Here is a 144,179-nt window from a genome sequence, read left to right on the forward strand (position 1 = left end):
ATCCTTGTTTAGAAAGAGTTACTGCAAAGGCACACTACTGTAGAAATAACTTTAAATCATTCCTCGTGAAGACATGGCCCTTAGTGGACAATTCTGTTGATGATCCACAGAACAGGCGAGAGTTTGCAGCACAGTTGTATTGACTTGGTAGCACTGGGTAATTTTTGAAGAAATTGGTAGATTCTTTGTTTCCAAAACCACCAGATTTAATACTGAACTAATACAGAAACAAATCTATTGAAGTTTTTGTGCTCCCTTTTTCCTTCATTAAGCTTCATTTTAGTGTACCACTGCTGAAATATATATATATATGAAGTATCAACAATATAATACTGGTGCACAAGATAAGAGTCAAGGCAGGAAAAAGGCAGAGAAATCTATAATTAGATTTTTCTCAGTGCATCCATCTTCATTTATCCAAGAGGCCAAAGTCATTATTATTTACTCAAGAATCTCCTTGGAGAGTAGAACTGTAAAGATTTACTGCATATTATGAGAATCTGTAAGTATATTGAAGTTCCCTAGTTCAATTATTTGTCCCTTTTATGTTTGATTAAAATGGGAAGAAAGTTATACCAATGTCTATATGTTTTGTTTCTGATTATATCTTCCCTCTCCTAAGTTGTCCCTGTAATGGAAAAGGGGTAACTATACTTCATTTCTTTTCTCACACTTTTTTCACCAGCTGATATAAGCTTGCCTGAAAAGTTCTTTGTGTTTGTTAAGGGAAGATGATTAAATTTTTTAAGAAATTCATGACAGGAAATCTTTACTGGAGCAGTTGTACTTTTCACAGCCATTCTTTGAGCTCAGTGGAGCATGAGGCTTAGATGCAATAAGGTCTCTTTAAAGAGAGTGGTACCCCAGACCAGTCTAGATTCAAGAATGAAGTCCTTGATTTGTCTTGGCCTGTTACAGCAAAACACTTTTTCAGGATCAGTCCTATGAGTCATAGTGCAAATTTAAAATTTTAAATCTGATTATCCTGTATGAGACGGCTGTTTAGCCAACAGCCTTATTCAACAAAAATGGTACTATGCACATGCACATGAAAAAATCCCAAATCCAAGCCCAAACTCAAAAGCACCCTAGTTCACAACAGATTACTTATCCTTACTTAATCTTTGTTTATCCTTGATAAAACATATAGGGCAAACAAAATCTTCTGTGAGTAAAAGAAAGCTGTAATATATTATCTACATTCCCATACAAAAAATTTTAGTATTTTATTTTCTCTAAAATAAAGACATTAGCAGACAGTATAAATGTGCCTAAAAAGACAAGACTTAAACGGCTCAGGTATCAGTGTGTTCAACCTGCTGCAAAGCAAAAACTAAGAACATGGAGTTCTCTCTCAGATTCAAATATTAACAATATTTTATTTTTTAAACGTAAACCCAAAGCCTCAGCCTGGATTCAGTTCTTCCTGTACAATACAGTTCTTGTCCAGATCTAGAATCCTACTCCTTGTCCACAGCTTTGCAAACTGCACCGAGTCCCTGCGCTCATCAAAAGTCATTAAGGCTGATAGCACAGCTCCACGTACTGGTATTAGGCAATCTAGCTGCAGAAACAGGGCCAAGTCTAAGGCAAGCCATAACTTGAGGAGTCTTTGCAGTTGAGAGGAAGCTGAAGGGGGTTTACCCCTCGCGTGCTGACAAAAGGAAGCCTGGAGGTCAAAGCTACAACCCCTCTGGAAGGTGGCAATCCCTGCTGAGACACACAAAAGGAAGGGGTAGAGCTCCTCGCCCAAGGGAGCTTTCCTCCTGTTGCTGGAATGAAGACACAAAGGCAAAGAAGAAAGAAAGAGGACTCTCCATATGTTTTCCACGCAGGTCCACTCCAGCAAAGAACAGAGACAAAAAGCCAAATTCTTGACAGCGTCCAGGGGTTTCATACTGGGTACAGATAGGCCGGGAGACGGATAGGGTAGGGTACAGATAGGCGGGGAGAGGGATTACAGCCAATGGGATAGGGACAAGTAGGTGGGGTTGACAGCAAGGGAACCAATGGGAACAACACAAAGGAGGGACTTAGGGAAGGATCCAATGGGGTGTCGAGGAACAAGGAACTTTCTAGAACTAATATATATTAAACAAGGAAAATGAATATGCATAACTTCATACATAAAACAGGAGGACAAAGTATTAACCAATCAGAAGAAAACATGCAAAAGGCAGAACAAGGGGATCATGGGTTCTCTCCATGAGTGAAAGTTACATACTAAACTTGGGTTGTTCACCATCGCAGCTGGTTGTCTGAGTTCTCCACAGGCAAACAGAGTGGCTGGAGCCAGCTGCACCGCCACAATAACTAATGAGTGTCAAGAACAGCAAGCCAGGGATGATAGATTTTTAAATGATGCACTTAACCCCCAAGCCCACAATCAATTACAAACAGTTAAATGCACATGGGACTCCCACAAGGTCCTGAGTCCTTCAAAATGAATGCGGACAAAAAGAGGCGTCCTATCCCTGCAAATACTGATGGGACTAACTTTATGGAAACAACATCAGTGGAAGAGCACACTATTAGGTACAGCATGTAAGATTTTAGCAGCTCTTATATGTTCATACTTTAAAAACCTCTCATATAAATACTCAGATCATGTTAGATAAAAAGTAAGTATTTTTCTTTTTCTACTTGATTTTGGTAAGTATCTACTTTTGCAGTTGGGGAACTGATTGAGAATGGAATTGTTCCTTTTGTTTTACTTTTGTAATATTGTTCTGTTTCTTTTGACCCTGACAGTATCATGCTTTTTTACTTTTAAAATATCTATTAATATCCACATTTTCCATTATGTGGATAAAACCTATTACTGTGCTCTCAGAAAATATTTTGGATCCTTCAGAAGACAGCATAAGCATATTTCCAGTCTAAGGTGGCAAGCTCAGCAGCCAGTGTTTGCAAAGGCAATTTATATAGCAACAGTATTATCACAAAGGGCTTACATTTTATCTTCAATTAGAAAAAAAAATGTTTACTGCAATTACAAAGGTTTTATAGAAGAGATGAATCTAAGAATAAACCAGTTCACTACAATGACTTTGAAATGTAAAGGTTAATATTTGTATTCTTCATAAGCAAAATTCTACTATAATTTAAAAACAGATAAATCCCTGTACATAAACATAAATCCTTGCACAAATATATAAAGAACATGCAAGAATCTGAAGCAAGCCCTGTAATTTCCTGAAGAACTGACCAATTTTCAACAAAATAATTTTGGTGAAAAGAATTCTGTGGGCATATATGAGCTTGCTTTAATGCAAACTATATTTGTAGTCAAAGATAGAAGAGCTAAAGCCATTCATCTGAGAAAAGACAGGACCTCAATGGTTCATTTCCTATTCTGAATCTCAGTGGTAAAAAGGTTTACACTCAGTCTCTCATGTCCCAGGAATGACTCTAACTACCAGGCTACTATTACACTATTACATTGTCCCTACTGAAGTAATTCATCAGGAGCTAGAGAGCAAGTGAGGAACAAAAAAAAAAACCCTATATTAAAAACTACATGAAATATAATAAACTCCTGTATTAACTATGTTTAAAAAGTGTAAGACAATTTCTTTGCCATTCATGCTAGATAAGCTGATGTCATTATGTATAGTGAGCCCAAATCTTTCCCACTGCCCAATTTCCCTTCTCTGACTACTTCCATTTCTCTTGACAGCCTAGATTCTGTGCTGGAGAAGGCAAAGAGGAGGTGGGGGGAGGGACAAACACAGGCAAAATAGCAAAAATCTGCAAGTTAAAGGGGTGCTTAGATCTAATCCCAGGATTGAAACCAGAGAAGAAAAAAAACACTGACAGATTAATTTGTTGAGTTCCTTTGCAGGCAACAATTGCTCAAAATGAAACTGAGTTCTTATTCTACTGGCTTTAGCAATGCCCAAAATTGGACCTGTAATTTCCCTCCCCTCCCTTACTGTATTTGGTAGCTTCGTTGAGCCTACAGAGATGTAAGATATCCTCTAGCCAGGGGCTCTAACCTGCCTTCTAGGACATATTTTTGCCAATAGCTGCAGGGAAACAGAGACTGGTCCCTGACCTTCTCTCAATAGTCTTATGAAAAAAGATGCATATTTTAGTACCTTTTCCTGTTCCTTGGGAGTAATTTTTCTTGTTCCCAGGGAGTTCTTACCAGAATAGCTGCACTCAGAAATACCTTCACGCCAACAGCAAGCTCACAGGAGTTTGAACCAATTCCCATTACGGTTATAGAAGTATTTGTATTGTCTACAGTTAATTTTGGGTCAGGCCTCTCCTTCTGAATAAACCTGTTAGAAGACCAGACCTACTCTCTAAGTGACTACAGCCCTTACAGCAAATCAGCAGTTTGTGGAGCTACGTGGAAATCTACCCAATCTCTCTCTTTCCTGGCTTCACAAGTGGGAGCTGTTGATACCTGCACGGTTCCTGGTACAAGGCAGAGCAGAAGAGCACAGTAAGTTAATCCGCAAGCCATTCAGAAACGTCTAGGACAGAGGCAGTGACACCAGGGAATCATATGTCTGCACTGAACGTCTAGTAAATTGTTTACTTGGAGGGTTGATGAGCAACGTGCAAATGAACCTCTGAAGCAACTACTTGTCAGGTAAGGATACTAACGTGCTCTAATAAAAAGCAGTATGTTCTCATCCTTGCCGTATCTTTTCCCCAAACGTACTTGCAGCACGTTTATATAATGCAGGGAGAGTTCAGGGCAAGGATAAAGAGTTGATAGCCAGCTTTTGGTGTGCTTGTTTATTTGACTCGCTTGATTCATAGGTCTCCCCTTTACACAATGTACTCTGAGCTGTTTCTTCTTTTATTTTTAATGTTCAGTTATTACTCTTGATCCTGAATAAACATCCAAGAAATCCTCTAGGTTTCAAGAGCAAGCTTGACAGACTGCTTTTAAGAACTAATCCAGTGTATGGTTTGTTTCTCATACAGTCAATGATTATTGTATTCTATGTTTTCCTCTTGTTTACCCCCTTTTTTTCCCTACCACAGAACCGTTTTTTTTCCTCTTGCCGAGTGGGGAAAAAAAAAAAAAAAAAAAAAAAGAAGAAGAAGAAAGGAAGAGCAGGATAGGAAAGCTCTAGCAGTGCTTTTTCTATAGGGGTTGTGGGGGGAGTGAGGGAACAGGGCTGGGAATCTCCTGCCCGTCAGAGGAGCGGGTCGCCCTTCCCGGGGGCAGGGAGGGGGGAAGAGGAAAGGGGGAATTGTGTGAATGCGCAGCAGGGGCAGCATCACGCCTGCCGTGGCCCCGGGGAGCTCCGGGGACACCCTGCGGCGGAGGGCGCGAGGAGGCGACCGCGGGGGGATGGCAGCTCCGCGGCCGGGGGCGCGAAGGGGCTGAGGAATGGCGGGATGGATGGATGAGGGATGAAGGATAACCGGGGGAAGGGATGGAGGGGTGAAGGACGGATGGATGGGAGGATGCGGGATGCAGGGATGAGGGATGGAGGGAGACGGCGTAGAAGAATGAGAAAATGAAGGCTGAAGGACGAAGGGATGGAAGCACCGAAGGACAGAGGGCTGCCAGAGCAAGCGCCCGAGCTTCCCAGCTGCTCCCCCTGCGCTGCGCGCCCCCGCGCCGCTCCCGGTCCCCCCCCTCCCCGCTCCGCCGCTGCGCGTGCCCGCGCCCGGGGCTGACTCTCCCTCGCATCCTCCTCCGGCGGCGGCGACGGCGGCAGCGCCGGGGATGGGCAGCGAGAGCGCGCCCAGGAGCAGCCCGGGCCCCGCCGCTCCCCCCTGCTCCCGCGCCCGCTGCTGCTCCTGCCCCGCCGCCCCCCGCGCTCCGGGGGCAGCGCCGCCGCCGCGCCATCCGCAGCCCCCGCCTCGGACGGGTGAGTCACCGGGCCCTAAGCCCTCGCCCCGAAAAGCACCTGCCCTGCATCCCCCCACATTCCGCTCCCGCGCCTCCCATCCCGGAGCCGCCCCGGGATGAGCGCTGGGGGAGCAGGGGGGCCGCGGGGGAGGCTCCGCGCTCACCCCCTGCCCCAGCCCGGAGGGTCCCGGCCCGCGCTCCCGCCCACTCCGCGGGTGCTGAAGGTCCGCGGGGCAGCGGGGATGTCCCCGCGGCTCCGCCGGGATGCGCGGAAAGGGGCTCCCGCCCTGCTGCCCCTCCTGGGCACCGCTGTCCATTCCCACGGGGATTTCGCACAAGGGTGCACGGAGACCCCGACAGCCCCGGTCCCCCGCGGCGGCCAGGAGACCCCTGAGCCCCCTGAGCCCGCACCCCCGGACGCCCGGGGCGGCTCGGGGAGGGGGCAGAGCCTTAACTTTTGCAAGGGACCATTTGGAGGTGGGGAAGGAGGACCCAGCAGAATTGGCGGCTTCCCCGGAGTCGCCCCGGAGGGAGGTGGCAGAGGGTCCCGGTCCTCCTCCCGGAGCCGCCGGGTGAAGCGAAGCGCGGCCCTTCCCGCGGGGTTCGGGAGGCAGCTTCGGGCAGGGCTCAGCGCTCAAATGGACTTTTCTAACATCTCCCCCCCTCCCCTCCAAATAATTAAATAAATAAAGTGACGGGGGGCGGGTAGAAGTCTGTGCTTGCTCTGCTTTCGCTGCTCAGAGCCGCGAGTGCAAACGACGGGATGCTGTGTCTGAAAAGGGTTTTCTGGTTTTTATGTGTCATGATGCACACGGCTGGTGGTAGCTAGTATAGTAACTATCTGTATCCCAATAGTTCCCTGTCGAAGGGTTGTTATGGCAGCAGCGCTCCCCGCTTCTTTTATTTTTTATCTCTGGCACAGAGTAATGTTAAAGACCTGGAAACTGCCTCAATTAAAAAAAAAAAAAAAAAAAAAAAAAGGCAGCCTCTTGCCTCTTTGCCAAATAGCCAACAAGTACAAATATAAGATTCACACTCAATCTTCACTCCCTTCTCCAGAAGCTGGTGCTGTGATAACGTTTATGACTGGAGGAGTCTGGGGGAAAATGTCTTTCCCCCCACACCCAATCCCTGCTTTTTGCTAAATTTTGTCGGAATTTTTCCTTGGTTGTGGCTTGTGCTTTTTCATGTGTTTCACTGATACTTTTTCATACTGTTGTTTCTTACAGAGGATCCCTTGGTCCTGCATTACACTAAAGGGTAAAGGGATTCAAGTGGTCTCACATACAAGTAAAGCACATCATTTGCAAAAACTTGTAATTCTGTAGATTTTGCTTTTCTGTACAAGTCACAGGATGATAGTTTTCTCCTTGCAATGCAAAGAGGAATCTCTATGAGAGTCAGAATGGTTTCAGCACATCTTACCTGCCACAGCTGGTGGCAGTTTGAAACAATAAGATTTAAAGGCTATTATGGAAGTAAGTTTCTCTGTCATTTTTAATGGTCAGCCTGTTGTCAGTCAAAACACATATAGTTCTAAGGGAAACACTGATTCTGATTTCAGTTTAGTCAGGTTTTTGGAAACACTGTTTAAACCCTGAAACCATTGATGAGGATGGATGTTAAAACCACATAAAATTGGTAGAGGGTTATACTACTTTGCCATTTTTACTCTGCACTTTTATAGATACCATTTGTTGTCTTCAACCAGAGTTTGTTTGGGTAGAGATTGAGCAATAAATGATAAGGACAGCGGATTTTTTCCTGGTTGCCTCCTGCGTTTTTACTTATAGCAGAATATTTGAAGACTGATATTGATATTGCAGAATGAAATGTTATTGAATTGTGATAGCTTGTTTCCAATTGTACATTTTGAAATAAGTTTCTCTTATCAGTAGGAAAGCAACACAAATGTGTAAATGTTTATTTAAGGATGAAAAAATGCTGTCCCAGGGTGATTCATGCATAGAAATAGGCTAGATTCAGGTTAAATACGTGAACTAAAATAATGTAGTGTAAGTGATCCGTAACTAATTTTCACTGCTTATAATGAAAACTCCTGTTATCTTCGAGCTGGAATTTAGAGATGCTGGAGGAGAGACAAAGAACAGCAAAATACATATATTTAATGACAGACTAAATCCTTGAATAAACATCAGATATTTCTGAGGGAATGCAAGGACTTTTCTTAGTATAACTTTGGTCATGACTCTGATCCCAGCTAAATCAGTTTGAGATTCTCCCCAGGCACTGCTGTGAGCAGAATCAAAGACATCCCTGCTATCCATTTTTGAGGAACCGGGACATGAAAAGATCATTTGTCATTTTCCCCATTATCATATCTGGAAGGGTTTATTTTATGTCTCATATGGAATATTCCACACTTTACCCTCCTAAGCAGTGCTCAGGCCTATAGTTCTTACCCACCCAGAGAGCTCAGCTGAGATAATTCTTGTGGGAAAGAATAATACATGTATTTCTAGGGGCAGCTTTATTGTGACCAAATAATAGTCATGTTTACTGGAACAAGGTTTGACTTTGAATGATATTTTCATATTTGATACCACTAAAATTTCATATTAGGGAGTGGGAATAACATGTTTCTTAAAATAGTGTTATTCGCTTAAAGGTTCTGATATGAAAGGACTAGAGTAATTTAATCGAGATGGAGGGTAGTTGTGTCTATCTTTAGTGATTAAAAATATCCTTAGTGATTTAAAAATAACCTTAAGTTGTAATAAAGAAAAGACAAATTTGGACACTCTGAAAAGGGTTACAAATGAAGTTATTTGATACAGATTGCACTTATTTAACAGAGTTAAAATGGAACAAAAAAGAAAGCTGGCAAAAACAAGTCATCATGGGAAAAAGTACAGTATAAACCCTGAAAGAGTGGCAAAAATTACCCAAGAGACTCCAACTTTGTTTGACTCCCTTAAGGGAGTCAAATGGAAAAAGCCCCATTGATTTCAGTAAACATTAAAAGCTCAAGTATATGCTAAGAGAAGATATGGGTAATTCAACTAAGTACCACAAGAATTCAGAGTGATGGTTCCTAAAATCAGATTAGAAATGTATGGGCTTTCTTCAGTTAGAAGGAAGTCCTGACTTCACTGAAAATGAATTGGAGGCTTGCCATCTATTTCTCTGGGCCAAAATGTTAACCTGAGAATAATGTTTCAAGTGACTTTTGAAATATGCTGCATGTTATAGTTAATCTGGTTTTAATTTGTGTGATATTCTATTAAAATGAGGTTGCCTTTGCCAAGCTCAAGTTATTAATTAGTTATTAGTAACCATTTTCCCTTTCTTTTTACATTTTTTTAAATGTCAGTTTTTCAGAAATGGAAAGAAATACAAAACAGTCTTCCTGCAAGACTGCACTCATAAGCTGAATAATTCAAAGCCTGTACTGTCACAGTGCAATCAAATTTTTAATATGATGCTGTCAAAGTCATAAAAAAAGAAAATCAAATGTGACATCATAGAAGACAATGTATATAGCTGACATGACATCCTAATGTTTTAATTGCCCTGTGTTATATTTATTGGTTAATAAAGATAGACTTTTCCTTCTTTCCTCTGAGGAAACTCCTAATACAACATATTAAATATTTCCAAAAAATGACTATATTTTCATAAAAATATATGTAAATTTTGTGAATTCCCAAATATAAAGGAGATTAAATCATTTAAAAGGTAATGTAAGGCCTTCACTGGGAAACAGAACTAATTTGGGGCTGATGAGAAAAAATTATTGTCAGACAAATTTTCTGGAATATAGTAGGTATTATCTCGACAAAGGACATTTTATTAATTGTTCCTAACTATGGATGAACCTCTGTCTAAAGAAAGAAACTAAGGCACCCTTGCACTCAAAAAATATAGTAATTTCTTTCTGCAGAAATAAACTTTTTTCCGCTGTTTTTCTTCCTAAATTAAGTATATTTAATGCCAATGAAAAGTACTAAATTATCAGAATGGAAAATAAAACTGTTTTCGCCCAGTCTTTATGGACCACAGGAAGCAACAGTGCAGTGTGGTGACCCCAGAATGATCTGCCATTTCAGCCTGGTTTGGCTGGCTTCTTGACAAGGAGAAAATATTTGCCCACCAAGATCTTCCAGGTGGCTAAGGACCAATTTGCTCCAAGAGAGCGGTGTACTGAGAAAATTTGTCTGGAATGGGATTTTAGTTGATAACCTCATCCTCTGTCATCCTCAAAGAAACCAGCCCTGGTTGTGACTCCATGGGACCTAACTGGATCCCACAAGAAGCACAGCAACAGTGCTTTCAGAAGTGCCAAGTGCCATCTCAAGATCCTCTAAGAAATGGAGTGAAATACCAGTTCATTTCACACAGGCCACAAAACAGCTTTCAAATCTCAATGATTTTCCGTCACTGCTGCATGTTCGCTGTATTTGAATCAGTGAACTAGAGGTGAAAGGCTCCAAAAATGTGATTACCAGTCCCCTGAGACATTTAGTTCTTCAAGGATATCTTATTGGAAGTACTTATTTGTATTTCAGAAACTGGGGCAGAGAGAAATGAATTAACAACACACAAATATTATTCATTTGTTCTAAAAAGTGCTTTCACAGATATTTTTGGGGGGGTGGGGTTGATGTTTTTTTGTTTGGTTGGTTTTGGTTTTTATTATTTTGTAGACAGACTGTTTATGCCAGGTATTTGATTCTGGAATACATATATAATCTGTGAGCAAACAGCCTCATAGATTTGTATTTCTTTACCACATAATGCTGCATTTTTCATCTGACAGTAAACAATGATTTAACCATACACTCCCCTACCTGGCTAAATTGAAACATTCCAATACTGTTTGGTGTGTTGGGTTTCCCCCCCCATATCTGCCACTAAAAGATCAATTAAAAACGTAAATGTAAAATCAAGTGTAGACTGAATGAACATCTGTTTTTTATCATGGATTATTTTGTCTAATTTAAGCCCAGTACTCTTTTGGAAAAAAAAATCAGCTTAAAACTATTGTAATCATTTTATGCTACAGTCCAAACCTACTATGTAAATAATGCTACTGAATTAAGGAAAGCCACAAACACTGAAAATTAATTGATAATCCATCAGTTCAAAGGTCTCTTGTCTTTTCTACAGATGTCTTCTTCCTCTTAGTTTATCCAGGACAGCTACTACAAGAATTTCAAACCAAGAAAGTGTGCTAGAGCTGAAATTGCAGGAAAGACTGTTTTCCCATTCCAGTGTTAGAATGAAGGTGAGAGGCAGGGATCCATAAGGTCTGAACTTTGAAGGTCACGATGACATAAAACATATGCTCTCTTCAAAATTATTTTTCTCATTGAGGCAATGAGTATGGGCTTTTTAAATTTTGGAATATTGGGGGGTGGGGAGGGGAGCAATTTGTATTTGTTGAGAGCATTTATTTTTATAATTAAGCAGTGTTAACTCCCTGTATATTCAAAGACTTTCTTCAAATGAGTCACCACATCATGTGAAGTCAGGTACCAACAGCAGTACCCAGAGCAGATTACAAACCAAGGACAGATGGATGCAGGTGGCAAGGAGACCATGCCAGACACCACGGGGTGAAGCAGGCTCACAAAGCAACAAAAACAGTTTTCTCTGTTTATCAGCATGACATTTCAAATTTCAAATATCTCCTTTTGAAATTAAAGACACAGATTCAGAAGTCCTCAAAAAACAGTTTCTTCACCAAAATGTTTTGGATAGACTGAAAGGTAAAATATTGTAATGGACATACCAGCATATCAGAAACAATTTAAATATTTCATTTTTTGAGGTTTTTCTTCCAAACTAAAACCAGCAAAATTATTTAAATTCTGGGAAGCAAAGTGAGGGGAACTCATATTCTGACAGAATAGGATTTCAGTAAAGATTCTTCAGTGGCTTGAACTAGAGAAGAAACGCCTTCCTTAAAATTGAGGTTGTGGTGAATGAAGGCACCAGTCCCAAAATTGTTTGTGTAGATGCAGAGCTTGGGGCATGTGTGTATTCCAATAAACTGACTGATTGTGTACATCAAGTTACTCATGTGACAGGTACTTTCACTTTATCAGAATTGAGTCCTTGCTGTATGGCAAAGCAGTGAAAGTCCTGTCTTAGAGGGAGAGGGTAAAACTTATGGTAGAATTTGATCTGGAATTCTCCATCAAGATTATTTTTCAATGGAAATAGTTCATGCTTTGAAATTAGAATCGGCATTAGTGTGGGTCAGTAATAGAAGACCACTAATTTAACTTGAAAAACAGAAAAACATAGTTCTGCAATTTAAAATTTGAAATGGGAAATATTTTACGGCCACTACTGCTGAGTATTGCATTTAAATGGATTGAGAGGACACCCAACTACACTTAGAGAGCAATCAAATTATTGCCTGTATGTTATGTTTGGAATAAAATTTATCAGTCAAGGCTATCAACCTAGGCTATACTGATTTTATGATTTATTTAAGCTGACAATAGAAGTTTTTCACAAACTTGCTGCTTAAGACTGTTATTCAGCAGTTCTAAATACCTGTAGTTTAAAGGCCAACGTTTAAGCATAATGAAGTTAGATTGCACTGACACAAATGCTAATTAGTTTCTTGCAGCTACCAGACTTTTAAAGAGTTTTTAAGCAACCTCATTTAGATGAATGGAGAAAGAAAATGCAGTAGTATCCAACAAATGCCATTTGGGAACATAACAAGCTTTCTAATTCTAGAACTTGCAATAATTAGGAGACTTTCCAGTGCAAATGTTTGCCACAAACAACACTCACCTCAACCAGCTACACTAAGAGACAGCTGATGTCCTACATTCGGTATTAGGACTGGTATTAGGGTTGGAAGGTAGGAGCTCAGGGAAGGGATTGAACTTCACTGCTTGGATGGTCTCCATGCCTTCCCTACAGATGCTTGTCGGCCACCCTGTCTGGGCAGCATGCCTGGGGAGCAGGGGAATGACCAGCTGCCTCCCGAACAGAGCTTCCTGGGGAACACAGCCAAAATTTCCAATGATTTGACCTCACCGAGCCTCGATACTCTGTACATAGCTTCCTACCTGCTGGACCTTCAGCACTGGCCTGCATGCCCACCTGCAGCAAGCTGACAGCATTTGAGATTCAAACTAAAGAATATTTAAAGAGAAAGCAAAGAGAAATTTTCAAAATGACACTTAAAATACTTTGGCAGTTAAAATGCATATAGCTAGAAGTGTGTTTCCTGAGGCCCCATTGAGATGAAAGGTCTTCTTTCCACAGACATCCTAGGGAAGGCAAGTGCAAATAGATTAAAGCATCTGTATTTTAAAGCAATCATAACAAAAAAAAAAAAAATTAACAGCAATAATTACATCAGGTTTATAGATCTTTCCAGATAATAGATGTTTAAGCCTTGCATGGCAAATGGTACCAATATTCGATGGGAAGGAATGCCAAACTGCTTGCACTGGAGTGAAACACAGCAGCACTGCTATGAAACTCAAGGCTGAGAATTTTTATACTGTTGGTAATATCCAGCATGAGTCTGAAAATAATTTAATTTCATGCAGTCATTGAAATAAATAGGAAGATGGCTGCTGTGTGTGTGTACATGCAAACTACAGTATGAATGAATCAACTCAATTCAATAAAAGAAGTAGAGTCTGTTATGTTATCAATGAAGCGCTCAGCTATATGAAAACATGATTTAATTTATGGAAATTTTACAGTTTCACCAGTTCTCCAAAAGAACAAAACCATAAATTGAATGTTTAAGAAGTGGATCTTTTTTAAGTCAGTAATTCTGCTTTAGGTAATCTTAGTGGCAGATAAATTTAAAAGATTGATTATGATCAAACCAAACCAATTTGTTACTTCTTTATGATGGAAAAGACACTGCAGTGGAAAGGAATGTCAGAAGAGAAACTTGAAAAATACACTTCTTTCAAAACTATTTTTCTTGAAATTTGCACAATTCCAAGAGGTTTTTTGATGTAAAAATATGAAGTTGTCTTTTATTCTTCCCTGAAAAAAAATTTCATGCAGCTGTAGATCTACAGGAAGTATATCACATCCCATCAGATGTTACTGGGAAAACCTGTAGCTTTCTGTGTTAAGGTATATAACAGCAGTAGTCTAATCTCTGTGTCTTAACCATATAATTAGTCTGTATGTATGTGTGTGTGTGCGTATACACACACATATATGCATATATATAATTCTTTAGTGTATATATACATATATACACATACATACATATATATATATATACACACACTTATAAAGGAATATTAATATATATATATAAATATAAATATGTGCATACACATAAATACATACTTCTGTTCTTCCTGGTGCGCAATAGCAGCTGATCTCCTCAGGCACCCTACCTGGTTAAAATCCTCCTCCCCGAAACTCAGCAGTTTTGGGGTTTTTTTCCCAATAGAGCAATTTGCTGTGGTGGATTTATGAAGTGATCTTTTTTTTCTTGAACTTTGTTGGACTGGCCTAATTTGTAATTCTTTTTGCTCACATTACCATGCAGATATTTGTTCCTTTCATTGGGTTGCTATAGAGTAAGTAACTTTGATGTTTGTGCTCTGTATTTGTAAGTGCTTAATGCTGTGAAATGGTTATGGATTATCTATAGTTTTCAGATAAGTAGAAGAAAATGACTCCAGAATTATCCCTCCCTGGAGGTCAGAGATGCACAGTTACAAATGGAAGCCAAGGCTCTAAGTTCCCAATCCCCCAGCCCCAGCCATGCCTCCTCATATATTACAAAATTGGTTTAGCACTGATTTTCCCCAAAATATGGGCAACAATTTTGATGCCATGAAGGGGAGGTAATATGTGATAATTCATAGGCTACTTCACCAGCAATGAGTAAAGGCTGGTAAAGACTTGAGAAGATAGTCTCAGATCAGTCTAGATAGCTACCTACTGGTGTGTATATATTTGAATGGATACAAAATGATCTCTCTCTATATTTATATATGGTATGTATATTTTTTTAAGCTTTCTACAAAGTATTACTTCAAAATAGTATTTTCCTCCTGATTCTTTACCACCTGTTCTCTTTTCTAGTTCGTTCCCTCTTGGTCATTACTTAACATTTCCTTAACTTCTGTGACACTTTCTTCCTGCATTTTGTTCCTCATATTTGTTTTATTTCAGTTCTTAATTTCCATCTTATCCTTTGTATCATTTCCCCAATTATGCCTTCTTATTCAATTATTGAAAAGTTATTTTATTTACCGTAAGAAGAAAAAAAAATGGGGGAAATTTGAAGTTTTCATTAACAATTATCTGTGATGAACGAGAGCAAAATCCACACAGAGACTTACAGCTCTGTAAAGGTTTTTAGGCAGCAGAAAATGTGACTTGGATGTTTTTGTCTGTATTAGCAACCAATTCAGCACAATAGGAGCAGAGCAGTAGATCAAAGCATCTGGTGTGGAGGTCCTTATATTTAAGCATGTGATCAATATGTTTTACCACAGACTAGATCCAGTTTGTTGTCTCAGACAAAATTTTAGTTGATAACTTCATCCCTGAAAGCAGTTTGAGGCTATTTGAAGGACTAATAAATTCAGATCCTTTCGTCCCCACTGCAGGTTATAGTACATTTGGTACAGACTGTAAGCAGAGCTTCCAGTTTACTTTGCTTCAAAAGAAATCCAACCCATGCACACCAAGGCTGCTTTCAAACCTCACCAATGTACGGCAGTTGGGATTCACTGCAAACCAACACCGGGTCTCCCAGTCAAATGGCAGTCTCCTAGGTTACCAACAACAAACTCCACCACCTTGTCCTGAAATTGCACAATCTTAACTCAGTTCTTAGTCTTCAAATTTTTATTTGCTTCTGTCCCCAGAAGAACGCTAAGTCTTCTGAAGAGTGAACAAGTCTGAGAACTGTAAATATTTCATTGTTCTGGCTCATGGACTAGGTACTACAATCAGTTACTCATTCTTTGGGCAGCTGCGTCAGGCGCTAGGCTAAAGAGTCATTCACCACTATTGTGGGGGCAAGTAAAGATTTATTTCCCTCATTCTGATCATGGTTCCTATAGGTGTGGCCAACAGTTTATCTTGATACGGTCTCTGGGAGTAGTAGGTTGCAGTGCCACAATTACAGCAGGAAATCAGCAGAATTGAACTCAGACTGTCAATATTTTGACTGGCAAATCTAATCACGATGTCATTAGGAGAACACCAGCACAATTCTTATCCTTTTATTTTAAAAGAAAGCTTGATTCCATTTCTTTTTCCCCTCCCTCCAGTTTCTAAAAATAAGTTTACTTTGCTAACAAAATCTGAAGCCTGAACAGATAGATACACCTCTTTTTAATCTTACACAGGGTGCTTAACTTCCAGCTTGGTAAAATTTGAAACAGACTTAGTGATTAACACTCTCCTCTGTATCAAAATTCCTTTTCAGTGCCATGAAAATACATAGTTCTCTGGGTTTCCCACTACCCAGTCTGTACCATTTACCTTCCTGGGGGGTGCTCATACAGCTCATAAACACTGAAGTACAGATGTTTCATCCAATGTGAGGACAAGACACCAAAAGTGATGCAGTGAATTGCTCTGCCTTTTAGTACCCTAACTTTTTTTTGGATGCAACCATCAAGCATTGCAATGTCTAACTGACAGGTGCTTTGTTTATAAAGACTATCTCTACCCTGAGTTAGGCTTCCTGCACAAAGCACAGGAGATAGACAGCTAAGAGGGGCAACCATAGAAATCATCAAGCAAAAGGAAGAATAGCTTCAAGGAAATATGGGGGGACAGTAATACACGTAAAACCTAAGTTTTTAAGGTATCTGCTTTCAGCACTGGGGAGGTCTCTACTGTCCCCTGAAAATAAACAAATAAGGCCAATCTGCCTTTTCTTCAAAATTATTTGAACATGCTGCTAATTGATGCCCAAATATCCAGTAATTAGAACACTTGCCACTGAGGTGGATGACCTTTTAAACACATACCCACACTCCTGAGTTGAGAAAAAATTTAACTCACAGGCACTTTCAGGTCAGAAATGTGCTCTAGCTACTCACTGAATGGTTATTTTGGGATGAAGTCAGTGACTTTCTCCCCTTGAAACCTTGCCAATTTGGATAATTGATTAAATAACTAATGAAGCTGGAACTTAAACCTGACCCCCTTTCTTCACAGAAGAACAGACTAACATTGGTCTGTGGAGTGAATTGCTTGCCATTTGGCTGAATAAATATTTAAAAGCAAACTGAGTAGTTCCAAGAGGGGAAAATTAAAAAGTTGTCCTGTCAAATAACAAATACTTTCTGGTTAATGGGAACCTTCTGGGAGGCAGGCAATCTTAAGTCTGATACTCTCTGTAGATCAGATGAAGTGGGCTTGTCTGTTTCCGAAGAGGGAATTTAATATTCTGCAGTTTCAGAAAGTCTTGCTTCTCCATTTTTTTTTCCCCATGCATGTGACATCTGCTGTGGCAAGCATGGTCTCAGAAAATATAGTGGTCCTCTCTGTGAGTTGAGAGTGCTACCCCTTGCAAACAAGTTCAGCGTCCAAGAACCTTGGCAGGGTCAGGTTTTGAGGGAGCCTGCTGCATGAGCACCATGAGTTTGGACTGTGCTGTAGTTGTGTGGAGGCTGGAAAGTGTTGGTGGTGTCTGAATGCTCAACTTGGTATTGTGCAAAGCAGCAACTAAATCCCTTGATAGAGTTGGTACTCAATTTTAGGGTTTAAAAAGCAACGCTTAGAAATACAGAAAGGTACTAATAATAGAAACATTCCATAAATTTAACATTTTAGAGCAAGATCTTAGTATCCAGTTTGGGGAACTAAAGATCTCTCTCCTTTCACGTAGGAGATATGGTGTAGTGAGTGATAATATGGCTTTCCATCATTACTTCGCCACTTTGTCTCCATTTGTTGTCAGAAGGCATTCAAGTGGCAAAAGCATAAAATAAGTTAATGTCCAAAGGAGTAGAAAAATGTTTTCGTTCAGGGAACTAGGCTTCAGATGAAAGTTAATATCACTTCCCACAAATAGCTGGTTTTGACAGACTATTTACTCAAAAACATCTTTACTTTACTAGTCCTTTACCAGTTGCTCTTCCTGTTTAAGATTTTTAAGTCTTCATGGCTCCTGTGTCCTTGAAAGCAGCTCTGGATTAACATGATAGTTCAACTTAATCTAATATAGTTTTTACATTTTATTTTACATAGGTTTCTGTAGCACTAAAACTGATTTGCTGATGTCCTTAAAAATGTAATTTATTCAAGTTCAGGTAGGCATTTATACTTCCTAATGCTCCTTGAGCAATTTTCAAATCATAGATATCATTTCAGAGGAAACTCTAATGTTTGGGTAAGTCTTCCCTGATATGGAAAATGGAAGAAAACCAACCCTTGACATTTATTATTCCCTGTTAAAATGAAACCTTTCTGAAGCAGGATTAAGTTGACAAGAGCATTAGGATTTCCCAAATATTTATTTTTTCAATGTCTGCAAAAAGATCTGCAATCTCTTGGCGGTAGGCAGGCAGGAAGCTGCCTTCACCTATTAATCTTTTACGACTTCCTCTAACCCAAAGAAATATGTTTTCATGCAAAAAAATGTATCTGTCTAAGTTTTAACAGGTTGGAAAATGTTATTTTTCTGATTATAATATGTAGCTTCTTTGTTACATGTGTAATTCCTTTTGGATGAGTACCTTGCAATTCTTTGATAGACTTGGATTCTTCCTGGACTAGAATATTCCACAATATGTTAATCTTTCAAACTAGTCTTTCTTTATGTCTCTCTGTGACTTCTGGAAAGTGTATATTTTCTTTCTGAAGCACAGATATGCCAGAATGGTCATTCTTTCCTGTTAAGAGTCAAATCCTCAGCTGTGGATTGGGTGCACATTAATATGTCTGGGAAAGCCAAATTTAAATATTTGCATTTCGAAATCCCTGAGTTTTCTTTAAAGTCAATGAGTTAAGATAGAGGTGTGCCTCTGACAGTTAAGTATTTAATTAATTTGAAAAACAGCCTAACCTTCCATGTGAAGCCATATAAATTTTCAATTTAAGTACAAATATGGCACTGTATTTTAATCCCTGTATTTTTTTCTCCTTTTTTTTAGTAATAATCTGCACCTTTCCTTCTCATCTTCTGTATCTTCTCATCTTTTCTAGCAGTATTTTATCACTCAGGGTCATGATCTTACTTGAAATATATATAATTGACCCAAAGTTGTGGGCCTGGAGTGGTTCAAAATGCACCATGAGTGATTTTTCCCTCAGGTAACTTTAGCTGCCAAGAAGTCAGCTAATCTTCAAGGATTCTTCTGTAGTTAGGAGAGAGAAAGCCATCACTGCACTTTCTCTTAGACCCCTGTCTCTTAGAGTCCCTCCCTCTATATAGAGTCTATATGGCGCCACAGAGGAGCTTCAGTGAGTACCATGGAGAATATGCCTGATTCCTTTTTAAAATACGGCAGCATTAGTTCGGACTATAAATTATATTTCTACAAGACTTTCAGTTTCCAGTGTGGTTGACCTGGGTTATGTGTAGAGAGCAGGAAAGGAGCCAGATGAGCTTGCTGTGCCTCCCCTGCAGTTGTGAAAGCAGAGGACTGTGGCACAGAGATATTTGAGCTGGCAGCACAGAAGCCATTGTGGAGCAGCACAGCTGTGTTCATGCAGCACTGCACACTGAGTAAAGAAACACTGCTGAAACCAGCTTAATTCACGGGCAGAATACAAAAATTCATATGAATTTTTTTATAGCAAATAGATTCTAAAAAGTCCATTATTTAGTAAGCTTCTTCCAGATCACCACGTTCTTTCAGTTTCTAACTTGGTTTTTGACAGATCATCATAAAACCTCAGAGACATCTCAGAGACAGCTCATACAAGCCATTTGCTGCTTGACCAGAGTATATGGTCTCCTGAGAAGCAATGCGATCACCCTCCAACTTCTACATTTATACACATCTATGTTAAAGTGTTAAAGAACATGTTAAGCAGGAAAAAAGTGAGAACATCATGATATTCAGTTTTGGAGGAGTAATTCAACTTAATTAAACTACAGAAAAGTCCTTTTGCTGTTTTTTGTTAATGAATGCATGCTGAATGCTAGTAGACGAGTGCATGTCATTAATTATTCCTAAACCAAAAGGATACACAACCTAAATACTGCAATAAATGCCCACAGTGCCATTCCAAATAAGGTTTTCTGAAGCTTTTAATGACATAGCAATACTTCTTTTAGAACCGCAAGACTATGGAGGATAAAGCTGCAATCTTTTCTGAATGCCTGAGAAGCAAGTCTGGCTTTCTGTACAATCATTATCATTTTGCCAGCTGAATAGATGTCATTTAAGTTAGACCCTGTAATATTAGTGCTACACAGGGTTTTGTAAGAGAAAGTGTCTTGACTGTGTAGAATCAAATTTGTGTTTGCCAAGAAAAATGTCTTTACATTGGTATGGAGACTGGTCTCCATTTTGGTTTACTACTCTTTTTCACAAGTATAACTCTGTTTTGTTTCACCTAAAAGTACTTCTAGGTTGGGAAATGGCAATCTGTGTGTACAGAAATCCTAAACCAATAAACATTGGGCTCAGCTAATTTTATGACTTTCATTCTCAGCATAGATGAGCTGGGAGCTGACCTTCTCTGAGGGAACTGCTAGTGCCCCTCCCTGAGAACTGTCAGGAGAGCATGAGCTTTTGAATTTGTTCTATGGTCCCTTTGCACCAGGAGAAAAGCATGGAGACAGCAGGTTGAGATCCAGCTCTGTCTTCTTGGAGCAGAAAGGTGACTCTAATTCTTTCACACACATATTGGTTTCTTATTGGACTTCTGATTTAAAAGTAACAAGGCACACAAAATAAGGGAACTAAAACTGGTTTTATAGCAGCAATATCTTTACACTGACTTTACTCCTAAAAATTCGCTGCATAGTTTTCCTACCACTTACGGGCACATGAAAGGGCTGGTGATACCTAATCTCATTATTCTGTGATATATGCTATGATTTTTTTTCTCTTAATGCTCTAACTTAGAAAATTATAGTATTGCATTAAAATCTAAAATGCCATTAGACAGAAAAAAAAAAAAGAGAGAGAGCTAGAAATATACACACAATAATAGTACACTTTTTATGCAAAATCCTTTCCAGCTGCTAAGCATATTATTGTCTTCTCTGTTCTGTTAGCAAACAGATACTGTTTAAAGTATTTAGGTTCCAGTAGATGTTTTAGCCTGAAACAAATTATGAACATCTACTAATGTGAGCAATTGAACTTCTGTATCAGAGAAATTATAACTTTCAGGTGATGAGATGAGGGTAGGTGGAAGTTAATTAAGGTAATCATATCTGTAACCAGAGGATGATGAAGGATGATGTTTTTCCAAATCTTTACTTTCTAGATATCATGAGTGTAGATGGCATCTCTAAAATGCATCCCAAAGAAAAAAAGCAAACAAATCGAACAAAACCAAAAAAATAAAGCGAGTTTTAAAAGTATTCACATGTCTTTCTTTTTGATTCACATAATTTTTGGGCACACCTCATAGTCTCATATGGTTTAAGCTACCATTTTTGAGCTCTTTTTTCAGTTCTACAATAAAATCTGTACCACTGAGGCAATTCAGATTGAGCCTGGAGAGTGATAATGAGTTTGACTGAATCCACTGAAGTTGGATAAAACTGTGCTTCAAAAATGAGATGGAATTTTCTTCTACTTTACACATACTCTTTGTATAATTTGACAAATCTTTAAGTAATTTTATGTTTTCTCGACCCTTTTCAGAACTATGAATTTGTGCAGAAATAAAGGCAATTTTTTGCCTTATAGAAGTTTTACTTCTTGTGATAAAAAAATAAGGACAGTAGGAATAAAATCAGTCCACTTCTACACAGAATAGTTTTCATGGGCAAGCTGTTAAGAAATTATCTTCTTGATATATAATTTGAACAATCTTAACCTTGGTGAATCTTAATCCAAATGTGCCTCCTGTACTTGGATGATCATATACTTAAGCAGGTAGTACTATTGACATCAGTGTGCCTACTCACCAGTAGGAATTTAAATCAGGGTGAGTAATCAGCATGGAAATGTCTGCGGCTATAATTATAATCTTTCACAAAGTAGTAGTCCCCTTGACTGTTCGTCTTGCTTCATAACTGAAGATAAGCCTTCTAGTTGAACCTTTGGTTAGTCTGTGTGTCTTTTGGTTATGGGATAGGGCGTGGGGAATTGGTAATGATGACTCACTATGACTTGATGCCATGAGCTGCAGCTTTCCCAGAGCAGCTGCTTTTTCTGATAAACATAATGCTCCACACTAGGCCTTTGATTTTGTGCAAATTTTACTTGCTCATTTGGTCTTGCTCTTTGTATATTACTGCTTCATTCATCACACCTATTCTACTGTATGTTTCAAGATGGTCAAGTATTTTCATCTGTGTTTTTTATTTTTCTCTAGCAGAAGTTGCTAAAGGTTTTATAAGCATGAGTGAATGCAGGTTCAAATTATACCTCACAAAAATAGTGGGAGAAAAGTGTAACTGTAACAAAAATAGCCGGGTGGGGGGCAGAATGCTAGGGGTGTACATGCTTCTACTGCAGTTTTAAATGCTAAATCAGTTGTATGAAGAGCTAAAGGTCTGCTGCACCACGAGCACATGCCACTTCTTGGAAACAGTTCCTCTGACTATAATTTTCCCTTGGAAAATACTCAGGTCCTTGACTGTGTGCTGCCAACATTCATTCTGAGCCCTCCATATGGACAGAGAAGGGATTGTTTAATATCTTCTGTGTCTGATGATTATCCACTTTCACGGGAGAGGTTCTTGTTTGAGTTTTGCCAAAGAAAAAAACGTAGCAGTAATTCCATCCCTTACACTTCATGTTTACTAAGTAATTTCTTTTATCATTAATCACAAAAGATTGTATCTGAGTTTTAGCTTTATGTATGTTTTATCAGTTTCAGGAACCGGTAACTCCGTAAGCATCTGGATTTTCTTCATGTATTACCAACATTATTCTATAACAGATTAAATATATTATCTACTTGATAATTTTAGAAATTAATGCATTTTCCTATTTTTCTTGGTAATACCCACAAACAATAATAATTTTCATTTTGAATTTTATTCCCAGACTACATTCTATACCCTGGTATTCTAAAGAATTATGACAACGGTGATTTAATCGTCATATGAAATACACGATTTTGTTTTTAAAATTTTTGGGAAAACTTTTGGTTTGCTTGAGATCATTGAATTTTAGGTCACCCTGTGTTTGATTTTGGTTTGGTCTTTTTTCTTACAGTCTTATTTAAAAGGGGTTTAATTCACAACTTTTTTTTTTTTTCCTTTTTGGCAAATGGATTTTGGAAATGGAAACCCTCAATGCAATTCATTTAATGTGGTACCTAACTACTTTGTAGCCCAACTGTGTATTCTCTACATGACTTAGGGATCACCATGCTCTTGTCCTAAGCAGATAAATATAGATTTTTAGATAGATTTCATCTTTTGCTTTTGGTACAAGACTGAGAAAGTCCTTGAAGAATTTTGAGCATTGTGTTACTGCCCTTAAGAGCCAGTTCTTACACCACTGGATGAGATAGAGAAGACTAATACTGGAGCCCAGACTTCAGAGAATATTCAGTTTGGATATGTATTTTGAAAGGTTTTATCATCTTGATTGCTACTTGTGGTTTGCAGTTAACATAATTTTGCTCTAGGCATTGGCATGTGGTATTAAAGGAAATGTATTTTGCTTCGTGCTCTTCCTGTTGTTTCAGATTAGTAGTCTTCCATTTAAGGAGCCTCACAAACACCTAGAACGAGTACCAGGCCTCCAGGAACACCTTCACAGCCTCGCTCCCACTGCTCTGTATGACCCAGTTGCCTTGTGCAAGGTTGGAACATCAGTGATGTGTTGGAGCATCCAGACAAATAAACAACCCCTGGTGTTCTGAGGATTTGTTCCTCCCTGCTGCTGTGAAGCTGGAAATGCTGGGCTGTAGCAGCCAGCACAGCTCCCTTGGTACCCTCCAGGCTTTGCTGCAAACTCTCATCAGCTGGGGAACTGTCACAGGGAACCTACCACAAAGATAAAGGGAAACATTTTAACCTCACAGTTCTTCACTAACACCATGGAAGGTTTCCAAAATAGTTTTGGAAGATCTGGAAAAACAGATCTCCTTCTTTACACAGACTGCAGAACAAACCCTGTTTTCAAAGGAATTTAAAAGAGTTCTGTAACACCTGTCCTCTGAGAAATCCTGAACATGCACTGTTCACACCTGCTGAATAAAATTGTTTTCTAAACTATTCTCTAATGAAGGGAATGTATTTTTTCCCTCCAGATAAAAGAAACCTCATCCCAAAATATTTCACCATTGACATTAGTCATACTTATTTAAAAGGGTGTTTAAAAGTTGCATTCAATGTAATTTGATTTCTGTGTATTATGGCCACTGTGCTGTTATCAGTCCATTCTCCAGAACTTGCCAGTTCTTGGTAAAAGCAATAAATTTCAGTCCTTGGAAAAGAACATTATTTTTATGACTGTGTCAAGATGAGTAAATTGGATTAAAAAAAACAGGTTTTCTCTATATAGATTTGTAGTGATGCTAAATGAAACTGAATTATGCTGATTATGAATATATTTATTTTAAATAATGTGAAACTGCATGCATATAATTAGATCTTTAATGCTAATTTTAGAAAATTGCTTCAGTATGGTCAGCATAATCTATTTTTTTATCAGCGCTTCAAATTTATTCTGGTTTTGATTATTACTATCTCTTTGCAGCAACAATAATTTTTATTTATTTAAGAAAGTAATTAAACACAGTTCAGCATATATTTTTGGAGGTAGTATAAAAAGCTCTTGCTGTGATACTAAATGTGAGACATCTGCTTTCTGGGTGAAATTATTGCACTAATGATTAAGAATCTATTTCTTTATTCTAACTTTAGAACGTTATTATCTATACAAATAGTATCATTAAAAAAAAAAACCAAAACAGTTTCTTAACAAGTTCCTTTGGAGTGGAGAAAACTTATTCTGCTGTTCACACAGGCTGCCTTCCAAAACATTTAAACTCCACTGATTGAAATAGAAGAAGAGTAAATAGAGCTTCAATAGTTAAAAGAATGGAAGTTTCCTTACTCTTTATATTAGATTTGGGGGAGTAGGTATGTGTTAGCTTAGCTTTTTTTCAAGGCATGGAATTTTTAGTGAATAAAAACAAGTTTAAGATGTGGCTTTTCAGATCTCTGTAGTTAACCCTGGACTCCTAAAATTTTACTGTAGTTGAATGATTATGAACATGCCTGCATTGCCATTTCCTCAAGGAGGGAGCATTTTCTTGTGAACCCAGCCTCATGAAGTTTTGGGTTGGTTTGTGTGCTTTTTTTGTGTGTGCCTTAAGATTGAGAGAAACTTCTTTAATGAATTATAACTTTTTGTCCAAGAGGATTTGTCTCTTTATGATTAAAGATTTTTTTTCTTTAGAAAGAAATTACAGTGAACCTTTCATTCAGAGTGGGTGATATAATGATCTTCCCAAGTTGTGTTAAGATGTAGGGAATAAAATTTTTTTAAAGACTAGAAATAACAGCAGCATGTAACAAAGTGAAAATGTTCATCCAGAGAAGGGTCTTAAAGGAAATAATTAAAGACAGAAAAATTAAATAAAAACACTTTATGCTGAGCAAAGACAGAGAAGGAATAAGGAATGTTGAAGACTGCAGCAGCCACTGCACATGAATTGTTGAAAACACAATGGCTGCATTACAAAAATAATTTCTCAATGTGTTTCCAGTTAGAGAAATAGAAATTACCTTTAAAATTAGCAAGAAAGGAAGCATATCTGTAAAAATTAAAGATTTTAATATAAATTCTGAGGACTCAGTGATTTACTAAGAGATAAGTGCAGAATACCTGGCTTATGCAGCCTGCTCTCTGAATTATCCAGGTGCAAATTTCCCCCAAATTCCATGCAAAGCCTCCTTATGAGGGTAGTCACATAATAAGTACTCAAAAAGACTGAGCTGGACTTTGCTAAAAAACAAAAAAAAGACTGGCAGCAAAAGTGGTCATGTCCAAATCCATTCACTTATGGCAGTATCCCCCAGTCTGCCTCATTCTACAAGGAAAATCACTTTCCCTTTCCCCTTCCCACTTCTGAGAACAGGATCATCACCTGCATGATAATCCCATTTCTTCCTTCAAGTTATGCATGAGATGACACTTATTTCAAATATTAAAAAATGTATGGTTGCTAGCTACCTCGCTTTATAGGTATTCCTCATTTCTCTTTTTCAAAGGAAAAATTTAAATTAGTTTTATACTAAAAGTGGGCTGTTCATCTTCAAGAAAACATGGAAGTGAGCACTGTCAGGTGATAGGACTACGAATAATTCCTACTTAGATACCCCTCTTTCATCTCTGTAGATATGGACTACTGCCAGTTTAAAAGAAGTCTGTTCCCTCAGCATGCAGAGTTTGATTAGCTAAATATTCCACACCAAACCTGTGGGGACCTGCAGTGTATGGAGTCCAGTCATGGGCCTAAAAAGACCTTCCAAATTCAGGAATCCCAACATATTTTGCTGCTCCAGAAAATTTAATAAATATTGTCTATTCAAATATATTTAAAGAAATCTGATTATGCTTTGGTTTAAGGATCATCACTTTCAGGTAGCAAGTATACTGAGAGTTGTAATTCTTGTGTCCTGCTCATGAGCATGAGGAAAATATTAGAGTAGCTGAAGAAAGCAGAACAGGAGGGAAATGTCCAAACAAGAGGTTGGTTTTGACCCCATGAATTTTTGTCCTTGAGCTCCTTGCAGAAGCACATAACTCTATGACTAAAGCTGTCCAAAATTAATGAATAATAAAAACAATTTCCACTAGCTCTATTTAAAGCCAAATATGATAGGTGGTGCATTGTTTCTTTTTAATCCTAGATAAGCAGCCAAATTAGCTCGAGGTGGGGGTACTGAATTAAGCAAAGTAGTGATTTCTAACTTTTGAATTATTAGCAAAGGCACAAATTCTTTCATCCTCCTTTGAGTCTTGCTGGTGTTCTTACTATCAGGGAACTGTCTGCATAGTGTCTCTTCTGCAGTTATGACATTTTCAGTCTCCTTTGTTCTGTACCTTGTTTTAATGATCATAGTCTTAAAAACTCAGAGGAAATACCATATCGTCTCTCTGAGCCCACCTTCTTTTATTGTTTGATATTCAGCTTCGTTATCTCCCACCTTTTTAAAGGGTCAATGCTGCAGCCTGTAACCGATCTTTCAGCTTGGGAAATCTGAGGCACTGTTACAGCATTCAGTTTTGTTCTGTTTTGCTGCCCTTACTTGTGACTAGGTAGAGCTTTTCCCATTCCTGAGAAGCGCTGAGCCTCCTGTGAATAGTTCCCTTATAAAAGTGTCCTTTGTCTAAGGTCTTCTCACTCAGCAGAATCAGCAGTATAATAAAAATGTCAGTTTAAGTTTTAGTAGGTAATGCTTGACTTTTTTAACAAGACAGGAGCACTCAATGTTGAAGCCATCAAGAAAGAAAATGTCTTTTCATGACCACTGGAATTAGAGGGCAGGGACAGTGAGGGAGAGAGCAAAGGGTGGGAAACTGGCTTTGTTCCAAAATGAGAAAAAGCTACATTTAAGGAAATAATTGAAAGATTTGGCATTACTTTGAAGAAGTAATACAGCATATCCTTTTTAAATGAATAAAACCTTAGTGTATAATAGTCCTATGTGAAAAATGCAGAAATTAGTGTTTGAAGTATCAATGCATGAATTCACAAATATTTTAAAGAGAAAAACAGTGAAAACACAATTGCCATCTGAGTTTAATACTACAAACACATGTACATAAGGCCAATTATCTTCAATGAAGTAGCATTAGAAAAAAGAAATGAGGAAACTTTAAAAAATTAACATCTTGTCAGCACACTGACTTCACTGCTTGCTTAATAGAAAAGTCTGTTATCACTTTTATTTCCTTTGAGGATAGGGAAGAAGCTATTACAGTGTAAAATCCCTCATGCCTATGAGAAAAGAGCTGAAAATAGGTTGAAAAATGTGGGGGGAAAGCAGGCATAATCCAAACTAGTTACTCTCAGGAACACTTCATTTTTTTATATCCCAGCTAATGATACATTTTGCACATTTTTATGTTTACCTAAAGAAGATGCTTACAGTATTTTGTGTAAGCACAGAAAGGAAAGAAACTGAATTATAGGTGGTTTGAAGAGAACACCAACAATTGCTGCATAAGGCATACTTAAGCAAAGATATTCAACTTCAATAAAAAGGAGCATTCTGATAAATACTAATAGTGTGTAATTAACAGAGTATCATAGCTGAATCTGTGACATACCACAAAGGCTAAATATTGTTTTGTGTGCCTAGAAACATGTGTGGGAGGCAAGAAAAATAAGAGCTGTTAATCACAGAGGCGCAGTGAAACTTGTCAATAACAACCTCACAAAGGGCACAACTTTCATCATCTTTGTATCCAGTGGCTGCATAATGTAGGATGATTAATGTAAGGTAATAATTAATGTCCCCTGGAAATAGGGGTTTGTGCTTAGGATAGGTAGAAGTGACTGTCGAGTGACTGGCAATATTTATCTTGCTCTAAGACATGGTTTTGCTTTCCATTTCCATGAGCAGGCCTGGCATAGCTGTGTGCTCCCAAATATTGAAAGCCTGTGTGATGTCTGGTCTTGAGAACAAGAAGATCAAAACATATTTCAAGGGGTGGTCAGCGCCAAAATGGGAATTTGCATCTATGTTGCCAGGGAGGCAGAGATGTCTCTGCTAGTGATTAGGGCTTTTTACAGTAAGAATAAGACTGGAGTGTTGAAGGTTATCTAGCAGGGAATGATAAGGGGAAGGATCTGGGATGTAATGGAGAGGCACATATAACAAGAATGCCAAACTCATTGTTCCCAACTAAGCCTTCTCACTTCTTCCTCCATGGCTTTCTACATGAGGAAGTCAAACACAACAGCTGGCTTTATATTGATTTCTTGTTTTATTGCCTTGGCTGCTTCCTTTGGCTGCTTTTTCCATCTCTTGTATGTTAACATATTTTCACTGCAAAGTTCAAAATGCAGCAGGAAACAAAGCACATAGCAATGTATGGCATAAAAAGGTGATTGAAGAGCTGTTGTCAATGAAAAAGGGAATAAGTCAAATTAACATAGAGAATAAGCAGAGAAAACTAGCCAGACAGCTGATATCGGTCTTACCAACTGCTACTGAATAAATAACTTATTTTGATTGGAAGTGGCTGAGAAACCACCACAATCCCTCAGAGAAGTCCCACTTTCGTTGCTCTTTTCCAAAGAACAAAGTATGAAAATGCCACAAATAATTTTCCTTTTTTAACTTTTAATACTGCTTTGCAAGTGCTCGTAAGTTTCAAGTTAACACATGGTGGCGTTCTGCTTTAGTCTGCTGTAGCAGTATGGCAGCACACTCTTTTGGCTGCCAAGGAATGATATGAGCTGAATACGTCATCTTTGACCCAAATTACAATTGCATCGTTCCTCTGAGCAAATGGAAACACTGCTGTATGTCATAGAATCATAGAACTGTGTAGGTTGGAAAACCTCTAGGATCCTTAAGTCCAGCCATGAACCCAGCACTGCCAAGTCCAACACTAAAGCATGTTCCCAAATACCACATCTACATGTCTTTTAAACACCTCCAGAGACTGCCTCTACCACTTCTCCAGGCAGCCTGTTCTGATGCTTAACCACCTTTCCCACAGACAAATTTTTCATGATACCCAGTCTAAACTTCCCCTGGCACAATATGCTGGTTGGACCTGATCCCCCGGTCATCCCCCACATGCCATGTGATGGCACTGAAGATCATCTTTTTGTGAAAACAAGCTCTTCAAATAAACCAACCAACATATACACAATCTAAAAAATGCAAACAGACCAAAAAAACTATTAAACAAGCAACTATCTACTCAAAAATGCCTGGAAATTTTCCTTTTCCATACTTTATAGAAGTCATCCCCAATTCACTTGAAATGGAAGTAGTCACATCTTCTACAGAATAAGATATATTCCCATTCATAAATATCTCTGTATTACATTGCCAAACTTTTGATGATTAACACATTTTTAGGTTGATAAATTATAGTCTTGCTTTATTATATCATAAAGATAAACAAAAACTAACTCAAGAAATGGCATGTTTATTACTCAGTATTCAGGGTCTTCTCCAGCAGAATGTTCCCAAAGATCCTGTTTTGCTACTGTAAGGACAGGGAGCAAGAGCTGTAGCTTCCATATATTTCAATAGCTTAAGATTTCAGTATTAGAAGAACCTGAATTCTGTGTTAGATATGTGACAAAGGGAAGGCTATGTACTCTTCAAAACCTGGAGAAGCTATTTGAGATAGAATGAAAAAACCTAACACTTGCCAACAGTCTTTTTCTCCTTCTTTTTGCAAGGTGAATTTTCTGACAGATTCATCCGCACTGCTTGCCTAATAATAGCAATTGTCTGTGTAATTGGGAGCATAAAAAGAGGTGGGTAAGCCTTTGAGGAGAGCCAGCTAAGCATGCAAATACTGCTTGTAATTGGTACATAAATTTAGATGATCTAGTTGCATGTGTATTTCCTACTTAATGGTAATATTGAGAAGCTTGATACTTGTTCTGCTTCCCAACTTTCCAGGCCCTAATCAGTGGCTCTTCAATGCATTTGATTTTACATAGCTTTTACAAGAGCCTAACACCCAGAGCTGCTTGTTTTAAGTGATGCATATTTCATCCACCTGCCTTTTCCTGCAAAAAATAATAATGAAAAGCAGGAACAATACGTATGTATGGAATGATACTTGGCAGATAATGTACAGTGTTTTCTCTTGTGTTGTTTCAAATTTAGGCTTGAGCTGCTCAGATTGAACTTTGTCTGAGCTGTCTTCTGCACAGAGTGGTTCTGAGGATAGACTTGGCCACTTAGAGAGAACATATCGTTATTCATCTTCAGAATTCAAATTCAGCATTAGTTCCATAATTTTCCTTCACCTGTAGCACAAAGCAAGCCTAAGTGGTTCACATACTTAGATTTCAAGTTTCTTCAGGATTCTATTTTCATCAATAAAATATTTCATTAGTCTCCATTGAACTCATCAGCATTTTTCAAAAACAGCTAATTTTTACTCTGACACTAACTTTACTTTGTTCTTACTTTCTGGAATCCCATCTCCTTCCATTCCACCCTTCCATTCCATTCAATTAACTAATTAATTCTTCTCTGTCCTTTTTATATCCTTTCCCTACTCTTTCATATTTCTTATAATTTCTCAGATCATCTTCATATTGACTCCCTATGTCTGTCAATACTCTTTCCAGTTTATCCAGGTCATTGAACTCTGGTAAGTCCCAAACCAGAAATGATAGTGAATCCTAGTATACTAATAACTAGTAACATCCTCACAAGGTAAAAGATGGTAGCACTATTTCTGAGGTAGTGACTGCAGGTCTGGCTCCATTTCTGGGCTTCACGAGTAAAGCGCTTTCTGTAGAATTTTGCAAAGGAAAAGCAATGCTTTGGTGAAGCTGAACCCAAAAAAATATACCTGTCTGTTAGCCAGAAATCTAAAATTTCTTATTGAAAACAAAGCCCATACATACCATAGGAGATTTGCAGAAAAAATACTAAATCAGGATGCAGTAAATATGTACGGTGACAGTGCTAATGACCACCTTTATTACTACTTTTTTACAGGTAGCAGCAGTTACATATCTAGTCCCCCTCATTATATTCTTGACAGTGACTGTCCCACTCAGTTTGTGTGCAGATGTTAAACTGAGACATTATCAGTTGATGACTACATTTCACTACCATCCCAATTATATCCACTGTCTCCACATGCAATCACAAATATAATTGTATGCATGAATAGTTGCATTGACATTAAATTTTGTAAAAACTGGATAGCTTAGAAAAATAACAGACTGCCTGCAGTTTTATTTTACCACTTTTCATGGCTATTGTAATTCTAGGAGTTTGGACTCTGCTAGGGTTCACAGGAGTTTGTTTTTTGCAGCATACTGTGCCTGAACCATTCTATGTGGTTTCCACTTGTTTTAAAAAAAACTTCCATAGTACATGATTGTGGCATAGATTTTAATTTTTCTGAATAAATAATATAAATCCATAATGTCCATAATGTTTAGGAAGACAGAATCTTATTTTAATATTGAGAAATGTGTAGGAGAGAGGAACAAGACACATATACAGGACTAGTAAGAGAACTCCTTATTCATAAACTTAAAAAACCACAAAATATGTTAACATTAATAATATTTGACTGAGTTCTTGCAGGGGCTTTTATACAGCAAGACATCTTGAATCAGATCCAAAGTTAAAGCACAATTCTCAGCTGCACTGAGAAGAAACCTGGCACCTCAATTAACAGAAAAGTTTTTTATGCTTGAATTAAGTATATGATAGCTTCTTAGAGGAATTCATTGATTAAATTACCAGTGTCTGTCACCTTTCAGTTTAAGTATTTTTTTATCTTCCATTTTTACTATGATATATTTGTAAAAATTCACCACAAGCCCTCTCATTCTCTTTATTAGGCCACTTAACTTTTCCTAAAAAAGAAATAACCTCCTTCAAATCATCATAGTAGGGCTTTTTACATCATTTTTCTGACTGAATAATTTTACCTAAATGAGAGGAATGAAAATTTCTGTTTATGAAAACTTACCAGGGAGAATTTTATTTCATAAGATAGAAACATTGTCTGATATAAACGGGGGGGAAAAAATCATTAATTTTTTAAACTGGGACAAATATGATAGCAAATTTCCTGATGAAAGTATCTAACCCAAAGATGACAGACAAATAAACATGTGATGTTTAGATGGTGTCAGATGTTATATAGACATTACAAAAGATGCTATCACAAGAAGATTTTGAAAGTACATGTTGTAAAACACACCCCAGTGCAGATAGATTTTTCTGGGATTAGTCCTCTGAGACTCATGTTGCTACAACTGGTGTAAATCAGCTGAGAAACAGGAGAAAACTGAAACAAACTTGTTTTCATTCATTCAACTGAGAATGCGGTTAAGTATAAAGGAAGATCAGAGAAGAGGATAGCCAAGTAAGGAGAAGAACAGCAATAGGTTTCCAACAGATTTCTTTTTGAAGGTAGAGTAGTTTTGACTTTTCCTCTTAAATATTTTTCCAAGCAGTCATTTTTGCATTTGCTCTTTGGCAGCAAATTCTGTAGCACTGGAGTTTTCAACACCTCTGTTCAATCGTAGGGCTCGCAGCAACATTATTTAATTAAACCATGGGACCCATCTGCTATCCTGTAGTAAATGATCAGTCCTTCACTGTCATTATTTGATTTACTTGTAACTAACTGGTGAGATGAGAAAAACTTCAATCTTAGAGAAAAGCATTTGCCAACATAAAAATGTATTTCACTGTATGAGAAGGTGTGCAAAAGAGTCTTAATTTGCCTTTATATATCTCATTGATTATACTTCTTTAAACGCAGGACATAAAAGGAGAACACTTTTTTTTTCTGTAGTATAGCATAACAGACAAATGTTTATTTTTATATTCTTTCAGAAGAGCAGGTATTTCAGATGCAGTTTTGACAAAGTATAATAAATATCTATTAAAATATAAAGGGAGAACAGAGAAGAAAAAAAAGTTAGTCTCTTAGAGTAGCCATAATTTTTTCCTGGAAAATAGTTGTAAAAACCTGATTGATCCATTACTCTACCCTTTGTGTTTTAAAGATAATTGCAAGTTGCAAAGGAAAATTTAAAAAAACCAAAAAAAACATGAGAAGTTGCTTGCCATCTGAAAAAGAAGACAAATATGAGTGATATATATTAACGAACGCTAATCTACTCATTGCTGCATGAAGGTAGTCTTTCTGCTGAATTTGCTAACATCTGCTGAAACCTTTTGTTTTCAGTTTCACTAATATGCAAATATTGAGCCTTATGGCCATTCCAGATGTTTTAGCCTGAGCACATGGTCCTGACTGCTGCAAAGCTCATCTCCAGAAGTTATGCCATACCTTCAGAAGTCTTTATGATACTGACTGTTGCCAGGAAAGACACTGTTATTGCTATGAGAAACATTATATGCTCTGAAATATAAAATACCCAGTAATGGCAGTAATACAACTAAAGTATAAAAACACCGTAAAGCAGGAAGCAAGGATTTTATGATGAAATTCTACAATTTATAGAGTACAAATAAAATAAAGATAAAACTGAAATCAATATCTCTTTTATACTTCCCTTCTACAAATTCGCTTGCAGCTCACTACAAATATCATTAATTAGTTATTAAACAATTCTACATTGTATTGAAAATTTAGTGAAGGTATGTCTTTCGATAGTTTTCTGCAATATATTAAAAAAAATACCAGACAACAAATCCCTTTTTTTCCTTCACACCTTTTTTTTTCACCAGCATCCTATTTTCCTGTTGGGGCCTAGATGCTGCCAATCCTTGTATTTTTCCTGTTCAGAAGCTTCCTTCACAAGCAAGTATGGCTCCCAAAACACAGGCCATCAGAAACCCCTTTTGCTAAAAGCCAATCCTGGTTGCCCTTGCAGGTCACAGCAACACTGTGTGGCAAGAGAAACAATCTCTGTGGTAGTAGCATAGTGAGCTGTGGGGGATTTCAAACTCTTCCAGCTGACAAACAACTGCTGTAGTTTACAGAGGGTTATTTCCACTCCCACCAGCTACTGAATTGGATTCTAAGTTGCACAGGCTTTTTTTGTGGCCAGGACCCAGGGTATCTAAACTGAAGTCCCAGAATGAAAAGAGTGATTGACGATTTTGTTCTACTGGCAAAGGGAAACCTTTCCAAGGACAGTAAATCTTATTAAATAGAAAACAGTGGTTTTGCTGGGGCCAGTCTGAGATTGAGAAATCGACTCCTCCGGGAGGCAAGGTCCAGAACAAGTTTGAGTGCCATCCTCCTTTCCAAGTGCAAATTAGATTTTCTTAACCTTTCCTTCTACAACATTTAGACATACAGTCAGACAAGCATTATATGTTGTAAAACAAAGCATTACACAGTAGACACATCTTCCCCTGGGGAGAGGAATGAAAGAATAAACATGTAACAAGCATTAGTCACATTGCTTAATGCACTACTGGAAAACACTCAAATATTCATTGTGAGTATCCTATAAAGAGACATATGAAGTATAATAAGTGTGCTGTATAACTTGTCAGATAATTTACTGCACTCTGAATCAGCCCAAGTTAGAATAAATTCGAAGAGTAGTTCCATGTATAGTTGAGAAAAGCAGCAAAATCTTGTCAAAAAATAATTTTGCATTTGTCTTCCTAAGTGCAGGTATGAAAAGCATTCCTGATTTTTTTAAATGTAATTCTTTGGCAGCACCTATAACTGGTAAATTGTCAAAAGCCATCTTGATTGACGAACTGTAGAGAAATATCCTGAATGAGAGGATACTATCCTCCTCATCACCGTCATCTGACTGTTTCCTAGCAACCTTTCAGTATCATCTCCATTTATTTCCATTTCCATAGGGACTGAGACTGCAGCAGTTAACAACTACAGCATATCGATACAGCCTAGGAACAGAGAGCAGCCAGTGGAAGTTGAACAGAAGGAAATCAGTTACTGCTGTGCTCAGCAGAAAGTTTTTGGAAGTATGTGGGGGTCCCTTCTAACTTAGGATATTCAATGATTCTCTTATTATATACACAAGTGAAGCATCCATCTCTGATTGAAAGTTCATATTTACAGTCATTCACTTGCAGTCTATAAGCACTGTTTTTTAGAATAGAATGACATTTCAGTTGGAAACACAAATTAGTTCTTCACACGTATGAACTGGAGAGAGTAAAATAAAAAAATCCCACTACCCTGAGTTGTTCACACCAAGACAATTGATGGTCTCAGGTATGGAATATTCAAGACAACCACATTGAAAATTCATCAGCAGTCAGAGATTCATGCTTATACAGTCTACAACTGCTCTGCTGTCAGAATGCAATTTTCTGACGTAATGATAAAATTTGTGGTGAAATAGCAGGTTTGCAGTAGATTCTAAATAGAGACAGTTTTCTAAATTCTTTGATTTTGTGTGGGGGGGTGTAGTTCATTTGTTTGCTTATTTATTTTCCTTACATGGAATATTTCTCTGTTTCTCATCATGTCTTACCCCCGGCATGGGATTTTCAAACTGCATTAGATGGAAGTCAGCTCTGTCACAGTTCCTTCTTTAGACCAGTCAGTGGTGAAAGGTGAAGAATATCACATCTTACCGAGAGTGAATCCAAACTGTCATAGTTTTCTACTTTTCCTGTCACTTGCTCATATGTTGTCATCTTGAATAGAATTTAACTTCCAATGTGGATTCCACTGCAGTCACTGCAAGTTGTCCAATATCTTACTGTCATATTGTGTAGGAAAATCTGAGACCATGAGCTGTGGCCAGAACTGGACAGCAGTTCCATGTGGACAGGTCTGAAGCATGCAGCTAAGTGTGCTTCACTGAGCATTTCTGCACACTCTGCATCATGCTGGGCATACAGACCTACTCTTTTGACTGCAGAATTTAGGGGCCTACCTCTGTTTCCTCGGTCAGAATTGCAGAATTTTATCTGGTATCCAATGCCCATTTGATTCTGCTCATTTGGCTTTACTGAGTGGTTGAGGAGACTTGGCAGGGTTGCCATTGTTGAGGAAGAATCTCTATGTATCATGCAGCTGCAGGGCTTCTTTTCAGTTCTGAATTCTATAAGCTGTGTGTTCAGTTAATTACTCAGTGTTGTGGTGTTAATGGTGCTATAGTCGTGACACAGGAGTTTGTACAGGCTAGGCCAGAGCTTTTCTGAGGCTAGGGAAAAGAAAGAGTACATCAGCAAGCACACTGTCTTCCAGGGAAGATGCACACACTAATAAGACAACTTGAAAGTGGAGGGGAATGGGAGGAATCAATTCATTAAAACATTTGCAGATGCACTATAAGAATTCAAACAGATATGTTTAATGACTCTTACAGAGTAAATTATTTACTCTCTCAGAGAGAGTAAATTATGCAACACTCTGCCAGACTGTGTCTAACCTTACACAGAATTACACAGAATTCAGTGGTTCCAGGATTTAATCAAGTCATCTCAAGCACCAAAAAATTAATACTTCTCTTTAAAATGCAGCACATCAAGTTTTGAGTAGGTAAAATGTTATACCTCTCACTTGTAATGCATGAATTGAGGCACAAATTTTAGACTTATGTTTACCCTTCCATTAGAGTAAAAGCACTATCTGTACACGTTATTTATATCAAAGGTACAATTCTGAGAGTGAGGTTTTGTTCAAAACTGTAGGCTAAGGTGAATAACCTTGAACTTCTCTTGCAACTTGGTCAGTTCTGGTTTTATTCCTCTCTTTGGCTTTGCAGCAAACTTTGACACTGAATCCTTTAGATGGGAAGGGGTCTCTTGAGAACACCCAACCCAATTCCCTTGCTCAGCTTCACTTCCCTTTACCATAGCTGTTATTGCTTTCTACCCTCTGCTCCAAGCACTGTGAGTACATCATCTGCCCATCTCTTCTGAGCTTTCTTCTATTGTAAACATCTGTGACTCAGTCACAGTCAACTCCTTTGGCTCCAAATAGGAGTTGATCCAGTTTAGAGCCTTTCCTGAGAGCCAGGAGGGAATGGTGCTGCAACAGGCTGATTCCTGTTGTCCCTTGTGTAAAGGCAGGAAGTATTAACTGCATCTGATGGAGAAACCACTGTACCATTTCTCAATCAGTGTGGAAGTGTTGGAGGCAGTGTGAGGCAAGGGAAGCTCTGACTGCAGAGCTGAAGTCTGGGGGACAGCAGGGGCTGTGGGAACTTAAGTCTTCTTGGCACCCAGCTCAGGGCTCAAAAGGTCTGAGCTCACTGACAGGGTGATGTGCAGGCCAGCAGCTTCCTCAGGGCCAGGGTGCTGGGGGCCAAAGGCAGCCAGGGTGCAGAGGTTCAGTGCCCACACTGATGGGTGCGGTCCCACATCACCCAAGACAGCCAAGACAAGCAGGGTGGTGATGGCAACAGGCCCTGATAACAGATTGATGAACACCAGCCAAAAACCGGCTAACAATTCAGGGCCAAGGACAAGCCAGGAAATCCAAATAATTGCTCAGGAACAGGGCTGGAGACCCTGCAGCACCTCTGGAGGGTGCTAAAGTGGGATTCTGGGCTGTGGGTAGGTTTAGGGTAGCTAGGCAAGGACAGTCAGCTCCACAGTTGTTACATAGCCCTGGGAAGATCTCTGTTTAGTACCCAGTCTACTTTAGGATGTGTTGTGAGTAAAAAATTATAATTGGCTACTGCAAAGGAAAAAAGCATTTACTCAAGCTGAGAAAAATTGAGCCATACCACTTCATTTTTGTTAACCAAAACAAACAGCTGAGAAAACATATATTGTAAGAAAATAGCTTGTACTGGCAAAGTAAGTGATGTTACTGTAACTGCAAGGTGATCTCATTAGCAGCATGATATTGTACAAACTTTGCACAGTAATTGCTTAAAAATTCCCAATATTATTTAGAAAGTTCAAACATATCTCTCTTAAGATCCACTGGATTTTGCTCTGATAGTGTATTCCCTAGGAAGATAAATTATTTGTTGATTTTTTAAGAACAGTGATCTAAATGCAAGAACTGAAGTGCATGTAATTGAGGTCCAGATGGAAGGACATTAACCCACTCACTAAATTTTAGTGCAGATACTTAAAATGTTCCAAAGAGTAAAATAAACTATTTTTCAGTTGGAGCCTTTCCTTGCCAGAAAGTACATTTTAAGAATGAAAAAGCTTTTTTGTGATTTTTTGTTTTAATATCTCATTCTAAAAGAGCAATAAAAATTACTTTTAAAATGACCCAACACTTGCTTATTTAAGATTATAATCTGAGACTGTATTTTAAGTACTTCTATAAATATTAGGATTCACTATTGCAACTTTTCCTGCATGTCACATTAGAGCATAAGCTCCAAAGGAGTAAAGTCACGGAGAAATTTCAAGACCAGGGAAAAAAAAGTGAATCAGTATGTTTTTTAGTCTGAGTATTGGGAGAGTTCAGCACATTCTGACTTTCAGCTACAGTCAAGAAAAGAAATTTATTGTAAATGATATGCCATTAACCTTTGAAAGTAACTTTGCTTTACAGGAGTCGTATTCTACCAGGACCTTATTATACTATCAGTTCCTCTGAGTAATTGAGATTGTTAAACTGCTTCTTAAAAATTAATTTCTCTTGCTGATAATGGGAACATCCCTGGCCTCCAAAAGAATAAACTGTACTTGAATTTACACAGCCCGGAAGTATTGCCTTTTTCCAGTGCTGATTTTGTGAGCAAAAAATGAAAAAAAAATTTAGCTTTTAAAAATAAAAGTGTTCTCATCTGTTTGCATTCTGCAAGATATAATTAACTGAATTCCTAGTTTGAACACTTTCCTTTCTTTACTTCTTCATTATTGGTAGGTTCATATCCCTCTAAATTGCTGGTGAGCCCCATAATGATGTCACTCCATAATAATCATTACTCGTGGACTTATGTAGAGCTATATGTATAATTCATCTCTATTTTCATCTGCAATTCCATAGGTCACACTTTTATATATCCTGTGAAAGGAAGAACAAATGCAAGCTCATGGTATGGTGTTATCCAAAGCTTCCCTGCTTCTAATTTGTATTCATTATCCCTCCATCCCTCTCCCTTCTCTGTTTCCCTTTTCAAATCTACCACTTACTTTGTGCTCTGATGTGTCCTCACTTTTCCCTTTCTCTTCACATGCTGTTTTCTCTGTCCTTTTTTCATTTTCTTTGTCTCTCTCCAGGGTATCTAGTGGGATTATTTATCAACAGTAGAATTCAGATTTCCTCAGCTAATTTTGCTGTAAGCTTGACAGACATACATGAAAATGCTCTTGTCCATGATCACAAAAGTGGTCATGCTTCACTGTAGCAGTTCTAGCTGGTGTTTTTAAAGTATTAATCCCCTGTTTATTTGGGGAAAACAAAATGACAGTTAAATAGAAACTTGGGATTCTTACAGTTCAGACCCAATTTAAAGTACTATTGTGTGTTAACAGAGATTTATTTCCAGTTTTTCTTCCGCTTATGGTGGATTGATTGCATGTTGTAGGGCCTTTCCTTATCTTTAGTAAAGGATAAAACAACTGTATATTCTGTAGGTTACAACTGTGTTTGACTGGTCAAAAAATCCTGGAGTCTCAAATCTGGCTATAAGCCTCCCATGAGAAGACTTCTTGTTGAGAGTGTTGAGACAGGCACTAAACCAAGGTATTATGCAGAATTTTAAGAAACATGTTTTTTAAAATTAAATAGGAATAAAACCTCAAAACAATATATTAATCAATGATCTAATTTGTAGATATCTAGATATGAGATATTTATTTTATTTCCCTTTATTTTTTACTCTTTAACACACTCCTCCAAACATATTTTAAACACATGGATTACAAAGGCAGTGTTGGATAATGACATTCTTAATTTTAAAAGCCAGTGGTTAAAGGGTAATTAAAGCAAAAATGATTTGACTTTGATGTCCAGTATACAATACAGTATTTTTAATACTGAGTGAGCATGGAATTCAGCCTCAGGAACTGTCCTGAAATAGCTCGCTATCTGTGATACTTTAACCTTATAAATATTTAAGCCTATCTTAAAGATTATATGAGACCCTATCTTAGAGATATGAGAAACTGAACTGCAATCATTCTTCCTTCAAACACTAAATTGTGTCAGTTGATGTGATCACCTTTCAGAAAGTGAGGCCACTTCTCTTCTACTCTCCTCGATTCTCCACTCAGCTTCTGCAGGTTCAGTACAGTAACAGAAAAGAAAGAAGATAAAAAAGCCCAAGTCAGTACTGACACTTCTATAGAGTAGCCCACTAACAATGCCATTTACATTTTAGTGTGGGTTACGGGAAACATTGGGATTGCTTCCCTAAAAAAATATTTTGAAGATAGGAATACAAAACCATTAAGCATATAAGCAAACTGAGATCTTTTTTGTCATTTTTTGATTTACTTTTATCTCACTTACCAAGGTTATAAATTCCAACACCCACGGCGGGGAAACAGGATTCAAAAATAACTATTATATTTTATTGGGAATACATAAAGAAACATGACTTTCTGCAAAGATATGAAAAAATCCACCAAACTACAGACCAGCTCTAATGGAAGTACATCTTTCTTCTTTCCAGCTTAGTTTGCAAGTTGCTAGAGATTCCTTGTCATTCTCCATTCTAGAAGAACCACTCCTAAAAAATTGCTTTTTCTGGCTAAACCTATGGAAAATGGAATAGTATCAGAAGAAAAAATTCATATGGCTGTGATTAGTGATGTCTCCTGATTTCTGGTGACATATTGTAATGAGTGCTCATCCTTTATTATTTGCTTTAGAATTTTTCTGCCTTAGTAGCAGAGGTGAATGTATATTATGTTATTGGTCATGACACCCTGTGGCTCAGCATATTACTCTAAACTGAAATGCGTGGCTTTCATGTCAGTGTTGTAGGTTGTGAACAGCAGCAGCTCAGAGGACAATGCCCTTTCACTTTTGTTATCAGCTAGCAGTAAGCCGATATCTATAGGAAGACAGTGACATCTTAAAAAAACACCATTGAACAGTTAGAGCCTTGACTCCATACTGGTAAAATGTAGTTAAAATAAGGCTCACCCACGTCTTGCAACGGCTAATTATTAGTACAGAGAAGTCAGCATGAGCAGCAAAGCAGTAAAAAACCCTTCCCATGAATGATGTTTTCATTAAGGTGAAGTTATTGGGCATCTAAGACCAAAATTACCCAGAAGAGGAGAAGTGGTTTGTGTCTCACTTGCACAAAACCATAAAACAGACAACTTGAGAGGGAGATGAACCTTCTTGCACTCCATCCAGCAGTATGACAGATCATGAACTGTATTACAACATGTGGAGAACCTCAAGTAGTCAGACTAACAGAGAGATGTGGAGAAAGAAGCAGCTTTCAGACAGACATCCTTTGTCATCCGTGGGTTTCCTGTATCCTTCAGCATCTCAGCTGAACTGCTATTTTAGAGGGTACTGTTGCCAACTGCTTCCATGAGCTATCATAACACATATGTATATTAATTGCCAAAGGCGTTAAATAAATCTTTTTGCATCTTGGCTTTCTTACACATGACAGCCTACACAGAATGCTTTTTTCTTTGTTGTAGCCTGCTATACTTCAAGTGAAATAATATACTGGATTTGTGCCATTGACTTACACCCTGTGCATCCTACTTATGCCAGTAGATTTATGCACTGCTGACAGTAGGAACAGACCATAATCATATATTTCCCCCTTCCATTTTAGTGGAGAAAAATTAATGTATCTGATTAAAATATCTTCACAGACTGACAGGGACAGCAGTATCAGTACGAGGGAGATTCTCATTGTGTTTGAAAATTACCTGAGGGGTTTCAAATGGTCTTTTAATTAATTTATAATAACTTCTGAGTATAAGTGACAATACATAATCAAATCATTGAAACAAAATGCCTGAATGACATTTGAATTTTATTCAGTAATTCAACAGGACTACCGAATTGGGATTGCCTCAGCATATGGCAAAGATTCAAGAAATTTCCAACACAGAATAAATGACTGGGATGGTGCTTTACACATTATAGCACTCAAGACATTTATCTATTGGAACATATGTATTACTACAGGCCTAATTCTAAAGAATGTGTTCTTGCACTTGTTCCATCATTACCTGTACATTTGAAAGATGATGCCCAAATTACTGTCTTGAATACATTTGCTGGCAGGTCTTTACACCCGTTTTGGACACACTGAAGGTATCCTCACAGTGGTACCAGTATAATTAGACACTTGAAGGAAATAGCGAAAATGTTACATGCGCAAATTTATTTTAAAATTAGATTTCTGGCAAGTACATGAGAAAGGATTGAGAGTATGTTAAAATATCTGAAAATAATTGCCACTAAGTTTAATCAGTTACGTGAAATGTGAAGTCAACCCAAGGTCACCTTAAAAAAGAAATGAACGATTTCAGCAGCCATTGCACAGAACCAGATTGCATGACTGGAAGGTTAAAAACAAGAAAGGACAAAGTTCTTCAAAGCTGTGTAAATTTGTTAATGTATGCATACTAGAATCATGTAAATGAAAGAATCACTGATTATTTACAAACTGAATTCAATAATTTTATAATTGATGAAGAATTGAATGGAGATAAGAGGCTTAAGGCACATAGAATATTTTTGTATTCCTATGAATAAAAGGTCTATACCTTTTCTTTAAAGTTTTTTATATTGTTCATAGACATCTCCTGCACTTCAGACTCCCCCTGCTAATTTCAGAGTGTAAAGAAGATCAGACAGGCTGCATGTCTGCTCCTGCCAGCTCCTGCTAGCCTCTCTACAGAGATCTTCAAGGTTATTTCTATTTTATGTCCCTTTATCCTACATTTTAATAGAGATAGGAAAATAGTCATGTAATAATTAGGCATGTATAATTTATCCTGGTCTTTCAAGTTTACCCTTCAGACTATCAGATCCCCTTGTGTTCATACATCATCTCACATCTGTACTCTAGACAATAACTTTACATACCTCTAAACTATTATTGACTTTGCTATTGCTTAAGACACTTGTCTTTCCTGGTACCAAAGGCCATTGCATTTTTAATTTAGCTGCTCTTGTATTAATTAATTAATAGGTCATAGTTGTAAGCAGCTAAAAGCCAAATGCTCATCAGAGACATCTAATAGAGCACTGTACCTGAAGCCAAGCACCGCTTTGGAAGCAAGCATAGCCATACAACAGAAATAGACACTGCTTGAATAAAGCATGACCAGCAGCACCATGGTCCTTAGCTATTTCATCTGATTATAATCAGATGTAGGATGAAAATTTTCAAGGAAGAGTACCTGATAAACATGAAGTCCAGTGTCTATAGAAAGCAGGACAGCAATGTCCTTCTGGATCTCACATCCCCAAGCATAAACAGGGGCTTAGGGTAACCCTCTGCTCTTTGAGATAAGTAAAGTTGGCATAAATACAGTTCAAAAACTAGTTGGAATGTGGCTGCATGGTTAGTGCGTGTGTGAATGTGTGGGTGAAGGGGGGAAATATCTAAATACCTATGATAGGAATTTACAGAAAATCGCTTCTCCAGGGGAAAAGACTTTTGGTCACGACTACAGGGGTGAGATGTGACTTGTCATTTAAGAGTCCTTTGCTATGAGTAGCATTATGACTCAGTTTATTAGCATCATTTATATTCCCTAATAGGATGATATTCCTGTTTAATACTGGCACCTTAAAAATCAGACATCTTAACCGAAGAAAGGCTTCTTCCATAGCAGTTTAGGCACTCTGTGGGGAAATTAGCTATTATGAAGAGTTAAACTCATAGGATCAAGGACAGACGAGTCCTCAGAACATCTCCAGTCCAACTCACTGTTTCCCACGGCTTTACCCAGCTGGACCTGGGAAACCTCCAAGGATGGAGACAGCACAACCTCTCCACACAACCTATTCCATTGTCTCTATTTATATCTAGTCTGAACATTTCTTGTTTCAAGCTACACCCACTGTCACCCCTCCTTTGTTTACAACTGTGAAAGCCAGCTCCACTTTCTCAAGGACCACCAGTAGCTAATAATGGGCTGCTGTTCAGTCTCCCCAAAGATGCCTCTTCTGCTGAACTCCCTCAGCCTCTCCTCAGAGGACAAGTGCTCCAGCTCACTGAGCATTTTGGTTGCCCTTGCTGTGCTGTCTCCAAGTTATTGATGCCTTTCCTGGACTTGTGGGGGTGAGGGATGACAACTGCCTCCTCCGGGTCACAGATAAAAGTGTTGAGGAGAAGGGGTCCCCATTTAGACCCTCTGATGATCACTTGTTACTAGACTTCATGTAGCATGTGACCAATTAAATTCCAGCCTCTCAGTCTAACCCTCTGGTCATCTTTCTATCCTTAAAACTTTCCCCTCAGCCATAGAGTCCTTACTTGCACAAAATCACATTGTGAGAAACAGTCGAAAGCCTTGCTAACACCCATGCTAATGACATCCCCTGCTCCATCCCTGTCCGCAGATCCAGTTACTTTACTATAAAAGGCAATAAGGTCAGTCACATGGTTTAAGGCCCACCTCCATGGACTAGAAGTTTACATGCATTATTGCCCAGATTAGATGCTTTTATACTGCAGAAATAAGATTAAACAAATCTTAAAATTAGTCTTTCATAGTTCTAGAAATTTTTATTTATGATGTCCATTGTAAACACAGAACTGTTTTCTTCACCAGCTGTTTGAACACTATGAGCTCTTACAGCAAATTAAAGAGGTTTCAAGTGACAAAAGCATGCCATTGCTGTCAAAAAAGAAGGGCTTCTGACAAACAGGATGGTAATTGCAGTATCAGGTATCCTGCTGCTTTAGGTTGGCTCCTCAGTACAGTTCAGCTTGGCAGACTTAGCTTTGACACAAAAGCTGTTTAGTTATGGTTAGATTTTTTTCAAGACAAGTTGAAAAGTTTGCCATTTAATCTTCCATTAGAACAATTGATGAATCTTCCATTGCCTTTTGTGAAAACTAGGTTATGCCATGAGAACAATCCAGAAAATCCAGCATGGCTCATTTGGTTTTGAGATGCTGGAGAAGAGCGGCTTATACTGGGAATTGGGTTGCTCTGAAAGACGAGAGAAAAATTTGCTTAGAAAAAGAATGTTCAGAATCTAGAATACTTCATTGGCCCTTGTGAAATAGGACTTGGACAATACATTTGAGGATCATAAAAGGACAGAAAATTAGCCATTGCTTTTATCTGAGGAGTTCCTAAGAATATTTCAAGCTCAGACCGAATTGTAGCACTTAATAATAATTTAAAAAAAAAAAAACAAAAAAACAAAAAACCCACAAACAAACAAAAAAAACCCACAAACACATTTTAACATGTCTACTAAATAAAACACATCTATTTTGCGTTTCTAACAACATTACAAACAGATATTGCCAGCGCAGTAGGTATTGTGGTCAAGAAAACATTATGTATTTTGGCACTATCTTACCTCTTTCCTCCTGGGAACCTCTGTTTCTGCAGCACTTTAGATAGTTCAGACTGGTAAGGAAGCCTCTTCAGTCTATATAACTTTAATATAGTTTATTTTCTTCGTACTCAACCGCCTGTAAGTGCTATCCCATTTGCCAGTCTGCAGGGGCTGTTTCCATATTAAGACATATAATTGCAAGATCCACCATCATCTTTGTAAGATTCCTTGATATTCATTTAAATCATTTGTACATATGCAGCTAAGTGGTTAATAAGACTCAAAAACTTCTATTGTCTCTCTACATGAATGGCTTCTAGTTCCCAGTTTCAAGTAGTAGTCTGAAAACCCAACTTCTAGCTGTTACTCAGAATGAATCATGGGGCTCAAAGCCCCCTCACAAGGAAATACTCAAGAAGGCAATCTATCCACAGGGAGAAAGTAAAGAACCTGGCCTGTAACATACTAATAAGCTAGGAGTATGCAGTAGGAGAGGGCTAATGGATGCCATGTTATTTATAGCCACAAGAAAGCTCACTCCCTATAGTTTGTAGATAGGCACATTCAAAGTGGAAATATGAGACACATTTCTACTAGTGTTAAGAAATAGCCATTGGGTCACTTTGTGAAGGAAAGTAGTAGATTTTCTGTCCATCATACAACATTTTAAAATCAATATGGGTTTCTTTCCAGAGATGTACTATATTAAACCATAAATTATTGGACTTCATGTGAATGTCATTGGGTGAGGTGTTACCTCCTATGTCACTTTACAGGTCAAACTAAATGAATGTAGTGTTCTCTTCTGGCCTTAAAAGCTATGAAGTGATCAATGGCTGTTACAGGGCCACAGCCATGGAAAAAAACAATTATTACTTATGGCTGAAAGGAAAAGGAAACACCATGTGACCTGATAGGCCTAGTCAGTCAATACCAGCCCATGGAGACTCCCAATACTCATAAAGCAAAAAGTAATCAGACTTGTCTGAGCTGTGCTTTCTGCTTTGCGATTCAAATTCAGTATTTTACCATTTTCGCTCTCCCGCATAGAATGTAATGGGTTCAGTTAAGATGTCATTTCATTCCATGGAAAGATGCAAGTACTCAAATGAGAGTGGCATTCTAATATATATATAAACAATCCGGGTCCGTCCTTCCTGTAATTCATGATCACTGCTCTATTTTACCACTTTTCTGACCTGGATACCTCCTTTCCATCTGAATACCATTTCTCATGTTCTCTCCCTGCTTCCCCTGTCCCATCTTTGGACTTATGCATCATATATACCTTTGCATTTGTTTATGATTAAGGAAAAGGTGTCTAGAAAAATAAAGATATTGATAATTGAATGACATAACTCAGCAGGAATGAAAGTGCACTAGAAATTCATTATTCTTTGCTTTCCTAAATATTTTGTATATATTGTGGCATGGATAAGTACTTTTTTTTTTTTTTTAAAAGAACAAAATTAAGAATTAGTGTCTTGTTCAGACAGAAAAACTCTGGAAAGACCACAATCTGACCCTGTATATTATCACAGAGTCACAGAATTGCAGAATGGTTCAGGCTGGAAGGGACTTCTGGGGATCATCTGGTCCAACCTCTCTGTTAAAGTAGGTTGCACAGGATCATGTCCAGACAGATTTTGAATAACTCCAGAGAAAGAGACTTCACAACTTCTTTGGGCAGCTCTGTCAACCTCAAAATAAAGAAGATTTTTTCACATTCAGATGGAAGTTCTTGTGTCTCAATTTGTACCCATTGTCCCTTGTCCTGTCACTGGGCATCACTGAAAATATGCTGTCTTAATTCTTTTGTGCTATTAATTATGTGCTATCTTAATTAATTTAGCTCTAAATTAACCTTCAGAATTCCTGTGCAGTCTGTCTAGAAGGTCAGTAGAATACTAATGAATTCTCTTGTCTTCTTTAGCTATTCTGTGTACAGTAGGCTGTGTAGTGAGAAATGACTGAACTTCCTTTTGAGACTTTTACTACAAAACAATTTTTCTTGTCAGAAATATGAATTACATGGGGTTGAAGGAAAGTGTATGTTTTAAAAATATGAATAAATTATGGGTGCTACTTAGGAGGAACCTTCATTTTGTTTTCATTATGAAAATCAATTTGTCCTATTGAGTGCAGAGCACTGTGACAAGATGCTAGTGGAAGATGGATTATGTATAGATAGATACAGGTATATAGATATGGATATATAAATAGTTCCATGATCCTGAGAGAAAAGGAAGGAGACAGGAAGGTGGAAAGAATATCTCATAACTGTCTGTGACATAATGTCGCTGCATGGGGAATATTCTTCCTGTCCCAATCTCATTCAAATATTCTGTTTCAAAAATTGAGTGCATGGGCTGCCCCTCTGAGTTGATGCCTTTTCATGTTTTGTACCTTACTAAAAGGTTTCTCAAACAGATGTGTAAAAGGATCTTGTACCTGCATGGGAATTATGTGGTAGGGATTACTTTCTTATCATGATGTACAGTTATAAAAATCCCACCAAAATCCAATCCATCTTAAAAGAACTGACAATTTAGCCATGATTTATAGAAGTGCAGGTAAAATGCTACAATCTTATTCTGTGTCATTGCATCAGTGATGTGTAGATTAAATATGCTAATAATATGCTTTGCTATAGTCCAAGATGACAGGTTTTCTTCTAAGGATTACAAAGCATTGTACCACTCTGTGCTGTTACTGTCTACATAGAGTGATATGCCTTTAACTGCCAAAGTAAGATGTAGCTCATCTGACTGGTCCTACACCAAAAGAATTCATGAAACTTCATGAAAAGTTGAACAGCATCATTTTGCCTTCATTTTTTTTTTTTCCTCACAATATGTACTGGAAAAAAAAAAAAGAAAAAGATACATTAAAATGTTGTCTTTGTTCTGGTTGATTATGAACCCATATAGTTCAAATTCTGAAGGACTAAATTAAAAAAAAAAAAGCTTGAGGACATTATCTGATTAATTATTCTGAATTTTCTCTAAGTTTTATTGGTAATTGTAATGTTACTTAGCATCTGTAATAACTATTTGGGAAGAAAAATAGAATCAAAGAGATATTTTCAGAGCTGTTACTATCAAATGTATCAAGAAATTTAAAACCTGAAATTTGTGCAACTTGCTGAATGTGTAAAAAAGATCAAACATCTTCACAGATAAGAACACTTAGTAGTAAGGAATACTTAAAAAGTTGTGCAACCAAAATACACACGTGGTTCAATAATTTGAATGAATTTTGATACCTGGTTTTAAAAAGCAGCTTCAGGTATAGTCATATCTCTAGAAGTAGTACCTAAAGCCTAATTAGAAAACATTGTCTTATTATGAGCAAATACATCAGCTTAAACCTTATTATATTTTAAAAGTTTATTATATATAAAATCTTAATAAAATATAATTATTATACGATTTTATATATAGATATAAAAGCTTAAAACTTATAACTCAAGCATCACTTTAAACCTTACAAGCCTTGTAAGCTTCAAACTTTCAGTTTAAGTGCTTTCAGTCCTGAGTGCTTGGTTACGAAGACACTGGTACTCAAAGAAAAAGAGAGCATATGCATCCTAGCACTGTAGGGTAGCCAACTGTAGAGGTTCCCTGCTCCAACAAGCAGGGTCTGGAATGGGAAGCATCAGAAAGGCAGCATCCATTTTAGCCAAGTGCCTGAGTAACCATCGCTGCAAATCAGGAAAAGAAAAACACCTTGGGGTATTCTCTGCTATATAAAGCATCACGGTAAGACCACTAAATAAAGGAGAGAGGTGAGTCACATGGACGTTTGATGACTTGCCACAGATTTCTCTATAACTGCTATCAAAAACTAAGCTAAGGCTTTTCTCTGTACTGACCTTACTCTGGTCAAAATGAACATAACAATTCTTCCCACCTGCTTCAGATGCTTTGTTGCCAGTGCCTTTGTACTCAGGGATTCAGAGTGATTGTACTGAAAGGTTGAGCTGATCTTCTCATGACCTTTTCTATTGAGTGGAAATATTTACATTTTGCTGAACTTCTGAAAATTATAACCCTGAAAATGAAGGGAAGATTGGAATGTAGGACATTAAAGCTACATCAGCACTGGCAAAACAAACAAGTCACTGTCATCATCTTACTCTGGTTTTAACACTTAGATTAAAAGTGTTTAAAACCACTTAGTTTTTAGTATGTTCTCTGCCTTAATTTTCTCTGGTGCTAAGAAATGCTGAAACATGGTTTGGAGCCTGGCAAAACACACAGAGTCAGTTCAGCCAGCAGTATTGATAAATCTGTCCCACTTCAGGAGAAATAGGTTTGTGCATAGCCATGTGGCATAAGTCATCCTCAGGCTCTGGCTTGGGTTTTGATCTATACATGTGACCTTAAATTCAATGCCATCAGCTGTCTTTCTTGAATCAAATACTTGAACTGGGCCTTCAATATCTGACCTTAGCTCTCCAATCCTGGGTTAAAGGTCATTTACACAGAAGGAATCCAGTCATTCTCATGGGTCTGACCAGAAATTTCATTACAGATTGCAGAGCACTTCCTGAAAAAAAAAAAGAAAAAAAAAAAAATCACTGAATGTGTTGTTTCACCAGTTTTCCTTCTGAAAACTCATGATTTTCTTCTATAAAAATACTGAATCCAAATCTGCTCCAAAGTGCTTCCTGTTTTGTTTCAAGAGCAAAACAATTTTCACCTTTGAATTATAGCTTTCCTCTTCTCTCTGTACATATTTACTCCAGTTTTATTGTGAACAGGAAGTAAAAATTTATTTTACACTGTTTTGATTTTTCAATCACGCATTACAAAATTCTTTCTAAGTACTACTGATGGGTCACAGCTCATAATTTTGAAAAAATGAGACAAAATGCATTAAGTCTTGACTGATATTATTTTATGACTTAGCATTTTTACACACCCAACAGTCAGAAGCTGGCTTTCAAAGTTGTTGCAACACTACCATATCCTAACATAAGACTCGGCTTGGGGAAGCCGTAGATGTATGCTTGCATGTGCGCTGTCAAATATTATTCTAACATAAGACATACTAGTCCAGTCCAACAGCTGCTTTTATTAATCTCCTATACTAAATTTAGAGCTCATTCCTCTAGACATCCCTGGTGCTGAGATAGTGTGTAAGGACAGCATGTTCATCTACCAGTATTAGCAACAGACGGCATCCAAAAGAGAGTAATGCGTTCAGCACAGCGTAGCATGGCAGTGCACGGCATAGAAACAGAACCTTATGAACTTTCATATCTTCATGACCTTTAGCTCTAATACTTCTCAATGAAAATATTGTGGAATTTATATTTATACAGGTCGCAAGGCCTAAGAAAATACCCAAAAATGAAGAATTATGGACACATCCTAGTATCTCACATTTAAATTCCAATCGCATCTTCATATTAAAATGGTACCTACCAGCACACAACTTTGGTTTCATATTCATGTCTCTTATTAGTACACATGTTTAGAAAGAGTGTATCTCAAGCATAAAAGAGATCAGTTCAGAAACTGAGGTTCTTAAACAAATATATTTGTTTAAACTGCTAGAAATTTACTGTGTCTACTGAAGCAAATGAAGTTTTGCCTTAGAGTCTCCTGAGAGCAATTCTGTAGGCTGTTTCAGTTAATAATTGGGGGAAAATGAGGAGAATCCAACTTACACATCAGAAGAAGACAAAGATTTCAATGAGATTGAGATGAAATAATAAATAATGCGTTTTAATACATCCGTCCTGGCAGTAACTTAATTCACATCATACAACTAGAGCATTCCACAGCCTCAGAAGTACTGATCTCTAAGTTTTACAGATGTGGAGCTTATATTATACTTATTTAGAACTTAAATTCTATTTATTTCTCAGGCAGCTAGTTTATTTGAAATTTGCTTGTAAGATTGCAGGAGAAAGTTGTGGCTGATAATTATATATTGAAATGGATTATTTTAATAAAACCTTATTTGTCAAAATAAATGTTACAAAATACAATATAAATTAATCCAGATCAGTTACACTTATAGCTGTTGGCTCTGAACTGGAAAAGAACTTCAATAACAGTAAAAAGAATAGCACCAAATATAGAATACACAGCACACACAGAGTGAGATTTAATTTTAAAGGATGAGTGGTTTCTCTCTCTGTTGGTTACCCTTTGGCATGTTCATCTAATGCACTTCCCTCTCTGCCTGCCCCTTTCACTGCTCAAGCTTTTTCTCCTGATGCAGAATGAAAACTGTAAGGCTTTTTGAATAGCTAAGTGAGCCTATTTGACATCAAGTCTAAAATAATTCCCAATAATACACATTATAGAGGAGTCATATTTCTAAGAAACTACAAACACGTATTTTGTATTCTAAGCCAAATGGAATTAGTTTCTGTTATTTCGTCCAATACACAAAATTTAGTAGGCATTTAGCTTAGTGGATATTAGACACCTAACCTAAAGAACTTTGATTTTGATCCAAAATTATACTGTCTAAAGGGAGGGTCTTCTTCACTGCTCACCTTTATTACCATGTGCTTACCAATGCAAAGACAAAAAAAAAGAAAAAATGGACATAGACCAGAATGGCTCTGATGTTTTTATACCAACTTAGCAGACTTATGAGTGGTTACATGAGATGTAATATAGTGAGAATAATCCTGAGATTACCAGACTTGCATTATATTTTGTATCATACAATAAAAAGGGAATAAAAAACAAGACCTGCCATAATTATTACCATTGCTACTTAGAAAAATTATGGAAAGTCTTGAGACTTCATGTTTTGAGGCTCAAACAAGTGGAGAAAACACCGACCCAAGAAAAGCACATATATTATTAAAATAAAAAAAAAAAAAAGAGTTTCTAGAATCTTTCTCTAAGCCCTATAGCATTGGTTAAAAAGAGGCAAGAGATTGCCTAGCATAGTGCCTAGAAATCTGCTATAGAACACTAATTCCTGATTCATCTGAAAGTGCTTTAGAATTACAAAGGTTATTCTTGCAAATTTACTCTTAAGAACAAATAGCCTGAATAAGTAAAGAACATAATTGTGAAGAAAATAAAAGCACAGATGAATTGAAGGTGAAGGATAGACCCCTTATTTAATGAGAACTAAGCTAAATGAGGCCACAAAAAATAAAAGAAGATAATTTTGGAGTCAAAAATGCAGCAACAGATCAAGGGCATGTGGCAACAAAATAAAGAAGTTCAAAGGTAACAAAGGAAACCCATCTTTTCCAGTTGAATTGCAAAAGCAATATGGACAGGAATTACCCACATGCAAATTGGCCAAGACACCAATATTAAATTCATAAAACTCAGCCTAAATTGAACCTCCTTCTGGATATTCCTTTACTTGTTTTTACTAAACTCGTTATCGAGACACTTGAGAAAATTTACACTCAATAATTAAATGCTCAGTAAATTGCTCAGTCCCTGTGACATATTATGGCCCAGAATTGTACTTAAAGAGGAAATAGAACTTTGGAGCTTTTGAAAAAATAAAAATTTGCTCTTGAATTCTTTAACAGTGTTATTTCAATTAATAGACCTTACTTGCTGGAACTGAAGTTTTGGGGCAGGTGCACAGAAGGGCTGATACAGAGACTAGGCATTCACTCCATACCTGGGATTCACTGAGCAGGTGAATAACCTCATCATCATTATAACAGCAAAGCAGGGTTGATTGCAGAGTCCAGATGGGTATGAAAATGCTTGTTTGTCTTCAAAAGCCCAGGCTTTTGACCTGAAATAACACAGGACTGTGACCCTTATTTTTTAGGAAATAAATAGCACTGCCCTAGATAAAGTCTTCTCTTTGTGTAACTTTTTAGGTTATTGTTCTCCTGTAAAAAAATGACACTAAATTATTTGAAATTAAATATTACAGTTGCAAAGATTCCATATGCTGAAAACTACTCATACATACCAGAATAACTTCATTGCAAGATTTGTGCAGTTTTGTAATGTTTTGCTTTTGAATAAGAATCCTCAAATCAACATTATTTCAGGCATTATTTCCTCTTCATCCTATAGGCAGTCAATTACGCTTGTTCTTCGGGGACAATTTTATTCCATTCCCAGTAAACTATTTCTGTGAAAAACCTCAATGATCAGTCTGAAAGCAAAGCACAGCTCCAAGTCACTACTTAGAGCTGTACAGAGTATTGATATGACCGCACATTTTAACTACAGACAGCGATACGTTTAGAAATAAACTGTATCTTTTCCAGGAGCTATTTTCCTTGACACAGCTTTCTTCTTAAAACATGAAAATTAAATAATATTGTGTCCTTGCACCATTTATTTCAGTTTCTGGTTTTGTTATACAGATTAAAATCTACAAGTGTTTGTCACTGTATTTATTGTTTCTCCTTCAATTCTAATTCCTCTTTGCCATTCCCAGGGTTTGTGCTCTTTTTCACTGCCATTAGGATTATGCACATGTGTACACTGTCCATTTTACTAGCCAGTCCTTCAGGTGCAGAATGTAGTGGTATTTCTGTTTGCACACTCTGCAGATACCTCAACTGCTTCAAGGTGGGTACTTTACCCTCAAGTTCTTCTTATTTCTCCCATGACCCTTTCTTTCCTTTATGATCTTTTACATCATTTTAAAATACCTACAGGGCTCCTACCCTTTCCTTTAAATCTCTTCTGATCAGCCTATTCTTCTGTGATGTCTGCAAGAATCTTATCAGCCATTTATCTACTGAGGTATGTTGTATCTATTTATCTAGATAGCATAATAAATAATCCTGACTTGGATCTATCCTTCCAAACATTAGCACAGTTGTGCTAAACATGATCAGTTCAGGGAACTCCTCTACTTTTACTGTACTGTCCTTCTGCCTTCATTCCTTAGTCTCATATTTATTATGTCACATGTAGCATAACTTGGTATATTTTCTTTGGGTAAGGATCTTTGTGGTTCAGCACAAATATTTGATCATTATTGAGAATCAAATTACAATATTAATTTTTTGTAATTGGAAGCACAAACAAACTTGCAAAGACAAAACTGCATTTTCACTTACTTGAATTCCTCTAATTATAAATATCATGCTAAGGATGTATTTCAAAATACTTTCCATTCATTAAATAGTTTAATAATACTTACTGAGTACTTGGAGAAAGTAGCATCTAATATTTTCAATCCAGAGAATAGATAGCAAAGAAAAAAAACAACTAGATTCAGGCTTTGAGCTATACAAAAAAAGAGTTATCAAATAGTATATTAATAGATTACAAATCAGATAGAGATTTACTCCTAAAGAGAAATATTTTCTGCTAACAGTGTAATAAATGTACACACTGACAGTCACTGAAACACAGGCATGAGAACAAAAGGATAATTGCATAAAAGCGTGATCAATATAAATCACAAAAAATGTGGTTCAATATCAAATTACTTTGAGTAATGAAAGATAGCACCAGCCTAAAAAGTGTGAAAAAAAGGAACTAAGAAAAATAAATTACAAAATTACAGGATCATCTAGCAGAGTTGCAGGCATAGTAGCATTTTATCTGGGAAATAGAATGTGATCTTACAAAGACACATATGGCACTTCAGAGACCCCAGTGAGAATGTTAGCATCTTACTCCAAGAAAACAATTCAAAATCTAAAAGCACTATCGAAGTACTGCTTCATTTCATGGAGAATTTTCCCTTTTGAGATCACAAAATTCTAATTAAAATGTCTGAGCCTACACAATACCCAGAAATATGTCAGGAACACAATTTTAAGGAGTAATTTTCATTTTAGTAAAGTGTGTGTTATGTCACACAACAAATGTGTCTTTCCTTGCTCTTTGCCCGCTTTTTATTGGGGTGGATCATCACTGGAGTGGCTCTACCAAAACCTTTTATTCAGAAGGACAGGACCTGCCCCTTCCTCCCCTGCATTGTCAAAGGTCTGTGTTATCCCTAGTGACTTTGAGGGAAGAAACATATGGAAAGAAGGGGAAACTGAGATATTTTGGACCATCACATCAGCAGTATTCCTTGTCAGAATATCAGAATCCCATGCACAAACAACTGAAACTGAAGAAGCTGTTGAGAGTCTGGGATAATTTGTGTATGACAGTACACACTGATGTGTCATCTTCCTCTTCTTTAAAGATGTTCATAGAATATTAATGAACAAAAAAGGGAAAGATGACTGTTAGAGATCTTAAAAACAAGAGCTGAACAGCATATATGATTAAGGTCTCCTGTGCAGGGCAGTTGTTTGCAAACGTCTCTGTGGAACTTTGTTGTGTTTCTCCATTCTCATTATTCTGAGCATTTTATATTTAAAAAGCTTCCTGTTCATGGCATGTTATTCCACACCCGCTCATGTCATTCCTTTTTAAAACCAAATTATATTCCTGTTGTGAAATTTCAGTATCATACGGCCTAAACAGTGTAGCTTCATTGGGCAGCATTTCATTCTTTCAGATATGGGCTTGTCACGATTCTATTTTTGTTGAAACATGGTCCCAAATTCTCCTGGGGAGCTGGGCTAATACAACACCATCAGTCACAAGGGTTTATGTTACACGCATGGCGGTAGGGCATGACCACCTATTCTATTAAATTGGCACAAGGATTCAAATCTTTTTGCCTTAATATCAAACTTGGAAGAAAACACATCATGTTTTAAAATTACAGCAGGTCACTATTTTAGAAACCACCAGTCTGAGACAAATCACACATGGTGACTTATGCAGAGCAATAAGACCTGTGTTTCTCTAACTTGGTTTATTTCAAAGTTTTCAACACACAGCACACAGTATTTCTGTAATATTTTATGTGTGACATATAAGTACTTCAAGTCCTCATAAAAGGTATCTTTTTCTTTTCACTCCCTAGAAAAAAAGTCAGTTCTTCCTATCCTGACTAAATCTTACTAGATTTTTATATTTTGCTGTCAAAATATCTTCATTATTTGTGATATTTATTCATGTTATCCTCATTGCTTAATGGATTTTTTTTTTTTTTTTAAATCCCAAGGCATATCATAGGGAAACTACTCAACTTTAAAAAAAATAGATGTTGCCATCTTTAATATGATACAAAATTAATTTCGGTCTCAGAGAAGTGATACCTTTTGTCATTTTACAGTCCAGGAGATTACTCTTCTGCTGTAATAATATTTTATATATATATATATATATATAAAATTATATAAAATAAGATATATAATATATATATAATATTATATATAATATATATATTATTATATTATATATTATATATATATAATATGTATGTATATAGTATATATAATATATATATATATATATTATATATATATGTATGACTCTTCTGATAAAACATATATACTCTTGTATTTTAATATAATTCCAGAGTGACAGTTCTAGTGTAACTTCCAAAGTTAGTTTGATATCTGGTTTTTATGTGTAACTTGCAAAGAATTACAGTTTTGTTCTTAGACTGAAAGTTAAGCAGTGCTCTGATTTGTGTACTTCTATGATTTCATATTCCAAGGGGATGCATTCCCCAATTAGAAATTTTTGACATCTTCCACAGCCAATTTAATTTGCACATTTCTCAATACTTCAGGATAGTCACAGTAGTTTCTTAGTTATGCAGCCTGTGGTGGAAGCATTCAGTAGTTAATCGAGACAGTGTTTAAAAAGAGATCAATTCTGATAGCAAAATACATTGAAAGGAATAATATATATTTTCTAGCTCTGAAAGCAGAAACACAAAGAAAGGAAATATAACAGCAGTGATAGTGCATAAATATGTATATATATGAAACCTTTTTTTTGTGATATAACATTGCCTTTCTCCTCCTTGTCTTGAACATGGTCACCACAACAGCTGCTCTTTGCTTCTGGTGTTTCATTGCACAGCTCTTCCATCTATCACTCTTGGACTCCTGATATCTAAGGATATCAGGATATCCTGATATCTCTCATAAGGTATTACAGATTCCATGAGGTCCTCTTCTAAGAGTAACAAATGTCAAGTCAGGGACTGGAATGAAAGGAAGACAAATCTGTAACAAGGAAGGGGAAAGAAGCAGGCAATTAGAGAATAATTAGAGAAGAAATGTGCAGTTCAAATATAGAGATAACTTGGGGAACTTCCAAAGGGTAGAAGGAGAAAGGAAGACAGAAAAGAAGTATTCACAAGGTAAAAGGAAAAGTAATAGACAAAAAAGATAATTTTAAACCATGTTTTTTAGTGGTATGGAGACTCTCGACATAGCACAACAAACATAAATGGAAACATGTGTCCATTCCAAGTTAATACAGTTTATATTTTGTTATAATAATAATGTATATTAACATACATAGTGTGCACAGATTTTAAAAGTAAATTTCCCAGGTATACCATAAGTGCCTTTCATTTCAAATATAATATTTTTGCAGCAGAGAATAGAACCAGGGAAAAAAAATCAGTTGGCTAGGTATAAAATTCGTAACCTTGACAAAAGTAATTACAGGACAAAATTGATGTCTTTCTATTTTAAATAATTTTTGAATGGCAAATCATGGGGGAAAAAAAGTTAACATTTATAGTTTCTGTAGTATGTAGTTTCTTTACCTCCAAATCTTTACTTAAACCAGAAAAGATTACCTTGCTTGCTGTATGGCTGGGCTTTTTGGATTAAATAAATTAGATTCAAAATGAAGCCTGAGGATAGTGCTGCTGTATTGTCAGTCACCTGAGCATTATTAACTTGCATTTTAAAATGCTTTGGTAGCATATCCAGATTTCTGTATTCCTTGATTAAATAATAAGTTGAATTAATGGAATTAGTCTTGTTCTGGGGTTCAATCCATTTTTTGTAGGTTTTTTTCCTACTGTAATTCATAGGATAAACTCAGGAGTTTTGGAGACTGGTATTAAAACCTTTCCATCAATTCACACACCAGAAAAGTTCTTCAGTATTTCATTTATATATTAATATATAAATATGAATATATTTCATTTCAGGTCAAAAAAAAAGTGGTTTTTTCCAACTGGATGGCAGAGTGTCGGTGGTCACTAGGTGAGAGGTCATTCATTTGTCCTCAGACAATGGCAGATGAGTCAGACACTACTAGGAGTGAGCAAGGTTCAATACTTTCCAAAACCCCATGCACTGAATTTAGGCTGAATGAATATCTTGTATATATCCTGCCCCACGAGCTACTTAACACCATAGGTATACATGATCCTTACATTTTCCTTGCCCAGTGTGATAGAGATAACCATGAAAAAAGAGGAAAGGGTTGTAGGCTGGGGACAGTCACTATAGCAGTCAGCACGGCCAATTCTTTCTCCCATCTCTGGTTCGACATTAATATGCTACTGAATTTGAAATTAAAAATCTAGTTTTGTTGTCTCTATCACCTGTATTCAATTACATCCTTTATTATTTCCATTGCTTTCTAATATTATTCAGCCTACTGAGCTCTTTTACCAGATCATCTTGGAAGGAGATCACTGGGCTACCAAGACCCCCTATTATTCCAGTAACATTTCCCTGCATGACTACAAAGCATGCCCACATCCATTGCTGTCTCATCCTCAGTCACTGATTAGCTATGATATCTTTTACTTTTTTGATCTTTCTCACAAATCAATGCCCCCACAACTCTCTATCACTTTGTTTCCATTTCATGGTCTCGCTCTCTTTTCATCAATATCCTCTGAAGCCTTCCTGTCCAGGACTGTGTCCTCTCACAACTGCTACAGAGAGGCATTGTAATTTTTTTTTCTTTTTGATGATGCCTTTACAAAAACAGTCCATGTTATTTTATTTTAGTTTAGTTTATTTATGACTATCTTAGTATGAAAAGTGAAAACTCTAAACAAATACCAAACTGGAACATATTTCCTTAGTCCTCTGGTAACCCTGGCAGCTTGTAATCTCTTCACTGTGGATCACAGCCTTGTTATTTTCATTTCAAAGTAAACACTTTATTTGCTTTATTTGTTTGTTGACTGGTCAAACATGTTAATAACAACTCAGGAGAACATTGCAAGAGTAAGCAAAGTTATACAGATCAAGAGCTAAGACAGCAGAGTTGATTTTGCCATGAACATTCTAACCTGAATCTTGCAATAGCTCTATACCACATTTTAGAGACCCTAGCCAAACATCTAATGCCAGCTCACAAAACTGAAACAAACTGAAAAAGAAACCCAAGACTTTCTTCCATTCAGGTTTGGAGACGTGGCTGGAATTTTCCTTTTTTTTTTCATTGCATAGATTTATAATTAAATTTTTGTTGATGGAACTAAAAAAAAGTAAATAAAATCTCAAGTGAAAAATTTCAAGGGTCACTATAATCTTTAGATGATCCAGCCTCACATAAGTCTTCTCTGTGTCAAAAAAGAAGAAGGTGTCAAGGTTCTGAATAGAAATCAGAATAGCTAGCTCTCTATTTTGTTCAAAACACCATTCCTCTTAATATGAATCTCCTGGTCACAGCAATGTTTTTCTAAATCTACTTGCACCTGGTTAATATTTTTTTTTTATGTCTAGAAGACATTGTATAGGAAGGTCTGAGAATGTTCCTGCTGCAAATATGAGCAGATGACAGGAAGTGTACTTCATTTGTCCATAGTGACGACAGGACATCCTCAAGCACTCAAATACAGTAAAGCTAAATTTTATGCATTGACTCACAAAATGAAATAGAAGTCATATGTTGTCAATTCTTCTTCCAGACTTAATGATTTTACAATAATTTCTTCCTAGTTTTAAGTGTCATTCTTGTACTCCTCTTTTAGAGCTGCTTGCTGCCATCCATTTTGTATATTCCATCAGTATATTTTCATCTTTGTCACAAGTTCTACACCTCACAGTCACCTGAGCTCCTCTCAGACAGAACAGTTTCTCATAAAGCCACCAGGGACCTCTATGCAGTCAATGAGGAGTTCAACAGCCTATTGACTGCTTTTAAGTGTTTGAAATCACAGCCTAATTACTGCTTTTTTTTAGGCATAGCATTGTTAATTTTTAGTGAAAAATTTTTTAAAAATCAAAAATCCTTTATATCTTTTAACATTTGTTCCCTTATGTTTGGTGCTCCATTTTGATCTTCTCCTTTGTGTTTCCTCATTGCTTCATGTTTTATAGCACATCAGACACAATAATGGTCATATGCCCCATACCTGACTATTTCTATGTTCAAATTTGCTGGAATATTTACTGGAAACTTTCCAAAATCACAAGGGCAACAGATAATCTTCATAAAACAGAACAGATGGCAGGCACCTTTGTCTTCATTATGGCATTGTTGCTTTAGAAATTTACAGGTCCAGATGCTAAGAAAAAGATGGAGCTTTGTTCACTGAGACCAATATCTGCTGCTTGTTTCACACTGTGTTAAAATTATGGTAAATATGTCATCTTTTTATGACCCAGTAGCTTGGGTTTATATGTGCAATTGCCTGTGGGCCTTTGTTTTCCTACTTTGTTTTAGTAAGAAAGCCGTAGGTTTAAATGTAATCTCAGAATTGTAGCAGTGAAAAAAAATCCCATCCTATTCATACTGTTCACAGCTGATGAACTTGTATTGAGCTCATATCCATCTATCTGGGCTAAGTGATGAGAACTGAGCAAGGATTTCTTATCAGAAAAGGTCTCAGCTCCCTCAAGGCAGATAGATACAATGGCAGAACTGAAAAAGAAATGGAAGATTATATGATTCCTAGGATCTAGTTTCCACAGACATTTTTAGGAGTATAATTTTTACTTCAGAAAAGTTTCACCAGAAAGTCTTTCTTCTACAAAAAAAACTAGTGTAGCTGAGTAATGACATATAAGAATCCCTCCAAAGTTGCTATTGTCCTGTTTTTAAACTACAGTGCTCAAATGCTGATCTACTGTAGATTGACTTGGAAATTCAATGAAGTTACTTCTTTAACCTGCAGACTGGAGATATAGATAACTGTAGATAATCTTACCTGCAAGGAAGATAAATAATTACATGCCATGATTAAGAGCAGAGGAGTTGCCTCAGAAGCCCAGAAAGATATAGAGTAACATGATGATTTAAAGTCAATGCTTTCTGAAAGCAAAGTAGGAAAAGTTGCTTAGTCTACTTGATGCACAAGGAATTCACATTCTTTGGCAAGTTGTGCAACACTTGAATTTAGTTAAGACTCTTCCTTTCTTTATTTGAATCACACTTTCTACAAATGTTAATTCACATAAACCAATTCTTCACCCAAAAAAATGGATTGAAGAATGTTACTTGGGTCGGAAAACCAAAACACTGAGCTGGGAAGTGTCAGAGTCAAGGTTGTTTGCCAGTATCAGTCTACCCTCATGTGAATGTGTGTGTTATAGCTTCAAATGTATGATCACATACTTGTTTACTCAAAACACCTTGCCTCACTCATCACAAAAGTTTGAAAATTCTCAGTGAATGGCAAAAATAAAGGCTCTGTTATACTAAAGGAAAAATGAAGACTTTTTGGCCAGTAGTACAAAACTGTTAAAGAAGGAAGTTACTTTCGCTTTATGGGGGTGAAGCAGGTAAACACATAGGGTAAGTTTTTGACATGGACTTTGATTGGAAGCATCCTGTTTTCTTACACAATTTTTAGAATATTTAAGTATTTAAATGCCAACAAACTTTAAAAGGATCAAGTTGTTTGACTTCTACTTATGTTAATAGTAGCTGCCCAACTAAATTCTTCAGTAACAGCACAAGTTTTCCTCCATATTGCATTTTATAATAGAGATGATAATGCACAGTTCGAAATAAATTATAAGACAGCACAGTTGCACAGATAAATTATAAAGTAAATGTCTTTAGTTGTGTTCAATTGGTAGTCAGTAGAGCTACTGGAGGAAAAAAGTTATGCTAATTTCAGTACCAGGAAGATAGCAACAATAGGATAAGAATATTGTGGACGATCAGATAGTTCCAGCATGTGGAGCATAGCTGGAAGATCATTAGGGACAGGAAACCACACTGCTCCCATTCAGCCTCAGTCTGCTCATATTTTTCTCTGATTATCATTTATTGTCTTTCCTTATGATTATTCACCATCTGGAAGAGTCTTTAGTTGACCAAAGCCAGGAGACAAGAGGCAAGACCTGAGGAAGAATATCAAGTACTTTGCTCACTTACTCCAGAAGAAAAATTGGATAAATCAACAGCAATCAGTACCATCACTCAGGATTTTTGACCACATTCTGAAGACAAAAAAAAGAAGTAAAGCAGTGACCCAAAAGTCAACTTCCAAACACTCAAGGCCATGTCATTTATGATAGCCAGAGTAAAAAGCACAAAGACTGTCTCTCTTGTGCATAATGTTTTCTAGGTAAATAATCAAGTTGAAGGCTGATTAGAATAAACAAAGACAAGATCAGTCCACTTTCTATTATTGTAGCCATTCCATAAACTGGTGATTTCTAACCTATTAGATGCTATATCATCCAATAAAGCTCACTTCGATCTGTAGCCAATCAGCAGCTTAAGCTCCACCCTAGACAGGCCTGGTCAGACTGATTCATGAGTGCTTGACATAAAGTGACTACTTTGCCTTCTATCTACAAAGCAGAACTCCCAAATCAGAAAGTCAGTTTTAAAGACATTACTTTTTGAGCCAGCAAACCAGTATGATATGAATGCACATAGAGCTAAGTGAAAGGAAGAAAAATCTTCAGAGACAAGAGAGTCATGTGGTAAGATTCATGCAAATAATTTGAAATATAAAGCGCATAAGTCTCATTGGGTTGCCTGCACTTTAAAACTCTGTAAAAGAGAAAAATTGAAACTTTTTCCCTGTGTGTCACTCCATTATTTATTTTATGTCCAGTTATAGAGCTATTTCAGGCTTTGAGAAATAGCTATTTTATGCTTTAAATTGAAAAATCTGGGCAATCTTTGTTTGTGCAATTCATAGGCACCTAATCTTCAAGAAAAAATTTTGTCTTTTCAGTCTCATTCTAAGATTTCTTATGTGTGTGTGTTTAAATAAGTCTCAGTTTTCATAAATTTCTACCTGACCTGTTGGTTTGACTTTATTTTTCCTGAAAAAAATGTTACCTGCTTTATTTATTCTGTGTTTTTTGTCAAAAACAGCATAGCTGGCTTCAGTTTTATTTTGATAAATTGCTAAATAAGTACAGGTTTGAACTACAAATTTAATTATGGAAGATAGGACAAAGAACACAGCACTTAACAAAAACAATTACGGAAAGAGATAATTAAAACAGAAATTTGACCTAGGTATGTCAGGCCTAAAGCTTGAAGTTTGAAGCAGCTAAGCTTTGATCCTGCAAAGGCATGCCCAGAGGCTTGGTTTAAGTCACTAAAATCAAGGGGGCACTTTGCAATGCAAAAGAGCAAGCAGGTGCATCCATCTTTCTAGTGCCAGAGCATAAATGTGCCAATAATCTAAAGCGTGCGTGAAAACCCTCAGTCTCACTGTTTAACAGTTTTTAGAGAAAGCAATGAAAATTATGTTAATCTGGTCTCCATATTGTTCTTGACTTGTATTTGCTAAAGATAAAATAAAAGACTAAGTCTGAAGAAAAAAAAGGAATATGGTACTAAAGAGAAGAAATATGATACTGAAGAGCCAAGCACCTTCATGTTGTGCTTCCACACAAGAATTGCTCACAATATGGCTTTTGATTTTTTTTTTTTTTTTGAACCATAGTCATTACACAGAAATTCATGCAAAAACTAATTTAAGTCAGGCAAGCCATTTACTCTTGCAAGCTTTGGATCACTGAGAAAAAATTAACAGCTCCACTTCCAAGAAAAGGAGCCTTTCATATTGTTAAGAACTTTGTTGAAGATAGGGCAATGGTTGTCACAGGGTTGATTCTGACCATGCTTAGTCTCTGCAGTGATTTATTTCCATCTGATCAATTCTCAGTAGCTTAATGGTAGCAGATAGTTTAGTAGATAAGACAAAACTTTTTCTCACTCAAGTCTGTGGGAAAATACACACTGGTGCTAGTGAAATTAGACTTTTTGGTTTTGGTTTGTAACTTTCTCTTAACTTCTGGCCCAAGTGTAAAGGGATAATCTTGGTTTATGAAGATAATGAGACTCAAGTGGTGTGACGACAAGGAGGTCCAAACCAACATTTTGTGCCTCTGCCGAACACTTTAGATGGTTAATTTGCAGCTTAACAGTTGAATATCATGAATACTTGTGAGTTTAAATCTATGAAGAGATTATCTATAAAATAACAGATTATCTATAAACTAACAGAAGAGATTATCTATAACAAACTACATTTTTTTAAAAATGTATTTCATTATTTTATTTAAAACTAAGCATTCTGTCTTGGAAGGAGTTGGTAGACACAGAGAAAGATGTTTATAGGTGGGATTACAAACCTGAATCATAGGGATGTTTACTGTTAGTTCTTGTAACTGATGTCTTCATTATTTTGCAATTTTAAAAGTGAGTTGATAATTTTTAAAAAAATATTTTAAGTGTAAAGTGGTTCATGTATTTATTTGATTTCCTTCACTATTCCTTTTCCCATCCTCTGTTACCAGATGAAAATGAAATACCAATGCAGTTCTTTGCCCAAAAGATTAGGGTACACTTCATTGTGGGTTTTTTGATGATTTGGTTTTTGTTTTAGTTGTGGATAGTCTCCCTTACCCATTAGATTCCTGTATTTAAATTTAGATTCTTTTATAAGGCAATAACGCCTTCTTTGGTAGTGCAGTAGTGTCGGTAGGACAACTGCACAGGTTCTTTTTCATAGTGGTTGGATATTCTAATTCCTGTGCAGAGAAAAAAATACCATTTTTGCAATGCAACTATTTTGAGTAGATAAATGTTCAATTCTGCACTAGCTGTAACACTCTTTTGGTGGCATAAATCACTCCTATGTGAAAGACACACCAACAAAAGGACAAACATGAGCTGGTTAGAACTGCCCATTTGCAACATAAAGGGCATTTCACTTCAGAGAAAAATTCTATATAAATGCATTTAAATATTTTATAATTCTCTGGAAGAGAAGTCTTCTGCATATAAAATCTATGTTACATCACTTAATCTTCTTAAGTGGATGAGGGGGAAATGCAGCAAAAAGTCACTTATCTTGTGCTAGTTCTAATATTGCCTACTCATGTGTGTCAGTTTTAGGAATAATAACTGGAAAGAGTGAGCAAGGGATAACCCCGAGGCACATAGTTTACCCTAATACATACAGATGGAAATTCTAGGGCCTACAAAGGTCAGGCTTGTACTGTGTAGCACTGCAGAAATGCAGTAAAAATATGAAGTTGCTATATATTCCCAAGACTTGTTCTCAAATTCTAAAATATTTTTACCCTAAATCTCAGCTTGTCTTCATTCTTTGTGTATTCTTTCCCTCTAAGGACTTGTCTAACCTTGGATACTTGCCAGCCTGCTAGTAAATAACCTGATCGTGTAATCCTTATTCAAACAAATCTGTTGTTGACTTTTATTAAGCCTGTTCTGCTCTCTCTCGTATTTACCTACACATAGCTACAGTGTCTCCAAAGGACACAGGATACAGACATATATGCTGGGGAAAATACAAGTCTTGATTTGGGAATTGATCATGAACTTTTCAATCAAGTAGAACTTCCAGAAGAATATCACTTTTTTTTTTTTTTAATCTATTTGCCAAGCTACTATGTTATTGTCCCACATTACAGCTGTCTAAGGTAATGTTCCCTTTTTTTTAGATTGAGGTGCCAAAAATTTTAGTACTCATATGTAGGTGTGAGGAATCATGTGCATATGCCTTTTTCAAACCAAAAATAGGGCACTTGAATCCAAATTGCTTCAGTACAATATTCTCTAAATAACTACCCAAAGATGATCATTATCTTAAAATTATTCCTGTGAAATAGGAGTTTTTGCATGTGCTTAGCTCTTTACATATGAGTAACAGCTCAGTAGAATTACTGACATGCATGAATGTAAATGATTTTTATAGTTACTTTAGAAATTTAGTACAATAAGGAATTCCCACATCGTTAAAATATTCTGAATTTTGGAGAAACACAGAGTGATTCTAGATTAATACAAAATGTTTGGCTTGTATTGCAAATTATGTTAAAATCTATTTTGTATCTTGAAGTAGGTCAATAACTGCCCCTTTTTTGAGCAGAATAGATTTATAACATAGCTAGTTGGATAAAAGCATAAGAAATAGTGCAAAAAAAATTATGTCATCAACTAACAGAAATGGCAAAAAGTCTCTTCTAGGGAAAAAAAACCCACCAGGATCTGATTAGATTGCGACAATGAAAAAGAGGCAGAAATCTGACAAAGAAAAAACTCCAATTAAGATAACTCATGGATAACAAACACACAAAAAACCCCCATGAGATATGCTGAATACCATTTCATCTATAAAGATAAAGTTATCTGATGTTTTAAAAGTAACAGAGAAGAACTTGTGGTGGAAATGGCTTTCTCAAGCCTTTTGATGAACAAAGTGGATTGACTGTCAATCACCCTAACAATTCAGGAAGAGAAACTACTTGAGGTTGAAGCAGCAGATTTGTATTATAAAAAGACTAGACATTAGCTTTAATATTTTTTTAATTACTTTATTTTTTATATGAGCTGAATTTACAGTCAGAAAAAGGAGATAAAATGTTAAATAGTTATGAAACATTTTAGCTCTTAATAAAGACAATTATGTAGTATTTTGTACCTCTTTGTAATGGAACACCAGCAAATCCATTTTTCAATTATATTTAGACGCTTACTGGTATTTTTGTGTATATGTGAACCAAGAAAGAAATTATCAACAAGCAGCACTTTAATGTAGGAAGGCTTTCAGGTTTCAAGAGACTAGTTCCTTTCTAGAAAGTATCATGCTGCCTGATTCCCATGAGGACAACTTACCTAGTGTAAAGATCAATAACAAATAGGCTTTCTTGGATTAAGCTGGAGAAAGTTTAAAAAGGCTTGCAAGATTTGCAAAGTTCTTTCCAAAAGAGAAGAGGGCTTTCCCAGCAGATCAGTAGCAGCTAGGGACCTTGTCATTTTGAACCAAAGTAGCCCTGCTGGTTGTATACATGAATTGGCAGGAAAGGGAGAAAAGTGTGTACTAACCCAGACCGGAACTCTGGAAAATGCCACTTTTATTATTAAGTATCGTATATTTTACTTTGTGTCCATGGCCATCCAAATACTTTATCTGTGCTCAAGGCTAAGCTTATGAGTAATTCTGCTTAGTTTAAGTGTGAACATTTAGAAGGTTCAAATGGAAAAAGTAATAATTTCCAAGTCTAAATTCAAGATAGCATCTAAGCTTCACAGGTGGCTGCTTCTGTTTTGAAGATGAGTGTTCTAAGGCAACTATAACTATTCTGACTCCTAGTGCTCCACTTGTCAGTAGCACAGTGCACTCCTCAGTGCAAACACTACCCTCAGTTCCAAGTGTGGAAGTTTTAGGCATTGCAGCATTAAACTGTAGCTGCCTGAACACTTTTCTAGTTCTTAAGACAAGTGACACTGAGCACTGTATTCTCCCCTTCTCTAATTTCCTTTCACTAGAAAAAATGTACAAAAATTGCCACAAGATTTGGATTATAAGAAAAGGCATAATTCTACTATGCCAGAAAAGCCAGAAAAAAGTGGTCACTGCTGCCTACATAAATGCATAGAAGGTGCATATGAGTTCAGAGCAGAGGAAATTGCTCCTAACACCTGTGCAGGATTTATTTCAAAAAGTGTTTAAGATGATTAATGTTAAAAGTGAAGAGAGTGCTTGCAGAATGGAAAGATGATTTGTGAGTATTATCTGGGATGGAATCTTTCAGTTTGGGAAAGTATTGTAGTATGCCAGGGCAATCTTAGGGCTATTTTGCACTTTGATATCATACTTGTAATTTAATGGAGAAAAGATAATGGAAAAATGGGTAAGGAAATTATTTAACTCAGGAGCAATGCAATTATTGAAACATAATTCATGCAAACAGCATCCCTGTTATTGGCCATACGTGCCTCCTGGCTTCTACTTGTAGAGTATAAATGCATGTTATAGACCTCCCTCCTCACCTGTGCTTTAAGAGGACGTATCCTGTAGAAAAGGTCTCTTCTTTAAAAGGATCAAGGGGACAACACCTTAATTGTGGTAGCCACACTCAAAAGGGGAAAGAGAAGACGATGCTGGCCTCTGTGCCAGCCAGGACAGCATCCGCTCAGGGTCTAACATTTCAGAGGCTAAGTGTAGAGTTAGTTGTCTACTCAAAGAGCTAATAAATAATGCAATTTGATTTAAAGATTTCAGATCACTCAGGGCATTCAGCAAGCACCAAGAAAACAGAAATCAGTCTGGAGAGACTGAAGACCATTCTGGGAAATATTTGCTGTATAGAATGGTTGTAAAGTACACAGGAAAGAAATGGAATAAAATGAGGATCAGCAATAAGAACATTGACTTAGTGTGTGGACATAGGAATACTCTGTATTTTTCTTAACCAGATATTCCATCCCTTCCCACCATTAGACTTGATTGCCATGAGGCAGTACTTGCAGATTGTTCAGACAATCCAAACATTATGAAAAACAGTGATGCCTTACCTTGCAAGAGAAAATTTTCAGTTCCTCCTTTTCCATTGCCTTTATCACCATGATAAGGCCACGTAGTTCCTTCAGATGAGCTTACACTGTGTTTTCTTTTGTTGCTGCTAAAGCCCTCATCAGCTCCCTTAGGTTTTTAACCAGGCTCCACACTGCACTCCTCTGCTCGTATAAAATACAGCTGCCAAAATAGCCATGTCTTGATATGCCAGTCCTGCTTCTGTTCTGAAGCTCTATCTCATTCTCCTGTTTCCTACTACATCAGAGTCAGCCTTTATGTTTTTGCCATTGTACTCACCTTGGAACACGTCCATCTTTATTCATTTAGCTGCTGTGGTAGCTTTCACCTTTCAAGTTCCCTCTAGGTTGCCCTTTAATGCTACAATAGGCTCCTCAAGTTGATCTTGCTATTAACAACTATGGAAAGAAAAGTAAAACAAGACCAAAAAAGAAAGAAAGCACTCTTGTATGAATTCACTAGCAAATAAGATGGCTGATACATATCTACTTTAAGCTTTCTAAAGCCATTGAGACCTGCATACTTAAATGCATGATCTTACTTCTGCTATTTTTGTCTTACCATTCTTGTCCTCCTTTGCTGGCATCATTTACTGTATCTTGGCTCAGGCAAAATATTTCTTGTGGCAAATTTTTCACCTGTAAGAGAATGTTCATAATACAAACTCAAATTTTTGTTTTGATGGAGCCCTCCAGGAACTTGACATAAGATATGTTATTACTGTAATATTTTAGAAACTACAACAAAGTGTTACATCAACCAGTTAAACTACATCTTTTTAAAGAAGTAGGTTCTGTGGTCATATAGTTTTGCAAAATATTTAAAAAGTTTGAGCTACCTGATGACCCAAATCAACTCAGTTGTGAGATAGTCTCCATCCATCATCTATTACATAAGCAAGACATCACTCCTAACACAAAAGTGTAAAGCAAATTCCACTGAATAATAAAATGTATTGTATACAAAAAAAAGTACATCAGATTTTCAATTTGAGAAAAACTGACAATTTTTATGGTGATATATATCATAGATTAGAAGCATCAGGAAATGACAACTTCCATTTGCAGTTTAACTTTACTATTTTCCACAGGTTTTATAGCACAGCTACCATTTACATGTATTTAAGTATTTCTCAGATAATGTAATACACTCTAACATTATCTTTTCTATTCATAGTAGCTAACATTTTAAAAAAAAGTCTTTAAAACAACAGCAAGGAAAAAATTTAAAAGCTGAAAACCCAGTTTTGCAGATGCAAGAACCTTACATCTAATTATTCCATTTATGATCTCTAAGAGCATTGAGCTTGCTCACTCAGTCCCCAAGCTCACATTTGCAGAAGGAAATTCAAAAACAGCTGAACAAATGCAAATGTTAAGCAACCTGACCTTGACTCTGTACTCTGTACATTATGGTAGTGATTTCTTTGTAAACTGTTGTTTCAGCTGAGTTAATGAGTACAATTCCTAGACAAGATCAGACTGAGAGCTCGGGAGAATGCAGGTGACTCAGAGCTAATGTGATATCAGATGGAGCAAAAAAAAGAACAAAGACACACACTCACTTTTGATTTCCCTGAGGGGGTAAACAGAAACACTGAAAAAAAAAGTCTATTGGAGGAGAGAGAGTGGGAAAAAATGCCTTTGGTAAGTGTAGGGAGTTAAAAGGTTTTGTGCTGCTATTCATTTTCAATATTTTGTGTAAGAAACTGCCCAGAGCATCCAGGAGAGCCTCTCACTGGGAAATCTCACTGTAGCAAGTAGCTGCTAATTCCTTTTTAAATTAGTATGTATTCCTGAAGTACAACTTTGGCCTTTTAAGCACACACCTGATGAATGCTTTAAGCCAAGTGTTCTTCAGCTGCTTGAAGGTAAGGGTGTGCAGCATGGTGGTTATCCCCTGCAGCTGTACTCCAAAGCTTGCTGTGTGTTTGGCGCAGGCCTAGCTGTATCCTTAGCACACCAGACAGTCTTAATGCAAGCCACAACACTCAGTTGAAATCTTTGCCCTACACACCAGCAAGCTGGGAATATTCAAAAGGCTTTGACCCAGCTTTGAAGGAGAATTTGGCATACTCCAGAGAAAACCAGAGGCTAATCAAGAGGCATTTTACTGAGAAAGTCAATGACAGTGAACTAAGAGAAATCTTTTAGTGTATGAACCAGATAAAAATCAAATTATTTTTTCACATTTAAAAAGCAATAAACTCTTGTCTTTAAGTCTGAAAATACCTAAACTACAACTGAAATATTTAATGGGTTTGAAATAGCTAGGAGAGGGGGGAAAAGGCTATGAGTACTAAATAAGAAACCTCATGTTTTGCATGTTTGATTGTTTATCTTTGAGGTCAGACTGGAGGGGTGTGACAAACACATGGGAAATTTGGACAGAAGGAATGCAAAAAAGAATCAACATATTGTGCCTTTTTGATATTCTAATTGCATTTCTTCCTTCTGTTTCTTCAAATCACATCTGACACTGATATAGTTAGATTAATCTGATAGATTGCAAATGTATTCCAGGGTTGTAAATGTATTTGACACATTAAAAATATAATCATATTGGTTTAAAATATCTGCATCTTTTCCTTCTAAGGGCATTGCAAATCTTTTTACCTGTAAGTTATAAATAGTGGGGAGATTTAGTTTGCACTCCTACTTTGCTCAAAACATTATTTAACATACTTACTACATGGTTTAGATCTGTCATTTTCACTTGTCATGCCCAATGGCTGTGATGTCCATAGCTGTCATTCAATAATATGAAATTGTACTTTTTGCATCCCTGTATTATTTTCTGTGAATTTAAGACCAGTCATACTGACAAATGTTCAATTCTTTTCAAGCCTGATAGAAGACATTATGATTCTGTCCTGAAAAGACTGCTTTCCTTCATCACACTAAAACTTATTTATAGTTCTGCAAGTTACTAATGCCATTTTCTAAAACTTATTTATAGTTCTGCAAGTTACTAATGCCATTTTAAATTACAAAGATTAAATTATCATTTAAAATAGTAAACAAATAAGTAAATAACTAAACAGCAATCTTTTTTCCATATTTTCTAATTATTTTACTGTGTTATTTTCTTGACCACAATGCTTTCATAAACCATTTTTGGATCTGTATTTATTGTGGACAGATTTTATTTTCTGTTGGGTTTTTTCTGTTTGTTTGATTCATTTTGTGTTTGTAATGGCATGACAGAGCTTATATCCTGGGCTGGTGCTCGTAGTTTTCAAATAAAAAGCTTTTCCCAGTCTGCAACATCCTAGGTAGTGACACTGCCCTTGAGATCTTTGTTTTGAAAGAAGGTAGAGAAGACATATACAGACAAGAGTTCTATATACACTGTACAGCACCCTGTTTATAACAGTCCAGGATCTATAGTTCAACTTAGTCTACAGACAAGGTATAGAATGTTTCTGATGTCATTGCCTTTTACACAACTGTTCATGAGAATAGATCTATGCAAATTCCACAGAGCAGGAATAAATGTAGATAGGAAAGTATTCTAATCCCCTGGCTTTTTTATTTTGTTACATATTTTGTGTGAAAGCATTAGAATTTTCTCCACACAAGATAAAATGTTTTTTTATAACCAGAAAGGATACCTGCACCCTCTCCTAGTTTATGCTGACAAATAAATCAGGTGGGAAGTTCCACTTGCTCATCTGCATCAGATATTTAATGATGTTGAAAACCTTTGTCAGTACACCCCAATCCAAAGTAATAATTCACGAAGTAAGGCCAATAATGATAAGAAAATATTTTCATTTAAAAGAGCAATAACCTCTTTCTATTGAACTATGTAGGAAAGTTTTAAAGATATTTGTTTGCAATTACTTGTTGATTCAAAATAGCAGTAATTGTTCATCACAAATATTACTCTGTAATTTCTCTGAACAATTTATCAACATCAATTTGCATTTGGCACATGTACAGCCTTTTTCTTGTAACTACCGCTTGATATGGTAACTACTTTGCTTAATATTCTGTCTGGGGTACCCAGATTCAGTAGCTGTGTAGGCCAGACCTGTGCTTCAGGAACCTGCAAAACTAATTTCTCTGTTGCCCACAAACGCATTCACCAGCTCGATCAGAAGCAGAAAGTTGTGGGGTTTTTCCATTCTCTAGGACCTGCATGCTAAGCCTGCAGACAATAAGTTCTGTGCTGATTTGGAGGGTTTTAAACTATTAAATTTTGGTAAATATATTTTATCTGGAAGATACTCTTTAGTCATCCTTCTGTGGAACTGGCAGGTACAGGCAATGGGGGTAGACTTGAACATCATTGCTCTCCACTGCTTCTGAGAGTAATTTGGGCATTAATTACATTTAAGAGACATGAGAAGGACTTTACATTTGTTGCTTAATACATTTCAGTCAGGGTAGTTATTGGATACAGAGCTATAAAAAGTAAAGATTTTTGTATGATAAAATAGCTGGGCAAAAATATCAGTGCTTGGTAATAGCAAAAGAATATTAATCATTCATCATACTCTGCAATTCTATCTGTATTCTCCTGGAAGATATAAATACTAAACAATTAAGGCCCACAACCTCTCAGCAAGTTGAGTCTCATTTCCATTTTATAGAAAACTACAGGCCACAATAATTAAATACTTTGGTTAAGGCCACAGAGTAAGTCTGCTGAAGATGTGCAAATAGATTCAAACTCTGGTGATTCCCATTTTGGTTTTTTAACCGAAGAACAGGTTTTTTCTGCAACATTTCTCTCACTCATTATACATGTCTTGCATAGTTTAAATTAGCAGCATCATTAAGAAGTGAAGTTAATTACCTTCTCTCCTTTTTAAAACTGTTTGCTGATTTCTATATTGAATGGATTCAAGCAGGTTTTCTCATGCGTTTATAATGGTAAAATATCTAAACACAAATCTGAAAATAATCATGCTGCTTCTCCATGTTTTCATGGTATAAACAGCCAATAACACCCACAGCAACCTTATTAAGACAAAGATTAGCAAATATAGGGGTTTAATTGGTTTCTGTTTTCAAACATGTCAAAGCCCTAAAAGACTAGCATTTACACTCTCCTTCTTTATTTCTTCTTTATAGGCAAACCTGTTGTTATGAAAATTAATTCACTGTTTGAACCAACAAAACTTCTCATTTTTCTAGTGAAATGGGAGGGTAGTTTTTCACAGTATGTTATCAATCAATTTCTAAACTCTCATTTTCAAAAGCAAGTACAAGGCATAAAAAGGGCAAAATTTGAAGGTAGGAATGTTAATTGCTTAATATAATACCCAGAAACTTTAGTAAATTCCCCCTGGTGTATTATTTGAATTTTAGGTTCTGACATAAAAGTAAAACATTTGACCTATGGGCACTTATGCAAATATTTCATATAGAGCCTAGAAAGTCAAACTCTCATTGAAGAGGACTTACACAACTACTTCATGTTCTTAAGTTCAAATGTTTAGGCACCTGTGGGACATTCTACCCTCTCAGTTTCCGTGTAGGCTTTCTGTCTCTAGAGACCTCTTCATCCAAATTGTCAGTGAAGTCTTGAGCATAAAAGTCCACTTATTGGCTTCTTGGCTCTGAGGAAACCACAGACCTTTCTACTGTGACTGAGCTACCAAAAGCCCAGGGACATCTCATTACCGTCCTAGGATTGTCAAAACAAAATGTGTTTTCCCTACAGTATGTCTAACCCCCTCATAATTTTTGGAGCATGACTGAACTTCGCATAAGTCAGCATGGAGAGGGAGAGGAAGGATATCTAATTGACATGTAGCTGACTTATGATGTCACAAGACATCCTTAAAATGTGTTTTGTTTCATTTTAAAACAGATATTTACCCCTTCTGCAGTCTGTCACATGAAGCTGCTGTATTCTAGGATGCATCACAGATGGAAGATCTTGTCTCCACAACAACAATGTTCTGGTGAGAATCACATTCTGTTACAGTAGTCAAGTATTTAAGTCTCACCTGTGATGCACAAAGACCTTAATTTCTGAATTCCTGCTTGCAGCTTAGTTGTTAGGTTTCTTCCCTGGAAGATAAAAGCCCAAATCAAACACAGAAGGTATTTGGATTTGATTCTCCTATTTTCTAGAACGGCATTTAAGATATGCTCCTTACATTCCCCACCTGCCAATCCAGAAAGAACTGACCCTACTTCATCCACTTGCCTCCAAAAGAGGATTAATAACTCTATATCCCTAGAGGAAATAAGAAATAAGCATCTAGTCTCCCTACAAGACAGTTATTTCGTGAATTACTTACTGAGTAGTCTCTCTCCTCTAATATGAAAGTAGATTATACAACCAACTTACAAAATATGCCTAAATTTTGGAAGATTGAAGTCCCAATATAAAATGTCTAGGTTGGTTTTGAAAACAGTGATGGATTTCTAATGCATATGGATGTCAGGTGCTTTTAAAAACTGTAGCCTTAGTCCTTCCACAAATAGGATGCTAGTGCATTTCACCAAGCTTACTGTTTTGATGCGGGACTTTGTAGAATTCTGCAACACATAGCTAGAGCTGAAATTACACTTGTTCTCAAAACCATTAGTATGTACTAAACAAGGAATTTAATGTGGCCATCATCATTAGACTCACATAGTAAGAGTTAACAAATCTTTTCGGCGTAAAAGAGTTAATTTCATTAAGACTCTTTATATTTAATAAATTACTAGTCAAAAATTAAGTGATTTATTTATATTCCATGTAAAACAGTTATAAAATACTATGCAAAACATCGTTATAAAATACTGTGTAAGAAGCTTTAAAAAGCTAATTTTATATATGTCTTTGCAGAGAAATGGAAGCACTTTCTGACCCTTAATATTTAATCTTCTCATTGTCACAACATCTTTTTTTTAACTTTTTTTTTAGCTCCCACAGAGAAGAGATTCTGAAAGAAAATAGAAATGAGTATTCATTTATCCTTATTATCCTTATAACTAAGTTTATAAAACAATATTGTGAGCTTACTATGAGCATATTAAAGTTATGATACAGAAAAAAATAATTACCTGTGATCACTGCTATAACTCATTTGTCATTAAAAAGATAGCTCTGAATTGGAAAATGTGTTTTGGGGGAATAATTTGAAGTAGCTGACAGAAGAAAACTGAAAAAGGAATTTGGGGTAACTTTTGCCTCAGAGATAGTGGGGTCCACCACAACCAAAAACTTTTATACCTTTAAACACTTAAATCTTCTCAAAAATAACATTTGTTAATGAATTTTAATAGCAACATGCTACAATGGCATAACTACACTGATAGTGCAGTAAGAAGTTACCATGGGACAGAACTCCATAAATACATTTTTTCTTTTTTCTAACATGTAACTGCTGCAGTCTACTTCTTCTTATTGATTTCTTTGGGTTTAGATCCATGCCAGCTAAAAAAGCATTTGAAATATCTCTGAAAGTAATGAATAGATGAACAGAGAATGCTAATTCTACTTTACTACTAAGTCTTTAAACATACAGTATACAAAGGGAGAGAAAATATAAAAATAATACCTGTACTGCACATCAGCTTGGGGCATATTTGCCTAGTCTGCTTTTCCTCTGTGCCCGTCAGTTTTATCCTTCTTCATATCATCTTGAGACTAAAAACTGCTTTGTCCAGGCTTTGAAGTCATACTAGAATAGAAATTGCATTTTCTCAACTTAAAAAACTTGGTGTCAATAAAAGAAAGTGCATGACAATCTTTCAAACAGGAAAGCCTTTACACACAAGACCCATGTAGTATTATTATTACCTGTACATGCCTCCTGTGAGCAAAGTTCTGACCCCATTGCCCTTTTGTGCAAAGTAATAGAAGTGCCAATGAATTGTGATTCATAAGGACTGTTACAATATCTATGCTGTATAAGATCTTTGCTGCATAGTGGATCTGTCCACACTGAAGAAGTGAGCCAGCTCTGCCCTGTGTTGTTTTTCAGGGCATCAGTGCAGTCAGCCCACCCAAAGCCATGCTGAAATGTTGGGTACATCAGCTCAGGTAAATTACAGCTGGTGCTCACATGGTATCTGAACTAAAATGATTTATTTTGGTCTTACTTGGAAAGCAAACACATTGCAGCTATAATCAGGGGATCCGGATTTGCAGAGATGCAAATCAGAGTTTCTTCTGCAATTACTATAACTCCTTTGTGCACTTGACATGACACTGAGATTAGGAGGTAATCTGATAGATCACTTTTTGATTTTTGCTTTTCCAGTCTGCTGAATCTCATCTGTGCTGATTTGCAAGCCCAAAGGTGTCACAGATCACAATTACTCACTTAACAGAGGTTTCAGTCAGTACAAGAGAAACAGTTACACAATATTAGTTACATGATAATTTCTGTGCTTACTTTCAGAATGCTGTACAAAGAAGGTGAGTCTCTTTAACTCCATTTTATGTTTGAGGAAACTAAATCAAGGCATAAGATCTGACTTGCCAGCGTCCCCCATCAGTTCTTTCAACATTCAAGCAGACCAGGTAAAATGTCATCAACACTCAAACTTATAATAGGATACTCTCATTTCTAATTTCTGTCAGAAGTGCCATCACAGCTTCTCTTTTATGGTAGCCTAAAGTACAGTTGTATATGTAAAAGAATTAAATGATATTTTAAAAGCATAAAGAAGTTTACACTGAAATAAACCTCTCGATTTTGGTGTAGAGGGAGATTTTATTTATGTAACAAATATTACATTTACAGCAAAATTTAATACAGACCAGTCATTATGCTTCCCTGTTTTCTTAAAAAAACACGTTTGTTTACAGGTAATGTAAATATATATATACTATATATATATACTATATATACTATACCAGCATTTCCAAACCCCGGCTGTAGCAGTCAGCAATTCTTTGGGAGCAATGCTAAAAACTGATACCTTGATTAAGTAGTAAGAAAGAACTGTGGAAGAGACTAAAATGTGAATGGGGACTCCATGTGCATTTGGGAAGACTTGCTGCAGATCAATGTCCCATTCAGAACAGACAGTTTTGACAGTTCAGGAGGAGGTTTTTGCCCAAGAACAGATTCTAGATCTGAGAGCTCTGTAAGGATCCTAATTTCTTTTTTCTTTTTTTTAATAAGAGAATAAGGAAACAGACACTTTTAGCTATTTAGAGCATAAGTAGTTCTGAAACTTTAACATCTTTCCCCAGAAGAATGTAAGTTCCACATATTTTTACAGTTGCACAAAATAAACATATTCTTCATATTTCTTCACATTTTAGGAGTGAGGACAGCAGTTTAAGAAAGGCTGACAAACCCCAATCATTGCTTTCTTCACCAAATGTGCAAACAGCAATGTGTATACCATTCCTGGGAAAAGGAAGAAGGAGTTTTTGTTTTACCAGTGTTCTCACTGGTAGAGAAGTCAACAGAGGATAGGAGTCTAAAATTCATGGATCATTTTAGGAGAAAAACAAAAAAATAAAAATGTGAAGAAAATACTTCACCACACATGCTAAATAACATAGCCTTAACGTGCAGTAAAACAGGACAGGAGCATCTAATCAATGGAAAATTTCTCTGAATTAGAGAGAAGTGTTACTTATTCTGTAACAGTAATAGACCTGTTCAGACCATATTCATTCTACACCTCTGATGAGTTCCAAATCACAGAGAGTATTACTCAAGTATTTTTCCACTCTGGGTCTACTCAATTGTTAAACCAGTTCCTAACGAAGCATTGCAGCCAAGTGTATCCAGCGGAAGTTTTGCTCCAGACACAAAATAGTCTGCAGTCATGGTCCAGACTCATGGGGCATCAAAAGAGGGGGAAAAAAAACGGTAAGAAAGAGCATTTTTTCGAAACTATTTCAAACCTTCCACATTAAGAGTTATCTGCAGTGAGTTCTTTATACTCTATTGGAAATAGCAGCGAAACTCAGGAGCTGCTTTCCTACAGTCTCATAATAGGATTTTTTTCAATCAGTACTGTATTTTTTCATTTTAGTTTTTGGGGTAGAACACATTACTTTTTCAAGCTTTGCAGCACAGCTGTGATTCCTAGAAATGTATCTCCTTTGGAAAATGGAAGCTTTGTGTATTCACAGGGCTGCAGAACCCAGGAACCTCAGGCTTCCTAGATTTAGGTTTACCATGAAATTGAATCAAAAACAATGGTGAAAACATTTTTAATAAGTCTATGGTGTGGGAATTTTTTTGTGTATGAATTAATATGTATCTATGGAAGCATACAGGAAAGATACTAAAAGGCATTAATTATATTGGTTTTGCTCTTTCTTTACCATCCTTCAATGTTGTAGGGTCCCAGGAGTGAGATGCACTGAAGTCTGGCAATTCTCATTCATATTTAACTGTTCCTCAATATCTGTCTAAGCCAGAGCAGTTCATAGGTATAGTTTCCTTCCATGTCTAGTTGTTCATATCTGTGTTCTGTAGAGGGGCTGGGAAGCTGAACAAGCTAGGATTATTTAAAGATGTTATTCAGCTGCTTGATTGCAATAATGCTGCTTCCCTCATCACAGACATTTTGATTGGAAATCTGCAGTGAGAGTCACAAAGGACAATGTTCATGTAATTAGGATGCTAAAATGACAGTGACAGAATGTTCGTTGAGCTGTGGGAATGACATTTAAATAGTGGGTTTCATACTCTGTATTTACCACGGAAATACACCTTCAGACTTATGATGCGCGATAACAAACGTCTGCCACCCTTATTACAGAGAAAGTGGGGCTTATTATTCAGGGAGTAACAACAGCTTTCAAAGCAAAAGACAAAGTGCTGGTCAATGAAGACCAGGAATGTCATATTTGTTCTTCCCCTGTCTTTTTGCCCTAGGGAAAAAGTCTCTGTTACCCTATCCCAAGACTCTGTTTGGAATTATTCTCCATAGGAGATGTTTCCATTAAAGTTAAAAGGGAGAGGGCTAAGAATTGCATTCACTGTATCATTTATTTATTAAGCTTCCCTTTCTTTGCTTTATCTAAGTGATTTTTCTCCTTGGCAGCTACAGAAGGAATTACTTTAGTGTGTTGTACTCAGTTTGATAATAGTTATATTCTATATCATTCTGTGGTTTCACTATGCTTCTTTTTGTGGCATCATAACTTGACCAGTTTGGAGTATAGACATCTTGATAGTTTAGTGGTCATATTTATACTGTGGCCAACCAAAAGGGATTGTTTGAGAACAGTGATTCCCAATTACATACCCCTATTGAAAGTTTACAAATATATATATGAACATATTAAAAGTGAGGCCCAGTATCGAACCTCACTAAAGATCAGAACAGGAGCAGGTAGATGTTGGGCCAGATCCAGGCTCTGGATCATGCTGAGGAACATGGGAAAAAGCAGCTTGATTCAGAGCATCTTTGTGGTCACAGTGCTGTCACCTGCAGCCAGAGTCCTCCAGAAGATCTGTGAGAAATGTGAGGAAACTGGGTTTGGGAGCAGACAGAGCTGATCACAGTCAGAAGAACATAATGCCTCTTACTCCAAATGAGTTATTTGCATGGCAATATATACAAAGTCTACAATCACAGGTCCAGAAAGTGTATGCAAAATAAAGTGCTATAACCAAATTAATGGGATTAGCTCATTAGCTGGATAACGATTACACCTGAGAATGTCAGTGATTAGATCCTGCAGTCATTTTTAATTTGGAGTGTCTGCTGCTGGGGTAATGAGGTCTAACTCTAGTAATGAATGAGTAGAGTGAGGCTGGTACAAAATGCATGAAAGATTAAGAGCCTACATGAAATATCAGGGATGTAATGCATCCTGCACCATTACTCCATGAAAGTAACAGTAGCACCCTTGGTGTAGACACTGGTAGGCATGGAAATTAATTCTGTGTAGTAAATAACATAGCAAAGGCATGATTCTTCAATTCTGATTCAATAATACAGAATAAATAGCACAATAGGACATACATATAATATGTCTTCAACAGAAAAATAACTATCAAGAAACTGCCTCTCTTCTGCCACCTTTACTGTGGGTGAGTCTGGAGATCCTGTCTCTCCTGCATACTCTCGAAGTCTTAAGGCTTCCAGTTCTTTAGCATTCCTTGTCTGACCACTGATAATCTTTCCCCTTTCTCAGAGGAACAGTACACAAAGAAAAAAAATGCAATGCTTCCAAGTCCTTTTCTCTCAGTCTTCTCATAGGTCTTTATTCCACTAATTTCCATGTATGAAATAATTGTGGGATTAACATGCTGGGCCCTATAAAGAATGCTCAAATTTCTGCTGATGTAACTTAAGATATGTAAATGCACAGTAAATAATAAACTCTAAATGATGACAAAGGATAGGAAAAGAGGTATTGGCAGTGTTATTTGGATAGTTCAGTTAAATGGTTTGTATGTTGCTGGAGCTGAAAGATTTCCCTAGTTTTTTCTAATTCTGAGAAATCAAAAGGGTCTGACATTGCCCCAAAAAGAAAAGGAGTAAAGATGAAAACAGGATCAGAAGAATGATGAAAAGGGAACAGTAGAAGGGAAAAAGTAAGAGAGAGGCAGTTAAGAGAGTGGATCAATCTGTTGGTAGAACCATGATGTCTGAGGTTACAGCCATAAGGAGACTCAGAAGCATTGTACGTGTGCATGTTCAGGAACAAGCTCTTTAAGGCAGCTCCTTTGAGGTGCCCTTACCTGAAAGCTTAGGGGACACTGGGAAGCTTAGGGGACACTGGTACTCCTGTGGGTGCTTGCTGCTAGAGCGACAGTTGCTGGATTGTCTCCTGATAGAAACTACTGATTACTCAGGCTATGTCTGTATCAAGGTGAGATACATTTCTTCCCCCCTTACTTTCCTTTAGAAGGTAATTCAGTAGTACAGCTCATGAGAAGGATGTGATGCTGTTGTCATATCCCATTCTGACAGCATGTGACAGTGTATATCTCTCTCTGCCAGGCTTGACAGCAGAAGAAATCTTCCAGCCACTAAGGGAACCATGAATTGATAGCTGGGATGACTTTTTGTCCTCTGCAAATTTTTGTGACATTGAGATGCTCCCTTTTTGTTCAGGGCAAAATTGAAATCTTTCAAACAAATCTGTCCCTAATGAGGTCCACTGACATTAAAGTAGCTTTGGGCCTCCCTGAAAATTTGTTTAAAATATGACAAAAAAACATCCCTGAGAAAATGTTAACAAACTCAACATTCTCAAGGTAGATTTTTGTCTTGACAAACTGATAATGGAAAAAAATTTAACATTTTTTGATCAAGTCTCTTTGAACTTTCATAGATCATAACATAGTTTTATGCACAATGCATCAAAATGCAAAATCATTTGAGAATCAGTTTATTAAGAGAGAAGAGGAAGCAAAAGACACAATTCGTCTTGTCCAATGAAAATAAGAATGTCATTTCCACCATAGTTTATAGCTTCTGTCCAGTAAATCTGAGTTTTCCCTCCACTAGCAGAGAACAGGTTATCACTGAAGGATTTTGGAAAAGGAATAAAAAAATTTGCTCTTCATTTCAAACAATTATAGCAGTGGAAATGTTTCTATTGTTCTTAAATTTTGTAAATCAATCCATTCCAAAGATAAATTCTGTGCCGCGTTTGCCTGCATGCTATCCTTTTTATCTAATTTTCCTTATATGTGGCAGTTAAATAAAACAGTGGTGTAAAATCCCAAAGGGAAAATAAATCCAGCTAGAATAATCATATTATCAACACATCAGCACTGCAAAACTCTGTCTTGCTTCCTTGCACAAAATGACAATTTAAAGTATCTTTCCAGAAGTCTCCTGAAGATTATCGTATTTTCTTCTCTATTTAGGATTAAAAAAAAATCTTAGACAACCTATTTGAAGTCTCCTAGTGAAATACTTACAGTTCAGTTCAGCATTATATGCCAGTTTCAGAGAGGCTGGAGTGTAATTTATTTCATTTTACTTTCATCAGCAAGTCAAGTTCATCCCTCCAAAACCAGTTTCTCTGGATGCACACATTTCATTTGTTATCATTTTGAGTAGCACGGAGTGCAGTCAAATTCCAATATCTGTCAATTGCACACAAGTACTGTTAAGTAATCTTTTACTTTCTATTTAAATTCTTACACCATGAACATTGAATAAATGCTTGCTTGGCATTCAAACAAACAGCTTCAAGCAGAAAAACTGCCTTTAAACTGTAAGGAATTTTCTAACTATTTGATGAGAATCTGAAAACTCTATTTTCCAGTTAATATTAAATTACTTGGAAACTATAAAAAAGTATTCTGCACATGTAGTTACGCCTCTAAAAATCCAGAGTAACTCAATTTTTAAAAATACTCCTCTGATCTTCATAGTCTTTATCTTCATTTGTTGTACCAAATTCTACTTACATTTTAATCTTTCCTTTTGGCATTGCAGAACAAAATTTCAGAACAATAAATAACAAAACCAGATGCTAAGGTGTTGAACATGACCTAGGAACCTAAATAACTGAGAAAATAAAACAGAAGATATGTAGAAAAAAGCCTTAAAAAGGCTTCATTATAACATGTTCCTAGAATTTTTTATTATTTTTTTAAACATGCTCATAAATCTTAGACATCTGTATTGGCAACTAAAATTAATCCACTAGAAATAGCTGGTTGAAAACAATTATGTTTGTCTTATTCATAACTCAAAACCTTAATGAACAGAAGACTTGAAAGAAACTGACTGGTAATAAAAAAGAAGTTGATAATAATTGCTGACACTGAAAATGCAAAAAGGGACAGAATATGAATGAAATCTAAACTGGAATTTAAGAATCATTTCTCTCTAAAGCTTTCTATTCATATCAGCTATATCAATAAACATACTTGTTTGCTTAATGGGGAGTAAATTCACCCAATTCTCTCATGACATATTTCATCAGAATTCTAGTCTGAGCAACTGCCTTCTCTTCCTTGCAAGACTTTTTCCAGAAATCTAAAGGCATATTTCCCATCTCCAGCTATTTATATAGAGGTTTCATGTATCTTATGCTGTAAATAATCTTGAGGATTGGAGGATTCAGCCTGCTGCTGTGCTTCCCGCTGAAAGAATTGTTTCAGAGCAATGCATTCTTTCATGTTCTCTCGGACAAAAGGGTTAAGGCACATGAGAAAGAAAAATATTTTATTTCTCCTATAACAATAATACCTGTCTCTGCTTTCTGCCTCCTTTTCCCATCCACCCATCCCTGGCTCAGTGCCTCAGTGAATTCAGCACTCTGTTTCCCTCCCTTCTATTTGCCAGGATGGCAGTAGTAGTGACTCCTTTGCCTTCTGCACCCACTGGCTGTCACAGTGCAGCACATCTTGTCAGGACGACACAGCAGTAGCACATCTCATTAGGCCACTGCCTCTGTCCAGGGCCAGCAGCTTGGGCAGTGGTTCCCTAAACATTCATAAGTTCATCATGTGTGTGGGGGTGTGTGTGTGTGAGCATCCTACACAGGTAGAGATGTATGTGAAGGTATGGATACAAAGAATATAAAGCATAATTATAAAATACATTTCAGGGAATCTAAGTAATTAAGTGTGCTACAAGCACCACATATATATTGTGTGTGTACATATATATATATATAAAAGTATCCATACAAGTATATATTTATATTTATATTTATAAAATGTTGCAGGTGTGAAAATGGAGAAAAAGGTGATTTAATCTTTCCTTAACCATTACTAAAAGGTGATTACATCTTTCCTGAAGTTACAGATTGTGTGTGGCAGTGTATTTGTGTGTATGAGGGAGAGTGTTCATTACCTGTACCTTGTTCCAGCTTTTAGATTCCCTTACATCTGTCTTGCTGTCTCCTGAGTTGCCTTAGGTTTTTTATTTTTCAGTTAACTTTAATCACAAACGAACAGCTTTTGAGCTCTCTCTTCTTACATGTTGCTGCAATCCACTGAAAGAACAAAACCTTAACCTTACTGAAATTAATAGGTTTTCCAGTGTTTCCTTGAGCAAGATTTCATCTCTGATACTTCTTGTCTTTCAGCAAATCCAGATTTGCTGGTAGAATTTCAACTATAGTTCTGCGAAAGAGTTGTGGCTTTTCTTATTTTAAAGATCAAGGGGTCATTGACTTTAATCTGATTAAATCTTCCATTTCCCTGTACTAATTTACCTCAATAAAGAAGATTTGGATGTTTTCAGAGATTTGAAACAAAGATACATAAAAAAGATATCTGATCGGAATAAATGTGATATGACTACTTTCTGGTGAAATTTGTTTGAAGTAAAATATTCTGGTTTACAGATTCAACTTTTTTGATGCAAATTTAAGTCATAGTTGTCAAATACTTGCTAAAGTTTTCATGATACTGTGAAAGTTACTTTGTCTTTCCTGGGCTTGATTTCCACCCCTCTTCTACTCTTCATAAAGCAGTTTCAGTAATAATTTTCTGATTGTGCTGTGATTAAAACTTTATGCTTGCAAAATTCCAAAAGATTCTTTAGGGAAAGGCATTTCAACAGTGAAAGTCTTGTTATTACTAGAGCTGAATTTATTTTGCTTCTATGATACTCTTAATTGGTAGATTTGAAAGTATTTTATTAAAGGAAAGTAGTCTCACACTATAGGTATCTATGAGACAGAAAGTGATTAGTGCCTAACTCAAATTAAATTCTACTCAACTAAACTTGGGTTAAACTGATAAAAGAGCCAGGAAGTTCTCCTACCACTTTGTTCTATGTCCTATTTATTAGACTTCTCAGGGCACCAGCAGGCTCTAATTGCCTTGGTAAAATAATGCTGTCCTTCAGCAGACCAATGTGCTTGTCAGTGAGATAAAGATTCCCTAACATTATTATTATTGCTTTTGATTAAACTTACTTTACGAGGGCTTACAATAGACATGTATTCTAGCAGAAATTCCATTTAATTTGGCTGGGAAGAAGTCTTTGTGGTAATTTAACATTCGTTTTATGTGACATTTGACCAAAACTGACCACAGAGATCAAAGGCTGCCCTCAACAACCACCACGTGCTGAGCATTAGCAGGTCTGGTTGTTAGCCCAAAAGTTTCTTTAGGGTGCCTGGAACACCCACGTAGTGCAGACAATCTGTTGGGCACCACAAACAGTGAAAAAGGCTGCCCAGGACAAGACGGATGTGTCTTCCTCCATCCTTCACCAAGACACATCAGCGCTCTAAAGGAATGGGTCCTTCTTGGGGTTCAGAGCTGGGAATCCTCCCTTGAGAGCAGGGATCTAGTCCCCTTCTTTTATGAAGAAGTTAGAAAGTTACACCTTCTGGAACACAGCCGGAAAATTATTCATCCAAAATAAAGACCGGTATTTGTGGTCTTTCCACCAAAGGAGATTTAAATTGCCTCTTCCACCTTCTCTTTACAGGGTTGTAAACTGCCTGGGAAAGGAAGCTGTCTCTACCTTCTACTGCTGGAGATATGCCCCTGGGCATAAACCATTGGGGAGTCAATAGCCAGGAGACAGGAAGAGGTCAAAAGAAAATAGTATTGTCTTGATTAGCAACTAGGCCTCCAATGAGGAGAAAAGGATTGCTCATGTCTATTTCTAAAGCTCTTCACATATTGTAAAATTGGCAGACATTGTTGTCCAGGAGCTAGGAAATCTTTAAGGAAATAGAAATATCTAGGTCTGAATCACTTCAGGCTGAAAAAAGATTCATATCTAATAGGTCATAGCTTCAATTGCTGCATAAAGGGACTTCATCTTATGCCTGTTTCCTTTAAATTCAAGGAAACAAAAAGCAGCTGTTACCAGTGCATTTAAGATGGAGTCTGCTCTTGTAGGCACATCTATATCCTTAGGGCTGAGAGCTGGGGTAATAGCTAGTTTATCGATTTCGAATGGCCCTTCCTCATGAAGAATGAGCCCCTTCTGGGGATGTGCTGGCACCAGGCAGCTAAGAGCTCAAAAGTCTGAAAGGCAGAGGGTCAGAGAGAGTTTAATCATGACCAGTACTAAAAGACAAATGGTTTCAGGGTTGCAGATACCAACATTTCCGCTGATCCCTACTAGTAGATCCTGTTTCTGGTTTGGGGCCTCTTAGGACTTGGGACAGCCTAATCAACCAGGGATTTAGGTTCCTCTTAACATTTTTGTCATCAAATTAGTCCTACCCACATTTGCTAAACTGTATTAGCTGCATGGATTCACAGTCTGTTTGAAAAGGCAATGGCCTGCCATCACTTTTTTTTGCACCAATGTCCTTAATGCAAAGGAATACCGAATTAAGTGCTGCTGACCTCATACTAGACCCCTTTTTTTAATCTTTTACAGTTTATTTTCCTTGCTCCCTTTCTTTCTTTCTTTCTCTCTGTGTTTCCTCCTACCTATCTCTGCAGACTTTCTTTAGAAAGTTACTTTCGGAGTAAGATTGCTATATAAAGCCTTTCATTGTAGGAAAGGCTTTCCACTTTTTCAATGCCTAGTTTTAATAGGCAGTAAAGTTGTACCAGAGAAAGACTATGGGCTGCAAACCTTAAGATGGAAAAAAGGCCACTTGGCAAATTCCATTTCTAAGATACAGTAAATAATTTTACCTTGAATTGTTACTGTAGTGGCAAAAATTTCATTAATTCATTATGGAATTTTTTTCTCTATTAAGAGTAGAATAATGTATGCCACTAAAATCCAGTAATTGAACATTAAAATCAAGTGCAAATTGGACATTAGAATGAAACTTAGACTGCAATTATTTAACTTCTCTTTTTAACCAGGTTAAAAGGAAGACAATAAGCTAAGAAATAGCATATAGCTTGAGCCTTTTCAAAAGAAGTATGATCTCTGGACTAACTGCTGGTCTGTTTTTTACAATGTATTGTCAGCAGCCTGTGCAGAATATTCTTCATTCCCGTGTGCTAACCTTGAGTTGCTCTCAAAGGCATCAGGGTATGTGTTAACCTGGACAGTAAGTAGTAAAAAGAAAACATCACCTTAGAACATGTTGGTGTTTGTAGCTACTGGAGGATTTTTTCAGACAATTGTTCCTTCAACCCATTCCTCTTATGTATTTGCTATTTCTTCACTGAAGGACTTCAGGTTTTTTCTTTTCTACAGAAAAAGTCTCTTCAGTGACTTTGTTAAGCTTTGTATTTCTCAGCTTGTTATACTTGTAGTTCCAGCTGTCTGCTCTTCCTTTTGTTACGCAAAGAGACACTCCAAGAAATTAACGACTGCTTTCTCTCAACTTCAATTTTGTTTTCTCAGAAGAGTGTGCAGTTTGAGAGGTTGAGGGATTGTTAGTTTTTGTTGTTTTACAATATACACTATCTAAAATAGATATGGTTTTTCAAATATGCTTTCATTCTTGTTATATCATGCCTTAGGCTTTGGGGGATTATGTTTTTGTTTCAATTTGTGTGTGTGCATATGTTTAAACTTCTTATTAGGAAAGTTTCTGAATTTACTTTTTGTGGATCTTGATCTTTCTCTCTGTGTTTGAGTAAAGATGCACTTGGATCAGATCTTAAAAGTCTTCTGTTGTTGTTTTCAGTGTCCAAACTTTATAGAATAGTATAATTTTTATAATGAGTTACTAATCTTGCTCCAGCAAGACAAATATTTCATTCAAGAGTCTTGTTTTATAATCACCTTCTATCTTACACTTACCAGTTTGGGTTTTTTTAAATATTTAGTACTACCAACACAAGTCATCTTGAAAACATAGCTGTTGGTGCACAATGAAAATGATTGGTGCTGTTTTTCCATTCTTCCAATTAGTGCTGGTGTCCTTACACTCACAAGTGCTCTACAATCCATCACATATTTGGATTGCATTTTTCCATGGAAAATAAGCAGCCATTGTTTCTGGCACTCACTATATTACAATATGAAGGATTTGTACTCTCTATACACAGAATCTAACCTGAAGCTTTGAGTCATTGATGGGCTTTTAAGAAAGCTGGGTCAGTGAGGAGTTCTGCTCAAGGCATTTAGACAACAACTAGCAGAACCTGGATGAGGACTCTTGGCCATCCTGAGTCCTGTTGACCAATGCTTAGTTACTTCTTAGCTCAGAATAGTCAAGAAACTCAATGCTGTTGGTTGTATTTGTAAAACAAATGCCCATCCTTCCACTCTGTGAGGAAAAAAAAAAGGCTAATTTGCAAAGAATATGGACGTATTTTTTAAATTAGGCCTATAAATTATCACCTCTCTTCTCTGCTTTGACTCTAGTAGTAAATGGCATTCTCCCACTCAGCCACAGAGCAGATTGAAACTGATTTGAGTGCTTCAGTTGCTTTCTTTTCTCTCTAGGGTTGTTGTTGTCTCACCGGCAACTAGTATCCATAGCACAGAAGACATGGCAAATTAAAGCAAGAACACGTACCTGCATCCTAAAAAGCAGTTATACCAGTACAGATCCCAAACCTAGAGGTATAATGAGTCTTTTAAGGAAAAGGTGCTAGGCAAGCAGAGAAGTGAAATGTTAAGTAGAGATCAGATTATGGGGATTTTATGGTATTTCTTAGAGGTCTCTCAGGCTTTCTTTCCTGGCTACAGAGCTATCTCACAAGTTCTGTTGCCACTGGCAAAATCCTCAGATCTATGAAGTTGTAGCTGCAAAAAAGAGGCAGCATTTAATCTCAATTAAATTTTTTTAGCTTGCTTATGCAGCAAGATACAGCAGTGTAACTACTGCACCTAGCCTCTAATCATATCTACACAAACAGCTGGTGGTCAGAGCTCCAAAAGCCTTGCTTTGCCACAGAACTAATATACCCTACCGTAAGTGCTCAATATTATAAGTAGGCATCCTCTGATTTTTCCTGATTCTGATTTATCTTCTTCGCAGGAGGAGGTGTTTTTCCACTATACAAGGGAAATACATATTAGGAAATCAGCCAGAAGCAACTGTGATTTTTTGATGGGGAGTTTAGCTTAGGTGCACAGGAATGCCTATGGTTCTTCTGCCACTTCATGCTCCCTCTCTGTTTGGCTTTGCTCACATCATTTTCACAGCCACTGTGGGTTAATCAGGGCTTTCTGGTGGGCAGGTGGCCATCACAAATACATAGCTTGTGCAGGTATGTTATTCATATTTCAGCTGGCCAGCTGCACTTTTACAAGCCAGTCACAAAGCTGCTGAAGAGCTCTTTCTGCAATTCTGGCAGAATCAGAGAGAACAGCAGTTTGCTGTTCCCAAACCACATGGAAAGAAGGGAGGAAGAGACCACTTGCTTTTGGAGCACTTTTCTTTGATCAGCTTCATTTTGTGCAGAGCCTTTTCAAGGCTTTTGAGAGAGGGATGGACTGGCTTGTGCTGCATAACTAGGACGAGCTTTATATTCAGGAAGATAAAAAGCTCTTTCCTGACAAGACAGATAAAGTTTTCTGCTAAGCTACAGTGGCGAACAACTCCATTTTCTATACCCAGCACAATATGGAAAGCCATCATCCCTTTCACAGATTACTGTCGGTCATAAACTAGCTGTGATGCGGACAAGCAAATGTGGAAGTTAAGGTAAAAAAGGTTCTTTCTTTGCATGTTACCAAGGCTGGCAATGCTGCTGAGCTTCTGATCACTTTGCTTGCATTTATTTTCCAGTTGTGCCAAGGGAAGGGATGGAGAGTACTCCTGTACCCTCTGAGAAAAACTTAAAAGCTCATGATTAGAAAGCAACACAGCTGCCATGTGGAGTGTCCTGACACTAACTCCAGATTGTCTGGAAAAGTTTCTTGCTGAAAGGACTTTATTTTTTCATATGTGGCGGTGCTGGTGGATATAGAGTCACTCCCGTATGGACAGCAGTGCTTTAGCCATTTTCCTCTGCTGTTCTGAGAGACTCTGTGTCCCTGGCTAATGTCTTTTGCTGTACAGTTGGATCACAGAAAGAAACCACTGAGCTGTTGCATAAGCAGCTGGACAATGACAGTGTGTGACTGCCGTGGAGAGAAGGAGAGGATAGATGACAATCACAAGGAAGGCTGGGGGCTGCTGAGCCATAGCAGGATGCTGTGTGTCACCTAGAAATTTGGAGAAGGAAGCTGAGAATAGGGTAATAGGGTTTTCTTCAGTAACGGGTCAAGATTCAGATATTCTCAAAAGAAGTAGCAGTACCCCATTGTACTAGCAATTGGCAGGAAGATTTAGGTTTAGCCTTTGAAAATAGGGACTGTGTTGTTGCTGTTGTCCACATAGTTTTTTACTTCCCTTCACATTTTCACTCTGTACAGTGTGCCTACTTCATAGTTTGCAGACAACTTTGAAGATGGGGGATGTTTTTACCCATTTATTCAGCAATTCTTTGCAGTTTTAGACTGCCAGTTTGTGTTCTTATTAGGTGCATTTTATGAGAATCTGTGTTTAATATTATGAGCACAAGGCAGGAAGGAATCAAGTGAGGTCAACCTAGCCCAGCCGTAGGACCTGGGGACACAGTCTGATCTCTTATTGCTTAGTGGTGCTTGTGTAACCTGTTCTTACCAGTCTCCAGTGACAGGTTCTGCTCCATCCCTAAGCAATCTATCCTAATGGCTACCTGTCCTTGGGGTGCTCTTAGATCATTTTTCTAAAACTGTTCAAAGTATAAATTACCACAGCTGAATAAAATGATTCCATACTGTTCTCAGAGTGCAAATACACAAAACTGGAATCTGTGGAATTAACAAATAACCCGAAAACAAAGAGGGTGGAGAGGGGAAGAAAAAGAATGTTGTAAACAGTAGAATAAAAATATGCAGTCTGAGATCAGCAGCTCATTCAGCTTTCAGCCTTTTAACTCTGTGCAGCTCTGTTGAGCCTTTTCATACTGGACTGTTTTCAGAAATCTGTGGACAGGCATGGAAATGTGTGGAAGCAAGCCTGTGTTTGGATGGTGGGGGAGAAAAAATCCACTGTTCTGGTTGCAACAGAGGAAGCATAACTGGGAGCAGTGAGAGTTAATTCCAATAAAAAGGAGCAGTCTTCAGTTTCAGAGAGCTAAAAGCAAAAGCACTTGGGGGCATGTCCATACAGCAGTGACTTGGAGATAAGAAGTTACACACTGGCTATCCTGAGGCAATCAGGTTTCCTTTAATACGGCAGGTGAAAAAGCTCCAGCTAACTGGAAGTGTGCTCTAAGAAAATACAGCTGTTAGCATAAATGCAGATATGCCATGGCCAAGGCAGGTAAAACATGCCAGAGGACAGGGAGAGCAATCTCAAATGAGCCTTCTTTCTAACAATAACAATTGTTTGCTTGTGATTCCTATCAGTTCCCACTGCATTCAACTGTGTTTTTATAGCCCAGGAGGATCTACCTAGCCTGTCAGCTTCTAAAGGTACCTACCTCTGACACCTCTTTTAACCTCAGTGTCCTTCTGCTCTTCACCCACTCTGATCCCAGGAGCGATCCTCAGAGACTATCTTGAGGTTATTAAGTACTTCTGCTTGACAGATTCTGAGACCAGCTGGTGGTGAAGACAAGAGCCCTGAATGGTTAAAAATTCTAAGGTGTGAAAATAAAGTGATTTTTTATTCATTATATTCAGCGTCCACACTTCCAAGAATTTTTGCTCCATCTTTATTTTAAAATACTATCCTTTTCCTTTGGAAAATCTCAGTACTAGACTAGTAGTGAAAGTTATAACTCTGCGAGCACCGATATATTTTGGGCTACTGGCAAAACCTTGAGAAGCTGGAGAAATTGGTGTAAAACTAGGTGTAAAACTATACCAGGGAAACAGGCACTGATATTATTGACCAGAAAGGTTCTATTTTCTCTCCCCTGCAGTATTGCATAATCTTTCTGATGATCCATATCTGTCTCTTCTGGAAATATTAAAAAGTCCCAATTGCAATGAAGATACAATAAAACAGTTTCCATAGAAATCAATTTTATTTCTTAGGGAACGTAATGCTTTCAAAAAATAGATATATTTTTGCAAGCCTTGTCTGGTATACTTGGGGTTAAGAGTGCTGATACCCCATTACTATCCCTCTGGTTTTGTTGCTGCTAAATGCAGTTGCTTGCTGATGGAATGCCAAGATTTGCACTTTAAAAGAAGCCTTGCTAAGTTTTATACTGAGAAAAACTGTCTTGTACTGATGAAATACTAGATTTTCGACTTGGGGAAAAAAAGGCACCTAGAAAATACTTGCTACACCACAGCATTCTGAAATGTACTTTATAACAAAACTATCAAAAGTACAGAATTCTTCCAGCTGGCAAAAATCTCAGTAAACACATCTCTTTGACAAAGTTTTCCTTTCAGACTCTGACATGCATGGGGGAGGGAATGCACAGAAAGGAAATTTGTGATTCTGCAGTAGAAGGAAAACCGTGAAAAAGGGTGAACTAAGGTCACTTGCCTGGATGGCTTGTAACAAATGTCTCCTTAGTGTCACCTTAATAATGAGAATTACAGTGGGATGTTAATGGTTATCTTGGGCACAAAAAAGAAGGACATAAATAAATACAGAAAAGACTCCCCATTTTGGAGAATATTATGGAAAAAAATAATCTGTGTATTCTAGTGCACCCTAATCTTTATGTCCCAGCAGTAGAGACAAGCTACTTCTCAAGAAAATCCCTTCCAACCCAAACCATTTTATGACACTTTGCAAATAGTATTTGTCAACAAGTGCTTACACATGCCTTCACTGTACTTACTGCTGCCTGACTGTGCACAGGACTCAGTCCCAAAAGCCATGAAAGCAGGGTTTGCTGGTCCATTCCATAGGTTCCTCAATCTGCCTTGTGAAGTCCAGAAGCCATTGCTTCTGTTGGCACTTCATCATGAAAAGTTGCTGCTATTGCCAGTATACATCTTAAGAGTTATTACTGGAGTTAACACAAAATGGAATACAAAAACAGAACTCCATGAAAAAATCCTGTCCAGCTCCTCAGGGTATAGGCAAGTGGTATTTTTAGGAGTCTGCTCAGGTCTTCTGCTTCCTTGCAATGACTTTCATTCAGTTTTTTAATGGGTCTTGCTTTCAGAACCCTTTTCCACCATCCCATTAGCAGTAGTTTCAGAGTGAAACATGCCAGTGATGCCAATAGATCTAACGGATCTGTGCATCTGCATAATGGACAATTAGTTCTCTGAATCCAAAGGATGCAGGACTATAAAGGACTATATGGCCAGGATGTAGCTAGCCTGGATGTAGGCTAGTGTTTTGGTAAAACACAAAATCTAAGAACCATGATCCCAGATCAAGAAGGGAGACATGAGTTCACAGGGCAGCAAAGCCAGGAGAGGAAATCAACCCAGAAGAGACAAAAGTAGGTAAACTCACCTGTTTAACACAGTCAGAGGTTACTATTGGTACTTGGGGCACAGACCACAGGTGATTATCCTCATATTGGCTCTCAAATTCAGAAGCTTCCCACACAAATGCAACACCTTGGACAAGCTAGAATTTCAAGCAGAGAACAGAATACATAATATCTGGTCACTCCCTATGTAAAAAGAATTGTCATGTGGTGATGCAGGGGTTTGTTATTAGCAGACGAGCTTAGTGTAAAATAATCCTTATCAGAGATACTTGAGTCAAAGGGCTTTTAACTGGAGGGTGATTACTTTACAAGACACAATGTTAAAATCCTTTTCTAATTTTTCATCATCCTTTTCAATCCCTAGAAAATGATCAGCCCCTGTGAACAGACGTTTCCCAATCTATTGTCCAAACTCAGCTCGCGCTATCCGTTCAGTGATAAGTTATACCTATTCTGTGTATTGCTTTCAATAGCACAGAAACAAAGAACAGCTTTACATGAATATCAGTTCAGCATCCTCTTTTTCATTGAGCTTCATCTCCTAGAGCTGCTCAACCTAAATCCCTTCTTCCTTAGAGATCCCATTCTTGCTCTCCCTGCAGTAAGGCAAGGAAGCAGTCTTTGGCTCTCATAGGTCATAGCCTTCCTTCTAGACATATTTTCCAGCAACAATCAACATAGGCTAAAAGAAGCCAATGTAATTAATTTTTATATTTATATATACACATACATATACACACACACACATACATACAATATTATATATTTTTCTATTTATAGAGGTGGGATTTTTATAATTTTTTTTGTGGGGCTATCTAGTCAAGATAACAGAACAAAAATAATTGGAAAATGTACAGAAAAAGAAAACTAGAAAAATTTTATAGTAATTGTAACTCACTGTAGAATCTACAGTGGGCCAGTTTATTCAGAACACTTCCTTCTGGTAACTGACCTCCCCTCCTTTTCCTTTGTGTGTCATAGTGCTCCATGGTTAACTGTTTTCAGGTTTAGAACATCTGTGAATTCTAGGGCTACATTCAGGATCAAAGGTTAGCAATTAGCAACACATAACTTTGTTAGGTTTCTCAGGAACCATATGGAAGAGTAGTTCTGGGAAGAGATTGATCACTTCTCTCAGGAGGAAACAATTAGAGCAAGGACAAAGGAGGCTATATGGACTCCTCAGCCCTATTTCCCCTATTATGGAAAAATAAAGGATACCTCACAATGAGGCAGCTATCTCTACTTTTCCTAATTCTTAACACATAAAAACATAATGAAATGCATAAGGATATATTTTATATTCATTTGTCTTTATTTTTCTTTATGTTGGAAATATACTAAATATGTGACTGCATAAGGAAACCCTCTATTGGTGCTTTCCTCCCCTAGGTTTTTAGGAGTCCTCTAGAGAAGGCATGAATGTTCATCCCTATGTAGCCAAGAGACATGAACTAGTTTTTGAACAAATGTGAATGGAACAAATCTGCAGCATGTTATACTTTAGACAGTCACGAGGATAGAATCAAAGGGTAATTTTGTCTGTCTTGTGTGTTCCAAATGCTTGGCCTAGGTTCTAAGCAAAAACACTTCTCAGTATATGCTGATTCACACCAAGTATGAGACATATTAAAATCCTTCTCTTAATTTGTCAGTGAGCTTTTAATGTGAAGAAGACAAATATTGTCACTTCGTCCTAGTGTTCAGGAACCCATGCCCTCCCCATTCAAAGGAAATTTCTGAGGTTGCAGCTCAGTGCTATTGACGCTCTATCCATTATGATGTCTGATTGTTTTAACAGGACATATATATGTAATTTAATACCTGATATTATTTTCTCTCTTTCTCTTCCTCTGTTTTTTTTTTCTCAGAGCAAATTATGACATCGACATCTAAAGGAATTTTCCGGCCATTTTTTATTATCTTCATTATCCTTGGTTGTTTCATGGCATTTATATTAATTTATATCAAACCAACAAATAGCTGGATTTCTGGTCCTATAGAATCAGCCAGTTCAGTGTTGAAGATGAAGAACTTCTTTTCTTCCAAAACTGATAATCTCAATGAAACTACTGTTTTGATCTGGGTTTGGCCTTTTGGTCAGACATTCGATCTAACATCCTGCCAAACTATGTTCAATATCCCTGGGTGCCATCTGACTATTGACCGCTCGCTGTATAACAGATCCCATGCTGTTCTCATTCATCACAGAGACATTAGCTGGGATCTGGCTAATTTACCTCAGCAAGCCAGACCACCCTTCCAGAAGTGGATTTGGATGAACTTGGAGTCTCCAACTCATACTCCACAAAAGAGTGGCATTGAACACCTTTTTAACCTGACCCTGACTTACCGGCGTGATTCAGATATCCAGGTGCCTTATGGCTTCATGATGGTTGGTACGAGTTCCTTCGCATTTGAAGTACCAAGTAAGGAAAACTTGGTCTGTTGGGTTGTAAGTAACTGGAATCCTGAGCACGCTCGAGTCAAGTATTACAACGAGCTCAGCAAATACATTGAAATCCACACCTACGGACAAGCCTTCGGAGACTACGTCAACGACAAAAACTTGATTCCTACTATCTCCACGTGCAAATTCTACCTTTCCTTTGAAAATTCAATCCACAAAGATTACATTACTGAGAAACTTTACAATGCTCTTCTGGCTGGATCAGTACCCGTTGTACTGGGCCCTTCCAGAGAAAATTATGAGAATTACATTCCAGCAGACTCTTTCATACATGTGGAAGATTTTCTCTCCCCCAGAGAGCTGGCAGAATATCTTCTGATGCTTGACAAAAATAACAAGATGTATCTTAGTTATTTCAACTGGAAGAAGGATTTTTCAGTGCATCTTCCTAGGTTCTGGGAATCACATGCATGTCTTGCTTGTGATCATGTGAAAAGACACCAGGAATACAAGTCCATTGGAAATCTCGAAAAATGGTTTTGGAATTAATTTGTGTGTGTGTGTGTGTGCGCGCGTGCACTTTTTTGAAGAAGCCAGAAAGGACTTCAGTCCAAGTGGAGAGGAAAGGAAAAGAAGAAAAAAGGAAGGAAAAGAGAATCTCATGTCATGGTTTATCAGCTATTTTCTCCTGGCTATCCTATTTATATTTTGTAAGAGATTTTAAAAGATCAGCAGCAGCAGTCATCAGTACTCAGTTTCAAATTATAATAGAGGTACTAATTATGTGCACTGAAGAATATTTGATTGCTTATTATAAATTTAAAACAAGATTTTCCACATTTTCTGTGAAACACATCCCAGTCTTATACTTGAAGTAGTCATTTTTAACAATTGTTTTTTATTTTTAACATTATATCCCTATTGTTTAACCTATTTGGAAAATAAGGAAAAAATTTTTAAATGTCAGAGAAAACTTTAAGAATATAATTTGTTGCTCCAGACTGAAATGTGTGTAATACTTCAAAAGACAGCAAAGTTTCATAGGTTCATCTTGCATTTTATGAGCACAGTAAAGTACAATACCTAACATTATGGAAGTGTAATTAGTTGCACCCTTTTTAAGGGTAATGAACATAGAATTATAGTTTTTTAAACGTATTAGAATAGCAGACAGTCTTAGTTTCTAAACATGTTTCCCAAATTGTTCCATTATGTTGTTTTTTTACCTTGTGAAGAAAAAAGAAGTCGTATTTAGAGAAGATGACCAATCCTGGTGACCAGAGTCCAGGTTCATCCAAATTTTGAGTGTATTCAAATGTAGCACACCCTTAGCCCTCAATGTGTCTCAAGTATTGTTAACCTGAACCAGGGCTCTAAGTGGTGTTACACTGATACAGAGGTAAACAGATTTTAACAAAGGTGTTTGATTACATCAGCCTCATGCACTGAATTCAACTGGTAATTATGGATTTTTAGAAGTAGTTTGCTGAGAAATTTTAGAAAGCTCTCTCATATAATTTCTTGAATAATAGTGAATTTTCCCCCAATTCTGTCAAGATCTGTTGAATTTTAACTGTAGCTGGACAAATTGATGTTAAGATGCTAAGTGTGGGGAAAAAATTACTAAACAGTCAATTTTCTGAAAGAAATATGCTGAAATTCAGTAAATAAGCTATCAGGCTGACATATAACCTTTCAACTTATTAGTCTAATGAATTTTGGGATTTGAAAATATTTTATGTGACAGATATTAAAAATGCACTCTTCAGAGCAACAATTGCTATCAATATTTGATAACATAAGTAGATTTTTAAGTATTAAATTTGCTCTAATAGCAAATACAAAATTGTGATGATTTGCATAATTGTTAAAAATGTCTGCTGTAAACATGTGTCATTTGATTTTACTACTTCTTTCTTTCAGCTAAGACAAATTTCTGATTGCCATATATATTCATATATACAAGGTTTTTTAATGACATAAATGTATGGATATGTTTTGGTGTCAAATGGAAGCCAATCAGCTTGGATTTTCAGGTCAGAGTGCTACAAATCACACCTGCTACTGTAAAAAAGAAAAAAGTTAAACTGGAAAGACTTCAGCTTATAAGATGTATAAGACCATGATCAAGCAAAGTAATCAATCAAGTAACTAAGATTAAATTTGCAGACAACCATGTTTCTTAAGTAAGGAAATGAGAGACAAATATTTAGCAAAAGATAAAGTGACGTGTCAGATTTTTATTTTCTTTTTATTCCAGGCTGGAATAGAAATCCAGAAGGCTATAAGAGTAATAGGTAAATTTCTAGAACCCAAAACCCCACAGAAAAGTTACAGAATCACTTCTTCTCTCCCTATGGTTTCAAAAGCTGTATTCTGATCCAGCTAACTTTCAATATACTGTGAATCACCTAAACTCACCAGCATTCTAGTATGCAGTAAGATGAGCTTACCTTGAAAATTCATGCAATACAACAAAACTGAGTCTTCTAAAAACAAGCTTCTGACATGGATGTAATGTCAGTAGTGTTTTATCGTTTTGAAGGCAAGTGGCTATGGCTTACAGTCTGTCCTACAGGACATCATAACATTTTGTTTTCAGGACTGTGAAATTCTCAGTGACTGAACATACTGCTGGATTGGCTCGATGACCTGATTCCCTCAGTGCTGGAATTTGGAAGTTCTTTGCAATGATCTCAGTGGAAGGTGAATGTGCACAGTCCTTCATTTCATTCCTCGTTTCAGATTGTGAGTTGTGCTGTGTGTTAGAAGGCCTTAGGTCGAATCAGACTGGTTTCTCAGCAGCAAGTCCTTATAGTAATAATGAGCAAGCATATATAAGATATATGTATTGTTACTACAAATATTGGTCAGTGGATACACAGGAAAGTTTTAAATATACACTGAATTTTAATCCTGTAAGTAATGTCTTTACCTCTGTAAGCACAGGATCCAGTCAGCATGGCTAATCTTAGGCTGAATTTTAACAAATGTGAAAGTCTTTTGATGGAACTGCTGGAAAGAGTGTTGTTCTCTTCAGAGAAGCTCCACACAAGGCTTGTATGTATTTCATTCAGGAAACATTGCTAAACATGCTAAAATTGCTTTGAAGATAAACAAAGCAGGAGAGAAATCTAATCCATAATTATGCATAAGAATCATTACCAAATCCTAAAAAATATACATGACTCTAATGCCTCACTGACATTCTTGAAGAGTAAGGGCTGGAACGAAATTGAGCCAATTTTTTATGAAGATTTTAGGGTGATCTGCAGGTATCAGGCCTTAAGCAGTTCTGGATATAAAGATCTTTGTTGACAGAAGATGAAGCATTTTTGGGCGTGTCCAGCCTGTGTAGTAAATGATGTGATGCAGTGGATATAAAACATCTGTGCTCCATGCATGCATAAAGGCTGCCTACCTAGACCTACGCACCTAACTCACCTTAGTTTGCTTCCAGTCTGTATATGACATTCAGCATTGTGAGGTCTGTGCTTTTTTTGTGATCTACTCTACATGAACAACAAGCACAAACAGACTCAAATAGCAAATCACTGTGAAAGACAATGAGCAAACTCAACCAACTGTGGAAGGGTAAATTACATGGGACTAGACAAAATAGGTATTGTGCTTTGGTACCACTGGCAAAAGAAGATAATTGCACCAGAAAAGAGAACTAGAAGATGGGAAATCACACCAGTTCTATTTTCTCAACAAATATGTTTCAGACATTCTGTTTATTTTGTTTGCCAGCCCACAACAGTCTTGAGTTGCACTTCTCACAAGCTAACTAATCAGGCAGTGAAGACAGAGAATAATTACCATTCTTTTACAATGGCTTACTCTGGATGTTTTTAGGCTCTCTGTCATGCACTGAGCTATCAACATTACTGCCTTTCTCAGTGTGGAAAGTAAGACCCAAACCAGATAAAATACTAACAGCACATGCATTGCTACCCCACTGAATGTGAACAGGTATCAGACAAAACTGGCAGCAGATCCTTCTAAAGCAGTTTTCCTTTCATTCCATAGACAATGTCCACAGCAGCTCTTGCTTAGTATGAGATCTCCATTCCTTAGTGAATCCTGTTGCCAGTTTCTTTGAGTGCCTCTTCCCATAGGTCTATAGTCACAGTGAGCAAGCAGACTGAGGCCCACAGAAAGTGTGAGACATCCAGCAACATACCTGTCTTTTAAGAAACAGATCAAATAAAATTAAAGTTGCACTGAAAAAGCATGAATGTGGGGATTTGTAGAGTTCATGCAGGCTGAGAAAGATATGGGAAATTGACACCACTGAACACAATACAGAACTACTTTCTCTCTCTAGATACTCGTGTTTGTTTCTCAGAATAGGCTTTAAAAAATCACGTAATTTTCTCCCATCTCTAAACAGGCAAGCTTCAGTTAAACAACCAGTAACTGTTTCTGATTGTTCAAGAATGGGACTCCTGTTGGCCTTGTATTATCTTTTTTATTAGATGCAAAATAAAATTCAGGGGAAGAAAGAAGTCTGTCAGTAAAATAATCATATTTCTTATCTAAATTCAAGGACCTTTATTCTTATTTTCTTTTTTGATTTGTAAGTCCTCATGCAGCATCACTTTCTGGACATGATTCAAAAGGACCATAAGAGTATGCAGATGACCATGAGACTTAAGCATGTGGTTAATTTTAAGAGCATCTTTAATGTTTTAATGCACTGGGGCTTTAGTGAATATGTTTTCATTGCCTTTAGGAATTGTCCCAAAGAGTGTGGGCTATAGACATCAGAGACCAATTTGTGTGGCCTCTTTTGCATCATGTCCATAGTGAGTGGACTGGCTGAGTAGTGAGTAGTCCACACTGAAAATCTTGGATTCATTCTGATTTGCTGTCTAAACCAATAAATCTTGGCCCAACTCTTCTGCTTCACCATACTATATGCAGCCTGAGCACAGCACCTCAACTTACAGCCTGCCCATGCTATGCAGGGTCACTGTATTTCCATGTGACATAAAGAAGCCAGAGTGGCTGAGGATGCTGCGATAGTATTTCGAGGACTGTGAGGATGAAAACATAAAACCTGGTCATGTCCTAAAATCCGGACTCAATGTGCCCTAGAGAGGGTCAGTCTCAGCCATATACCTGATTTTCCTCTGAGGAAAGTATTTGGTTCATTCTAGGTGAGCCTGTGAGTAATCACTGTGTGTGCAAAGTGGGAAAAAGAAGTGTCTATGTGTAGGCTGACAAGGAAGCTTCTGACCTATTTAAACCAGCAGTGAAATTCAAACAAATACTCACGTGTTTCCTTGGTCAAAACTAGAATGTTGTTGAGAAGAGAGTCCAGGGGAAGTATTTGTATACCTACCAGCTGGTGGGCTTTTTCATTAATTTTGGCTGACAGTTCTGTTTTGGCTTTTTTTTTTTGTTTTTAATAAAAGTGATTTTACAATGTTAGAAATCAATCAATATGATTTATAGAAGATAGGTACTTTATCTTATTGTCTGCTTCTTGCTTGGGCAATTCTTCTACCAGAGCTAGCAAGTGATTTGGGAGATTCCTATGCTAGTAACAAAGGATTGAGCCAAGGGTGAAACGGCTTGGGTAAAAAAATCCCTGTCTTATTCATGGATGTTTCCCTTCTAATATTTGAATATCTAGTTATAGTGCTATGGCCAATTCTACATTTAGAGAATCAATGTAAAAAGCATACTGGTTAGATATTCTCATAAAAGGTACAGAAATACCAATAAATTGATTAAATAAACCATGTAGTGGTAATTTTAATTCATGGTACTATTGCTACAGAGTGATACAGATGATAAAACCATCAACTCGTGAGAAATAACTTGGCCTAGAGACATTATCCTGCAGTTTTCATACTGGAGAAACTGGAGTTCTGAAATGGAGTAACGCCATTACTCTATTGCAAAGGTAATTAATTGGCAATCTTTTGTGTCACCATATTCTCTACACAATTAATTGAAAACAAGTCTCCGTACAGTGAATAGTTCAGAGATCGCTCATGTGGCAGAGAGCCTCTCACCCCCAGGTTAACAGCCTGAATTACGAGTCAGTTGGTTCAGACCACTGTTTGGCAGCCTCTAGTAGATGATTCTGTGGTCTCATGTTTTTCATTGCTGCTTTCAGCCAAGGAAGGCAAAGAACTGAGCTGAGACTCATCTGACACCCTCTGTAATGCACACTCACCAGGGTGGCTTAAGACACTCTCACTTCTGTAGCCTATACTCTGCCTGTTTATGATAATGCAGAAAACTTTACTGTTCCAAGTAATAAGAGAATTAGCTTTATTTTTTGGTGTGGTGCCAGTCTGTACAAATAAATTATTGATACTTGGGGGAACTCCTCGTTAACATTCCTAAGTAAATAATTAGCAGGAAAATAATTTAATCCTTGCAAATTGGCAGCAAAAGCAACTGTTTGTTATTCTTTATTATTAATTAGTCCAGTGGAAAAGAGGATTTGATGAAACTTTATCCCCCTGCTTTGATATAGCCTGTTTGGATCCAGATACAGAAACATGTCTGCTAGCAAAATTTGGAAGATATATGGTAAACCAACAGATATATCTATAAAAAGTTGGGGTAAATTTCCTATAGAACCTTGAAACTATAAATAAGTGCTTCAGCAGTCACCAGATGGAAAATGTTCCCATCAATCCATTTCTTTACAATATCATAAGAAAAGCCAGCCTTATATATGCTGTTCGGCAAATAAATTAACTACAAAACCTACATTTTCTTTGCCACTTTGTAACACACATTATAAGAGTTGAGATTAAAAAGTTTGGAAAGGGAACTCCCTTGGTGCAATTTAATGTTTTAAAGAATCAATGGATATACCGAAAACAAGCAAGTGAGCAGCTTTTCCATCTATACAAAATCCTAATGTGCCAAACTGTTTCCATTGAATGAACAAAACAGTTAAGTATACGGACTTTTTATTAGGATTTGCAAAATCTTCTATTAACGCACTGTAATTTTGCACTATTTTGTAAGAAAATTTAAAAAAAAAGGAAAAATAAAAAAGGAACTGAAAAAGAAACGGAAAAAAAATCTAAAAATAGATGCCAAATGTATAGTTTGTAAAATACTATTTTTCTTATATAAGGTGTCATCACATTGTGAATCTGTGTTATTGTAAACTGTGAAAAATGTGATGTTCTGTTGTGACACAGCCTATGAAGGGCCATTTCTAACACAGATTATTCACCTGGACTTGTTTATATGAAACATATTCATAAATTTGAGATCACTTTTATACTTATTTTTTGTAGACTATTTTTCCACATTTGCAACACAACTGTTATTTTATATCAAACATTAATTTTGCTTTAAAATATTATTTGAATAGGTGGGTGAGTGTCTTAAATGTGCCAGAGATTCAAAACTGTAACAGAGAGAATTCAGAAACTATTCTTTGCCAAACTGTAGTGCTACAAAAATCAATGTTGTTTTGTTGAAGAATAGGCACACTGTCAATAAACATAAGTTTCTAGTCCAATAATGATGACAATGTTACATTTTCTAGGATAAATGCCTGGTAGTTACGAGCTGCATTTCCCTGCTGTCTTTGTGTATGTTGAGGAAACAAAACTGTGTGCCATAGCTGAACATCTTAGATGTTCAGTCACTTAAATAATGTGCCATGGATTTGACCTCCGAGGTACTTTAATGAGAATTAGGAGAAAAAAACCAAGCTGTTTGTCCTGATTCAAAGTCAGTTTCTGTGTTGGGTCACATGAAAATGGGGTGGTTGTCAAGGCAGGACTGGGACAATCTCAGCAGAGATGGTAAGTTCTGTACATAGAAACACGGGGACTACATGTATTGTGTTAGTGCAAGATCAGGACCAAAGTCCCTTTCTTGTACATTTGAACTTACACACATAACATTGGGTGAGATCTGATAGGAACCCTCTCTTCATGTTCTCAGCTAATGATATTCCTTGTACTGATGTTTATGTGTTTTATATAGTATATATATATAATGCATAAATTCATGTGTAAGAAAGACTAACCACGGGAAATTGAATTTTAATAAAAATAATGGAAACCACTCTTACCTGCAGGCACATTTTAAGATGCCATGTTGAAAGATCTTGTAAAAAGCTGTATTTTTAATTTATTAGTGATTGTATATTTTGCCCCATGATCTAGACATTTTATATCAGGGAGTCTACTAAAAACTGGTTTTTTGTTCCCTTTGAACACTACCATCACCCTGAGATGCATCTGAAAAATGTAGAGGTCAACCACTGATGTTCTGTGGTATTTTTTTAAATATGATGTTGTCGTTGAACTTTCTTCTGATTACCTATAACTATGTTTAGAGTTTTCAACATAATTTACCTGCAAACTGAAGATACCTACCGAATGAAACTACAGGTAACCATAATTATTTCAAAGACTTTCACCATTTATGTGAAATTAATGTTTCAGAACACTGATTCCAAGACAGTTAACAAGCAGCTCATTGACTCTTATTTATTGAGCACTGGAATTCTCCCTAAAGGATAAACACTGAATCATGTAAATAATAGTGCTCTATATAAGCCTAACAAAATATTGTAATAGATATATTTAAAATAAAAAGAGAACATTCCAAGTGTACTATAGTCTTTGATCATTATTTTATAGGTCTGATGTCACCCTTTTTCTTCTTGTGATACTTCTCATCAAGAGCCTGATCTGAAGATTGTTGCTACTCATAACCACGACTTCTGGCAGAGATCTCACAAACAGAATTTTGGTTCTTTTTAAGCGATTGCACATGAAATTGCTCTGAGTGCTCAGGGTCAGACTGAATTCATACAGACTGTCGTATGAGTTTGCTATGTACAGCAACCAGCACAGCTGAATTAATATGATACTACAGTTGAGGTTACTTTGCCTTGTTTTTAACAATAATCTTCAAAATTTTTCCGAGGAGTGGAATAGTAATTTACATGGCCATATTTCATTGCTTTATCTACTGTACAAATAACCTACATTTGCAGAGCTTAACTGTATCTAAAATAGCAAATAGTTAACGCAATGGTGTCAGTTTTATTTCTAAATATATATGCAAACGATGGAAATATCTGCCACTGAAGTAAATGTAATAAATAATGCAGTATTTCCAGTAGAAAAGGTCATTTGGTTGCGGCAGTTGCAGTTTATCCAAGACATAATATTACATCTGACTACTGTGCAGATTGAAGAATAGGTTAGGGGTCTTCAAAAATCCTTTTCCTTTCTATCAGACAGGCAAATTTACTTTCCCCCTGAGCTAAAAAACTTTTGTTAATTTGGATACAGTCTTTGAAACTTTATTTAATTCTTGACATTTACTTAAAGCAAACTTATCATCATCTTGAACTCATCCTTGACAAGTACAGAGACAGACAGACTTTTCAATACTACATGTGACAGAAGTCCCTGCCACATTTTACTCTCACACACACACAACCCTTTCTCATTCTTACATTCAAATTCCACTTCAAAAACTCAACCTAGGGCAGAATGTACAATTTTCTGTCTTTAAAAAAGACCTTTTTTCTTAAGTTATCAATTTCTACTTCCTCTCACAAACTTCCCTTGGATATGCCAACAAAGCTTTGTGTGTTTGGAAAGCCTGGTGTCTGCCCTGAATGTCAGAGGCAGTCAGTTTAATGATATGCTTCTGAGAGCACAGCACTGAAGTGAAATCTGAAAGAAAAAAGGGTCAGGCAGAGAAGGTGTGCAAGTTTCTAACTCTGCCAGCAATACGATGCTATTACAGATGCTGAAACTACATCTCTGGGTGATAAGGCTGCTGTTGGCACAACTTCCTCATGCAGTGAAACAACCAATAAGCTCTTCATGAGCTCTACACAGGCTGATACTTCAGCACAAAACACTTCATTGAAACAAGTGTGCTGCCAGTGAGCCTGAGAGTAGGCTAGCACCACTCAAAATACAAAATACTTCATGTCAGTTCTCACACAGACTAAAACAGAAGCCTGCTTTCAAGAAATATATCATCTCAACATATATTTTAGTTCTAATAAAGCCTTTGGATAGAATAACAAGTCTTTAGACCATAGACCTAGTAGTAGCTTAAGGTACCTCAGAACAGTTTTCTACAGGTAGGTGTACAGGGGAGCATTGAATTCCTAAGTTTCCAGAATGTAAAGTAATTTTAAAAAGTAAATGGAGTCTGAGACCAACTCAGCTCACCTACTCAGAGTGTTTTCATCTTTAATCCTGTATAAGATCACATTAAAAAATAACTTAATGACTTGCAGTTCGATAACAATTGTTATTACAATTGATTTTTATGTACAATGAATCAGAAAAATGAAAGAAAATAAAACTGCTTGTGTTAAAATGTGGAAAATTAACTTAATTTTTTTCAGTCAAAATTAGTTTTTTGTGATGTTCTAATTGATGCTTTTATGAAAGATCAAAATCACTCTCAAAATTCTTGCCTTTAATCAAAAACTTAAAATTTCAGTAATTTCTATATAAAATTAATTCAAGAAATTGCATTCTAATTTTAACATATTTTTTCTGAAATTATTCTTTTTCCTAAAGGAGTCTATCTTTCTATGACAGGATTCTTGAATGAGGAAAATATCATCAACTGCATTTTCATTCTTCTCTTACCTTCTGTCATCTGAGTTCTCTCATGTGTGAAGAACACATACTCAGTGGGATATGGTTAATCAATATGGAAGAGTTGCAAAAGCTTTCAAAATAATTTCTATATAGTCACAGACTTGTTGCCATACCACAATTATGTTATTCCTGCAACAGGAGCAATCATTTAATGGCTGATTTCCAGCTTTCAGACATACACACTGTCAAGTTATGAACTTCACTCTGCTTTTTAAGCTGCCCAGTCCTGTCACTACAGTTTCTGACATTTGTTGACATTCTGTCTGCCTTATATCCATGTGGTTTCCTCAGCCATATCATGCCCTGTCCTTCTACACCGACTGTATATCTTTACATTCTCTGTCTGCATTTTGACATTAAATAAAAAAACTATTTCCAGCTAGAAATACAAGGCTCTGTAACCTTGAAGCAGTGAGCCCTATACCCTCATGCCACTGCCCCTTCCTTGTCACTAAATTAGATTTAATTCACATTAAGTTTAATGCATTGAAATGAAATGTAACAAGGTACATGGGCAATTGGGTGATTTTTAATCAGTTCAGCTTGTCAAACAAGTATATTGCACTGCAATCAGCTGGATGTAACAATTACATCCAGAGTGGTGGTTTTACCCTTGAAACCTTTTATTCAAATGCAGATCCAAGACCATGTGGTTATACCAGTCCCAGTCTTGAGCTCAATAACAGCAAGCGATGCTGAGGGCACAGACCAAAAGCACAAGATAATTATTTGGGCAATTATCCGATACTCTCTGATTAATAGGAGAAAAAGCAACCCAAATACATCTAGGCATACCAAATAATTTACTACAGTGCTACCTACCTGCACAAGCTCAGTTTGTGTCCAGCAGGGTTTATCAGCTCTGTCTCAGCACAGCCCTTGAGTCTGCATCTAGGATCTGTCTGGCACTTCTGGCTTCTTAAGTGCAGGGTACCATTTGAATTCACTGAACTCTCCAGAACCCTGGACAAGCTTCCCAGAAATAATAAAGTGCAGATGCATCTCCAAGCATTCCTGAGAGCTGGACAGCACTGCCTGGTGTGCAGGATTAATTCTGTAGGCTAGCTATTAGCCATATAAGAGCTAGGTCAACAAGAGAATACGTTCAAAAGTGCAGCTTTCTTTGTTTCCATCACTTTTCAAGTCTTTCATGTCAGATTTCTGAAAAATTCTTTTATCTTCCATTTGTTTGATATTAAAAAGCTCTGTAAGCAATGGCACTTAAAATGATCACTCAAAACCTCTTACAAAAATTACAGAATCGAAACCTTAATCTTTGTAGTGATTTTAAATGTCTCTGATGCATTAAATTTTAGTCTGTGTTCAAGATGAATACATTTACAGATAAACATACTGTATAGCAAGGCATAGATCATTTACCTTTTTTGTAAGGCACACATATGTATTTGTAAGTGAAAACATAGTTTATGAACTCCATCTTATCAGCAAAAATATGCAGGAATGTGCACCATAATGATAATAATTCTCACTGCCACCAGTCCCATTCAACCAAGAAGATCAAAGAGTTGGTGAAATAGATCTGACCCTTCAGCATCTATAAAAATGTTTTCCTTTGATGTTGCAAATTGTAGGCTTAAATGGTTCTGAGATTCTTTTCACACTTATGTAAAGCATCTGTAAAAGTGTTTGCAGAATTATGGCCTTTATTTTCCAAGAAAATTGGTGCCTTGCATAAATATTTTATTTCACAAAAATATTTAATTTTTACATAAAATTTATTGTATAAATATCATGTTTTCATCTTTGCATTAGAGAACTGAGGCAGAGTTGATGAGTAACACCACACTTGAGCTATCTGCGTTGCCTGCACAGCCCACTGCAGTCATGAGCAGAGTGAACGAGCTCAGCTGTTGTACGGCGTTGCTGTGTAACAATACAAATCCTTGTCAGCACTGACCCAGCAGCCAAGCAAGCTCACTTCGAGCCATGGAACTTATGCAAGCGATCTGCTAAACCTTTCAACTCTGAAAATCTCTAGAATCCCCCATGAAAGTTAGTCAGAAAACAGGCCTTAGGCACTTTTCTAAATTTCTTAATCCATAATGAAAGGTGTGACTAAGTCACCTGGGAGCACCTCCCTGGTGTGGATATTAATGCGTACTTTTACAGTTCACCACATTAATAAAGACATCTCAAAGATTCTTCTTGTAAACTCTCAGCACGATTCTTTTAAGACAACTATAACCTGTCATCAGTGAAACATTTAAGGTTTTGGAAAACCCTTACTGAAGAGAGAGCTGTCTTCTTCCTACCAATTGGTTTTGTAGTAGCCTTCTGCCTTTTTTATACAGTTGCTGGCAACATGATATGGAAGATTTGACTGGAAAGGACACATTCTAGGCCAGGACACCCAGAACTAGCAATTCTCAGCAAATCAGAGCATACAATTCATACTTAAGCTTAAAACAACTTTTGAAGGTGTTTTGCTGCTCTGAAATCTGTTTCTTAAGCCAGAACATTCCTTCTCATGGAAGTCCATCTCACCTTGTCAGAGCACTGCTCTTTATCTTAGGAGGGAAAATACTTTTCTCCTCCCTTAAGTTTATGCTCATGATGTGCTTCCACAGTGTTGCATCCCATCTCCATTTTTAGTTTGTTATTCCATTTTCTTTCCACATCACAGGTTTGCCATGCCCTGATATTCCTAGCTGCCAAGAGGAATTCCTGAATCTGAGTGACTAGACATCTACACAGTACTTGAGATGCTTAGTCATGCCAGCTTCAAAATTTCAAAAATAGTTTTCATTTTCTTTTCCATCTTCCTCCCCAAGGAGAACTTTATTGGGGATTTCTCAGGTCTTATAGTGGTTTCTTATTGTTCTCCCAATAGCTGATTGCTTAGTTTGAAGGCATTTCCCAATTACCTTCCTTTAAGAGTTTCTCAGTCACTTATCGCCACTATAGGAGAAATCCCTTCATTCATTTACCAGCTCAGCACCCTAATGTTATCTAGAAGTCTTACATAGATTTTATTTTCCCAATTTAACATATTAGCATAATATAATTGAAATTGCTTGTGAAATCCAGAAACATTAATTTCAAGGCATTGATTTCATTGTTCTAATACTAGCAGTAATATCTCCATTGTATGATACTACACCCCGTGGACAGAAGAATACATGCTTAATAAGCTTTCTTATCTCTTCTGAAGCTAATTGCTTCTGTGGGTTTTGATTCACAATGCGTTCTGGTTTTAAAAAGTTTCTCAAAACATCCCACTTCACCATCATTTTTTTAACCCAGACAATATGGTGCTCTTCCTCACTCTATTTACCAAACATAACAATGCCCCTCCACAGCAGTCTTTCAGCTAAGTTTATCAGCAGCCCCATTCTCTTAACAGACATATATTCCTTTTAACAATCTCTAGCAGAGGAAGCAATGAAGCCTAGTTTATGAATTCAGGTCTTGTAGTTAGATTCTCTAGCATATAATTAGGCATGATGTCTGATTAAAGCTTTTCTCACAATTAGGGCACTCATAATAGCTCTCTACTGTGGATTCCCTCATGTCTCTGGGGGGTTGCATTCATAAATCAGGTTCTCTTTCAGAAGGGGGTACTTTAGAGGTCTGCTTGAGCTATTCCATCATCCATTTTGATGAACATAATGTGAACATATTACCTTTTCATCTACTAACACTGTGAAATCAGCTGATAAGCTGATAAGTTAGGAAGTGTGAAAGATGGTGGCAGAAAGGGAAACACAGGTAGAGACAAGCAGAGAAGGAAAATAATCACTTAGGCATCATATCCTTAGGGAGTATCTAATATGTCTAATTCTGATAAATACCTTCTTCTACCATACAGCAGTATAAATCTGTGCCATTTTTACACACTTAGAGAAATGCAGGTTCAACATTTCACCTTCCATGTAACATGAAAGACAAAGCCAGGCTCTGTGCTGAAACAACTGCTGCTTCACTTTTAACCCAATTTCAAACCTTTTCCTTCTTCCTCAGACGGTCTTGATTTTGTAAGACTCACATGAAGCTCTTTTCACACAATATTTTTCTTCTCTCACATAAAAAAACTCTGTTTCTCAAATGTCCAGATAAAATGTTTTAAACATGAGAATGACAGCTAAGAATTTTTGCTGAAGGACAACCATTTCCCAACTGTTCACTCAAACACAAGCTGCTCACAAATAAGCATTCAGCCAAACAGCCATTAAAAAATGATTCTTCAGCAGCCTACGATATTGCACATTTGGACATCTGCTTGTGTCTGTTCTTGGAGACAGACCACCCGGCTGGAGAGACTCCTAGTCTAACCTATTTTGATCCTTCTTATGTCCTCACACAAAACTGCCATGGTGAGCTTTCCACCACAGCATCTCAAAACTGCCCCACAGGCAGCCACAGCTTTTCATTCTACAGACCAGTGTCAGCACCACATTCACTGGCCAACTTCTAAAATTCCCCTCTTAGATACTTAACAATCTGTGTGCACTCTTCAGGCAATCCCAGCAGCATGCACCTCTTTGGTCAGCCTCAGACATAGCAGCAGGTGGCAGACCTGTGTAACAGCATCATTCATCTCAAAGTCTCTTGAGTGAGTCAGTTGAAAGCTTCCCTGTCTACACCTGCAGAAGTGTTAAACAATGTGCTGGCAGGGACAAGCCAACTGCATACCTTAGAGGCAGCAGTGTGTGGATAGAGCTGCCTCACTACTACTGTCAGCACCATGACATTGTGGGGGGAATCACCAGCAGAATTTTTTGTACCATATTTTTCTGTAAAATACAGACCTGTTTATGTTAAGTAATTCCAGAGCCAGCATTATCCTTCTGGAGTCACAGGTGAGTGAAAGATACAGATCTCTCAGTCCTCTCATAAATGTCAGAAGACTTGTCCTTGCTTGGCTGTATGGACTTCCACAACTTTTGACCCCATAGAAATTTTTTCCCAGCCTGCCCCTAAAAGTGATTGAGGAATGCACAAATCTCTCTTAAATCCACCTTTAGTGAAACTATGCGCCAAATATTCAAATTTAGGCACAGACAGTGGGAATCAGACATAAAAGGTCACTTTTTTCCATCACATCCCAGACTTTGTAATCTGATGTATTTTATTACATTATTAGAGTGAAACCTGCTCCCACTTATGCTTCAGACCACCTGCTGCCCTCCCAGTACATCCCTAGCATATTTCAGGAGTCATCTCATGCCAAGAGGCACTTAATATGTGACTATTCTATTCTGGAGGACACATTTTACTAGTGTGGACATATGTGGCTACTGTGGCTAGTCCCAGAGAAAGGTCACGGACATATTTCACTAGTAAAATGCAGTTAAATTTAAAGTATAGATTTAAGCCTTTAATACTAAGTACCTGTTTAAATTCGTGAACAGTCTTTCTCAGGAACTAAAACAGTATCACATCCCACCACCTGAAATAGGCATTGTCATATTCTCTGGGAATGGTAATCACGTTAGGCTAAAAGAGCCATAAACTCAATTTAGGAAAAATCTATTTCCGTGACAGTTCAATGCATGATCAGTTTGGCAGAGTTCTAACAATTTACTCTCCCATATTTAACATGAATTTACCCCTTTTTAGTGGCAATTCCTCCTTAATGAAAACAAATTTTTTTACAACTGATATGACATAAAATGTGAACCTAATCTATGTCTAAATTTTGTGCTGTTTAATGACCTCCCGCCCCTTGATTACTATGAAAGCCCTCCTGCAGAGTTCAGCTGTGTAAGAGTGAATTCAGTCTTTTTCAGGTATTTGGAGAATTGATAGTTCTTGATTAAATAGTCCATTAATTAAACCCCAAACCCCATCACACAATATCTATTCAGGCAAAAAGGATAGCTTCCATATAATTGAAATAGAAAGCAAGATTCTGCACATATTTCCAAATACAAGCTGCAGAGAACAGGAACTGGTAGTCGAGAAATATCAAAGCAAGCAGAAGAAATTCTGCTCTTCTGATGAGCATCTGCTGAACCTCCTTGAATTTGGGGACACATTTTTACCAAATTGGGACTGAAAGTATTTGTAGAAACATAAGAGAAATTCACCATGGCAGGTCAGGGGCCCTGAATGGAAGAATTTTAAAGAATCAAATGAATGTTTGCATGTTTGCAAGCATAACGAAATAGAAGTTCAGAGCCCTTCCAAATTCACCTATTTCACACATATTGCATTTCACCTTTCAAAAGGAAGCTAGGAAATTAATTCATTATTTAGGTCAACATGCTTCAAAATTTCCATACCATTCAGATAAAAATCCTGAAATAGAATAATTTTGTATGAATTGTTTGAGGTTTTTTGAGGTTTTGAGTAAGGATTGTGAAACCTAGTAGATGTAAAATTTAAAATCTAAAAGCTACCCAGACAAGGAAAAGCAGTGCTAGCATATTTACAACCCCACTACTATTTTCTTGTGCTCTAATTTTCACTACAATACAAGAAAATAAGGTTCTCCATCCAAAACTCGACTGACACAGCATTTTTCTCTAAAGTAATGGGATATGACTTCATCATCAAAACTCAGTAAAACAAATTTGCATAACAACATAGCTTAAACATAAACATGAGAGACAGAGCTAGCTAGATGAACAACATCCCTTATAAAAAAATCAGGTCATGCTGAGCTAAATTTATGTCCAGTATCCCAAGCTATTCTGAACCAACCTCATGGCAGCAAGATGATACCATCAGATATCTTGGCTGAGTGTGAATGAAAGGTGTGTATTCTGAAATTTTATATATTCTTTTTATTTCTGCCTCAGATCCCATCTTTATTCCTCCAGTTTCTGGCAGAAACATCAATAAGCTGCCAAGACCCCTCTATTTCAGTCTTGGGATGGCAACTCAGTTGTTCCCATACTACTCATAAACTTTGAGGTGATGCTGACTGTAGTGATATGTTCACTTACCCTTTTTCCTGAATGGACCTTATTGACTGCAACAGGATTATACCTCTGCACAATAATTGAACCTTCATGCAACTGCAGGCAAGACTGACTATTGTAATAAGGCTTGCTTACTTTTTAATCTCTTGGATTCATCAAGGAAAATACTTTATCCCTCTTTTGTATTTTGCCGTGTTCGGCTTCCAGGTGTGGTTTGCCTCTGAACTCACTGGTAATACCTACAAATAGAATTCTTTATCAAAATATTGTGGCCCAGCAGCCTTTTCAGGTGAATGCCTGGTTTGCTAACTGAGGAACATCACTAATATAGCATGCAATTAACACACACCAGATTATTCTGCAACAACACTAGATCCATGAGGCTCAACAAAGAGTCTGCTGGAGAAAAATCTATTTTGGTTCCAAAATTACACAAAGCTAATTTCACCAAATTGTCCTAAATTATGTCAGCGTATCTTCTGGTTTTAGTCTGTCTTCTAAGTCCTTTTGTGTTGATTTTCAATTTATACCCACCAACTTACCTACTAAGCATATAATCTCTTAGTAGAAGTGAATCTGCATATGTATGGACTCCCAGCTGGACAAAGATCATAGTCTGGTAGGCATAAATTATAATTTAATAGACACATAGCAAGAAAAAATCCCTGCCCATCTGTTTCATCCTTCAGCTAAATATTTTGGAAGGAAGTAATTCACCTTGGCAAGATTCCACAGTAAATTATGAATTGAATAAATAAGCTTCCATGTATTTCTGTTTGTACTTGCATTGTCTCTCAAGTTAAGAAAATTTATATTCATCTCTTTCAAAACATTTTCACAGTAAAAGAATAAAACAACCACTGTTAAAGTCTGACTGGTTTCAGAGATCATGGTGTAGAATCAGAAGCATTTTTGTCAAGGAGAGAACTTAAGAACAGAATGCGGTATCTGTAGGTAAACTGATTTTAACTACAATATCTCTGGCCAATAGGGTGCCAGAAACCACCCAGGAAGGACCTTCCTACACTCCAAGGGAGGGATAAAAGTGTTTGTCGTCTGAGTAGTTGCCTTGAATCTTCCTTGCTGCAAAGTAACTTTTCTCTTATCTATGATAACTGTAGAGAATATCCTTATACTTACATTTTAGTAGCCACAGCCTGCTGCCATCTTCCCATCTGTTCTGTTTTCTAGATCAAATAAACCCAACTGCTTCCCATGTGCTTTTTCTTTAATTTCAGTGGTCTTTCTCTAGGTTTTTATAAATTCTTCTTTAAATCTGTTGCGCACTTTCCAGTTTCTCACCAGCCCTTAACAGAGGAAGTAATTTGTTCCTTTATACACCATTCTTGCTAATATATCACAGAATTAGAGATACTTTTTCTTTCATTATAACATCCCAGCAGGGATTCATGTTTCATTTGTGATCTGCTACAACTCTCACAGCCTTCACTGCTATATCTCTAACAACTCAGTTATTACTCATTTTGTACTTACACCTTTGATTTTGCCTTCCTGAATGTATCCTGAACTTGTATTTACTGAATTTTGCCTTTTCAATTTTAGATTATTTCTTCAATTTATAAAGAACCTTTGTATTCTGATCTTTCTGATTTCTCTTTGAAGCCATTTGGCAGATAATATGGTGAGCTGGACTGGATTGATGTACACTGTATACATTCATCAAAGAAACTGTCCTATGAGGTGACAAATATTCTGGCCCTGATTCAGAAGATGGGGATGTGAATTCAGTAACTTTGTGTGGTGGGAGGAGTGAAACAGAATTGTCACCCATCACCTGTCAGTTTTCTCCAGGAAAGGAAACTGAGGAAGCTCATGAGCCCAGGAACTTTTCAAAAGTGTTCTGGTGGCAGAAATGGGAATAAGGATTAATGGCTGCAACTGTGTAAGGTACAGAGAATTCTCTCTCCTAATGTCCGACCAAGTGGCCAGGGAACACTTCTACCTACCACATCCTTCCCCATATGTATGGGGTTTGATGCATGGCTGTAGCTAAAGACACCTCTTTGTACTGGAAACACAACAATTTCAGTGTCATAGCAGCAAAGCAGGAAATGGGACAGAATTTCACTGCTGTTCTAGAAGAACTATAAGCAGAAGGAAACAATGCTGGGAAATTGGGTTTTATTGCTTAAAAGATGGGAGTAAAAATGATTGAAAGACTGAGAGATTCAAAAATAAGCATCTTTCAGGGAAATGTAAAGCAAAGATCTTTCTTAGAAGTTCACAATCCACAAAATTTGCTATGTTCAACTTATGAATTCAGCTAGAAAAAAAATAACAAGTCAATGAAAGAAATACTTCAAGAGCGGGGAAAAAAAATGAATGCTTTTACTGGTTTTACTGGTTTGTACTTTGCTGTCCAGACCCTTGAACTTTTATTAACCAATGTCCATTTATTTTCAAGGAATAAATAATAGAAGACCAGTGCCTGTTATGATATTCCATGCATTTGTTCTGCACACAAAATTTCTAGGGGTATCCAGACATCAACTATTTCTGAAATCAAAGATGTCAAAAAAAAAAATCTAGTTCATAAGTAATGTGAAAGAGTTGGGTAGATCTAAGCAACCCTGAAGAGATCACTTTTTCTAAAACCATGACTACTTTCTCATGTTATTCCACTGTAAGAAGTTAGCGATTCTAGCACATCCTCAGTTATATCATCTGATGTGAATCTGACTGCCTCTTATCTCAATATCCAGAAAAAGATTGGCTGGAAATATGTTTACACAAAATTATTTGGCTTGGAAGAAAAGAAAAAACAAAAAAGCAGGAAGTAATTTGGTAATGTACAGGGACCAGTGGCCTCCGAACCGGAATGAGCAGATAGGAACCAACCAGATTTTTGGTAAAGTTGTTTTGTATCACCTAAGTTCAGATGTCTTAAGGCTGGGCATATAGTTTAACAACATAGTCTTGACACCTAGGCTTTCTCCTTTCAAATATCTCCACAGAATGACTAATAAGATATGCATTTTGGATAGTTAAGATCAATATATGCTTGAAGATGCCTGTCTCTCTCCACTAACTGTAAATGAAGTTTAGGTGAATGGCTGAAAGTATGTAATATAAATACATAAATAATTTATTTATATAAATAACTAAATCCTGGGCAGATAAATTCAATGAAGCATATCCTACCTTAGAAGTCCAGCCTGAAATAACATCATTTTGATTTGCACAGAATTTTCAGTCTTGAATGATCAAAGAAATGTTGCAGTGTGCAGAGAGCATTAATGAGTATAAAGGGATGGGAAAGGATTATGGTGTGTGTAAAACATAGAGTAAATTGTAGAGGAAGATTTTCAGTGGGAATGTTAATTTTATCGAGCAAGGGGTAGAATCAAGAGGCAAACAGCTTTCTGCTTGTTAGTGTTGAAGGGTAAACATGGAATGGCTAGTTACACCTGAGGGCTATTTGGAAACTAGGAGAATCCACAATTACAGTTATAAAGTTTAAGATGAGGCTGAATGAAGTTATTACAAAATGAATTGTTTTAGGTGTGTTTCACCTTGACACTTTATCACATACTCTAAATAAAATGGGGTTGGATTTTTTCTTTGGATCTCAGACAAAGGCAGCATGGGATTTGAAAGTCAATGAGATAGTAGAAAAGCTGCAGGAAGGCACTGTGGTAACCAAAATACACTGCTGCTGGAGGCTGAAATCATCTAAGTACCTCTTCCAGGACCTGCACTGAGTTTTAGACAGCTGACTTCCGCCTTTGCTACACAATCAAAGGTCACCTAATGTTACTATCCAGGTTCTGGATAATAATAAAATAATCTTTATTATTTAAATTCTTATCAAAAACCACTGAGTTTTCAGAACTTACATTCAAATAAATTAATGGTGATGAAAAGGAAACCTAGCTGTCTTTCGGTACCATTTTGTGAGGCAAAGCCAAGTCTTTCCAAGTTTATTCTTCCTTGCTAATTTTTTTTTTTTTTTTTACATTGGTTTGATCTCTAAAACATCTTTGAGATACAAGCTGAATGGGTGCAAATCTATCTATAATTTGTACATTTCCTCCAGACTTATAAAACTGCAAACAGCTGCAAGCCATACAGAACAATCCTATTTTGAAGAGCTATTTAAAAAGTTTGAGTGGCAATATCCTTCATATGGCATATGAGGCAATAAACACAGAGCAGTTGATTTCTGTGTACTTCACTCTTAAATTATAAAGCACTTTTCTTACAGAGCTGGTTTCTATTTCCTTCTCTGTGCTCTGAAGTCTATGCAAAGCAAAGCTCTCTGATGGACATTTGACTTTTATTTTTTCTTCTTGTTTTTCTTTAACTTAAAGGTAATCAGTGAGGAACGACTATATGTGGGGAAAGATAATTCCAACTACATTAAAATAAATAATACTACAATCCCTATTTAATTATTTTGGTTGAGAGGAAGTAGTTATAGCTGCTTCAAACTTGAATGATTTTTGCTTTAGCAGCATTTAAAATTTATTGTTGTTTTAAAAGTGCATTTATGAATAAAATATTGGAGTTCTAAAAACAGCCTGGCTTTGCAGTGTTGTGAATTGAGAGGAAAAAATAACAATTAATTGGTATGGTAGAATTTCACCTGATATTTATGGGCAGAAATATTACTGCTGATTTAATGACTGAATCATCTTAACTGCAGGGGTAGCTTTGAGAATGACATGAATAGTTTTGAAAGGGCCTGATTTAATTCCTAGCTTTCAGTTTAACATAGAAAGACTTTTCATGATCCCCTTTCAAAATTCTATACTGTTAGTAGGAGTATTTACAAATGGATTGTTAGGAGGGCAAGAGATATTAGATATAAATTAGATATTACCAAAAACAAGAAATTAGGTATTAAAAAAAACAGCACCACTGTTCTTTTGAAAGAATTACTAACTCTAGAAAGAAAATTAAGGCTAATATGGAGTTTCTTTTCCCTTTATGGAAGACATTATGATCTCTATTTATGCAATCTTGGAGAAGCCTCAGTGCCTTCAACTTTGATTGACTTTGAGATGAGATATATCCAACACGTCACAAGATTAAATCCTTGCTAGCATGTGGAATTAAATCTCTCCCTCAGTCTTCTACATGTGTGCCTGTGGGATTGGGGAAAGATGCAGGTTGCAATTAGCTTCATTGAATGCTCAGGATTTCTGAACTCTACAGAAAAAATATGGAATCATTATGAGATACAAAATCCCACTCCAAACAGGCCCCTTGTATGGTCATACAGAGATCATCAGGTCTGCACCAACACCCCTACAGCTCATGGCAAGGTCCAGCCAGTAAAAAGGAAACATTAATTCAAACAGCAAACTCAAGGCCTCATTTTGTACTATTTTCTGGTTCACTCTGAACTACTGTCGTTACCAGTTGTTGCTTTTCATCTCACTTTCAGCACCCACACATAAGCAATCTAAGCAACTGCATCCTGCTTGCAAAAACAGAGCCTGTAACTAATCCTATCCACCCTCGCACCTGATATTATTGGGTAACCAATGCATATATTACAAGAAGTGAAAGTATGGTCCAAACAACATCCCATGACACAATTCCCCAGCTTATACATACTGCAGTGTACCACCATAAACATGGTGGGTAATTCTAAACAGATCTCCTGTCTACACAGAGTTTCACTTAAGAGATTAATCCTTTTATGTTGGAGTCTGTGATGAAAGTCAAGTTTCACAAAACATTCAGGTTTTCTTTGCAAGTCCTCCATTTAAGAACTGCCAGGAAATTCCAGAAGACACAGAGTGAAATAACTCCCAATTCTGCAAACACCAGCACAGCTAATTGGAAAGTTGTGTATCAGAAAATCCAGGGGCTACCCGAGAGCAGAAATTCATTTCTGTCTAATGCAGCAGTTTTCTTTTCAGGTGAAGTCACCATGGAGACGAACACACCTACCAACACTGTGCTGAGGCACGTCCTCTTCTGCAGCCACTGTGGATTGTACGAGCAGCAGCAGGAGAGGCACTGGGCAGGCCCTGCTCTGAATTAGAGCCAGGCTGAGAATGGACCTCCAAGCTTCCAGGTTTGGGGTCCAGGCATGCTGTCAGTCCTTGTGCCTGGACACAATGGGCACTGAGATGAGACAGTATCCTATCCCTAAAGTGCATATTCTCACATAACCTTTCTGATAGCCAAAAAATGTTCTCAGATTCCTCTTGCCCACGCCTCCCAACAAGTAATGTCTTCATTCCCTGGCAAAAGCTGATTCCTTTGTCCTTAAAAATGCCACTGTGTTCTTTTCTGAAATGTTGTAGGCTTTTTCCTATGTGGCAGGGGTTTCTGTGTTATTTTCATACACTCCTTTTCTGTGAGAGACTTCTAGGAAGGAGAATTTCAAGACTAAACAGTGGGAAGAAGGAAAAGGAGATGGAACTGCCAGGCAAGCAAAGAAGTTCTTGCCACAGTTTTTTTTTTTTTTACTGCTTTGTTGACCATTAGTGTCAAATAGTTAAGCAGGGCTCATTTTCTTTTTCATTCTTTGTGATGCTTTAATACAGGAACAGCCCTGTGGAGCTTCCTCAGCTGGACCTCAGCTTCTCCAAGCTCAAAAAGTAAGGTCTCTTGAGGAATTAAATGTCCTGTTACACAGAGGTATTGTAGGATGTCCTAATCTCCATACCTTCCACTTGTGTAGATGCAAATGTGGTATTTCCTCCAAGACTCTGTCCCATGTGCAGGAATACAAATGAATAGGAAAAGTTTCATTAAATTATATAAGAAAAAGCAATAGTCAAAAACAGCTGTCTACAATCTCCGCTGTGGTGGTGGTTTTGCAAACATTTTATGCTCTGTGTTGAATATGCAAGCAGTTAGTTCATTTAATCTGGGACTATTTAATGTTTCAAAGTTAAGCAGATGCCTAATTGCAATGTTCACAGAGCGGTAACAATGCCTGAAGTTAATGGTCCCTGACAGTTTTTGTTAGAATACTTATATTACCTAAGTTTTTCATTCCCATACACAATTTATAGATGGTGGTTTCTTAAAAACCCAGCAATTTATAGATTATAAAGTCAAATTATTCTATCCCATTTCTTCAAGTAATGAGTGGATAAGGTCAAGCAAGTACACACAGCAAAGAATTTAGACTTATTAAAAAGTTCTTTGTTTCCCTGGCCATCTAGCTCATAGTGCAGGTATGTTTGTGGCATTTTCTCTGCCCTGATCCCTCATTGTCCAGACTGGAGAATGTGGGAAAATGCACCATGGATCTTCACCTCAGTAGTACAAACTTTCTTTTAAAGGAAACCAGGGTCAGGCAGCTGTATAAAGGTGGTTCATGCCTATCTCCTTTGCCAACAGGGAGTGAGGTTGTGGCTTGGATGTGCATCTGCTCTGAGGAGCTGTGAACCTGTCCCAGATCCCACAATATTCATATAATGAAGTGTGAACTATTTTGGTGACACCAGAGGAGATTCTCTGGCACAGCCTGTCTCTTATCCCCCAACCACATTTCATGCCATTTTGGTTTTTAAAAGGTTCTGTGAAACCTCAATGTGTTGCTTAATTGTGTTAATGATAACACAAAAATTAAAGCATACCAATTGTGAATTCAGAATCAAATCAGCCTAATACTTAATGGCTTATAAGCTTTGACATTTCATAGGTCTTCTGGGACACTTATGAAATACCCGTCTTCTTTTGTGAAACTCAGCTGAATATTTTACTGCTATTCTGTATTAACATTTGGTACTATTTGAAGGTTTCCTCAAAGGATTTCAAAGGATTTCTGGTAGGCTGCATGTATAATTCTTCCTCCCCCATCCTTGTGTTTTATAGCTGCAGTATAGACAGGCTGCTTACAACCAATGAAAGGTTTACATTAAAGGACATAGTCATCATAAAAAGTAATAAGCCAAAATTCAGAATTCCTTACTACATAGAATCAAGTGCCTATAGCCTAGTAATTACTCCAGTGCAAGACATTAAGTCAAAGCTTCTAAGAGCTCCTTCTTGCAGCAGCTGCTAAATGATTAATATCACGTTGGTAGATTTCGCAGGAGAATCTGTTAAATAAAGGAAGGTTCAGTGTGTATGCAAAGTTTCAATTCCGCACAATTTGTTTTATAGTCAACATGCAATATTGCATATTTCATGGTTCCAAGAGGAGTGCAGCATTCATTAAGAAAATACAGATGGTCTTCAGATAGCTAACAAGATTTCACAGTCATTTCATTTCTCCCTGCTGTGAAACCTGGAGAGAAAATAACAGTAACAATGAACTCACTACAGCTGAACCTCAAGGGTCATTTCTGCCAAAATATTATCAAAATCCTGAACTGCTGTTAGCAGTCAAATTCTACCAAGTTTAACTGAGCTAAGCTATTTACAGGACTTTGAAATGTGTCCCTCTTTTCTCCAGCAGTACTTTTCTCACCTTGAAAAAACCCAGCTTTTTTAAGGGTAAGACTGTCAATTTATTGTGAGCCCTGAATAGCCAGCAGTGTGTAGTTGTATTGCCCCAGGAGCACAGAAGTCTGAACCTTCAGACTCAGGGAATGAGAATTCAATCCTTGGGAAATGCATTGCTTTAGAAGAAAACAACCAGATCAGCACCACACTCTGCCTTCCCCTGCCATGCACTGCCCTGCACTGATGTGGGGTGGAGCGAGGGAGATGAGGAGGTGAGGCCTTGGGCAGCAGAGAGTCAAACCCCCTCTGCCACACTTCTCTGCACAGCAGGATCTAATTGTGCCTGAATCTGCATTCAGCAGGCTAATATCCTGTGGCACTTGGGGAAAACAGCAGATAACAAGCATGGTTTGCTGGTCTGAATGCACTCAAGAATAACTGATTTCTCTCACAGTTTTCTTGGCTAAAGCACAAGGATTTCAGAAGTTCTTCCCACATGATTTCTGCCTGCAGGAAGAGAATATTTGATGAATGATGCGAGTATCAACACTGAAAAACAAATTATGGACTACTGGAATTTAGATCAGGAAGTTAGTTTTACCTTCACCTTACACTCTTAAAAATATTATGCATTCTGCCTCCAGTGTCTGTGTTTGACTTCCCCTCTGTTGTTCTAATGCATTCACTATTTTTCTCCTGGAGCATCTAAGAATAAGAACAAATACATACCTTGAACATGCACACAAAGACAGATATATATTGATGCCATATTACTACCCCAAAAGACTTTCCACACTAAAATAAAATCGGGATATCTAAAAAACTTGAAAATATTTGAAAAATTATGCTTGTTAAACCCAAGTCTCTTCACCACTGTGGTAAGCTGGTTTTGACTGGAATGGAGTTAATTTTCTTCATAGCAGCTGGTATGGGCCTGTATTTTGAATTTGTGCTGGAAACAGCGTTGATAACACACAGATGCTTTCATTATTGCTGAGCAGTGCTTGCACAGAGTCAAGGCATTTTCTGCTTCTCACCCCACCCTGCCAGTGAGCAGGCTGAAGGTGCACAAGGAGTTGGGAGTGGACACAGCTGGGACAGCTGACCACAGGCATATCTGTTACCATACGGTGTCATGCTCAACTTATAAATCTGGGGGAAAAAGGAAACAGTGGGGGACTTTTGGAATGATGGTGTTTGTCTTTCCAAGTCACTGTTACACTTGATGGAGCCCTGCTTCCCCAGGGATGGCTGAACACCTGCCTGTTGATGGAAAATGTTGAATTAATTCTTTGTTTTGCTTTGCTATTGTGCATAGCTTCTGCTTTACCTGTTAAACTTTCTTTATCTCAGCTCATGAGTTTTCTCACTTTTACCCTTCCAATTCTCTCCCCCGTTTCACCAGGGGGAGTGTGAGAGCAGCTGCATGGGGCTGAGCTGGCAGCTGAGAGCAAACCATGACAAGCACCCTCAAGTATACCTACACTGTACTCAAGCTCTAGGATGCAGCACTGGACCTACATACAAGCACTCCACAATTAAGTGAAAATACTAGCTTAAGGCTACTCGAAATACAGCTTGGTCTCAAGCTTGCTCTCAGAACTGGGGAGTTATCCATTATTTAAGTTTGCAGTGAAGAACTTGTAATCTATTTCATTTCAGGATCTGCCATTTTTTGCAGGCAGGCCTGAGCTTGTTCTGCTTGTACTTGGAGCCGGCAGAATGCAAGCAAGGTCTTATCCAGAACTGCCATGGCTTCATTAGGCAGCACTTTGCTCTGAGCAAGGCTTACTGTATTACTCCAAGCATGGTGCTTTCAGTTTAAAGCTGGCAAGTACATTGTTGACTTACAGTACAGGTGAAACAAGTTTCTGTAAAAGTACAAAAACATCCCTCCAAAAATATGTTTATAAATATTTATGGTCTGACACTGTTAGTCAGGATGTCAGGCTGCAGGCTCTTACTGATATTTAAATATCCTACTTGGAGCTCAAGCTTAGGGCTATAGCTGTCATACGGAGTCTCACACATGCAAATGCAGAACTTGTACTGCAGACAAGTTTCTCCACAAAATCAAAATCAAAATCACTGTCTACTTAGTATTTATTCTATCTGAGTACAATGGCTGTCTCTACATTACCAGGCTGATGCCCACATCTGCATTTATCCATATTGCATACCTAGAGGAACATTCTTGCAGTGGTATTGCGGGAGGAATCTCAGGAGGCAGAATCATTTTTGAAATATGGCAGATTTATTTAGGGTCTGCACAGACCTTGCAGATCTGGACCCCATTGACTTAGGCCAGTGGATCAGGTAGAGAGATTGTCACATGATCTTGACAGCCATGTCAGCTTCTGTGCTCTACTGCAGGTTAACATGTAAACCCTCTATTCTTATCATGTATTTCTATTTTGTTATGATATGTCCAGACTGAAAGAGTGAAGGGCTACTGCAGACTCTCTTAAAACTGGCTACACATTAATTACGGTTCTAGTGAAATCTCTACAGAGATGAAAACCTGTCTTGCAAGACCTCTGCTGCAGTATTAATGGAATATTTTATGTATAATATTAATTATATATATAATACTAATGGAATATTTTATATGCAGCACATATATAGCTTGTATTTGTGATATGGTTCAAGATTTTAGTGGAATTTTATCATATATCTTTACCTTTAAAGCCTTCTACTTGAAAGCAACTGTATTTACTGGCAGGAAAAAACAAATTTACTATAATATTTAGATTTAAATATTCAGAGAGTTCTTCATTGCTTCCAGTGAATCACATTTCTTGACTCTTTTGTTTACTCTGTCTAACACACATGCAAGATTACTTTGGTTAAAACTTCAAAAACTTCATTGATGAAACATGCAAGGTTATTATATGTCTAAGAGTGTAAGTACTGCTTTTGGTCATTTTCTTTTTTTTTTCTTCTTCTTCTTTTTTTTTTTTTTTTGGTCTTATTGCAGTTTCTTTTTGAATTCTTAGTTCGTATAGCTTGAATGTGAAGACAGCTGTACAACTGGCAACCACAAGTCTTCTTAGAATTCCTAAAAATCTTTGAAGCTTTCATTTCTTTGTCTGGTATATTTTAACTCAGTGTGACCTGAGTGATTGACTTTTAGCCTGATTACTCATGTGAGATTCAAACACTAATGTTGCTAAAACCTTTAGACCTCATCATGCTAACATGCAGTCTCCTTACGCACTTTGTTCTGATCTAGATGTAAGAAAAACCCTTTCAAAGAATAAAAATCCCAACATTTGTGGCCGTGTCAAGCAGTCATGTTGTTCAAACTTTCCTCAGCAAGCCATGACAGGAATTGTGCCTTTGTAAAAAGGAAATTGAGGCCCAGAATGAAGCCAGAACTGCCAACGGAGATCTGGTGTTTTAAAGTGAACCGGTCATGAATTCTAACTGTGCTGAATGAAATCACCTTCAGCCTCTCTTGCTTATGAAGCACTCCACTTACCTAGAAAAATACCTAACTATGGTCAGCAGGTATGACAAGCTTTTTTATGCATTTCTCTTTCCACCCAAAATACACAAGTCATCTTGTTATTGCAGTAAACATTCTTCCCAAACAGGCCCAAATTCTCAAAAAAAAAAAAAAAACGGAGTTTGATCTTAATTATCACTAACCCGAGCTCTCTGCGGCTTCTGTGCCGGAGAGCGAGGTGCTGCGATCTTCCAAGAGCATCTCATAAGCTGCTTGGCAGGGCAGCCACACACACCCCACGTGCCTGCACAAACACATGGATAGCTTCAGTAATATGGGTTGATGGTGAAGAGGCAGGAAGGGTCTTTGCATAGAGCTGCCGTTTATTGCTTCCACACCATGAAGGATTCTAGGGCCAAAGACAGAGAACAATGGAGAGTACAGGTTTAAGTACAGGAGCAGAGGGAGCACCAGAGACCAGTGATCTGAGGGCATGGGGGCAGTACACAGGCGGGACTAGGGGATGGGGACTAATGGGGAAGCTCTGGGGGAGTGTTGAGGGGCAAAGGCCAATGAGGGGAACCTGGAATGGAGAACTTTCTAGGATAAGAAACATATAAGGTAGCAAGGGGGCTGGGTGGCCAACAGCCAACCGGGGAAGCAGAACTGGACTAGATTAACAGAACAGAACAAAGCATCCTGGGAGAGGCTTCTTTTCTCACCGTGATCTAAGTCTCTGGTACTGGGGACTCTCTTACCAGAGAGCTCTTTCTGCCTTGTACTACAGGCTGACTGGCCACCATACTTAATAAATCCAGATAAAACAGAATAACCCCACTTTCAACCCAACTTAACTTTTGGAAATTAACTAATGAATAAAGGCATATAAGTGGCCTCAAAGAAACCAAGTAAAGTCACAGATTTTTCAAGAGCAGCTTTGTGTTACTGTAATTTTCACTGATATGAAAAAACCCCAAACAAAACAACAACAGCACCCACAAACAAACAAATAAACCCCAAACCAAAAACAAAACAGTAACAGATGTTGTATTATATCAAACTTTTTAATTTGGCTCTTACATGTTTGGCTAGCTCAATAATTTCATCTAATGTTATATTTACTAATACTCACTATTTGACAAATTGTGCAAGCACAAATCATTATCAGAAAACCTGAAATAATTACAATACAGAATGATTGCAACAGTATATTCCTTGTTTTTGTTTTCCAGCTCTATTGAAGTGCAAGATACATTGACCATGTTCTGGAAAGACAATGAGGTTAAAGAACCTGTGTATATGTGTCAATAAATAATAAAACAAACTATTAACCTCTTTTGCATGGGTCAGTTTTTCTGCTGTGATATCATCTATGCATTTTTATTATGGCAGTTATCATGTTATTGGCACCTGATTTAAAATCCTATATGCCTCATATCATTAATTATTTTTAATGATATTTAAACAAATATACATGTAGTTAAAATTACCAGTTTGCACGACCATCACACTAACCATCCAGATTAAATAACTAACACTGTGAATATGAAATTTTAAGCTTCCAACAAAGGAAAAATAATTTATATATCTAATTAATTATCCCTCAGCTTCACACGTGCATGAATACCACATAATACATGTGCTGTCCTACCTTCACAGGCTTTTTGTATACACACACATTGTCCAATGTAAATAGACTGTAGCTTGAAATAATTATGGACAAGAGGCTGTAATAGTAGTCTGTTCATCACTGTGTTATTTTTGTCAAGAGTGAAGAAATGGAAACAGAGCAGTCCTGAAATTGCTTAGAATGACTCACGGCAGTGTGAAAGTAAGTTATATTCTCCTCATCTATTGAAATGGGGGTAGTGATATTTACAGTGTCTGGTTTTGTTTATGAAGTGATTTGGAAATGAAAGGTTCAGTTTCACACTGACTCCTTCTATTGTGCCAAAAAACTGTCTTACATTTCCTTTCTGTGGAGCCATATGTCCCACAAGGACAAAGCTTTGAGAGTCAAAGTGCTCTGCAGATACAGTCCTTAACATGATTATTAGGTTAATAACTATGCAAAGCTGCTGTTACAAATTAGAGCACAGTCTTTGGTAGCAATATTATCCTGAGTGTCATTGCATATGTACATATTTCCCTAGTATTAAAATTGTCTTCCTGTCTGATTTAATTTTGTTGCTGTGTTTTTGTTTAAAGTTTTAAGCATCAGAACGGGCTTTGAAAAAATCAGTGTCAGGAACATATCATGAATGTATACGAATTCTGATTTCTTTCAGCTCCAGAAAGAGAAGTCTTCAAAACATTTTTAAGTGAAAAACTTTCTGTAATTGTATGTGAAAACTGTCTCTTATCCTTTCTGTGGAAAAAATGCCAGAAGGCTATATAGCATTTTCAACCACATATCCTTAATTGCAACACATTACACAGTGGAAGTACTGGCAGCTGTACCACCTTCTCAGAAATTATGTAGCCTGTGTCTCTGTCTCAGCAGATGGTATTTTTATGACCTGCAGTTCCTATCCTATGCTCAGAAAGTCTAGATGAGAAAATAGAAACCAAGCAAAATTGGGACTATAATTCTCATTTTGAATTTCAAAAGACAGTAACCAGAGTTTTTCAGTCATAATGATAGCCTTAAAATTAAGAATTATGGGACTAAATGTTCTGATTTAAGAGATAAAGAGTAATAGTAACTGCCCTTTAAGTACAGCTTCATGTGGAAATCCTGTCAGTTTATTTAGGTGCCCTACCAAGTGTTAGTAATTTGGGCAGAAGAACTTCAAGGGAACAAGTGTTGTGTGCAAACAAAGCCCGTATAAGATCCTGAAAAAACACACCACTTCCTGCTGTTCACTTTTTATAAGTCTGGGTTCCAGCAAGGGTTTTCAGCATCCCACATCAATTTAATGTATGAATAACATATCATACATTTAATGTATGAATAACAGATCATATCAGATAGTTTCACTTTCACCAGTATGGACTTCATCGATCAAGAATACCAAAATATATGCCTCTCTTCATTTTTGTCTTATCCCAACCTGTATGGTTAATAAAATTTCATTTTGTGCTCATTTTGTCTGGAGCGGAGTCAATCTTCTTCATAGCAGGTAGCATAGGGTACTATAGGGTGTCATACTCCACATATAAAGCTGAAATGGAAAAAGGACGAAGGGTGTGACCTCCAGAGTGATGGCATTTGTCTTCCCAAGTAGCTGTTAGAAGTGATGGAGTCTTGCTTTCCTGGGAATGGCTGAACAGCTGCCTGCCCATGCAAAGTGATGAATGAATGCCCTGTTTTGATTTGCTTGAACGTGCAGCTTTTACTTTACATGTTAAACTGTCTTTATCTCATCCCCCAAGTTCTCTTGCTTTTACTCTTCTGATTCTGCCCCCATCCCACTGTTAGAGAAGTGAGAGAGAGCAGCTGTGTGGGACTTGGTTGTTGGCTGCATTAAACCATGACACATTTTTAACTGATATTTTGAAAATGGGATAGATGATTCAAAATTATTCATTTTTATATATTCAAAGACAAGCAACTGAACTTAGCTGTGATAAACAGCAAAAAGACTTAAAACATCAAAAGACTTAAAAGTAGCTCCATATCTGTTAGTTTATTATTAGTATGTGAAGATTCTGGTTCATACTGTACACCATGTGATAAACGCTTTTCCCTAGACATACAAATACAGATGCACCATCATACACTCAGTTCTGCTGTAAATCTACCATAACCCCTCACTGGCAATCTCTTTGGATTTCTATCAGTACAACTAGAGGACAACTATGACCACCCTAACTGAATATTTTATATGGTCCTCTAAAACTACACTCAGAAAACAAAGGTGTGGACAGCTTCTATCCCCTTGATCAGCTTCTGAGAAATAGAACAAAGCAAACAAATAATTTCCCAGCTGTAACACCTAAAGAAACCATCATTCTGATAAATCCCAGAGTATTTTTTGTGTAAACAAGTGTTTATATTTAAAAGCCACAATGTCATTTTAAGTAATTCTTTCTATCCCACTCATTGTTCATGGTTAGAACTAATTGGAAACCATTTTCTCAGTTTATTGATGATTAATGAGCAGCATTTTGGTTTTTTAAACACAGCATTCTTTCATCCATTGTAGAAAGGCAGAAGAAATTAGTGGCTTCTTAACTCAGAATTTCAGAGCAGAGACTAATTTAAATGGTGAAAAGGCAAAGGAGAGGATACACAACAAGCGTTATTTAAACAAATCCCCCAATGAGAGCTAAGGGAGTTTGGGACCACAAGCAGTAAGCAAAATCAATTCATTTTGGTCTAACTCAAGTAAAGTTATTGATTTTATATAAGGATTTGATCTTCCATGCTTGTTAGTTGCCAGCATGAAAAATTAATCTCATTTGACAGGAGAGCACTGAATGCGGAGATTGCAAGACTCTGAGTTTAAAAAGTAGAGGGTAAAAGACATTCTGCGTTTATATACTCAGAATTTCTGGGTGGTTTGTGGGTTGTCTTTCATTCTTTCTTTTTTAAAAAATATGAAACTATGAATATCCATACGAAGCTTCTCTTTCTTGCCCAGCACTGTACCTCCTTTCATGCTGTCAGCACAAAAATTATGACCTATCCATGTGTTTGAATAGATGTCTTCATAAGATCCTCAAAGGATGATGACTAATACCATTCACATTTCTATAATCTACAACCAAACTAGAAAAAAATGGTCAAAAGATGTGTCCAAAAAAAGCGACAATAAAGAAAAATATAAGTTAAAAAATCAAAATGTTAAGTGAACTATACCCTGATGGAGCTTCAGGGATGATACTACTTCTAACTGGCTCTGAAAAAGGACAGTCCACTCTAGCCTTTGATTTTGAAGTTATTGAAAGCAGCAGATTTCAGACCAAAACCTGGAATTTCAGCTCCCAAAGATCAAGAGAGCTTGGGAGTAGCCAACCATATCACACAGATCCTGGTTTGGATTTTCTGTACAACTTACATTTGCCCTCCAGTAGCTCTGGATGATGTAGATTTTGAGGGGAGGTCAGCAACGACCTTCCCTTGAAGGAACAATCAGTCAGTGATGAACCTTTGCATTTGTGCTTCAGGATTGTGGAAAGGCACCCTCCTCATTCTCTGTTGCCTTGCATTGGTCATCCAAATTTCACCTGTGTAGAGCACTATAGAAGTGTTCATAAATGCCAAGCACTGATGGAACTTCCACTTGTAACTAAGTATGAAAACAGCAAGCGGGAGGAAGCCAGATAAAGTTTCAGAGATAATATTGTTGCAGACTTTTCCACTTTAATTCATTAATTTTTATTTGATCCAAGTCCATTATTTGCTCTGTGTTGCTATCATACTAACTTCCAAGTGTTTTTTCAAGGTAAGCAAAGTCTTTCTGTCTTATCACCCAAAGCATAGATAAAAGATTATTTATTATCAGCTTGAAAATATGAGTGATAGCTGATGGTCTGAGAAATTGCTATAGGGCAGATATTCTTATAACACATTCCCACAGCAATTAGATTACAGCGACACCTGAAAACAACAGAGCTTAATTTTCCCTCTCAATCCCAAAAGCAACCTCTGCTTTCCAATGCTAAGACAGGGTAACAGGCCATCGCCCAGGACCTCATGGACAAAGCAACTGTACTGTTCCAATGTGAAACAAAAATATCTCTCACTTAAAGCAAACAGAGCAGACCCAAGTTTGCAACACTGCTGAGAGTGAGCTGGATATGGCTCACTGCTCACTATAGGTACTCCAGAGCCCTGAAAAAAGTCAGCTTTCTCTGCTGCTGCCATCGAGGAGAGGCTGAGGGGTGAAGGCCATTGTTTATGGTGCTCCGATCCCCATCAAAGCTTTAAACCCTGTGCTTTGTCATTGCCATCCCTCTTGTCTCAACTGAAACAGTAAGCCAGTCTCTCCAGGATTTCTTCCTTGACTCCTCATCTACCTCTGTCCCCTTTCTTCTGTTTCTGGTGCTGCTCTGGCAGGAGTAACCTGGGGTCAGTCAAAACCTGAACTGCCTTTTTAGAGCAGCATATTAAATTTTGCTAATAATGCTGAAAATCACTGTATTACCTCTGAAAAAACATAAGCTCAGAGCCATGACTTACTTCTGTGCAACACAGCACTGAGTCCTACCCTGACCTTACAGTATGTTCTAAAGCCCCTGTCTTCAAGCAGATTAGCTGGGTTTGAGCATACACTTAATTGCTGTCTTGAGCTAGGCTAGATTAAACCTCTAGGTCTGTCAAAACAGAAATACTCTAAAGAGCACATGAAAAAATAATCCAAAAGAGGGACACTGTGAAGTTCCATCAGCCAGAATTAATTTTTTTCCTTCTGCATGTAGAAAGTGAACTGGGTCATTCAGCATTCAGTGCCTTTTTTTCTTACTTGCTTTACCACACACAGCGATTACTTCTCTAGATTTAGATCACAGTCACAGGAGGTTTAGTAATTTAATATTTTAAAATGAAGTGGCACTTCAAATTAAAGGGGCACAAATACTGTTTGAACATGACAAATGCTGATCATATAATTACATGGCAATTAATTTTCATGTGGTACCTGTGTGATTATGAGATAAATATATGCCTTCTCTGTCTTCCAAACAGCACAGCAGTTTACCAGTTAATTACGTTTAGATCTGCTTAGTGTAATTACACTGTAATCCATGAAAGTCTGTACATATTCTGTCATTACTTCTTGTTTACTTTTAACAGCACAAAACTGCCTTAGGTCAGATCTCGTCCTTTCCTCTTTAGCATCCTGACACCTTGGCATGAGTGTACTTCTACGGAGGAAAAGGAATTCAGGAATTTAGGAGGATTTCTTGGGTGCTCCACATCTTATATACAATGTGCAAGGTACTCTGGTTCTGCTAGGATTTCTTGCTGTGCAATGTAATGATATTTCCAAGATCACTGCTAGAATTTTAATTTTCTTATTTTGGACATAGGACAAAGAGAAGGGCTGAATAGCTTTGCATCCACTCAACTACATTTTTTTCCTGAGTTGCTTTATTTAAATACCACAATACTTAACGTTCTCTGTGCTTCTTCCAGACTTCACATATCACCAGTTCATGAAAGTATCTCAGTGTCTCAGACAAAGGAGTACTTCAGTTGAAGAAAAAGAATCCAAATCTCATCAAGCAACTTCTCCATATCCAAGAGAAAGATCCTCCTACCTGCAGCTGGAAAAGAAGTGAGGGAAGGGCAAGAATGTGCAGTTGTTCTCTGTTCTCGCTGGCGTTCAAATTTAGCAGGCTGCTGTTCCAGTATGAGAGATTACAATGATGAGCATTATCCCACATGTGATATGAATGGAGAAAAAACATAATAAAACTATAGTAGCTCTATATAACTTGTGCCCTGTGGTTTGAATGTCTGCTATGGGCTCAGTCAGTGTGTATTGTTCTTATTGTGCAAATGCAACTTTTTGTCAGGGGGAGAGAAAATGCTGCAAGGCATTTACATTTACATTTGCATTTACATTTGTTTACTGGATCCTCTAATTCACACTCATGCTTAGATATGTAACTTAAGCTCTCCTCAGTTGTCGACATCTTATCTAGGGCATTGTGTTTGTTACCATGTCTTGATAATGTTCCTTAAACATGATATGGAAAAAAAAAAAGAAGGACTAAAAGACAGCATAACTAACAATGGGAATATTTACTCTATTATTAAATCAAAGGGGTAGGTTCCAGATTAAAATAAGGTTTAGGAGGTTCCAGATTAAAATTTTGAGGACTAGGAGATACCCTTCCTGATGAAAGCAAATGCTAAGAGAACTGACTTTCAACAAGCTATGTGAGAGGAATTATTTTCTCTAGAGTCATGTTTCATAAATCATCTTCAAGGCAAATCATTGTGACTTCTCTGTGATGGCAGTTTCAACAGCATAAACTATACATCATTCTAAAAAAAATGGCAGCTTGCAGTGTCCTTGTTAATGGCACAATAATTCTAGATTTTTACTCAGATAATGAATTTTCAATGTATCCAAACTTACAGCATCAGACTTCAGCAAATCCTTCTTATTATGTTTCACTTGCTAAAGTCAACAGTGTTTTAAAAAGCCTTTTAAAATGTTAATTTATGCACTGGAAGTAAGACATGATTCACCATCTGTCACAGAAGGTCACTGGTTGTATGTGGATGTATTAATAAACTCATATGTTGCAAATGAGTAAAGGTGAGCCACCCCCTGCAGTGGAAGAAGCTGGCCCAAATCTTTGCCTTGTTTTAGGGCCAAACTGTTAAAGTTCACCCTGACTCAGAGAAATTGCATAGCATGGAAAAGATAAGTTAGTCACTCTGTCTGCAAAACAACCCAGCCAGCTGGATTCCTGTCAGATTGCAGATCTGGCCATGCCAAGCAAGCAGGATGACACCTTACCTTCCTCTGCCTGTGGAGTTCAACATGAACTTCAGGAGAGTCACAGAATTTAAAACCCTCTGAAGGCCTTTGTGCACAACTCTTCACTTTTTAAGTCTGAAATCTGAGCTAAAAGGTTCAAAGGTGGCAGCATTTCTGACCTTTAGCAAGGAATTGACATCACTTGGGTCTCTCCATGACTTCACCTGATTGCACGATTGTTAAGCACTTCTGCTTCCAGCTGTGTTTCTAATTGGTTTGTCTGTTGGAGATATTTACACCAAATGAAATTGCTTTTCAGCCGAGCATTGTCTGAGCAGCACAAGAGATCTCAGAGACTGCATTAGCGTTACTTAAGCATCAGTTTTCTGGGTGCCTTTCGATGGCATTTCTGAAGTTTGAAGAGAGGTAACCTGGAGATAAGAGAAATTAGAGGATCTGCTCAAAACCTTTATTCTCTGTCATGAGGAAATTGACAGGGATAAAAATCCAGTGGGAGAAAGCTAAAGAGGGATTTGGGTGGTCTATTTTAGCACTTTAGTTTAAATCAGGAATGTATTTTTTAAACAAATCTTCAGATTTTACCCATTTACCACACTTCACTTCAAAATGCGAAGCAGACTCAAAATACAGGAACAGGATTTCTTTCACTATATGTCTGAAACAGGGACTCCTAAGTTTAAAGGCACAAGCCGACATCAGTCTGAGAAGGACTCGATACACTTAACAGACCACAAAAGTACACACACACACACACACACAAAAATATTTAGAGGTATTTTAGATTATTCTTTTTTTGCTTCATGGAAAAGAAAATTCAAAATTTGCTGGAAGCAGGAATAGATCTTCAACTTCCATTAGTGCATTATTTTGGAGGAATTGTCCTCCAAAGTGAAGGAACCTGAAAGCTGGGGTCCATCAAGTAACTGTAAAAACTCTGGCAAGTTTCCAGCTGATGGCTATCTGTCAAGAATAGGTCATGAGATCTATCCCACAGTTTCGTTACAGCATAAGAGAAGGCATGATACAGTGTCTCAGTAGTGTTACTGATTCCATATGAAGAATCATGTCTGCTAACCTTGTATTGAAAAAGTTAAGTATATCTTTCTAGTTTATATTAAACTCTTACATTAAGCTTTAAAATTTGACTTTTATCTCCCTGAAGTTACAGATACTCATGTTTAAGTGTCTGGAGACCTGTTTTTAAGAAAACTTACAGAGAACCTAGAGGAAGGCACCTTGAGGTGAACATGTTATGGATAAGGATTCATCTCACCCTTCAGCTTCCTGTGATCATCAAAGACAAATCAAATTTGTTTTTTCAGTGCTAATTTCACATGGTTGGGTGTATTGTAAGAAATAAGGATCTTTAGTTTCATACCATGCCTGACACTATAGTGAGAATATCACTAGGACATCTCATTAAATATATGCCTGAAAACTTGAATTTAGTGTCATTACTAATGAAATATTCAATAAAAAGACAAACTGAAAATTTGCAAAACATAAAGCACTTTATCTTAAAAGAGAATGAGCCAACATATTCTTTGTTGCTCTTCATCACCATTTTGCTTTGTCAGTCTTTAATGGCAATCTGTCACTGACAATATCTGGCACAGAAAAACATACCACATACATGTATGTAAGTCTGACTGTGCATGTGCATATATTGGCATGTGTGGGAAAGTATCTCTTACACCACATACACACAGATATAGAGGTAATCTGAACTGATTTGACAAGACTGTAAATACAGTGGAATTTTCACTTTCTTCACAGGAAAGAAAGAGTGGGAGAGATTCAGCCTCACAAGTCTCTCTCACTACTTTTTGTCTTCCTGAGAAACTATACCAAAGAATTAAGGAAATACTTTTATCCCCTTTGTCATTTGCCTTCTTCTCACAGAATGCTTTGCAACCTGGACTAGCCCATCCTCAGATTTGTCCTCTTTAGGGAGGTACTATGAGTTCCTTCCTCTTAAAGCTCTCATGATAATTATCACATTGCCATTAGGATTATTCCAGTCTTAATGATCAGTATCTAAGAGTGGGCTTTTCCTTTGCATCAAGGTTCATCCATTTCTCAGCTTCACATTCAGAGGAAGAGGCTTCTGTGATCTTGTCTCTTTGTGTTCATCTATGTATCTAGCCTTGAAAGCATCTCAACTCAGAGGCCAGTTTCCACCAAACTTAACAACAAGACAGAAGTCCAAAGGTACTCATTTCTGACATGCTTGAGGGTCAGGATGAGGACAAGATCAGTAGAGGAGACATCTCCCATTTCCACTGCAATGCAGTTAATCCCTTATTAGATGTCGAAACAAAGAAACAAACCCATAGGAAATTGTGACTCTATTCTTCTGAGGGAAACTTCTGTCACCAGCAAAATACAACTTTTTCTTCATGTGAGGCAGGGATTGTGACAATTTAGCTCTGAGTATATTAAAAAAGAGACAAGAGATTATAGCCTTTCTCTTCATGGTAATAAAACACTTGTTTATCTTGGCCTGCTTCTGCAATGCAAATCTCAGAGCATGAATTCTGCAAAAACCAAGGACCCTACAGTAAAATTCAAGTTCATCCAGCTCTAGAGAAAGTGAGATTTTGTTTTATGAAGAAACAGAAGATACAATATAAAAAAGTGGCTGGAAGATACACATGTGAGTTCACTGCTTCCTTCTTTGAGAACTAACATTTCCTTTTTGTACTAATCAAACAATCCAAAAACTCTCAATATTTTTGAGTAATTTATTTTAGAAAATAGCAATAAAATTCTATATTGCATTGCATTATAGCTCATTTTTATATATAAGCAAGCATGGCTTAGCTATGAAGTATACAGGTGCTGTGAGAGAACTATGGACTGGAAAAGCCTCAACAGAAAGGCAGGGAGAGGTCACAGGCAGCTGAAGGAATACAAGACTTGGTTAATTCCTCATACTCACATGCAATGACAGTTTATAAGAAGGAGTGTGACTGGCTTTACATCATATGTCTACTTTCCTGCCTGCTCAGTGTTTATTGCTGTCAAATTTTATTGTTCAGACTGACATACAACCGAACACGACTTTAAAGGGTTAGGGCATTGTATTCAGCATTCCAGCTGATTTAAATCAGGAAATTGCAGCACCCCTGATTCCCCAACCTGTTGTCTCCCCAAGCCTTACAGCTTCCCAAGCACCAGAGGCAAACATGGGAACCACATGACTGCAGGCATCCCTACTATGGCCAGTTTAAATTCTGGTGGAGACACTTCCTGAGAGCATGTTCAAACACAGCTAAGTGCAACAGAGGAGAAGGACGTACAACATGCAAGGGCAATATTAGGTACACAAGCAATCATGCTAAGAAGTGTTCATGTCCACTGATCATGGTTGGAGAATAATTGCTTTCCACCACAGATTTTTTTTCAAGGGTGTCTTATTCATAGTTATGCAATAACTAATATCTCCTTTGTGCTCTATCTTCATAGCCACAAGGTCTGGATGAAAGAGGGGTACACTTTGATTGCCAGTCACACCCAGAGGTGAAGTAAGAGATTTTCCTTATATTTACATAGAACCACCTGTGTTTCAGTTTGTGCCCAGTACCTCCAGTCCTGTCACTAAGCACCACTGAGAAGAGTCTGGCTTTGCCTTCTAACACCGTCCCATCAGGTATTTATACACATTGCCCGGATACATCCCTTCCTCACAGCTGACCAACCCCCACTGGAAAGATCCTGCAATCTCAATCATCTTTGTTGCCATTTTCTGGACTCTCTCCTGCCTGTCTCTTGCACTTCAGAGGGACAGCTGGACACAGCATTCCAAGTGTGTTTCACCAGTGCTGAGTAGAGGGGAAGGATTGCCTCCCTCATCCTACTGGCAGTGCAGGGGCTGTTGGCCCTCCTTGGTACAAGGACACATTGCTGTCTCATTCTCAAGCTGTTATGTGCCAGGATCCTTATCCCTTCCCTGCAGAGCTGATCTCCATCTGGTCAGCCACCAGCATACACTAAGGCATGGAGCTATTCCTCCCCAGCTGAAGAACTTTACATATCCCATCAAAGGATTAGAACATAAAAGAATTTTACACATAGAAATCATTTATACGGCCGCTTTATGTACTTTGGTATATTATGTACTTGAGAGGTCAGATGCTCTCTGACCATGTGCAGGTAATTTTCATACTGTTAAATAAATATAAAGTCTCTTATGTCAGGACTTCTTCTCACCTCTTACAGAAAATACAGAAGTCAGTAGAAAAAGCTAAAATATTGCCTGTCCAGTCTCTGAGCTCTATTGCTTTCTTAATGTAAACCTGAAGTGAAAAAAAAGTGGCACTGAGTGACAAAATCCCAGTTTAGTTACTCAGGTTAAAATGTGAGAATAGGTGTAAATTTAATTAAAAACAAATGGATTCTTTTTCAATTTTCAAGACTTCCATTTGAACAGACCTAAAAGAACAGATTATTAAACAACTTTGCTCTTGCACTTTCCCAGAGTAAAAGGTAAAAATGGAACCAGAGATCTGATTCACTAAGATGGTGAATGCTCTCAACCCCCACTAAAATGAGCTTCTTATTAGGTAGAGTCCCAAATGCTTTTCTTAAAAAACCACAGAGGGAAGCCTAACTCAACTTGCTTTCCATATGGGAAGATGCAGACAGGAGACTGACAGAACACAATACAAAGGAATTCATGTGGTGGTTGGTTTTGGTTTTTTTTTAAATAAGAATAGGCTCTCCCACTCCCTCTGGATATCTGCAGGCAGTTGGTTTGTTTTTTGTTTTTTTCAGGAGATCTTTAATTTCAACTCTGTTTCCATCTGTGCTGCTTCATTTAGGAGAGATATACCCACAGCCAAAGAAATGTGTAGTGTTAAAAAAATAAGATAATTTAGATGGGATAAAATACCTTGATGCTTTTACAATGAGCCTTGGAAACTCAGCTCTCAGTGCCTGAGACAGAAGCTGCTGAGCAAGTGCCATCCTCTCAGGCAGTTGGTGTGAAAGATCTTGGATTTAATCAGCCTTTTAAAATGATAGGCATGAAAAAGTTGTTTGCAACCATTGGGACCTCTTGCAGAGTGGTGCTTTTGCCATGCAGATCCCCAGCTCCTTCCCTCCTTCCTTCCCCCATTAATACCCAGCCACTGACCAGGACACACAGCACTTCCTGCCTCACTCCTTGGCCTTGGAGAGCTGCAAAACCTCTAAGGAAAACTGTACAGAATATTCCTGAGCGTTGTCTCAGAAGCCTGAATAAAACATTTCTGTGTCTTTCCATGTCATGTCAAACCTGAAGCCAGAATGGGTAGGTATGAGCCTTGTGGTTTCCCATGGGTCTATGGCCTGCCCTTGGATGACCTAACATTCTGAAAACATGAATTCTGATAAAGGATTTTCCTGCAGTCCATCCCTACATATTTGTCCCATGTAGATCCTTTGGTGTCTTTAATAAAGTTCATCTGTGGCTTTTCTCTTCCCTGTAGTGGAGAACTACTCTATTCACTTTCTTCATATCTTTCTATTTCACAACAACTATAGGGTATATGTTTCACATCTTTATCTGTCTGTCAAATTTCGTTAAAATTGGCCACAGAGATTATGTGGTTTGTTTGTGGGGGAAGCCAAGAGCAGCTGACAACTAAGCATTTTCTGTGTGGAATCTGGATAGAAATATCTAAAAATATATAATACTCTCAGGAATCATGAAGCTTTACATATGCTAGATGATGGAATTAACTAATTTCTACTTTTTTACAATAACATTAGGGGAAAATTCAAATGCTTCAATTTCCATATGAAAATACAACTTATTTTGTTTAATACTTGAAATTTTTGAGTGAAGCCTCAATGGCAGAATCGTTTTAAAGGAAGGGTTTTTTCCCTTTCTTATGCCAAACCATAGAGAGCTATCACTGTTATAAACCTTTGTTCTTTTAGCTTAACAACTGATCTAGCAGTCAAAACTGCAAATTGCAGTCCACTTACAAAAGCAGAACTGTAGACTGTGCAAGTGTTAAGCTTTTTAATCTCTGTAATGTCACACTCCAGCTCAAGTTACTATTCATTAAACAGGAGCTGTTAATGTTATTTGTTGACAGCATGAGTTATCATTATTTGACAGTCATTATCTTGCAGCAAGGCTCTTTAGACTTTTTTGGACCTTTACTCTGTGATTATGCTGCATTAATTTTTTTCTGTGAGCAATAGCTCATTTATCATTTAAATTGGGAACTACCACAGAAGCCCAGTTTTTCTTTGACCTGTTAGTTAGGAAGTAAGAGGGATGTAGTAGTTTTGGAGGAAGTTTGGACCATCTTGTCTTTGAAATAGGGAAAAAAATTATATTCTCCACCTAGACTGGTAGTTCCCCTTAACAATGTTTTAAACATGGTTATGTTACTTTCACTGACCAAAGATTTTTGTAAAGTTAAGAAGGAAAGGAAGGCAGGCATGACTCCTAATGTCTGCAAAATTCATCCCTTAAGTAGTAGGAGGAAGACAATGTTAAAAAAACATTTAGTGGGATGATGGAGAAGGCGGGAATAAGATGATCTAGGTAGTCTGTGAGTCAGGTTGCCTTTTCAGCAAGGTTTTGTAGCTTTTGAAGCACCACATTATACTGCAAAAATAATATAAGGAAAAGTTTGAATTTCTAATCCTTTAGCAAAGCAATTTCTTGTTCCAAATCAATGTCAAAATATTGAGGATTTTTTCTCATCAAAAAGTTCATAAAAACCCTGATTCACAAATAGCTAAATATTGTGTTATGAGTCAGTTTGACATTAAATTGGATTATCTGTCATCCCACATGGTCTCACAGGAGCTGTACCATCACCAGTTCATAATCTACTTCATAAGCAGTGCTCAGTGTCAGGACTTCATCTTTCACAGCGCACTGACACTCATGATTCTTCACATGTTCCAATCAAAAGGCACCATGGGAGTTATAATCCATCTGGGCAACATAGATTACAGAATGCCTGGAGGCAGGACTCTAACCACCTAATGGACAGATGTTATGAAATTTCATTGACAGGAGGAGACCCATGTTAATGCTGAACTGAAGCTACTATTTCAAATTTGATGAAAAGAAGTGTTTAGGCATTCCTAATGCATGTGGGTTTTTTTAATCATCAACATCAAAACATGGTTTTATAGAAAATTTATGTTGTGTAGAAGTTGGCCTCCTCTAGCTAAAAGAAATAAAATTTTCCTGTCCATTTCCTGATTTGATGCAAGTTGATGATTTTAGACTAGTGCGGGAGAATGTGAGATAGTTCTAAAGAATGACAGAACTTTTTCCCTTTGATTCTTTGGTTGTGTAGAGACTTTAGACAAGGCACTGCCTCAGAAAGGCAGGACAGGCATTAATAGCTGGACTATTTTAAAAAGTCAGATGGCAGGCTGTCAGGCAATGTCACTGAAGTATTCTGATGTTTGATAACTCTGTAAGTGGAAAGACGTATTTCAAGCTAGATTACAAACTGATTGAAAGCAGCTGATTCATCTGAGCAACCCATTTATGTGAGCTACAGAGAATCTCATCAGCAAAGAACTATGACATATCAAAGCATAATAAAATTGAGGGCACGTTGAGAACCAAGGGTCATTGGGGTGTTGCTTTATGCTTTATCACCACTTAACAAAACAGGTAAAGGAAGATCATCTAATCAGTCCAATATGAAAATTGGAAATGAGAGGTCTTTTATGCTCTTTGATACATTTCCTATGCAGTTGCTTTTTGAGCACCACATTTCTTTCCCAAAAAGGAATATACTTTACAGGATCTTTTTCCTGCTTGTTGTAGGTTTTGGGGGGTTTTGGGGGGTTGTTTGGGGTGGTTTTTTTGTTGTTGTTGTTTTTTCTTTTGTTTGTGTTTTTTAAAATGTGGATGAGACCAGGAAAGAGTCATGTCCTTTATTACACAGTATTCTATTCTAAGCTATTTCACCCCCTATTGCATCATGTCTACTATCTGATGTAATAAAGTAGCTCATCATTTCTCAATCACACCCCTTGCCTTTGCTGCTATGAAAAGATGCAGGTAAGAGAGAATTAAATGGTAAGAGTACACTTAATGTCCCTTGGTGTGGCTAGAATGAAAATAGGCTTTGTCAAACAAATAAGATTTCATTTTGCTTTAAATTACAGGTTTGATTGATAAAGATAACTGCACAAGTATAATTGAACAGCTAAGTATTGACATCTGAAATATCAATTTAAAAATTAGCTGTATTTGTGAGCAATGAGTTAATCATCCAACTAATAAACCTCCAAAAATCAGTGGAGAACATCACTTAGAGCTTCTACCAAAAAAGACTAGGAAAGGCTTTCCTGTCCATGACAAATGCAATGCAATGCAATGCAAAAAGCATTAGCATTTTATGGTAAAAACTGCTACAAAATTAGAACATCTCACCACAGAGGACATTGTCCTTCTCCCTCAGTGAATATCTAAGTCTATACATAAAACAAGAAACAGGTATTGAGACCCTTTTAAGAACGACTACAGTAAGGTAAAAGATTTCATTTGGGATATGGGTAATCTGGGTTGAAATCCAATTCTTAGCCTGAATAAAAAGAGTGAAGTCTGCACTTAGACCCTCCAAATTCCTAAGAGGTGTATTTCTCAATATTCTGGAATGGAATTCTGTGATCTTTAGTTTTCCTGTATCTAAGAAACCTCTCTGTAATACTTATCAAAACAGCACAATATATGAAGGATTATTAGTTTCAACATATGGGTATAATCCAGTGAGAAAGATCTTTAAAAATACTGGCCTACGACTATTTTCTATGGAAATTCGGTGGGGTATGACAATACAGCTGACATTAATCAGTATCTTCTTCAGTGATATGGAAATAACATAACCCTACTGCTGATAAAATTGTATCAACTGATGCAAAGATAAGTGGAATGCTAAATAATGATGATGAAACACCACCACGGTTGGTAAATTGCTCAGTAAACTGCGTCCATTCAGGCAGGATACATTATACTAAAATATGTATGAAGTGCAATATATGTAGTACAGAAATAGGGACTAATCTGTGGACACAGAAGCCATGAACAGGGCTTAGGATTCCCCCTGAGTTAACTACTGCAGTAGAGGATGGATGCAGGCCCTGTTCACACTGCAGATGAGTATTTCAGGCTGTATGTGTGTTTCTGAACAATAGTAATTACTAAAGATCTCTCAAACCAAACAGAAAAATTGAGTCATTCAAGACGGAAAAAGTCTTACATTTGTAATTATATAAACACCGGGGTAAAAGTAAATTCATCTTCCCTCACTATCTTCAAGTGAGCATTTAATAGCTTCAAGAGAAATAATGTTTCAGTCCAACAATTTTCTATGTTTTCTAAGTAACACTGCTTCTGTGTTCTTGTTGCCAGATGAACTGTTTGCACA

General features: G+C 37.2%; 1 protein-coding gene across 6 annotated transcripts; it reads left to right on the forward strand.

Moving 5' to 3' along the window:
- The first annotated feature begins 4,080 nt into the window (after positions 1-4,080).
- Positions 4,081-105,634, forward strand: FUT9 (fucosyltransferase 9). 6 transcript variants are annotated; one of them, XM_048298217.1, is made up of 3 exons: positions 4,081-4,603; positions 75,301-75,394; positions 96,481-105,634. In XM_048298217.1, exons 2-3 carry the CDS (start codon positions 75,328-75,330, stop codon positions 97,566-97,568), a joined length of 1,155 nt encoding a protein of 384 aa, XP_048154174.1. In that variant the 5' UTR covers positions 4,081-4,603; positions 75,301-75,327; the 3' UTR covers positions 97,569-105,634. The 6 variants fall into 6 exon arrangements, with proteins under 6 accessions (XP_048154174.1, XP_048154177.1, XP_048154172.1 ...); XM_048298218.1 differs by lacking the exon at positions 4,081-4,603 and adding an exon at positions 5,792-5,843; XM_048298219.1 differs by lacking the exon at positions 4,081-4,603 and adding an exon at positions 77,834-77,955 and having other exon boundaries at positions 75,311-75,394.
- Positions 105,635-144,179: the final 38,545 nt, after the last annotated feature.

The sequence above is a fragment of the Corvus hawaiiensis genome, chromosome 3, assembly GCF_020740725.1.
Source record: "Corvus hawaiiensis isolate bCorHaw1 chromosome 3, bCorHaw1.pri.cur, whole genome shotgun sequence".
Taxonomy (NCBI): Eukaryota; Metazoa; Chordata; class Aves; order Passeriformes; family Corvidae; genus Corvus; species Corvus hawaiiensis.

Bases quoted from the DNA above. Each gene is read 5' to 3' on its own strand.
- FUT9 (XM_048298217.1), top strand. From the start codon at position 75,328: ATGAAGCTGCTGTATTCTAGGATGCATCACAGATGGAAGATCTTGTCT. The intron at 75,395-96,480 runs GTGAGAATCACA...TTTTTTTCTCAG, and splicing joins TCCACAACAACAATGTTCTG to AGCAAATTATGACATCGACA.